Below are 138231 nucleotides of genomic sequence, written 5' to 3'. Positions count from 1 at the left end.
TATTTTCCTCCTGAATCCCATTCGGGATGCCAAGAAAATTGGCAGCAGTTAAGCTTTGCCCAAAAATCAACATTTTTTCCCCCATGTAGGGTTGGGAAAAGAGGAAATATGTTGCTTCCTTAAACATGAAAGCTCATTATTGGGTTAGTTCTTCCCGTTGGAGCAGTGGAGAGACCACGTTCAGCACCACAGGGCAGGGTCAGACCTTGATCCAAGGTGTCCCTGTCCCTGTCCATGTGCTCCCTGAAGAGCAGGGATCAAACAGCAGCCTTTGCTGTGACACTTCAGGTTTGCCCTGAGGACTGGCTCTTTGGGAAGCCGAGCCATTTATTTTGATAATTCTATAGAAAGGAGCGGACCTGGGAGACCTGAGCCGTGCAACACCTCCTGAAGATGCCAGGGCTTACAAAAGCCTTGCAAATCCGCACGCATTTTGAAATGGGAGGGTAATTAACCACTGAAGCAGCTTATATTACAACATGGTGGAGCCTCCGTTATGTGCAACTAAGTCAAGGCTGGGTGTCTTTCGAGGACAGACGATGCGGCTTGAAGCAGAACATGGGAGGCAAACCCCAGAGAGCTGCTCTCACCTCCTGGATGGCTCCACCGCCGTGTCCACGTTGAGGAAGGCTGGGATGAATCTGCTTCTTATTCACTTACAACGCCGGAACGGACCGTGCGAGCAGGAGACTGAGTTCGCATGCTGAAAGAAGGTACCCAGTTCCCCAGGGGATCCCAGTGAGAAGCAAGTGGTGACTTGCCCATCCCACTGCCAAGGGAGGCAGGTGAGGCACGGTGTCAGCCAGGGAAGGTGGCAGAGGTGGATTTGAAAATAAGACAGATCGTTGCCCAAACACATGATGCCTGGCCCGTATGAACTTCTTTGAAAAGGATGAGTTTTCCCACCCCAAAAACTCCAGCATCCTTGGTGTGAGCAAAGCACCCCAAGCATCACTGATGCTGTGCCACGCAATGAGTAAATAACCGAGGAGGATGTTACGAACCTGCATCTTCCCTGATTCATCAATAAGTAGCATTTGGGTCATAAAGAGAGGCTGGTTTCCTGGTGAGTCCTCCTTCCCAGCTCCTCCTAATGGTCACATTCTCCTGCCCATGGTCAGAAGGGCCTGGGAAGCTGAGGATGCTGACATGGAGTGGGCTGGGCAGATGAGGGTGCCCTGGGAGCAGAGGGGTGATGCTTTCTGGGCCTCACGTGAGAGTTACACAGAGAGACTCCCCTAATCCTCCCTGTATTGGAGACTTCTTTCTCACAAAACTACACCCAGAGTCCTCACGTCCTGACTAAGACCTGCTGCCTCCTCTCCACCTTTCTTCTAACATCTGACATCTCGGCTCGCTCAGACGTGTCTCTTCTGCACCAGGACCTGCAAGGAAACCTCATGGACGAGGTTTGTCCCTCATCCTCTCCCCTTAGCTGTTCCCCCCCCTGCTCCCTGGGACTGATGCCGTCTCACAAGACCCCACATCCCAGGCAACGACCCAGACTTTGTGATATGGGACATGTTTGAATCTGGAGATCCTCATCCTGGCTCCTCCATCATCCCTTGGGATGCAGTGGGGTCCCAGGGTGTTGCACAGAGGCAGCTCAGAACCTGCAGTGGAAGCAGGAGCTTTCATAGGAGCCAAACTGCAGCCTCAGGGCTCAACTGCGAACGTTTTATGACCGTGTACTCCCAAACCATGGTGTGGGAGCAGTTCTGCTGCCGGAGCCACCAAAACAGGGAAGTGAGGACTCTCCTGGTGGGCAAATGTGGGAGAATCCAGGTTGCTTAACTTGAGGCTGGTCCTACCTGCCTCGTCCTGTGGCACCTCGGATGGAGGCTCCTACCAGAACTGCTATTGATGGGGGATTTGTTTTAAAAAAGCCCATCTGGACAAGCTGTGCCTGAGAGACAAGCGTGTTTTATTTATTGCCTGGGCTGGTGTGGGGCCGTGAGTGTGGACAGAGGGGCAGTAACAAACAGCCGGGGCAGGGAGGGTGAGGTGGGAGCGCTGGAATCCCTCATCCCCGCTGCCGTTTGCTCAGCAAGGATGAGTCAGAGCCCCGGGGTGGAAGGAGACGACATGACTTAGCTCCACTCTCACAGCCAGGCGAGTCGGGAAGGCAACCTGGGCATTTTGGCTCAGCTGTGCCCTGCTGCATCTCTCTGCCTGCGTCCAGGAAGGCCCTGAAACAGCCAGGACAGGCTCTGTCCTGCTGCCAGCTCTTTTACTGTTGGTACCGTGACTTTAATTCCAGGGCTGCAATTTTGTGCTTCCAGCTATAAAAACCCAGGCGGGTGACCCGGGAGCCTTGCAAACGCTGAACAGTTGGATAATCCCTGTCATTCATGGCTCCACAGGGCAGGAATCGTGTCCTCTGCTTGATTTGGAAGCTGTTTAGCAAATCGCGGTCTGGAAGAAATAATAACAGCAGCAGGAGACGTGCTAAAGCTGGATGTGCTTTACGCAGCCAGATGAAAGCATCCGTCTCCATCGCTGCTGTAGAGCCCACCGGGAGCAATGTACCCGCTCTTATGCACATCTGCAGAGCTGTAAATATCCATGTTTCCTCACCAGGTAGGACAGGGGCTCCAGGCAACCAAAAAGCATCAGTAGCAACAGCAAAGGCAGATCGCACCCCACGCGAGGTGTGGCCTTAAAGTCCCAAAAGTCTGAAACACCTGCTCTTTACAACATCAGGGCCCCAGTCCTTGTGCAAGTTCAGCCTCCGGAGGAGCACAAGCCTTGTCAGGCCCCAGAGGGTTGGTCTCGGGGTCCAAGAGAAATTCCCCACCAATCCATCATCATTGAGCAATCACCCAGGCACTCTATTATCTTCACTCCAGGCAGGATGCCATACCATAGTCTTTGCCAATCTGACCACCTCGTGCTTGTTTTGAAATATGGACAGGTTTAAAACAAATGCCTTAATTGCTAATAGTAACAACAATAACAGTAATAATTAAAGGAAGTTCTCCCGGTGCTGTCATCTGTCACATGCGCTTCTCGGTGCAGTTGTGTGTTCGCTGCGGAGACTTGGGCTTATGCAACTCAGCGGGAGCCGCTGGATGTGCAGGGGATAAGCAGGGACTTCTCTCATTCCCCCCTTCTTGTAGATGAAAATATAAACTGTGTAAATCAGGGGAGAGAAAAATCACCTTATTCTTGGCTGTAACAGCTCAACCAGGGCTCTCCCACTGAGGTGTGGGTCACAGACTTGAGCCTTGAGTCCCCAAAGGCTTCAAATTTAGCAGACACAGAACAGGGGGGCACCTCTCACCAAACCAAACCCCCTGCATCTGGCAACTTCTCACCCTTTCTTACTTGCAGGAATCTTGACTCTGAAGAGATGTGGAAATGGAAGGAGACAAAGAGAAAGTTCCTGTTCTGTTTTTGGGCTGAGCCCACAGCTTTACATCACAGCTGGCAGAAGCTTGGCAGCGCTTCGCACCCAGGTAGATGTGTTTATCTAACGTTGCAATCCTTTCTCGGAGTGGCGCAAAGCTTTGGCAGGAGGAGACGGTGCTGGTTTGTGCAAGGTCTGCGAGAGACTAAATAGCAGAGTCTGCAACAGGCCCTGGGAACCAGAGGCTTCTTCATCCAGGGCTGACTCTGAGTAACTCAAGGGGGAGACCTCCCCCCCAGTCCCTCTTTACTCTCTGCTCCCCTCCGGGCAGAAAGCAGGAGCTGCTTTCTCTGTTTCAGGAAGGGAGAAGCTGCGTCTCAGTTCATGGTGAAGGATGGGGTAAAGCATGGGCAATTAGTGCCTTCATTAAAACTCTGTAAGCAGCCAAGAAGGCAGATCACAGGTTTGCCTCTGACCCTGTCAGCGGCAGTATTGATGGGTTGGAAGGAACATAAGAAGGAAGGCAAGCAGGAAATAATCCTGCCCCATCTTCTGGTGGTCAGTGACTTAATGCTTCCTTAGCTGGAGGTCCTGGACCATCATGTTTAACCAGTCAGAACAGACCAGTCCTGCACACACTTATCTCAAGCTTTTAAAGGTTATTTTTGAGGTCATATCCTATGGCAATGAGGTCCTGTTTAATTAGGTACTGGGCGAAAAAGTACCTGCTTTGGCCCATTTGCTGCCTGGTGGCTGCATTGAGTGCCCTCCAGCTGGGTCACTTCTGGAGTGAGAAATCACGTGTAGATGTTCCCTGCTCCCATCCTCCGGGCCCTTTCGCTGCATCTCCTCGCAGCCTCCCCATCCCACCCCCGTCGTTCCTGGTCCACACCCCTGTGCCGTGTCCGATTTCCCATCTCTGTTCAAAGCAGCATGTCCCATCCCAGATGCTTTGAATCCTCTGCCCACAAGAATAAAGGGAGATTAATATTGACGGGCACAAGCTGGAACATGGGAAGTTCCATTTAAATACGAGGCGAAACTTCTTTCCGGTGAGGGTGCCAGAGCCCTGGAACAGGCTGCCCAGGGAGGTCGTGAGTCCCCTTCTCTGGAGATTTTCAAGACCTTCCTGGATGCAGTCCTGAGTGATGTGCTATAGGAAATCCTGCTTTAGCAGGGGAGTTGGACTAGATGATCTCTAGCGGTCCCTTCCAACTCTGAAAATTCTGTGATTCTGTGTATTTAACACAGTCTTTGTGCCTTATTTTGAAAGCAGAAATTTGGTGTGAGTGCCTCATGGGCAGACAAGAGGGGTTGTTATAACAAGGACACGGTGACACTTAGAAGAACCACTAGAAAAATCTCTTGGAAGAGTTTCTCACTTCAGAGCCTGAGAAGGGCAGAGAAATGCCCCCAGCAGCCACAGCGCAGATCCCACAGGAGTGTGTGCCACTCTCTTCATTCTTGGTTTGGTGCCTGGGCTCTGAGACCAGGACGAAAACCCTCTCCATCCTCCTGCAGCCGCTGCCTGGCACAAACCTCCCTCTTATTTCTGAAAGCAGATGAGAACCCCTCGTGGCAGAGAGCATCCCTTGTGATTCGCACTCAATAGATAACAGATAACAACCGATGCTTGTGTCCTCCTGCAAGCTATTTAATGTCCTTGGTCTGTGTGCCCGTGCCCAGGCAGAGGTCTGAGCACAGCTCCCTGCACAATAAACCACGTTCACGTCAAGACCACGCCGCTCTCCTGCAGATCCCGCAGAGCTGGATGCATCCCTGAAGTCGGCTGTCCCTCTGTGCACACTCCATAGGAAGCTCCTGATGCCACTTGCTGCGTTGTGCCAGCGCTGATCTGGTGGCATGTGTGTGACCTTCTCCCAATGCCTGCCCCAGGGACACTGCTGGTGGCCACCAAACATGGGCAAACGATGGGCCAGACTCTGGGGAGAAGCTTGTTGGGAATGCGCCTTCCATTGAACATCCTTCTCTTCCCACACCAGCCCTGACCAGCATAGACATTCCCTTTATTCGTTTAATAATTCCCCATTTCTTGACTATGTTGTTCACTTTGGTTAATTTCCAGCTTTCCCTGGGAACACAGAGGGACTAAAACCCATCTTCAAGTAATAAAACCAACAAGTTTGGAGAGTTTAAGAGTCTGCCGGCCACACAGAGGTAAATCTGAAGGGCCCAAAATAACCCCAGGTTGGTGCAATTCCCTTCACTTCCCGCTTCCTTCAGGGCTGCGTTTGGCTCCAAAATAGCTCAGCGGTGTAAAATCGGTGCTCCCTGACTCCAGCCTGCTCTGGCCATCCCGTCCCTTCTCCGGAGGCACGTGTGGCACGTGAGGGACCAGCACCCTGGCCGAGGTGTGTGGGGCTGGAGCGTGTGGCACCCGGCGCGGGGCAAAGGAGGGAGCCCGCGGGGCTCTCCCGTGCCTGGGTGCCGGCGCAGGGCTGTTTCCCAAGCCGGGCTGCACCCCGAGCAGCACCCACCTGCGAGGGTTTCTGCCCACACCCTTCGCAGGGAGGGCGAGAGGGTTGCACAAGGGCCGGTGTCGCAGGAGGAGGCTGCTCTGGGAACCCAGCCTCCAGGCGAGGTCCTTGCCTATCTCCCCAGCGCGGCCCCGTTGTTGAGACTGGGAAACTGGGATGGGAACTGGGAGACGGAGCCATCCCACCCGCAGCGTGCCTCTCCCCATGGCACCTGTGGGACTATTTTCCAAAGAGCAGAGTTTCCCAAATCCTATTTTCATATCCTGAGATCTCTCCGCAGCCTGTGAACGGAGCGCAGTGGCCCCACTCACGCTCTGGGCATGGTGGAGGAGATGAGGATAAACTCCAGTTCATCCGGGGATGCTCTTGTTGTGATGTCACTCCTGCGAATAACCAGAATACTAGTGCAAACTTTGCAAATCGGGGGCAATTGCAGCTCTGACTGAGCAGCGGTGTGAGAACAAACTGAGAAATCCTGATTTTTCCTACCCGTTCACAGAAATTCTCCAAACAAGACGAATAGGTGGAGGGGTTTTTAAGCCTGGAAGCAGGAATTTTTGCAGCCGGGAGGTAGCGAGGTGTGTAAGCCCGGACCAGAGAAGGGGAAGGTCTCAGGGTTCACGCATCGATGCCCACGCTGCACAGAGGTGTCATGAGCTGGCTGAGACCTGATGCAGCTGAAGCTTAGTCCAGGTGGCAGGAAAATGGTGCAGGGACAGGACGTGGTCTTGGTGACATTCCAAAGGAGGAGGTGGGTATTGTTTCAACCGCGTATTTTTGAGATATAAACCAAAAAGTGGTGGCATTTGAGACTCCTACACACAGAGTTCATGCCTGTTTGCTTGTATGTGTCGGAAGCTCTTCTGGACTGAAGTGTCCGCCGCAGCTTTTGCGGGGGATGAGGTGTGTTCCGTGGGGTTTCCCACAGGTGTCCATCCCAGCAGACGCAGCATTGCTTAACCCTCACACCAAGGATGCATCTTGGGGCCTGAGGCACCTGAAGTCCATTTCCCGGCCGTGTCACATGCCTTCTGTAAGCTCTTTGGGACGGGTTTTTTCTGTGGTCTCCCTGGGTGTTGGCTCCTTTACAGGGGATGCAGGATCCTGCGGTAGCACAAAGCAGTAACAGCCGTGACGACAGTTCCTGGTGCTGTTGTTGCTCGGTCCAGCTGAGCTGGGAGACATTGCAGAGTTGGTAAAAACAGTAATTATCCACTACCCTCCTTCTTTTTTAACCAGATATTGCAAGCAGCCTGGGAAGTGATAACAGCTTGGAGGTGATAACTCCTTGTGCGGGGAGGGGTGGGGACAGTGCCTGCCTGGACAAAGGCAGCCCCATCTCCCCAGATCCCACCCAGGTACATCTAGAGAGGTGGGGATTGGTCTCTACTCCCAAGGAACGGGCAATGAGACAAGAGGAAACGGTCTCAAGTTGCACCAGGGGAGGTTTAGGATGGATATTAGGAAAAATGTTTACACTGAAAGGGTTATCAAGCATTGGAATGGACTGCCCAGGGAAGCGGTGGAGTCACCATCCCTGGAGGTATTTAATAGATTGGTAGACACAGCGTTTGGAGATATGGTTTAGTGATGGGTTTTGTCAGTGTTGCGTTGATGGTTGGCCTTGATGATCTGAAAGGTCCCCTCTAACCCAGGCAATTCTGTGATTCTATGATCTCTCTGTTCTCCCTGGGGCTGTAGCCGGACCCATTCCCCAGCCTGCGTTTCCAAGGCACTGATTGCATTGGAAATGATGCTGAGAATATTTGCTGGGAGAAGCTGGTCGGAAGGGCACTGGCTCTCTGCAGGGTGATGGTGGATAAAAACCTTCCCCGCTACATGGCTCAGCTTCCCTATCGGAAAATTCGAATAGCGATCTGCGAGATGGCTCCAGATGTGCTTTGAGATAGGAGCTGGGTGTTGTTCTATGGTTACGCTGCATAAAGATGCCAGTATCCACAACTAATTACTGCGGGGCAAAGCTAATTACCGCAGAGCAGAGAGAACAAACCATCCCGGGCTGAGGAGCCCCTGGACTGGGATAATAAATGTCATATTCAGAGAGTCTGAAGGACCCTGCCTGCCGCCTGGGTGTTTCAAACCAGGTACAGACAGGGACAGGACGGTCCTGGGGACAGGACACGAGAGGTAAGTTCCAGGGGAATGGTTGGATTTTCTTTTTCAACCGTTGTCTGGCTGCTAAAATATTAAGGCGCAAAGTACACAGCTCGCAAGGCCCTTGCTGTGCAGAAAGCTCATATCCCGCCGATGTCCCCACCGCACCGTTAAAAGAATCACCAATAAAAGGAGAAGCACCACAAATATGAGAGAATCGTGAATTTATCCTACGCTGGGGAAATGCTGTGTGTAAACTGGAGTGCCAGCCCCAGGCCTCCCTCCCTCCTGCACGCTCTGGGAAAGGCAGTGTTCAGGTCAGGGGCAAACCCAGGCACTTCTCTTTCTGGAAGTGCCTCCTGCTCCCTGCTGCCTTTCGGGAGCCCCCGGACAACAACTCCCCTGTTTCAGGCACTTCTGCTCAGTGCCTGGAGGGAGGCTGGTGGCATCCAAACTTTGCGTGCCTCCGTCTTACCCCAAAATACGGGAAATCTGCCTGGCCATCACATGTCCCGTGTAGAGCCCAGACGGGAGGCAGCAGCACTGGCTTTACCCCAAACCAGGACCACTTTCCCCGCTGCCCCTCGGGGACTCCAGCCACGCTGCGGCTCTCCTTCTGCAGGGGTGTTTCCTCCTGCTCCCAATCCTTCCCCCCGGGTCCTCCCCAGGACCCCCCAGGGCCGGGCTCCAGCCCCAGAGGGGCTCCGGCCGGGCTGCGGGGGCACGGCGCCCCCATGGCCGGGGGGATGCTTCCCTCTGCCGGCACCGGGGCGGCTCTGCAGCGGGGACGGGAACCGGAGGGAGAGGAGGAGACCCGGGAGCACAGCACATCAGGCCCTGCAGGTTTTACGTCCCCGATTTTCACCAGCCAATCAATCAATCAATCAATCAATCAAACATCAGGGGAATTTCTTCTAACGGCTACCGAGGACTGTGTTAACCTTATTTGCCTCCTCCCTGGGGGGTTCTTGGGGTGCACGTGGCCACTGGTTTTTTGGTCTCCCAGTAAATGCTTTATTGGCTTGTAAATCTTCGGTGAAATCGCCCCATCACACCCTCCAGCTACAGGAGATCACTGAATACCCCCCGAACTGCTCCAAAATCTCTCTGGGGTGAGTCACCCTGGTAAAACAGGCCACCCATGGGGGGTCCAGCTCTCGTTGGGGGTTTGTGCAGCTCCTGGCTCCTGCAGGAGAAGCTGTGGGAGCTGATTTGGTGTACCCATCGCTCTCCTGCGGCTGGGTCCCAGTATGTCCCAGCAGGATGGACTTCTGGAGACCCACAGCCGCCAGGAGACCCGGGGGAATAACGTTCCTGTTTTGAAGACAGGAGAGGACAGCGCGGGGAGAAGGTCCTGGTGGCGCAGACAGCAGTAACGGCCCCTTTACACAGGATTCACTCTCAGAAGGCACCGGGCTGGGAACGAAGAGGTTAAAAGCAGCACAAAACGCAGGCAGATAATATTGTGTTGTATAACAGACCGATAATACGTTATTCCGAGCATCTGTGCTCCAGCTTGCGTGAAAAGCTCCAGCCCTGAATTTCAACCCATGTCAGCGTTTACGGTCCAGCCTTCCAGCCGCTGTCACTTGGGCAGTAAATTACCAGCTTCAACGTTAATCTGCCCAAACAGAGAAAATCTAGATCAGTTTAAATGCATCTACCAGACATCAAATACCAGACGCAGCTTTAAAATCAATTCGGTTCAATCAGAGCAGGGTTTTGTATTTTTTAAGACGAACGTCAAGCTCCGCTCCCGAGGGAGCGCGGCCCAGGGGAGGGGAGATAAAGCCACCCTGGGACGGGCGGAGAGGGGGGGGGGAGCATTGTTTTCTACAAAGAACAGGAAACGAGCCTCAAAGAGTACATGAAAGAGACCTTAAAACAAATGCAGATCAGCAAGGGGGGGACCTCTCGGCTCATCTCCCAGCTGCTCTGCCCAGGGGCAGCCTGCAGAAGCTGCTGCTGCAGCCGGCTGGGGAGGGGGGGCTCAGAGGGGGGGAGATGCGGGGACTTCTCGGGGGCTGGGACCTGCTCTTCCTTCCCGGGTGGGTCCCGGTGAAGCCCAGACCAACCTGGGTTCACCCCGGCAGGGAGGTACCCGGTTGAGGTTGGACTCGATGATTTTAGGGTTGGACTCAATGTTCTTAAAGGTCTGGAGCACAAGTCTTGTGAGGAGCGGCTGAGGGAGCTGGGGGTGTTCAGCCTGGAGAAAAGGAGGCTGAGGGGAGACCTTCTCGCTCTCTCCAACTCCCTGAAAGGAGGGGGTAGCCAGGGGGGGTCGGTCTCTTCTCCCAAGGAACAGGCGACGGGACAAGAGGAAACGGCCTCAAGTTGCGCCAGGGGAGGTTTAGGATGGATATTAGGAAAAAATTCTTCACGGAAAGGGTTATCAACTGCCCAGGGCAGTGGTGGAGTCGCCATCCCTGGAGGGATTTAAAAGCCGGGCAGACGTGGTGCTGAGGGACATGGGTCAGTGGTAACTTGGCAGTGTTGGCTTCATGGTTCTACTTCATGATCTTTAAGGTCTCTTCCGACCCAAATGATTCTACGATTAAAGTTCTTTTCCAACCTGGATGATTCTATGATTCTCTGACCCACTTGCTGCTCCACCCGTGGGGATGTGACTGTCCCGGCCGGGGCAGTAGGAGGATGCTCTGGGCCTCGCAGCCAGGTATGTCCTGGGCTCTCCCTGCTCCTCTAGTGCCACCACCACACTCTCATCCTCCCCCTCTGCCCACCTCCACGCAGCCTCAGTCCTGGGCGTTTCGGGGGGAGCTCCTTCAGGGTGCACGGAGGAGAGGGGTGACCGGCGCTGTGCCCCATGGATGGCTCGCTGCACGGCAGGGCACCGGGAGCTCTCGGGCACGCAGTGGGGCTGGAGAAACTGAGCCACGGCCAGCGAGGGAGCCGAGGTGGAGGGATCAGAGATGCAAAAAATGCACCGATGTTAAAGATAGGGTTTTTGGGTTTTTTTTTTTTTTGTTTTGGTTTGGTTTGGTTTGGTTTGGTTTTTTTATGGAGGTGTCCCTTCTCTGCGCTTAAGAACCTCCTGGGTTTGGCCCCTTTGGAGCTTAAACCCCTCTGCTGAATGTCGCCGCTTCGTTTTGCTGCTCCTAATAAAATAACGCTGGCGTTAGAGCCAACTGGCAAGAAATCAGCTGCAACGTACCAGAAAGCCATTTCCTCCCATAGAAGGCGAGCCGGTGGCCCGCTGCCAAAGGGGACAATGAGGGACGATGAGGCTGGTCCTGCGAGCCCTCGTGTTCCTGTTTACTGGGAGCCTTGGTCGTCGATCAGAGAGATTTCTCTGCATTTATTTTTTTTTTTTTTTTTTTTCCAGATAATTTTTAACGAAGCCGTTGGCAGCGGTGCCCACATCCTGCAGGAATCTTCCTCCACCGTTCTCCTGGGAACGATGGCACCCTGTCGGGCTGGGGGACCTTTGCGAGCCCCCTGCAGCAGGTCCCACCAGCTCCGTTGTACCCTTTAAGCGCAGCTGGGCACGGCCGTGGCCATGAACCTCCCGGGCTGTGGCCACCTCACTAACCCTCCTCGCCCATAGCATGACGGCAGGATTCACAGAATCATGGAATCGTGGAATTGTGGACTGGTTTGGGTCAGAAGGGACCTTAAAGATCATTGAGTTCCAAGCCCCCTGCCCTGGGCAGGGACACCTCCCACCAGACCAGCTTGCTCCAAGCCCCCTCCAACCTGGCCTTGAACCCCTCCAGGGATGGGGCAGCCACAGCTTCTCTGGGCAACCTGGGCCAGGCTCTCACCACCCTCACAGCAAAGAAGTTCTTCCCCACATCTCATCTCCATCTCCCCTCTTCCAGTGTCAAACCCTTCCCCCTCCTCCTGTGGCTCCCCTCCCTGATCCAGAGTCCCTCCCCAGCTTTCCTGGAGCCCCTTGAGGGACTGGAAGGGGCTCGAAGGTCTCCCTGGATCCTTCTCTTCTCCAGGCCGAACCCCCCCAACTCTCCCAGTCTGTTCCACCCCCGCTCTCGGAGCACAGCCTCAGCCAGGGGGGAGGCACCGGCCCCTGCGGGTGCCATTGGGTGGGAGAAGGGAAAAACACCACCGTAACCCCCGGAACGGGGAGCTCCCGCCGTTATCTCGTCCTTCCTTTAGCAAGAGCCCGACCAACACCCGGCTTTATCAGCAACCCCGGCTGTGCGGCGCTGCCGGGCGGAGCCTCCGCGGGGCCAGGAGAGGAGGCCTGCCATGGGGATGGGAATGGGAATGTGGGGATGGGGATGGGAATGTGGGGATGGGAATGTGGGGATGGGAATGGGAACGTGGGGATAGGAACACGGTGCCAGGGACGGGAATGTGGGCATGGGGATGGGAATGTGGGGATGGGAATGTGGGGATGGGAATGGGAGGACAGGGATGGGAATGGGAATGGGAATGTGGGGATGGGGATGGGAATGGGGAGGTAGGAACATGGTGCCGGGAATGGGAACGTGGGGATGGGGATGGGAACGTGGGGATGGGAATGGGAACGTGGGGATAGGAACATGGTGCCAGGGATGGGAACGTGGGCATGAGGATGGGAATGGGAGGACAGGGATGGGAATGGGAATGGGAATGTGGGGATGGGGATGGGAATGGGGAGGTAGGAACATGGTGCCGGGAATGGGAACGTGCGGATGGGGATGGGAATGGGAACATGGGGATAGGAACATGGTGCCAGGGACGGGAACGTGGGTATGGGGATGGGAATGTGGGGATGGGAACATGGTGCCTGGGGATAGAAAATGTGGTGCTGAGAATGGGAACACGCTGCCAGGGATGGGAACATGGTGCCAGGGATGGAAAGACGTTGCTGGGAATGTGGTGCTTTGGGATGGGAATGTGGGGATGGAGATGGGAATGTGGGGATGGGAACATGGTGCCGGGGATGGGAAGGTGGTGCCAGGGATGGGAATGTGGGAACGGGGATGGGAACATTAGGATGGGGATAGGAATGTGGGGATGGGAACACAGTGCTGGGGATGAAAAGACATTGCTGGGAATGTGGTGCTGGGGATGGGAATGTGGGGATGGAGATGGGAATGTGGGGATGGGAACATAGTGCTGGGGATGGGAATGTGGTGCCTGGGGATGGGAATGTGGGGATGGGAACATGGTGCTGGGGATGGGAACATGGTGCCGGGAATGGAAAGACGTTGCTGGGAATGTGGTGCTGAGGATAAGAATGTGGGGATAGAGATGGGAATGTGGGGATGGGGACATGGTGCCGGGGATGGGAATGTGGTGCCGGGGATGGGGACATGGTGCTGGGGATGGGAATGTGGTGCCGGGGATGGGAATGTGGTGCCGGGGATGGGAATGTGGGGATAGAGATGGGAATGTGGGGATGGGAACATGGTGCTGGGGATGAGAATGTGGGGATAAAGATGGGAATGTGGGGATGGGAACATGGTGCTGGGGATGAGAATGTGGGGATAAAGATGGGAATGTGGGGATGGGAACATGGTGCTGGGGATGGGGACGTGGTGCTTTGGGATGGGAATGTGGGGATGAAAACATGGTGCCAGGGATGGGAACACGGTGCCGGGAATGGAAAGACGTTGCTGGGAATGTGGTGCCGGGGATGGGGACATGGTGCTGGGGATGAGAATGTGGGGATAGAGATGGGAATGTGGGGATGGGAACATGGTGCTGGGGATGGGAACGTGGTGCCGGGGATGGGAATGCGGTGCTGAGAACGGGAAGGCGGTGCCGGGGATGGGACCGTGGCCCCGGTGCACCCCCCCCGGGTGCTCACGCGGGTGCTCCCCCCCCCTCCCCGGAGCGGTGCGCGGCGCGGCCGACAGGGGGCGCTGCCGGGCGGGGGTTGGCGCGGCTCCGGGCGCGGCCGGCAGGGGTCGCGGCGCGCGCCGCCTTTGTTGCCGTTGGCGCCTTCCTCTGCCGGGGCGGCGGCGGCGGCGGCGGCGCGCGCGGGCTCGTGCGGGCGGCGGGAGCGGAGCGGGGCGGGGCGGCGCGAGCGGCGGCGGCGGCGCGGGGAGCTCGGGGCGGCTCGGCTCGGCGGGGAGGATGGAGATGAAGAAGCGGTTGACGTTGGAGCTGCGCAACAAGAAACCGGGCGAGGTACCGGGTGCCGCCGAGCGCGTGGCCGGGCCGGGGGGTGTGGGGGGGAACCGGGAGGGCACGTGCGGCGGGGAAGCGGGGGACGGGACGGGACGGGACGGCCCGCGGGGGTCCCGCACGGTGAGGGGGGTGGTGAGGGGAATGCGGAGCGAGGTGGCGGGGAACTCCCCTCCCACCACCCCCCCCCCGCGCCTCCACCGGCATGGCGGCGCGCACGTGCGCGGCGGGGCCCGGACCGACCCCGGGCGGCGGCGGCCGGTCCCGTCCCGTCCCGTCCCGTCCCGCCGCGGGGGAAGTTGGGCAGAGGGGGGGGCGCCCGTGCTGGACCGGGCCGCGCTGCGTTCCCCCCTCCGCCCCGCGCCGGAGCCGCCGAGCAAGGCCCGGGGCGGCCCCGCGCAGCCATGGCGGCTCGGCCATGTTAGCGGCCGCCCGGGCCTGCCCCGGCCCGCCCCGCCGGGGCCAGGGACTCATCGCGGGGTGCGCCCGGGCCGGGCCCGGGGTTCCCTCCCGCCTGTCAGGGCTCGGCGCCGGGTGTCCGGGGGGCAGCGGCGGGGCCGGGCCTGGCGGGGGGAGCTGGGTGCTGGGCCGCGGTTCCCCTTCGCCCGGGGAAGGGGCCGAGGCGGAGGCCCCGCGGCCCTCGCCGCCCCGCTCCCCCGCCGCCTCGCCTCAGGTGGCCGCCGTGGGGCCGGGCCCGGGGCTCCGCTTCGTCCTTCAGGTTCCCGGAGGCGGCGGGGCTGGGGAAGGGCGGCCGCCCCTTCTCCGGGCCGGGCCGCGGCCCCGCTGGCCGCCTCGCCGTGAGGTGGCCGGTGGCTGTCACCCGGCCCGCGGCCGGGCCGCTGTGTCGTGGCAGCGTGCGGCCCTGGGCAGCTTAAAACCCAGGACGGGGAAAATGGGTTGTAAATGGAGCTTTGGGTAGAGATTAAAGGTGCTTTACGGATAGAATCGGAGAGTGGTTCGGGTTGGAAGGGACCTTAAAGCCCCGCCAGTGCCACCCCCTGCCCTGGGCAGGGACACCTCCCACCAGACCAGCTTGCTCCAAGCCCCCTCCAACGTGGCCTTGAACCCCTCCAGGGGTGGGGTGGCAAAGGGACCTGCAGGGCGAGGGCAGTTTGAGACATGGCGGTGTCCCGTCCGAGGCCACACGCTGTGGGTCACCCCTGGTCTGACACCGTGGGCAATGACACGCTGCAGGGACAGAGCTTGAGTCCCCTGGGAGCAAACGCTGGCCAAGCCAGCCTGGCTGCTGGGGGACGCCATCCTGGCCGCTTCGTCCTGCCTTTGCCCTGCCACCCAGGGCTGGGCTCTGCTCCAGGCTAAAGCTGCTCTGGGCCAGGTTAGTTCATAACCTGATACCGTTCTGTGCCCGCACCCGGCTTTGGCCACCTTTACACCACCTTGGGGACAGTCTGGGTTCAGTCGGAGGCTTCTCTGGGGCGTTGGGAGCAAAACGAGCTCAGCTACAACGCTCCTGGCAGAGCCTGTTTGCTGAGCCTTGGCCAGTGATGCCACTTTTGGAGTTGTAAGCGTTAAATTCATGCGGAGTTTGTGCTGCAGAGATGGCACGGCAGCCCCGAAACCGCTCTGCCAGTAAGGCAAAGGGATTTTAAAATGACTCCCTAGGAGCTGGCTGATCCGAGTAAGGGAGGTAAAATGGGAGCGCTGTGAATGAGGAATTTGGAGAGCATCACCAGCCTCCTGGCCAAGGCTGATTTTTTTTGCATCTTGCTGTGAAGAATGTGTTGGGGTAAAAGCAAGTTTGGGAAGTGGCCTGTGAGAGCTGGGGCTCGAGCCCTCCCCTGCGTTTTTGGGGGAGAGGGGGATGCAGGTGTGTTTACCCTCCAGGCGTTTTGGGGGGGAAAACAGTTCTGTGCTGGTGTTTCATGGTCCTAATGCCATGGGGGGGTGATTTTTGTGCCGAGTTCCCCGTTAGCGATGGCCTCCGTGTGTGTAGTCTGCTGGGTAAAATAGGAGATGCCATCAGCTCTCCTGCACTACGAGCCTGGGGTTGAGCTCCTCTGCTTAGCGAGGTGCCAAGACTTGTGTGTCACCTCTGCCTGGGGACTGTCACAGGGAAACGGATCCTCCGGAGGCAAGTTTTCCAGCACCCCAGTGGTGTGGGGGAGAGAGTTGAAGGGGACAAAACCAGGCGACCTTGTTTGGCCTCTTGCTAGTGAAGCCTGAAGCGTGACTCTGAAAAGCTTCTTGATGCCTTCTGCGTGAAACGTTTTGCTGCAACCTCATGGTTCAACCCCTTCGTGCTTCCTAGTGGAGAAGGTGGACCTTGGTTGGAGCCACGGGGTGTGGGTGGCGCTGCCATCCTGTGGTGTGTGGCTCGTGCTTAAAGTTGTGACCACCATGAGGGATTCTCACCTTGTGCCCTCGCAGAAGTGATTTGGGTTTTAACACCTTGCGTGTCCCTCGGTGTGACCGAGGAGGACTTTTGGCCACAGCTGCTGCTTTGAAGTGTTGGTCACTGCGCCTGATGTCACCTTGACAGGCTTGGGGTGAGACGTAGCTGGGCGTGATGACAACTGCTGGGTGTCTCTGTTGGCAGGTGAAGGAGCTGGTCCTTGATAACTGCCGCTCGGACGATGGGAAGATCGTTGGTCTCTCTTCAGATTTCGAGAACCTGGAGTTCCTCAGCATGATCAACATCAACTTGCTGTCCGTCTCCAATCTCCCTAAACTCAACAAACTCCGGAAGGTGAGTCAGACCCGTGGTCCCATCTCTAGCAGTCCTTGCTCTGAGACTTCTGCTGCCCTGACCCTGGTGACAGTTGGTTTTCCTGCGTTTGCCAAAAAAGAAGGACATTTAATTTTGCTTTTTCCCCTGCAGCCTACAACCTAAGCAAGCGAGAGAGGTGGTTTTTTAGTACACAGTAAAATGCTTTTGAACTTAATATATAATAAGTTAGCCTCCTTTTTCTCTTGCTTTTGCTGTTATGCTGCTGTCAGATGCTTCAGTAACATCCTAATATTTTGGATTTTAGAGCCTCCGTGTCCTGCAGTACAGGGGGGGCTGGGGGCGCTGCGTGACAGTGGGAAAGGGGTTTGAAGTGAAAACTTGGAACTGCTGCTCTGTGGCCTGGTCTAACAAACAGGGTCTGGAACTTGGGGGCCCCGTTCTCATGACAATCTTATCCCCCATGTCGCAAGCGGAGACCCTTTGTGACCGTGTGATATTCCCTCCTGGCAGCTGGAGCTGAGTGATAACAGGATTTCTGGTGGCCTTGAAGTTCTAGCAGAGAGAACTCCTAACCTGACACACTTGAATCTAAGCGGCAACAAGATCAAAGACATCAATACCCTGGAGCCCTTGGTGAGTGAAAGGCTGTGCTGGAATCTGAGGGATGACGTTGTTTCCGTCTGTGCAGCAGAAGTCCAATGTCTTGGTAACTGTTCCAACAGCACTTCGTGGTTCTGATGGGAACAGATGAGTGGGTCCAGTTTGAGGCTGGGCTAATAGTTAATGGCTCCTCTGTCTGGAAAACCAGCAGCCAGTTGCTAAAAGAAGCGTGAAATTGGGCTGGATGAGTAAAACTGTGGATGCAGTGCTCAGTGTCCATCTGAGAAAGGACCGTTAATGGGTCGGATGCAGTTTGAGGTAGGTGGCACCTGGGGTGTCATGGAGATGAGTTGCTTGGACCCCCCCCCGTGAGGGTGTCCCATCGCATCAGTCCGAAGGCGCTGTTGTGCTGGGCTGGGATCCTCTCACCCTGGGTGCTGTCACAGCGTCGCCAGGGCTTCCCGTTCCATCTGAACTGCCCCGGAGAAGGCTCTTTGCCTTGTGATCCTGACTCCGTAGCTGAAAGGTCTGATGTAGGGCATTTGCCTCATTAGCCGTTGCCTTTGGTCCCTCTAAAAAGGGCTTGAAACTGGTTTTCTCCTCCTTTGCTTGACCTGGTGCATGGTGCCATGGTCCGAGCGGCAGAGCTGCTGTGGCACAGCCTGCAGGTCTCCCGTGTTCCGCTCTCGGGTGTTTTGCCTGATGTTTTGGGCAGGATGAGTCCGGCTCAGTGATTCCTCCTGCCTTGGGGGAGCTGGGCTTCCTGTGCTTCTTGCCCACCCCCCTCAGAAGGGAGTAAGATTGGCAAATGGGTTTCGCAGGGAGCTGGTTTCAAGGAGGGGAAACTAGGACAGAGGAGCTGAAAAGAAATCTTTCCTTACACTTAGGAAGAGCAATGACTTCTTTCCATCTGAGGAGCACGTGGTGCAAATAGTGCATGCAGAGGCTCTTCTGTACTAGATCTGCAGCAAACGAGCTGCCCTCTAATGGCTACCTGATCTTCAAACACCGTCAGCTTGTAAATAATCAGATGAATTGATCTTTGCAGAAAAAGTTGCCAAACCTCCATAGTCTGGACCTCTTCAACTGTGAGGTGACAATGCTCATCAACTACCGGGAGAGCGTGTTCACCCTCCTGCCCCAGCTCACCTACCTGGACGGGTTTGACGCCGACGACCAGGAAGCCCCTGACTCAGACCCTGAAGCAGATGGGGATGGACTGGAAGATGAGTATGAGAATGGAGAAGGTGAGGATTTTCTCCTCTTGGTTTTCTTGCAGGGGAATGACCTTCTTTTCCCTTTCCGCATGGTCAGGTTGCTAAATAAATGGTGATTATGGCTTGTCGCTAAAGTAGGGGCTGTCTGTGCTCCAAGTTGATGGGGCTTGTTGCTGTCCCTCCTTGTGCACGTGTCCTCTAGGGTTTCCTGCCCCTCGCTCCACCGTGGGGTTGGAGCTGTGAGCGCATCGCTTTGGGAACAGTAACGCTTACCTCCTCCTTTTGTTAGAAGGTGAGGAAGAGGATGATGATGACGACGAAGATGATTTGGATGAAGAAGTCATTGATGATGAAGAAGATGAAGATGATGATCTGGAAGGTGAAGAGGAGGAGGATGGAGTAGATGATGAGGTGAGGCTTTCTGGCACCAGAATAAATCTGCAGTGCCACGTTGGTATGTTTGGTGGTGCTTTTGTCCCTTAATCTGTGGCCCATCTGACCAGATGCCACGGATGTGGGCAGATCTGAGCAGTGCCACCGTGTGCCCTGGCTTTTCCCACACACCTTTTGACTTGTGGGCCACAGAGTTTGCCCGTTCACGCTTGTTTATTGCTTGGCCCGGTATTTCCTGTGGCTTCAAATGAGAGAAAGCCCCCCTACAGCCCCCTTCCTAGGGATGCAGGAAGCTGTTCAGGACCCGGCAGCTTCTCCCTGCTGGGCCTGGACCTGCATCCTGAGGAGAAGGCAGATGGTGGGTGCTGTGGAGTCACACCTTGCTCATGGGATTGCGGTTCGTGCAACAAAGCGTCTTTTTTTGACTCTAGGAGGAAGATGAGGAGGAAGACGGTGAGGATGACGAAGAAGATGAAGCCGATGATGGTGAGTCGAATCCTTACAGACTTAAGTGCTTGCCAAGGTGCCTCAACACTCTCATGTTTGCTGGTTTTGTGGAGTTTCCCAAGCTTCAGGGCGGTGCCCTTGTCACCCGCAGCTTTCCCCCGATAGAAAGTGCGACCTTTCTGCTTAAGCGACAGCTTCAGCGGTGCCCGTACCCCTGAGCTGACTATTGAATAGTGGTTACAAACAAGGGGTGACACAGCGGCGACAGGGAAACGGGCTTCAGTGCCTGCTGATACAACCAGGCTGGGTTAAATCTACCAAATATTAAAGAGATAAATTGCCTGGAAACCCAGTTCTGAGTAGCTTGAACTGAGGAGCAGGGCTTCTCTGGCAGAAGCTGGTGTTCGCCGCGTACGTGAGGAAATGCTTTTGGAGAGATCCGTTTCTCCTCCCGGCTGTAGAGCGGAGGGTTAGACCTGAGCTTCTTGACTTGATTCCATACTCCTCTGGTTATAACAAACTATAAAACCCCCCTGAGGGAATGTTGACAGAATATCGTGGCTGGCGCGACTTCAGATGATCTCGTGTGAGCTTGGTCAGAAGTGACTGAATTCTCCAGACACTACGTTTTTGGGGGTGCTCAACAACAACAACAACAACAAAAAAAAAAAAAAGCCCGTTTTCAAGCGGCCGTTGAAACGTGGGATGCTTGGAGGGCAGAGAGAAAATAGCTTGGTGTCTCCTGCTAGTCCAGGCTCTTCTGGGTGCCACGTGTGAAGCGTGGCAGGGTGGATCCCCGCTCCGTAATGGTGCCAGTCTAGTCTGTGCTTGCTCACCAGCAGGCTGTGGCTGCCGCGGCTGGAAGCCACAGCTCACGGGCTGTTCCGCAAGACTGAGCAGAGCTTCACGCTTCGCCTCTTTTTGCAGACCTTCCGCGAGGGGAAAAGAGAAAACGAAATCTAGAGGATGAAGGAGAGGAAGATGCAGAAGAGGAAGAGGACGATGAGGATGACTGATCCCAGCGAGCCAATCAGTTTTACAGACTATGACTGTGCTTGTCTTAACCTCCCCGTTGTGTCTATGTGAGACTGTAAATCCCCGTCTCCCGCTCCTCCCCCCTTTGTATGGCTGCAGCGTCCACAATATATTTTTTTAAGATGTAGAATACTGTAGGCATTCAGGGGAATCTTCCATACAAGGCTCACTTTCTCACAAGTATCTCATGACCAAAGGCTTTCTCCGTTTTGTGGTTTTGTGCAGCAGTTTGCAAAAAAAAAAAAAAAAAAAAAAAACCAACAAAAAACCCCAAAAAAACTAGAAAAAAAAATAGAAAAAAAAAAAAAATTCCTCCTCCTAGGGTATCTTTCGTGTCTGAAATCAGCCTTGCCACACTGGACCCAGAGCTCCAGCTCGCCACCGCAGCCAAGACGGCGTGTTTCCCGTCTGCGGGCCCTCAGACCAGCTTCCCGAAGACGCTTGGGCCGTCTCGAGCCGTGGGTACCGATCCGGTTCGTCTGGATGGACTCGGAGCGAACGGTCGCTGAGGTCTCTCTGATCATCAGAGAAATAATGGTGATGTGATCTCTGGAGATGCTTGAAGATACTTTAGTGCTGGGGACGTGGGGTGCTTGGGGGTCTTGGGGAGGAGGGAGGGAGGGGGTGGCTGCTTGCAAGACCTGGTACCTCTGACGATGCACCTTGCAGTAGCCCTGCACTTGCTTTCCTATTTTATTATTTTTTTTTTTTTTATAAACTGGAATATTTTTCCCGGTGGCCACCTACTAACTTTCCCTTGGATGTCCGCATCGGTCTGATTTTTTTTTTTTTGCGGCTGTGAGCGTCTTGGCTGCCGTGGGGCTTCTCCTCACCCCGCAGCAGCCTCTGCCTTTGGGAAGAGATAGGAAATAGCAGGTAAAGGGATACTGCGCTTCCGTCAAAACTCCGTTTCGCACTGTACAGAACACGTTCAACCAGTATCACTGTGATGCACCTAACTCGGCGTTCCCCGGGAGACCGTGTTAGCCTAAATATTCTCAGGGTCCTTCTAGCCAGTACCAGCTCTGGACAGTTGCCTCGGCGGTAGCCTGGTGTTCGCATCCTCCTCCTCTTCCTCCTCCTCCTCCTCCTCCTCCTCCTCTTTCCTTTTCAGCGTGAAGAGAAGTGCATCAATCAGAAATCCAGCTCTCCCACCCATGTCGGTCCCCTGTGGTGCCGCAGAGCTTGTGTCCCCCCCACCCTGCGGTGGCTGGAAGGGGGGAAACGGGGAGGGGGGGGGCGGATCCAGCCAGGTGTAGCCCCCACCGGAGGGTTTCCGACCCCTTTGCCCGCCCTTCCTCTGCCTGGAGGTGCTGGGCTGGCACATCCCGTAGCTTCTGGGGAGAACTGGCCCCGTGGCATCCGAGGGGGTGGGAACTGCTGGGTGCCGGGGTGGGGGTAACTCCTCTTCCTCCTGCTGTTGGGGTTCTCCACGGGTGCGGACGCACTGGCACTTTGTGGCGTTCCCGGTGGTTGCTCTGGGCGATCTGTGGGGTCCCCTGGCGCTGCGGGGGGGAAAGGGGGGGACGGGGGACGGGGACCCGCAGCGGTTCCCTCCCAGGAGCGGGGTGTGTGTTGCAGCACATCCCGGTTTTCTGTTGCTTTGTTCTGTTCTCGCTGTTGTCTCTTGCATTGTACAGTCGCTGTAACCATTCGGAGAAGAACTAGTCCTGTAAAATGCAAACTGAGTAACTTATAAATGTTAAAGGAATTTAAAAAAAAAAAAAAAAGAAAAAAAAAAAAAGAAATTTCAGAGCAGCAGTTACTTCTAATTTTTTTCCCTGCATTTTTAGCAGATTGTATGGATTTTATATTAGCCTAGTAACTGTCGGGTTTTGATTGGTCAGACTAGTCCCAGAAATAAGGATCTCCAGCCCTTTTGTATCTTTTGTTACAAAATTTGGATAAAACTTTTAATAAAGACTTCAGTTTTTAAAAATCCACTGCGATGACTCTTGCCTTGGCTGCCTCCGCTCCGGGAACACCCGAGCTGCAGGAGCGCTCGGCTGGAAGCTTTTGGGGTGGTTTTTTTTCTGGAGTCTCTTCTGGGAGCGGTGACTGTCCCGTGTCCCCAGCGTGGCCTGGCTTTGCCCTCAGCCCCAGCTGGGCTGGCGGGGGGGGGGGGGGGCTGATTTGGGAATGCCGGGGCTGCTCCTGGGGATGGGGACGGAGCTGGGGCTCTGGAGTGTGATGAAAAAGCACAAACCATCCTAAATCCTGGCACGAATGCGGCTGCAGGACCTGCACGGGCTGCAGGTGGCCACGGCCAAGCTTGGGTGGTCCCGGAGAGGGTGGGGAAGGGTCCTGTGGTGGGTTTAGGGTGGGCACCTGCGTTCTGCCCTCAAGGGAACCGGGTGTTCGGGGTACAGATGCCAGGCAGGGAGGAGGAACCCCACTGCCGGCTGGGCTGGGGGGGTCAGGGCAGCTGCCCGTGCCTGCTGGGGGGTGGAGGGGGTCCAAGCTGTGCCCGATGTCACCATGGTCCCCCCCTCTCCATGGGGCTGGAGGGGTCCTGCTCTGGCTCTGTAAGGAGTTGCTGCTCCATCAGGTCTCAGCAGCTGGGGGCTTCTGCTCAGGCTTCAGTGCATCTGTGCCCCTGCTCAGGGCCTGGGGTGGGGGGGGGTGTCCGTGCTGGGTTGGGGGGCAGCCCCAGGCCCTGTGTGGACCAGAGCCAGGAGGTGCTCCCAGCCACCGGCTCGAGGGGTTGCTGTGCTCTGCTGCTGCCCATGCAGCCCCCCCTGACCCCCCTAAGCCCTGCCCACCCTGGCTGAGGGCCCCCTGCCCTTTTCAAATACAGCTTCACCACCCCCTCCTCACCCAGACGGGTGACTGTGGGGCTGCCCCACTGCAGCGGGGAGCCCTCCCACTCAGTCCCCTCCATGGGGGCTGCAGCAGCTCGCTCTGTCTGGCCCAGTCCGTCTGTCCAGCTGGCTCTCCGCTCCCCCCAGTTTCTCTCCGTCCTCACCATCTGGGTCTGGGACCGGGGCTGCCTGTGGCCGGTGACTCCCCGGGGCTCAGCCCCACCGGTGGGCTGGGGAAGGGGGGGGGGGTGGGCCACGATGCTGGGATTGCAGCGGGAGGAAAGCACAGGCTGCTTTCAGCCCCTCCTGAGCCCCCATCATGGGGCAGAGCTGTGGGGGGGGGGTGTCCTGCTCTGTGCCCCCCCCCGCTTGGTGTACCCACAGCCAGGCTGCGATTGCTGCCAGCAACAGGCAGGACTGGGGAGGTGGGAGGGTGAAAGGGTGAAGCACCCCCCCCACCCACCCCCCCCCCCGCCCCAATCCTGGGAGCTGTGTTCTGGGATCAATGTGTCGGGGAAAGGGCTGAGCTGGGGGTGGAAGTTCCCTTAGGGTTTGTGTCCCCCTCCGGGGGTTGGCGGCAGCTCCGGACCCCGGAGTGCAGAGTGGGGGGCCCCCGTATCAATAGCGTACCCCCCTGTACCAACGCTCCCATCCCCTGCTGTGGCAGTGGCTGGAGCGAGGCCACATGGGCACCTGGGGCAGGGTGGGCACCTGAGGTGGTTTGGGCACCCCAGGTGGCACGGGCACCCCAGGTGGCACAGGCACCCTGAAGCAGTTTGGGCACCCCAGGATGACACGGGCACGCTAGGTGGCGTGGGCACCCCAGGGCTGTGTGGGCACCTGAGGCAGCGTGGGCACCAGCATCCATGGGCACCAGCATGCGTGGGCACCCCAGGGTGGCACGGGTACACCAGATGATGTGGGCACCCCAAGCAGCATGGGCACCCTCATGCCAGGGCATGCCTTCGCCCAAACCAGTTTGGAGCAAACTTTTCACCTCGCCTGGATGGGGCCGGCACCTGCGCAGGCAAAGCGGGACCCAGGGAGCCCCGGGGTGGGAACACGCGGCTGCTCAGCTCCCACGGTGGGGGGGTGGGGGTGCAGCCCCCCCTCCTCAGGACTGGGGTATGGGGGAGCCGCTGGGGTGGAGCAGGGGCCTTGTCCTCCACTTGCTGCCTGGTGCTGCATGCCCCCTGGCACCCCTGCTCCTGGTGGGGTAGCGGGGGGGCCGGGTACTGAGGCTCTCTGGGTGCTGGGGGGGGGGGGCTGAGGTCTTGCCCTGGTTTGGGGGTCCAGTCTGGGTGCTGGGGTGCAGCTGGCAGAGGCTCCAACTGCTTCTCAGGAGCCCTTCATGGTTTGGGATGTGTTGACACCCCTCCCCGTACCCTCCATTTGCCCACTCCTTTGGGTGGGGGGCACCCCATCGCCCCCAGGGACCCACAGAGGCTCTCCCGGCCTGTACAATTCCCATTTATTATTTCGAGACCTCATTCCAGAGAAGTCCACTAACTCCTGAGCAAACTACTGGGCTCCCCCCAGAGCCCGTGGATCTGAAGCAATGAAACCGTTCGGGGAGGGGTCCTGGGGGGGGGGTGGGGGGGTGGTTTAGAGTTGCCGAAAATAAAAGGGAGGGTAGAAATTCAAGAGAAAAAAAAATCAACACTCCCCCCCCTGTGCCACCCTGTGCTGGAGGATGCTCCCGGTACCCAGGAAGGGGGTCCCTGTCCCAGCGCGGTGGCATAGGGCTGTGCAGTGCCCCCCTGCCTGGCTTGGGCAGAAGGGGGCGGGGGGGGGGGGGAAGGAGGGGGGAAGGAGGGATGGGGAGGCGCAGGAGCAGTCCCACAGGAGCCGGGGGCATCAGAGCTGGGAGTACAGGGAGTTCTCCATCTCCGGCGTCAGCTTAGTGTGGAAGGAGGTGATGCCCACCCCGAAATCTGGAGGGAGAGGGAAAAGAGCCATCAGTGCTGTGCCCAAGCCCCTTGCACCCCAACTCCTGCGGGAAGGGAACATGGACCCCCATCCGTCCTCCCCCTCCCCAGGGCATTGCTGCAGGTTGGGGGGGGGGGCCAGGAGCCGGAGCCCGGTGCCCACCCCCACCCAGGGCAGAGGGAGTGGGGTACGTGTTGTCCATGGCCGAGCCTGCTCCCCGTGAATATCCCAGCAGTTGGGGGGTCCCTCCTGCTGCCGCCCCCCCTTCTTCCCCCCCCCCCCGGGGCCTTACCCATGTCTGTGTCCAGGCGCCCGGGCGGCGGGGGGTTCTTGCGGTGGTCCTCGATGTGCAGGGTCATCTCCTCCCGCGAGGCAGTGGAGAAGGGGCACTGCATGCAGGTGTAGCGGCCCCGCGTGTGCTCCCACACGATGCGGCTGTTGGAGGAGTGCCCTGCAAGGACGGGCGAGGAGGGTAGCACAGTGCCCACCCCCCCCCGGACTCCCCCCCCCGCCACGGCCGTGGGGGGGGGCTGGCTGTGCCCGGCAGCCCCCCCCTCCAACCCCTCCAGTGGGAGCCACCATGCCAAGCGGCAGCACAGGGTGCAGGGCAAGTGGCCCTGGGTGCCGTGGGGCTCGCATCGGTGCTACAGGGGCAGGAGCCCCCCCCCGCTCCGAGCCTCACATGCACAGAGGTCCCCTCCCCACAGGGAGGACCCCCAAATCTGGGAGCAAGGAGTGAGGCTGTGCCCCCCCCCGGCCCCAAGCTCCCTTTGCCCGTCGCCTCTCTGCCCATGGAGCAAAGGGCAGTGGTTTTGGGGCTGGGGTGATGGCGGGGAGGGATTGAGCCCAGGCAGCTGCTGCGGCTCCTTCTCCTGCTTCTTTTGCCCACAGGTGCCGGAGAAACCAGGCTCGGTGGTTCTTGGGGGGGGGGCACGGCAGGCGACACCCCCCCCCCCCGCCTCATTTCCAAGCCTACCTGGGCAGCATCCCCTCTCTGTGTGGCTCCCAAAAATGAGGGAGCCCGCCCTCCCCCTCTGCTCACCAGGGAGCATCGTGGCAACCCACAGGGCCTCTCCCAGCCCCTGTGGACCCCCCCACCGCCACCCACCGCCCCCCCCAGTGACAGAAAGCAGCCCCCAACCAGTAGGTGCCAAACTAACCTGGAGTCACTCCTGAGCCAAAGCATGGGAGGAGTGGGCTGACACTCACACCTGCGGAGGGAATCGAGGGGCAAGACAAGCATTAGGTCTTCCCCTCCCTGGGCTGGGGGGGGGATGTGGGGGGGCAGGCCTGGCCCGGCCCCCCGCCTCGCACCCCCAGCACACCGGGGAGCAGCAGGGCCGGGAAAATTTGGAGGCTTGATTATTTTTTTTGGTGGTTGCCGATGCTTTCTCCAATCGAGAATCCCTGCGGGTGGGATGGAGGCGGGGGCAGAGGTGGGATGGGGCTGGGGGGGAACTGGGGCAGCCCCTCATGGGACCGGGAGGAGGGGGATCCTCGGCTGGCCGACGGCGGGTCCTCCTCCGGGAGCTGCTGGTCAAGGCAGGAGCAGAAGAAGGTTTGCCCGAATGGCCCCTTGCGCTCACCTTGGCTTTTCTTCCAGACGGCGTTGGAGACGGGGGGGCCGTGGCCCGGCACGTAGGGCCGGAGGCGATGCTGCGCCGGGGGCTGGGGCAAGCTGTAGGGCGAAGGGTGCACGTAGGACAGGAACGGCCCCGGCACCGAGGAGTGGGGTGGCCCCGAAAACCGAGTCAAGGATGACGGCCCGAAAACGTTGGGCTCCAGCAGCGGGAAGGGGTGGGGGGACGGTGAGACCAGCGGCAGCGCCTCCAGGGAGCCGGGCAGCTCGGAGGGGCTGGTGGGGAGCACGGCGGGGGCCGCCGGGGCAGTGTCCGCGCCGGGGAGGATGGCTTCTTTCTCCGGGGGCCGGATAACGCTGGGGAGCTTGGGCAGCCCCTCGAGTGGCTTGGCCGGGGGCTCCTTCTCCGGGGCAGAGGTAGCAGGCGGGAGGGGTTTGTCGGTTCTGGGGGGCGGCGCGGGGCTGCTGGCGCTGTCGGAGCAGACGTGGAGGTGCTTGAAGAGGGAGCGGTGCGTTCGGAAGCGCAGCATGCAGTTCTCACACCTGCGGATGGGGAGGAGGCCGGGGAGGCAGAGTCAGCGGCGGTGCTCCCCTCTGCATCACCCCCTTGCCCCCCTAGCCCTGCCCCAGGGTCTGCTGTTGAGACTGGGGGGGGTCTTCAAAGGTGGGAGCCCGCATGCTTGGGGCTGTTTGGAAGCCCCCCAGGTAGGATGTCTCATGGGAGGTCACAGAATCACAGACTGGTTTGGGTTGGAAGGGACCTTAAAGCCCATCCAGTGCCACCCCCTGCCCTGGGCAGGGACACCTCCCACCAGACCAGGTTGCTCCAAGCCCCCTCCAACCTGGCCTTGAACCCCTCCAGGGATGGGGCAGCCACAGCTTCTCTGGGCAACCTGGGCCAGGCTCTCACCACCCTCACAGCAAAGAGGTGTCAGCAGGGAGATGGCCGGGTGGCACAGGGACTCACTTGAAGTAGCGGTTTGGCTTGTAGTGCACCTTCATGTGGGCCATGAGGTCCTGCATGCTGGGGAAGGTCTCCGTGCAGCCCAGCGTGGGACACTGGAAGGTTTTGCCTGAGCAAAGAAATAGGGCAGAAATTCAGCAAGATCCAGGCTGCCCTGCACCCCCCCGGTCTCCCCACCAGTGGGTCTCCAGCACCTCCCACGCTCTCCCCACAGCATCTCCTGGAGCTACAGGCACCACCACCAGCGCTGCCTCAGCTTCCAGCCCCGCTTTGTCACCTCCCAGCCGAAAACCAGGGCACCCTGGAGCGATACGGGGTGTCCCGACCTTACCCTCGAGGGACTGCGTGGGTCTGTAGTGGACCTTCAGGTGGTCCATCAGCTCCTGCATGCTGGGGAAGGCCAGTTTGCAGCCGTAGCTCGAGCACTGGTAGTGCTTCCCTGGAAGGAGACAGATGCGTTGGCCTCATCCCTGCCCCAGCCGTTGCTGTCACCTCCCCGGGGCAGGGCTGGGCTCACCTGGGACAGGTCTGCGCTTCAGCGGCCGCAGCTCTGGGGTTGGGGTCCCTCCGCTCCCCGTCACCGGCATCGGGCCACCGGGAAGAGCTGCTTCGCTGCAGCCTGCCGGGGAGAGGCCGTTAGGCTGCGGGTACCAGTGGCCACGGGCAGAGAGAGCAGTGCCAACCCCCAGCCCCTGCCACGTCCCTCTTTGCCCCCCCTTCCAACCCCTTACAAAGAGGGGTGCATGCTCTTGGGGGAGGGTGTCTGGCTTGGAAGGAGAGGCAGGAGCCTTCCAGGGTGGTTCTTTGCTCCAGAAAAAGCTTCTGGAATGAAGGCAAAGCCTGATGGTGTCCTGAACATGCTGGGTGATGCCAGATTGGGTGATGCCACCACCTCAGGGTGCCCCCAGCCACCCCTGTGGGGTGGGATTTGGTCAAAGGCACCCAACAGCAAGAGGAGCAAAGACTTCTCCCCCTCGTCCTGCCCTGACTCCTCTCACCCACCCCCCCGCCGTGGCACACAGGACTCACCTGCCCCCTCTCCGGTGTATTTACCCCCCAGGGAGAAGGTGGGCACAGCCTCGTCCTTCTCCGTCTTCATGGCCTGGCCAGTGGTGGGCACGGGGTGAGACACACGCCACTGATGGTGTCTTCTCCCGACGATGCTACACCAGGCAGAAGGGCAAGAGGTTAAAGCCCAGCATGGAGAAAAGTCAACTGCCTCCTCCTCCTCCTCCTCCTCCTTGGTGTCCCATGGGACTGACCCTCCCACCCAAGGACCTCCTGGGCCAAGCTGGCAGGAGGTCCCAGCTTCACAGGGGCTTTGCAGCATCTCTGCGGGGGTGATGAGCTGCAAAGGCATCACTTCGCCCCCAGGGGCTTCGAAGCCAGAGCCACTGCCAACCCTTCCCGCTTCTCCCACCCCAAGGGTGATCCACAACTTCCCCCAAAAGGTCCCTCTCAGCCGCCGTCCAGCCCAGGCTGCCCCACGCATCGCCAGACCCCAGCCCACGGCATCTATAGTCAAAAATGCCCCCCCATACCACAGGACGCCCCCCTCCCCACAGGGTGACGCAGCCCTGGCCCTGCCAAAGCAGGGATTGCAGGAGCCACTCCAGCCTCTCTTGCTCCCGACCGCACTGGGGGGGTGGGGGTGTCTTGCTGGATGTTCCCCCCACCTTTTTCCAGCCAGGAGCAGCAGCAGGTCCCATTTGCATGGTCAGGAGCATCGGCAACGGGGCCCGATGCCTGGCTGATGGGTGAGTTGGGACGGTTCCCTCACACAAGCTACATCAGAACGTCCCCAAAATTAAACTGTCTCGGCCTCATGGAGCCTCCGCGCGAGGCTTCGACGTGCCAAAGGCAACCACTGCCTCCCAGCAGAAAGCATCCGAAGAGTCCCTCCCTCACGTGGGGAGATTTCTCAATGGGGTCTTAGTGTCAACGTTGAAAAGAAAATTAATTAATAATAACGGCAATAATAATAAGAATATTCTCATCATCATCGTCGTCGCTGGGGCTGCCGAGTGGCTCCACCAAGCCCATCTGCAGTGGGTTCGAGGGTTGATGTTTCCCCAAGAGCTCAGTGACTCCCCACACAAAGGTCCCTGGGGACCGGCCGCCTCCGTCATCCCTCACGGGACCTGCTCCTCGGCATCTGCTCAAAAGGCATTCTCCCATTTTCCCAGCTTTTCCGCTCCAGCCCGGCTCCCAGCTGGCCACGCACAGCGGGGCTTTAGCCCGGCGAAGGGGGGGGCTCAGCGGCTGTTACTGCAGCAACCGGCGGCGCTGGGATTGCAACCCAGCGGGCAATAAATCAGAGCAGAGCGGGGGTTGGGGGGGGACCAAAATCCATGTGGGATTATTTCTCCGGCCGCCCCCAGGCTTACGGCTTTGTTTGGGGGTTGCATTGCTTTTTTTTTGTTTGGTTTGTTTTGTTTTGTTGTTGTTTTCTCAGCTTCTGCTGGCGCTGCGGGATGTGGCCAGGACTGGAGGGGGGGGCGTCAGCCACAGAGTGGGGGGGGGGTGGGTCTGGGGCAGCACCAGGGGCTGATCGCGTCCCGGGAGGGGAAATTCAGCCCTGGCTGGAGGGGTTGGTTTGCCAGGTCTGCAGAAAGCGGCACGGCCGGGGCGGGGGGTAAACACCACATGGAAAGTTCACAGCAGCTTTGGTGGGGCTTTTTGTTTTGGTTTTTTTTTTTTTTTATCAGGAGGGGGAAATGGAGCTTTGCCGGGAGAAAAACGTCCCAGGAATCTTCTCTTGAGGAAGAAAGCATTAAAAGGGTCGAGGGCTGTGGCTGCCTGCTCAGCCCCTTGTGCAGCGTCCACGTGCCACCACCACGTTTTGGTGGCCATCCCTGAAGCCGCACAGCTTTGGTGCTGCCGGAGCATTGCCTGGAAGCGTGAGTCCTCAAGGCTGGAGCAAACCACCCCAAGGCCCCCGATTCCCTGCTGGAAACACTGACTCCAGATCAATCCTCGATGCCACCAACTGCCACCAGGACCTGCTGGTGGTCCTCCAGGGACCAATGGTCTCTGATGGCCTCCAGATGAGGCCAAAAGGGAACAGGACACCCGCATCCACGGCGCCAAGAGCTCAGTAGGAGCACAGATGATTTTTTCAAGTCAATTTTTCAAGTAACCAGGAAATTCTCCCTTGGCAGCATCACAGCAGCCTGTCGGCTTCCGGACAGAGCTCCCGGTGCTCCAGGGTCAAACCCCTTCAGATACTACAGCTCCTGCTGAAACCTCCCTCGTCTCCCTCTCGGATGCACTCTCCATTTCCCGGCTGCAGGTGGTACCCCAGAGATGCGTTTTAAGCTGATTTTTCTCTGGAAAAGCTGGGAAAATGCCCCTTGAGCGGATACCAACGGGCAGGTCTGGTGAGGGCGGGCAGATGCGGGCACACCTCGTTGGAGCCATCACGCCTGCGCCCATCCCGACGCCCCACCAACGCTGCTCGACGCAGGTGCATTTTCGGCAGCGGGCACGGTGGCAGCACCGTAGCATCTCCCTACGCTCGGCCCAGGCCCTGGTTTTTGGGGAGCTGGTGGCACCTGTACCATTTTGCCATCACTTGTCACCTCCCGCGGGATGGTGTCCAACAGCTTTCATTCTCCAGGACCCTCCGTTCTGCAGCCCTGAACACCATGCTCCCGCCCAGGTGACGCTGACCTGCCACCGTCCCCAACCCCAGTGACCCCACGTCACTCCCCCAGCGCCGGGTCAAACCCTGCCCTGGAAACCCAAATCCTGGAGCCACCACAAATTCAGTGTCATTTTTTGGAAGGGTTTTCCTGCTGCAGGTTCAATCTCCCTGAAAACCTGCTGGCACCAAATTCCTTCGCTCCAGCCCCTCCGTTGGATGGGGACCCCGGAAAAATCCTCTTGGGGGGCTGATGGCGATGGGGTGAACGGGAGGGTTTGCAGCTACTGATCACCCAGAGCAGCCGCCGGTGCTGATTCAGTTAATAATTAATACAGCTCATCTCCCTCAAACGAACCAGGGGGTTTATGAGTATTGCCAAGCACAGAAGGCTGTTACAAACCCACCCTGGGAGGATAAATGGGACAAATAATCCCATTTGAGCATCTCCGCGTGGTCTGCGGCCAGAGGTTGCGGAGGCTTCCCGAAACGCAGCTCCTCGGCGCAGGAGATGAGAGACAAAGGCTCCGAACAAGGGGCTCATGTGATCGCGCAGCCGGCGAGCGCCGAGCGGCGCGGAGGGAGGAAACACAGGCTGTGACAGTGGGTCAGCTCCTGCCAGCCCGGCGAGACCCCCACCTGCCCCCCCCCCCGCCCCCCCCCAACCACTCACCCCGGCCACCGGGTTAAAACACACCAAGTAAATCAAAATGCTCATCGTAAATTCTCCTTGTGCCTTCAGACACCACAGGGAGCCCTGCAGGAGCTGGGGAAGGGGGGAAGATGCTCTGGGCATCTCTGCTGCCTGGCAGCCCCGGGTTTCGCGATGCCCACCGCGACTTGGGTGCCCTAATCCCAACTTGGGCTGGAGCAGAGCCGCTGTCTCAATGTTCTTCCCCCCTGTCTCACTCCGAGGGCAGGCTCCCTGCTTTCCAACTCAGAAAAATCCGCCCGGAGAGCTCTATGGAGCCCACCCCAGACCTATCCGCAGCAGCTGCCAGTGGCAGTGTGGGCATCCAAAGGGGCGAGCACTGAGCCACCGTGCCATGTCCCCAGGGTGGACACAGGGGCAGCTGGGCCGGGGCCCTTCAGCGGTTCCTTGGGAAACATCTTTCAGCCTTCCCCGCAGAGCCACCCTAGGCAGTCTGGTGGTCCCCGCTATCCCTCTGGCTTGCGCCGAGCCACTGGCGACCCAGGTGGCATGTGAATGGGGAAGAGCCGTGTTGCCATTTCCCCACGTCCCCGCGCCATCCTGGTGCCCACCTTTACCTGTCAGCCCGTGGTCAGCCCATCCACCGGGCTACACCAGCTCTTCCCCTGGAAAAAAGCCCTCTTTCCCTTCGGGAGCCATCTGGGATGGACCTTCCCCCTGAGCCCTGTCCAAGCAGCCCTGGCCCCTGTCAAATTCACACCGTGGCTGAGGCGTGGGAACCCCTCGCTCCAGCAGCCGCATCCTCCAGGCCCTGACAGCGACAAAGCGCCCCCCACGTGTGTGGGAAGATAGAGGGACCGTGGGGAGACCCCGGTGGGCGCAGCCCCGGGATGCTCGGGTTGGCAAAGTGGGTCACGGTGCTCCCACGGACCACACGCACCTGCAGACTCGGGGCTAACAGCTCCTGTGGCTAGCTGTCCCCGTGCTACTAGCCCCACAGATAGCAGACCCCACGGCTAGCAGCCCCCCCCCATGGCTAGTGGTTTCTGTGGCTAGTAGCCCCCCATGGGTAATAAACCCATGGCTACTCGCCACTGTGGGTAGTAACACAGCCATGTCTAGCACCTGCCAGGGCTAGTCGCCCCAGGAGTAATAGCCCCCATAACCCAGAGAACCCAGAGCCCCCCCCCCCCCGCCGTGGGCGGCAGCCCCACGGCTGATGCTCCCCCGGTTTTGCCCGGAGCTTCCCCCCCCACCAGCAGCGCCCGGTGCACGTCCCAGCTCCCTGCAGAGCCCCGGCACAACCCCCCCCCCCCCCCCCCCCCGGTACCGCGGTACCGCCGCTGCCTCGTCGCCCCCGGTGCCGGTACAGCCCTCCCGGTGCCGGTACAGCCCTCCCGGTGCCGGTACACCCCCGGTGCCGGTACATACCCCCCTCCCGGTGCCGATCCCCCCCCCCCCCCCTCCAGGTGACCCGCCGGCCCCGGTCCCCCCCGGTGCCCGGTGCTCCGGTGCTGCCCCCCCGGCCCGTCCCCGCACGTACCGGGGCTGCGGCGGGGCCGGCGCCGCCCGGAGCGCGCATCAGCGGCGGCGCGGCCGCGGGGCCATTTTCTGTGCGGAGCTGTCGCGAGAGCTGGGGGGGGGGGGGGAGGGGGGGGGGGGAGGAGGAGAAGTGGGGGGGGGGGGGGAAGGAAGGAGCGGTGCGGAAGGGGGGGCGGGGGCCGCGGGGGGGCGGCCTGGCCCGGCCCCGCCCCGCCCCGGTGCCCCCCGGCTGTTTTTTTCCCGGGTGGTTTCGTCCCCCCCCCCCCCACGCCCCCCCCCTTCACCCCCACCTCGCCCCGGCTGCCGGCTGCACCCCAGCGCCTGCGGGAGGCTGGAGCATCCCGGGCCCTCGGAGCATCCCGAGCCCCGGAGCATCCCAGGGTCCTTGGAGCATCCTGGATCCTTGGAGCATCCTGGGGCCTTGGAGCATCCCAGTGTCCTTGGACAATTCTGGGCCCTTGGAGCACCCCAGGGTCTTTGGAACAGCCTGGGTTCTTGGAGCATCCCAGGCCCTCGGAGCACCCCGGGGCCCTTGGAGCATCCCGGGCCCTCGGAACATCCTGAGCCCTGGAGCATCCCAGGGTCCTTGGACCATCCTGGCTCCTTGGAGCATCCCAGGGCCCTTGGAGCATCCCAGGCCCTCAGAGCTTCCCAGGTTCTCAAAGCATCCCAGGGCCATTGGAGCATCTCAGGCCCTCGGAGCATCCCGAGTCCTGGAGCATCCCAGGGTCCTTGGAGCATCCTGGATCCTTGGAGCATCCTGGGCCCTTGGAGCACCCCAGGGTCTTTGGAACAGCCTGGGTTCTTGGAGCATCCCAGGGCCCTTGGAGCATCCCGGGCCCTCGGAGCATCCCGAGCCCTGGAGAACCCCAGGGTCCTTGGACCATCCTGGATCCTTGGAGCATCCCAGGGCCCTTGGAGCATCCCGGGCCCTCGGAGCATCCCGAGCCCTGGAGAACCCCAGGGTCCTTGGACCATCCTGGATCCTTGGACCATCCAGGGACCTTGGAGCACCCCAGGGTCCTTGGACCATCCTGGGCCTTTGGAGCATCCCAGGCCCTTAGAGCATCCCAGGTTCTCAGATCATCCCAGGGTCCTCAGAGCATCTCAGGGTCCTTGGAGCATCCTGGGGTTCCCTGAGAATCTCAGGGCCCTCAGATCATCCCAGGGGCCCTCAGAGCATCCTGGGGTCCTAAGAACCCCTTGGGAAGCCCTGGACCCCTTAGACAATCCCCTGGCACTCCAAGCCTTTTGGAGCTCCCCAAACCCCTCAGAGAACCCTGCACCCCTTAGAGCATCCCAGCACCCTCTGAGCACCCCAAGTTCCTTGGAGCACCTGGAGTCCTCGGAGCACCCTGAGCCCATCGGATCACGCATGGCCCTGAAAAGCAGCCTAAGCCCCTTGGAGCCTTCTAGGACCCTCAGAGCAACTAGAGCCCCTCAGAGACCCCCCAAGTCCCTCAGAGACCCCGGAGCCCCTCAGAGCACCCAAAGCCCGTTGCAGCATCCCACCTGGATCCCCTTGGAGCACCCCAGTGAGTGCCTGAGCGGGCCCAGCTCCAGTGGGATCATCCCACTTGCACAGCACCCACTGCCGGGGTGCTGCCCCTTTCCCCCTTCCCCTGTGGCCCCAAGGAAGGGCTGGAAGGTGCAGGAAGGAGATTCCTAAATGCCTAGAGTTTTCAAATCCATTTTTTTTCCATTAAAATAATAGCAGAAGCTCTGCCTGTTCTCCCTGCAACACCCCTCCCCCACCCCCCCCCTCACCCCCCCACCCCACCCCAAGCTCTGGAGTGCAAGAACTCCAAAAAACCTGTGATTTACAGGAAAAATCACCCCAAGGATCCACAGGGGTTGTAAAAACCGGTGACGGGGAGACCCAACCACCGTTTGCGACTTCACATCCCAGCAGCCTCCTGCCCCATGCCACCCCCATCCTGGGGGAAACAGGGTCCCCTGAACCGCTCTATAGACCCCAGTGTCAGAGGCAGGGGGTCTGCCTGCTGGGGAAAGGCAGCCCCGGTGGGAGCTGCGGGAGGGAGGAAGAGGAGGGCTGGGACGCGAGGCTGAGGCAGGCCCGCGCTGTCGTCACTTCCTCCGGCTGCCCGGTGCAGGGCTCGGCGGGGGGAGCGGGGGGCAGGCAGGGACGAGCCTCGATATGTCGGCACCGTTCGTCCCTCTCCCTGCTGCAAACCTCCCAGAACAACCCCGGGATGGACTCAATGTCCCCCACCAGGACCCCCCCAGCCCGGGCTGTCCCTCTGTCCCATGACTTGGGGGGGGGACGGGGACCCCTGAACTCCAGAGCTGGTGGCAGTTTCCACCCCATGCATTGTTCCTGGCCCTCCACGGACGAGACACACTCCCCCCAAGACCACCATCAGAAAAAGTTGCTGCAGCTCGGTGGGCTCTGCCCAAGGGCCCCTCGCAATTTTTCCTGCGGGAAATCAGGGAAAGGTGGTGGCACTCTGGTCCTGCTGTGCCCCGTTGTCCTGCTGTGCCTCGCCACCGCCCTGGCAGCTCCTGGCCCTGCCGAGCCATCCAGAGTCACCCCAGGCAGCGCAGATGCCGGGAAAGGGTCCCTGGGGGCGCTGGGTCTCTGGATTCAACATCTTCTGGAGGGTTCAACGCAGAGGGAATGGGGCCACCTCCAACATGTGTCCCCCTATGTCCCTCCATGCAGGTGCAGGTCTCTTGCCACAGGGCCAGCGGGAGCCACGGGCCAGCACCAGGGTGAAATAAAAACTCCAGGCTCAGTTTGTCAGACTGAGATTTGATGAGTCTGATTATTTACCATAACTATTAACAATAATCCTATTTATACCCCAGAATCAGCAGTTCCGCTCCCAGGGTCCGAACAAGCAGCAAAGAGCCGGTCCTTGCTGCAGGGAGGTCACCATCTAACGTGGCTGCGGGATACGGTGGTTGGCACCGGCACAGCCCGGTAGCCAGCGCAGGCCAGGGGGGCTCGTGAGGAAGCGCTTGCTCAACGCCAGCGTCGGTGGAGAACCATCGCGGAGCCTCCGCCGGCCCCTTCGGCACGGCCCCGGTGGAGGTGGGATGGGAGGACGGATGGCGACTCCTTCCTTGCCTCCGGCCACGCGGCCGCTGCGCCCGACTCAGATCTTCTGCACGTAATTCCCAGGGAAAAGCCCTTCCTTGCCGTGCAGCCGGCCTTTCCACCAGCCCGAGATATCTGGGAAAAAGGTGCCGGGTGAAGCATGGTGCTGCCACAGGGCACCTCAGGGCAGGGCAGGGATCGGGCGGTACCTTCCAGCAGGATGTCGATGATGTCCCCCACGTTGAAGCTGAGCTCATCCACGTCCTGCCCGATGTACTGGTAGAGCGCCTGGCACCGTGGCACGGCCACCTTGGGTTGTGGCTTGGGGCGACTGGCCGGAGGTGGCCGCTGGCTCACGCTTCGCCGGCGCTGCATGCTGCGGAGCCGGAGGGACACGACGGTCACACCAGGGAGGATGCAGGATGTGCTGCACCCTCCCTCCCACCCTGCCCACCCCCACCAAGGGGATGCTGTGTGCCTGCGGCTCAGGTGGGTCCTCCCAGTGCAGGGACTGGGAGAACTGGGGTGTGCAAAAGCCTGGGAGGTGCCATCCTGCCAGCAAAGCCGGGTTGCCCGGACCTCCGTGGGCTGTTGCTCCCTTGGGCAGCGAGGCTGGTCAGAGGGAACAGAGCATCTCTGGAGGTGGCAGCAGTGGGAGGGGAGGATGGGGTGGGGAGGGGGACACGGGTGCTTCAGGACCTACCCGGCCACCCCCTGGTCGGGCACGTTGAGGAAATCCATGTTCTGCTCGGAGGGGGGCCGTGCCTTCAACTGGCGGCCGGTGTTTCGGGGGGGCAGCGCCGCAGCCGGTGGCCCCCTCCCCTGCTTCTGGGGTGCCGTGTAGGTTTCCCGCTGAGCCCGGCTGTCACCGCGCGGGAACTGGGGTGCCCCGTTCCTGCAGGCACCTGGAAGACCACCCCCCCCCCCCGGGATGGTGAATTACAGGGGGCCCCCGCTCAGCCCACACCCCCCAGGAGTGCAGTGCTAGCTGGATCCAGGCTGGGCCCCCCCTCCCCGTCACCCCCCCTTTGGCACTACCCTCCTCACCTTGCGGTGCTGGTGGGGTGCTTCGGGAGGACGCTGGACACCTTCTGCCACCTCTGCTCTGCGTCGCCCCCTTCCTCGTGGGCTCTGGGGGGGACACGAGCCCCCCGTTAGGTGATGGTCCTCAGGGCCAGCTGGGGCGGGGGGGGGGGGCTGCCCCCAGAGTTTGCACCCAGCTGCCCTTATCCCCAAAACACCCCATGCTCCCCCATCACCCGAGCAGAAGCGGGTCCCTCCTGGGGGAAATGCAAACCCCCCAGAGACGGGGCACACACTGGCTCACCCTGATGTCCCCAAGCCTCCAGCCATGCCCTGCGGCCCCAGTCCTCCTGTCCCCCCCCAGCTCCCCAGGTGCCCTGGCACTCACTGGCATTCCTGGGGAGCCCGTCCCCGATGCTGACCGTCAGCGTTTTGCCTCCGGCTTTGAGGGTGGCCACGTCCCCCTGTCCTCTGACGAAGGTGACGTTGCGGGTGCCACCACCGCCCCAGCCCTCCTTCTTCACCCGAAACTGTAGTCTGGGGGAGAGAGAGGCCGTGAGGCCACGGGGAGGGGACCCTGTCCTGTTTTGTCACCTCTCCCGGCCTCCATCCTTACGTGTCCTTGAAGGAGAGGCAGAGTTTGGTGCGGGTGAGCTCCTCGTAGCGTTTGCACAGCAGGCTGATCAGCTCCGTCTTGAAGATGGACTCCAAGAAATTGTCGGCATTGTTCTCATGGAGGATGAAGAAATCATCCTGCCTGGTGCTGGGGGAGGAACCCCGGCATGGGGGTGTCAGCGGGGGCAAGGCTGGTGCCAGCCGGGGTCCACCCCGAGCAAATTTGGAGGGTGATTTAGCTGGAAACCTCCCCAGCCCCATCTGCAAAGCACTCTGTGGGGAGCCTCCTCCCCACGGCCTGATGTCTTGCTGCCCCACAGGCAGGGGGCTGGGGCCTGGCTGGGGGCACCAGAGGATGGAGAAGCTGGTGGAGCTGATGGGTGAAGCCCAACTGTGCGGACCCCCCCGTGCGGAGCCCATGCCAGGGGACGCACCTCAGCGAGACACCGCTCACCGCCTGGATCTCCACCTTCTTCTTGAGCACCTCCTTGATCTGCCCCTTCTCGGGACCTTTCTTCACCTTCTCCCGCCCGATCAGGTAGAAGTACTTGGGGGTGAGGATGAAGTCCCGCTTGATGGGCTGGGAAAGGGCAGAAGCAGGGGGTGAGGAGATGTTTTCAGGGGGCCACAAGACCTGCACACACATCTCACCCAAGGGCGGCCACCACAAGGCATGGCTTGGCCTGTCCCAAGCCCAGAGCAGGTCCATGTACCTTGAATCTCCGGTCGTACTTGGTGATGGAGTCGGCGAAGTCTACCCGCTCCCGCTTGGCCAGGAACTGGCGCAGCTCCGGCCGCTCTTCCATGCCCAGGTAATCGCCCACGAAATTCCTGTTGATGCTGTTCCTCCTCCGCTCTTTGAAGTTGTAGAGGATGTTGGAGGCTGCGCGGGACCCCGAAACAATGTCGGTCAGACAGGGCTCTGTGCCAGTGGCTCAGCCCTCAGCCCTTGCCCACCCACCCTCCCAAACCAGCTGTGACAGCCATCGCACGGACTGTGGCAGCAAGAAGTGGGGCTTGTTTTATGCCATGGAAGGAATCCGAGCTGCTTGAGCTCAGTTGGCTTTGAAACCCATTAATTGCCCCTTGGGCCATGGGCAGGGACACCTCCCACCAGACCAGCTTGCTCCAAGCCCCCTCCAACCTGGCCTTGAACCCCTCCAGGGATGGGGCAGCCACAGCTTCTCTGGGCAACCTGGGCCAGGCTCTCACCACCCTCACAGCAAAGAACTTCTTCCCCACATCTCATCTCAATCTCCCCTCTTTCAATTTGAAGCCATTACCCCTTGTCCTATCACCACATGCTCTTGTAAAAGGTCCCTCTCCAGCTCTCTTGTAGGTCCCTTTTAGGTACTGGAAGGGTTTATAAGGTCTCCCTGGAGCCAGAAATTCATGCCCTCCTTTAAGATGTAGGAAAAGACCCATGGCATCTCATGGTCTGGTCGCTCCTCACCCCCCTCCTCGTTAGTGCCACAATTAGGAGCTGAGCTGTTGCTCTCCTGCTGCTTTGGGTGAAGAGCACCCTAAAGGAGTGCTGGGATGCTGGTGTCTCTGTCCTCGCCTGGCCTTACCCTCCTCTCGCATCTGCTCGTACTTCCGAATGGCGATGTGTCGACGCCAGGCCTTCTGGATCACCCGGGCGAAGCCGTCGAATTTCCGCTCCCTCATCTCCTCAAGGAGGAAGAGCTGGGAGGGACACGGGGTGCTGAGCCTGGCCGGCCAGGGGCCACCCAACACCCTGCTGCATCCCTTCTCCCGCACGTCGGCACCCCAAACCCTCCCTGGGGTTGCCCAAAGTGATGCTTGGCCACGTGCAGCATCCCCTGGGGTTGAGGGACAAGGGGCAGAGCCAGGCCACCTACCGATTCAGGGTTCTTGACAAACACCTTGCTCCGACCCATCTGGTACTGGTCTGGGTCCATGTTGACGGAGCGCAGCAAGTGCTGCACCCCTTGTCGCTCGTCCCCGCGCCAGGATGGCCACGTCTCGGGGGTGAGGATGGCGTAGCTGTGGGGAGAGGGGACATTGAGTGGCGGCCAGGCTGTGGGGACCCGCCACCACCCCGTCCTGGTGGTCACTCACCGCTGCAGGAATTTGTGGAAGAGGCGGCGGTAGGCAAAACCCGCCCGGCGCACACGGATGTTCTCCTTCAGCCCCAGGTACTCGACTTGGTGCTTCACCCTGAGGAGCGGGAGGGACACGTTCAGCGTGGGATGGTGGCAGGTTGGTGGGGGACCTGCCCAGGCCCTTTGGACACTGCTTGGCACGGGGATGCCCTCAGCTGTGCATGCGTGAGAGCTTCTGGGGCTCAGATGGAACCTCTGGGAAATGCATGTAGGGGGACATGTGTGTCCCCACATGCTCTTCAGTGCACACCTCGTGCTCCCCTGGGTCCGTGGGCAGCACAGAGGGACCAGCCTAGGGTGCAGTTTTTGGAGGAAAGCCAGTCCTGGCCACATCCCCATCACTGGGTGCCCTTCCCCAGGCTCTGCGGGCTCCCTGATCTATCACGAGAGGTCTCTGTTACCTGCTCTCCTCCCAGTCCCGCGGCTTTTTGGTCTCATTGGGTTTGATGCAGCGGATGTAGTGTGGTGTGCACTTCATTAATGTGTTCACCAAGTCGTTAGCCTGTTTCTGTTGCAAGGATCGACCTCTGTAGCGTTAAAGGCATTGGTGGGAGCCCATCACCCTGCTGCTGCCCCAGAGGCAGCTACTGTCCCCCAGCCTCCAGGACTTACCTTGATTTTGGAGCCCGCAGTGGTTGGTCGCCCCTTTTTGTCAGAATCAAGCTTTTCTGGGAAAAGCATCCGGATGAAGCCACTGAAAGGCAGGTGAGAGTCCTCAGGTGAGAGCCGCCAGGCTCCCCAAGCTCAGCAGGTGCCGAGTTGGAACCAGCTCCAGCTCTGCTTTCTGCTGCTGGGAAATCCTGCACTGGGGCTGAGCCTGTCCCCCCTAAAACTGCCCCCCCAGGGATGAGCAGGATGGGTGCTGGTGGGTGAGCACCCCTCTCCCAGACCTGCAGCCCCTGAGTGCTGCCGTGCTCAACAGGGGGATGCTGCTGGTACCCGCGGAGTGATGCAGGATGCTGAGCACACCGAGATGTGACTCCAGCAGAGGCAGGACTGGATGTTGGGGCAACCCTCTGCCCCAGCCCTTTTGGGGTGTCCCCAGGACCGCAGCACTGCCAGGACTCACTATTCACTGCTCTGCATGAGCTCAATCAAGTCGGTGAAGAGCACATCCCGGTTGCGCTCGCAGAAGCCGTTCACGTCGTAGGAGACCTGGGGGCAGGAGGGGAGCTCAGCCCCATGGCCGCTGTGGCCGGGACTGTGGGGTGCAGGTTGTGGGGTGCAGGATGCCGTACCTTGCCCGCGTAGTGGTGGATGACGAAGCCTGAGCTCCAGCTGTTGAAGTGCTCGTGGTTGCCCACGGCTGCCTGCAGCTTCTGCAGCAGGGTCTGGTCTGCCCCCTCGCCGGTGGCATGCATGGTGGCACAGACGTCATCCAGGACGCTCATGATCCCAGGGGGGTTCTGGGGGAGGGAGAGCAAAACCGTGGGTGCCCAAAAGTCCAATCCTGCTCGAGTGCCCCGCACTGGTCAAAGCTGCTTCATGCTGAGCCGCAGCATGAAGGTTAAGGATGCAGAGCTGTGCTCTCCAAGGGATGCTCCCCAGCAGGACCAGCTTCTGCCACCCAGATCTGAGAGCGCCAAGCCCATCCAACACCCCCCTCTCCAGGTGCCTTGGCTCCCTGGGAGACCCCCCCCACCCGGAGGAGGGGACCCCACTCACCAGCTTGTTCTCTATCAGGTCGCACACCACCTTGTTGTTGAAGTACTGGATCTGGGTCCACTTGATCCCCTCCTGCACGTATTCCTCCTGGGGGAGCACAGGGAGAGCCGCGTGGGCCCCCAACCCACAAGTTATGCCACAGCCCCCCTGCTCTGGACGTGGCACCGGGACCCACCGGCAGTGGGGGTACAGGGTGCAGGAATCGGGGCGCTGGTGCAGCCCCCAAAGCTCAGCCTGCCCCATACCTGCTCTGCCTTCAGGGTCAGCTCTATGAAGATCTGCTGCAGCTTCTCGTTCACAAAGTTAATGCAGAATTGCTCAAAGCCATTTTTCTACCAAAAGCAAAAAGATGAAAGAGAAGATGGGGCTGAGTTGGCTTCTGCTCCTCTCACCGCATTGGTGAGACCCCAAAAAAGCAGAGCCTTTGGGTGCTGCTCCAGGGACCCTTCTTGGAGCCATGGGCTGCTAACCCTGCTCTGGCCACCCTTCTTGCTGCAGAAGCAGGGAAGGACATTCCCCAGCTGGGCTCCTACACCAGAGCAGCACGTACCTGGAATATTTCAAAGCCGTAGATGTCCAGCACCCCGATGCTGTACTCCTCGTATGGCTTCTGCATAGCCCGGTTGATAGACTGCAGGGAGAGATGGGATGAATTCCTTCAGCAGGGGCGTACGGGGCCAGCTGCATGTGGGAACAGATGGCGAGCAGCCCCTCGGCACCCATCGGCTCAGCCTGGCCCAATGGGAACACACACCTCCACGAGGAAGTCGAAGACGCGTGCGTAGAGCCCCTTGGCCAGGGCGTCCCTGGTGTAAGCCGCCTGCTCCACGTTGAGGGTGACAGTGATGGACTCGGAGCGGCCACCCCACTTGCTGTCCATTTTCCTGCTGGTGACCTTCTCGTTGAGGCGGTCCTGGTCGATCCCCAGCAGATAGGCAGGGAAGGCCAGGGCTGGGCAGAGCAGGGTGGGGGGGCGGTCAGGGCTGCCTGCTCCCCGTACACCCCCGGCACGCTGCCTGCAGCCGCTGCTAGACACCCCCAGCCCCATCCAACTGCAAAGGACAGAGGTGGTGCAGTAAACGGGGACCTGGGACATGGTCCTCCTCCTGCTAAATCACAGCAAGTGACTCCTGGCGCCCATCCCCTTGCTAATTAAGCTCTGGTTGTGCCATTTGCTTGCTGCCTCAGTTTCCCCATGTCTAATGTGGGGAAGATGCTGACGCTGCCTCTCTCCTCTGCCAGGGGATTTGTGCTATGGAGAGTTTGCAATTCATTGCCAAGGGTCCCTGCAAGTGTCCCCAGTCCCCGCCCTGGAGCGGGGGCAGTGTTCCACTCACAGTCAGCATTTTCCACCCGAGCGTAGTTGCCTTCCTCCCGAAAGCTGATGTTCCCCAGGTGGAGGATCCCTGCCACGATCTGCAGCACCAGCTGCTGGTCCTCTCCCCGGATGCCGATGACCTGCATGGCGTTCTGGGGGCACGGGCAGCCCATCAGCCCCTGCCCGGCCAGAGCCAGCTTTGGGGGCTCCCCCTCCCGGGCACCCACCATGGTCTCATGGAAGTCACTGCGGTCGTCCGTGCCCTCCACCTGGTACGTGTCCGACTGGTTCAGGTAGTAGTAATAATCCGGGCTCATGATGCCCAGGTTCTGCCGCTGTTCCTGGGATGCCCCTTCAATGAGCTGGGAGAGAAACGGGGGCTGTGGTTACCTGGCCCCTGGTCCCCACCATAGCCCGGCCGGCTCTGAGCCTCCCGTACCTGGTAGTAGATGTGGAAGTTCCTCTCGCACTCGTTCTGGCTCACCACCCGCGACTTCTCCAGCAGAAAGTTGGAGATCTTCCCCCCGTCGGGTTCGCCGCCCCGGCTGAACTGGATCTCGAAGTACTTCCCCTGCCCCAGCACAGCTCCTGCTCAGAGCCCTGGCCCCCCGGAACCCCTGGCTTCCCCAGCCCTGGCTTCACTCCCCCTTCTCCCACCATGCCAGGAGCATCACTGGGACAGATCCTGGCCTCTGCGCCTGCCCCGGCGACTTACAAAGCGACTGGAGTTGTTGTTCCGGACGGTTTTGGCATTCCCGAAGGCTTCCAGCAGTGGGTTGGACTGCAGGATGATGTCCTTCACGTGCTGGGGACAGAGGAGGGGGCTGAGCGGGGGGGCCACACATCTGCACCTCGCTGCAGCAGCCCTGCATTGGGGCTGGGGACAGTCCCAGGGCTTTGCCTGTCCCCAGGGTTTTGCCTGTCCCCAGCCCTGGAACCGGGGCTGCTCCAGGTACCACCATCAGACGGGGGGAGCAGGGGATCGGGGCGGCGGGGAGCGGGTTGGTTGGGAGGTGAAGCCATGTGTGGTGGTGGATGGTGGGGGGGGAAGCCGTACCTGCACTTTCTCTCCACCCCCAGACACTTTGGAGATGTAGCCCATGATGTATTTTGCTGCCACTGTTTTCCCGGCTCCGCTTTCTCCGCTGTGAAAACGTCAAAGCAGCGGAGATGTGAACCAGCCGCGTTGGAGTCTCCTGTCTCAGGGTGCTTCGGGCTGGGATGCCGGAGTGGGGCTGGGGGGTGACGGTGGGTGACGGGCTGTGGCCTCCCTCTTGCCATGTACTCTGAGCATGTGGCAAGGCTAACACCGGGAACAGGGCTCCCGTGCCCTGGGGGGGCTCTGGGATACAAGTGGGGCCCGAGCAAGGCTGGGCGAGGAGCTGCTCTGGGAGGAGCCACTGGATTTCTCGTTGCTGGATTTTGGAGGGAAGGAAGGAGACTTGGGAGCCTCAAGGGGAAGTCTCTGGCCTTGCCCCACATCCTGACCATTTCCCTTGCAACACTCAGCCGGAAAAGCGCATTGCACAAGGCTCAGTCCCTGCCTGAGACAAGCCGGTCACAGCCCCGGCTGGAGCTCCTGGCCCAGGACACCAGGGTCCCTCCAGGGACCTCCATATGCCGGGTCCCCCAGGACCCACCACTGGGCTTCAGTTGCCTCTGGCCACTGCCCGGCTTCCAGGATGTCCCCAGGGGATGGGGAGAAGGGGTGATGGGGACAGCCAGCCCCGGACCGGTGGGATGGAGTCCCTGATGTGCCCCTACCTGATGATGACGCACTGGTTCTCCCCGTCGATCAGCATGTTGCGGTACATGTTGTCGGTCAGGGCGTAGATGTGGGGGGGATTTTCATACTGAGCCTAAATGGGGGACAAGGGACAGCAGCACTGAGCACAGAGCAGCTGCCAGCCCCCCACCTTGATCCCCCTCCCCAAGCCCCCTTAACTCTGCCCATGCATTGCATGGGGCAGCAGCACATGGGGGATACGGGGAATTAGTCTCTTGCCACAAAGATGAGCTAATCACAGCCTGCCAGATGTTTTTTTGACTCTCCCCTCCTCCTTGGGAAGCTCAATGTGGCAGAAGTTGCTCGGGCTGGATTTTACCATTTTTGGGTTGCTTTGGTGTGTATTTATGAGCTGAATTTCCCAGGAATGTGGATTTTTCTCCTGGAGCCTCGCTACTGACTCTCCATCAATGTGCTTGGGAGCACTGACCCCTGCAGCGCCCAAAGGGCTGGGGAAGACGGGGACACTCGTGGGACACCCCTCCCAGGTGTTTTGCACCAAATTAAACCCAATGAACCCCTGGCCGACACCCCCAGCCGGCGCGCAGCAGCCTCACCGCCCCCTGGTACAGCTCGATCTCCCGGTCGGTGAAGTAAGGCATCTGCTTGAAGGGGTTGACGGAGATGAGCACCGGCCCGATGTAGGTCTGAGCAGCAGGTTAAGGTCCATGCATCCTTTCCCATATCCCCAAGAGGCAGCATCAGTGTGAGGAAGGTCATTAGGGGGGGTCCCTGCCTCTTCCCAGGAACACCACGAGGGGTTCCAGCTCGGGTTCAGGCAGAGCTGCTGCCATGACTTGGTGCCAAGGGGCTCCCTCGGCCCTGGTGTGTCCCCCCGGTGTGACCAGTGCAGGGCACAGCAGGAGCATCCCCTCAGCTCTCCGGCTTTGTTCATGCCGCCTTACTCTGCCTGAGGATCGGCTCCAAAAGCAGCAATTCCAGCATCCCACAGCCTCCCGGCATCCGCCCTCCTCTCAGCTGCTCATGTTCCATCCATGGCTTTTGCAGCAGGCGGTTGTCTCCATTTTACAGCCAGGGAAACTGAGGCACGGAGAGGGGAGAAACCACCGGCTCCTGCCTTTCCCTGGCCACCCAGCCTCCCTCGGCCCCCGCCTGCAGCATTCCTGAGTCACCCAGGAGTGGGCAGGGGATGGAAAAGTTGGGAATCACACCTGGAAATGACGCAGCAGCAGGATGGGGATGAGCACCCGGTGCCCCGGGGCAGGTGGGGAGATGGAGGTTGGAGACAGAGCAGTGCCAAGGGGGTGACCCTGAACCCTCCATGTCCTATTTTCAGCCCACCTGACAGCCGGGAGGGGGAAGAGCAGGAAGAGAGGGGCTTTTCTGGGAAATGCAGAAGCGCAGGGTGTTGAGTCATGGCTGGACGGGGGCCCTGCGCCCAGCAGCACGCAAAAAAAGGAAGAAAGAGGCTATGTGGGGTATTCTTTTTCCTCTGAAAAAAGAAAAGCCAACCCCAAACCCAACCCCTAAACACATTTAAAGCCCCAGGGCTGCCGAAAGAGCGGGGAGGACGGCTGCGTCACCGCTAGCCCCGGGGCAGAGCATCGCCTTGTAAGGACAGAGCCGCATCTTCAGGGAAACCACAGCCACAAGCAGCTCAGCCCCGGGCTCAGCCCCGCTGCCCCCCAAGCCCCCGCCGTGCCCTGCTCTGCGCCGCAGGGACTTTGTCCCCTGCCCCACCGGAGCTGGGGTTTGTCCCCAAGCAGGTGTGGGGTGAGCAAGGAGAGGGCTCAGCGCCTGCAGTCATGGGCGTGGGGACACGTCCCCATCTGCACCGTGCAGCCCGAGAGCCATCGAGCCTCGTGCGTGGTGCTCAGTGGTGTCAGCTCTGCCGTGAGAGCCAGAGACCACAAAAGCATTGGGGCTGGGGGATGGCACGGGGGGGGGCAACACTGGGCAGGGTGGGAGATTTGCACCCCAGACTGGCTTCTCGGTGTCCCGTGTGGGCTAAGCCTGGTGGAGAGTGAGGGGTGGCACCTTGTCCCTGTGTCTGCAGGGATGCTCTCGCTCCATCCAGGGGTTGCTTGGCTTTGCTGCGGGTGCAGAGCAGCCAGGGCACACTGGGCACCAGAGGGGCTGGGTGACAGCAACAGGGAACGATGGCCACTACTGCCACCGGGGTCTGGCCCTCCTGGGGCAGGCAGGTGGGTCTCCAGCACGCAGGAGCAGTGGGGGGCAGCAGACGAGGGGTTCACTCAGTGCTCTTTGCTTAGAGCTTTGAGGCCACAAAGGAAGGACCAAAGTGGGTCCTGGGGAATGGCAGGATGGACATCATGGTTGCAGCATCTCTGCTGAGTTCAACTCAGCTTGGAAGTGGTGGCATTCCTCCCACTGATCCCAATCTTGTCCCACCAAAGGTGTGGGGACGGGACACTCTGCAAGCACTGGGGCAGCCCCAGTTTGGCCCATGCCTTGGAAAAGCCTTGGAGCCCAGCCCTGCTGCTCCCTGTCCACGTCCCACTGCTCTGGGAAGGATACAAAGATGTAATCATCCATAAAACGCTTCTTGAGGTTCTCCACAATGGCCTCTTCGGAGATCTTGGAGAGCAGGACCATGTCGTCCACGCCACTCTGCTTGACATTGTGGCTCTGCCAGTGGAAGCGCTCCTTGCTGCCCTGTGGGGAGAGGGCCACAGCGGCTGCCCCGGGGCCACCACCCATGGGAGTGGGGCTCCAGGCCTGCATCCCCCACCCCCCAGATCCCCCCGAGCTGCTGGTAGCTATAACTGGCCCCCGCCCCAGTTGTGTCACCAAACCGGCACCCCCAGGCGGTGCAAAGAGGGGTGTTTTGGCCCTGCTGGGAACTTGCCCAAGTTCAAAATCCCAGCACTGCTGCTCCTGGGCTTGTCTCATCCCTCTGTCCAGATCCTGCCTCACGACGGGTCAGGCACCCCGGGGCACCGACAGCCTGCGTGCACCTTTGTAACACCACCGCTGCTCGTTACAGAGGAAACGAAGGACCTCGTGCCTGCTGCACAGGCTCTGCTTATGAGTCAAAGGGGCGGCAAAAATAACCCAGGGGAAAGGCAAAAGCTGCAGCTGGTGGGAGCATCCCCAGCACCGTGCAGCCCCTGCACCCCCGCGTCCCCTTTGCATCAGGGCAGGTCTGTGACTGTGCCCCCCGAACACTTTCTCCCTGCCCAGGGAGATGCCAGCACCCGTTTTCCAGCCGCCCCCCAACTCGCTCAGCTCTGTCCTCCGGGAGCTGTGGGGCAGCAGGAAAACTGGGCTGTGATTTATGCTGTTGGGGGGCTAAACACAGCCCCGGGCTGGGAGGGGAGGGTGGGATTTCACTGTGCCAAAAGAAAGCTGTTCAAAAGCCCCCGGTCCTCGATGCTGCGGAGGAGACTTGCTGAACACAGACCCCGGCGCGGTGCCCGGGAGGAGACACCTCATCTGGGGCTGCCCACGGCTCATCTGCCCCCGTCCCACAGCCCCCGGGGTTCCGCTTTCACCCCAGCCCTCCCGGCATTGATTTCACTTCTCCTCCTCCCCTCTCGCCCCCGGCCTCTTACTCTTTCCATTTCCCTTTTCTTCTCTTCCCCTTTTGCTTCATTTTCCTGCTGGCTCTCAAGATTTCAGGCCTCCGGACCCTGACGCCTTTGCATCCTCCCGACTGCCCCCGATTTTCTCAGGCTGCCCGCAGCCCCCTGCACCACCACCCCTGGGATGCTCGGCACAACCCGGCACCGTCACGATGGGGGATGGTGGGACCATCATGGAGCCTGGAGGAGCTCGGCAGCACCGTGCTGCTCCCCCCGGCCACCTCCCTCCCAGCTGGGCTTTGTAACCCAAACCACCATCCATGTCCCCCCCCAGCCCCAAGTGCAGTTCAAGCCCTCGTCACCAGCAGAGGAGCTTTTGGCTTCGTTGTCCCACCACCTTGTCATGGGACACATGGACATGGGGCAGCTCGGGGGGTCCGGGGGGCTTGGGTCTGCTCACACAGCCTGAAACCATGCAGGGAGCTTCTCCTCTTCCTCCTGATTGTTGTTTATGGGCCTTTTTCTTGCCTTCCCCTCCTCTTCCTCCCCTCCATCCTAATTAGCCCTTAGAAAAGCCACCTGGAAAAACACAGGTGGGCTCTGTCATCTGCTCCAGGGCACCGTGCTGTCACCCAGGGAGCTGTCGGTGACCCCAGGAGCTGCCCAGCTTCAACCCAACCTGGCCACAACCTTCTGCTTCAGGTGGAGAGGAGCAGGTCGGGAGGACCCAAACACCTCAGTTCCCTATCCCCTGCCTCCATCACCCTGAACCCTCCAGCGCGGGCACCCTGGGCTCACACGGCTGGTTTTGGCACCAAATTAAGGCAAAAACGAGCATTTCCTGTATTGCAAGCTCAGCGCTTTTGAGCTGACACCCGGAGTTTCTCCTGCAGCCAAACGACTGCTCAGAGCTGTCAGGGGCGAGCGCGGGCCTTCGTGGCACCTCCTCTTCCTCCGGGCACAGGGTAGGTGCTTTCCTGGCTCGGTTGGGGCACCTGAGGCCACGCAGCTGTGGGGAAAACACCCGCTCGCTTGAAATGAAGGTTTTGTCCCATAGATCTGCGAGGCCGCGGGTGTTTCCACCCCGTTTCTGGGAGCACAAAGTCAGCCTGGCTTTTCCTCAGCACGTCCCGAGGGGTGGCACGGGGAGGGGGGGGGGGTTCACGGGGCCAAGGCTCACTAAGCTGGGTAAACATCTTCCAAGGAGGACGAGGAGGAATGATGCTCCGTCGACACTGTGGTGTTGCCCAAGCTCAGCACCCGGCAAGCCCTGAGGGATCGGGGGCTGCAGGCAGCATCCCTGCAGGGACCTGGGGCACAAAGGGAATTTGCTTCCAGAGTTTTGGGGCAACGGTTCCTCTGACCCCTCCTCTGTCCCAGGCCAAAGCAAGGGACCAGCCAGAGAGCAGCGGCACAACAGCCACCAGCGTGGGGGTCCCCAGGGAAGGGGGTCCCTGAACCAAATGCTTCCGTGAGGCCATTTTATCCTCAAGCTGAGCGGGGAGAAGCTTTCAGCAGCCCTTGGCCTGGGCTTTAAGGAGCAGTTTGGATCCGTTTTGCACAAGGGACTTTGCTCCAAATGACGGGTGCCTGCGTGGGGACCCCCACCAGCACCCCCAGGAGTGCCCCAGCGAGGGCTGTGGGACGGGGACCGTCACCACCCCAGCCACCGCCTGTGCTCAGGGCCCGCGATAGGATCACTGAGGGAGGGGAGAGGCCCTGCAGATTGCAAAACGTCATCTGTTTTTCTTCAAAGTTCAGGTCTGAGCCACCAAAAAACCCTGCAAACCCCAAGCGGAAAGCGGATGCAGCCCCAGGTGACACCTTTTGTGTCAAGACAGGATAAGCCCAGATGCAGCCAACACCTTAAAACCACCGGAAACCTTGAGAAGAGCAGCGCGGGATGCTGCATCCCTGTCACCTCCTGGGCAGCATTTGGGGATGGGGTTTTTCTCCAGGGCTTTGGGGACCGGGGCTGACCCCGGAGCTGGGACCCCTTGGGCAGGGGTTGGGGTCGTGTCTGCGCAGCCCCACAGCCCTTCATGAAGCCACAAAACATCTTCAGGTCTGGGGTGGTGGTAGGGAGAGGACAGTGTTTGCATCTTGTGGGGGACAGCATCTGAGCAACCTCTCAGAGGTGACAACCGCGACCGTGGGTGGGAGAAGGATCCATTTCAGCCCGGCCACCGTCCCCCTTCCTGGCCGGGCGGAAATGTCTGGGGACAGCATCCCCCCGAGAGGTGGAGGGAGCAGAGCCGCGGGCTGAAGGACGTGCACCTTGCAGACCCGTACTCCATGTTTGAGCATCTCCCTAATTTTAAGAGCTTTCATCTTCCTTTTCTGCCCCCAGATCAACTTCCAGCTCTGGCCGCTGCCCCCTGTCCTGCCCACAGCCCTTGTTCCCTGCATGTGCCAGGGTGCAAGGTCCAACCCTGGGTCCTGGTTTGAGCTGGCCTGGGGGGGGTACGGCTGCCCCTGGCAGCCCCCGCCACCCTGCTCTGCTCTGCCCGCACCACGAGCGCTGAAACCAGAAGCACTGATGGGAAGTTGGGCCAAGAGGAACACAAGGGTTCAACTGCGGGTACCGCACCGGCGACGGCAAAATCAAAACCCACTTTGTGTCAAACCCGATCTCACGCCTGGTGCCCTCCATCCCCTGGGGTCAGTGCTCCTGGGGACACCAACACGGCCCCCGGCCCCCAGTCCTGGCTTCTCCCCACCTGTACCAGCTCCTCACCCAGCCCCAGCTCTGCTCCCTGTCCCCATGCCCGGCCAGCACCGTCCCCTCTCCAGCAGGGACACTGGGTGGGCTCCTGGAACCTCCCGGAAAGCAGCGAGGCACCAGGATGGGAGCAGGAGGGGACAGGACTGAGATAACCCCCAGGTGGCAGGAAGAGGGTGACATCCCCAGGGTGCCCGAGGGTGACAGGGTGGGGGGAGCCCAGCCAGGGCCCCACTTGCACTCACCATGGTGTCCCTGAGTCTCGCCCCCGGGGATGGGGCGCTCGGGGCTGCTGTCACCGAGGGCCCAGGTCCATCTCGAAACGCTTTGCTTTTGTGTTTCTGCTGCAACTACAAATTGCAACTAATTTCTTTTTTTTTTTTTCCTCCTCCCACTTCCTCATTCGGTGCCGGTTTTGCCATGGGTGGAGAGGACGAGGGCGGCTCTTTGCTGCCGGGGGGGGGGACCTTGGGGTGGCCCTGCCTAGGGTGACCCCACCTCTGCTGCAGATGGGTGTTGTTGGTGCCGGGTGTTACAACTTGGGGAAGGGGGTGGACACTGGGTGGATGCAGGGATGCTCAGAGCCTCGAAACACCCACCCCCCTCCTCGAGGTGACAGTTTGATGTGTCCCCCCCCCAGGGGTGGCCACTCCGTGCTGGGGGATGCTCTGCCTTAAGGTGGCTTTTAGGAACAAGATGCATTTGGTTGCTGGTTTGTTTTTTTTCACATCTTTTGAATGAAAAAGGCCACATTTGAGGAAATTTTTCAGCTACAAATGAGGTGAAGCCATTTCAGGAAGACCATCGCTGGAGCTGGGAGGGGATGCGAGCGGGGTCCCTGCAGGGGATGGCCGTGGCAGCGTCCCCACCACGATTGCAGAGACCCCTGCTCCTGCAGACCCTGCACACACACAGCCCCATCTTCGTGCAACAGCCCTGATGTGCACACGCACTTGTGCAAGCCCCAGCTCACTGCGATGGTACCACAACGCTGACCCCAAGCTGTGCTGGAAGAGGAGATCCTACCACTGGATGGTCTTGGTCCCGTACAAGACTGTTGGGTGGGCCCAGCTCCTCGGCAGAGGTCAGTCCCCAACAGAAAGCAGCCGAGACGGCAAAGAAAACAGGAATTCTCCTGCAGGAAGCCAAGGGCTGAGCACAATTCTCCACTGCCATGTCCCCACTGTCCCCTGCCTGGCTCCACACGCACCCAGAGCAAGGGCTGGCTCTGTCCGGGGGTGCTCAGCCCACCCTGGGTCTGTGCTCCCTCCATCCATCCAGCTGGCACCTGGTAGGGTCCCACCGGGCTCCTCCTCCCCATCCTGCACTGCCCTGCTCCCCTCAGGGTGTCTCCCCCACCTTTTCCCGTGTGGAGACAGCGCAGCAGCACTGGGAAGAGGTCACACTCGGAGACCACCCATGGCAAACACGCACACCCCGTGACGGGCATGTCCCTCACCAGCAGAGTTTGCAGAAGATCAAAGCGTTCCTGACATCTCTCCTCCTCCAATAAATCTGTCCTAACCTTGGCCTTGTAGGCCTTTCTGGGCAGCGCTGGGGGGGACAGGTGGGACAAGAGGGGGCAACACTTTGTCAAGGCCAGCACACCAGACCAGGTCAGGGCCCTCAGCTTTTGAAACTGCCTCTCTCGTCTTCCGAATACCGTCTCAGTCACTCACAGTCAGGTTAGAATCATAGACTCATGGAATGGTTGGGTGGGAAGGGACCTTTAAAGGCCATCCAGTCCCACCACCTGCCATGAGCAGGGACATCTTCAACTAGACCTGGTTACTCAAAGCCTTGTCCAACTTGGCTTTGAATGTTTCCAGGGATGGGGCATCCACCACCTCTCTGGGCAACCTGGGCCAGGGTTCCACCACACTCATTGTAAGAAATTTCTCCCTTATATCTAGTCTGAATCTCCCCTCTTTTCGTTTAAAATCATTACCCCTCGTCCTGTCACTACAGGCTCTACTAAAGGGTCTGTCCTCTGGTTCTCCACAGCCACGACACGTGGTGCAAACCTTTGTGTCAATCCCCACAGGAACCAGCCCAAGAGACTCGGGGAAGCATCAGCAGCATTTCAATTCATGAACACATAGATCTTCAACCAACCTCTCCCCAAAAATCCCAAACCAGCATTACCAGCTCAGAGTCTGTGCATCCATGGGGTGCACGGCCAACCTGTGGGAGGTCTCCAAGGGGAAGCCTGTTCCTACGCGCCCCACAGCAGCTCTGGGAGAATCCCCACCTCTCTGACCTGCTCCGGTCACTGGGGCTGCAGGGAAACCCTCCCCTGCTGCCCAAAACCCTCCTTCAGCATGAGCATCGTGGTGTGGGGCTGCCCAGAGCCCACACTGGCCCCTCGAGAGACAAGACTGGGACCAGAAGCTGTGCCCGGGATCGTAGCTACTCCTTTATTATAAATCATGCCGTTACGTCGCTCCTCCTCAGAGTTAGTATGTTAAACATTTTTTTCATTATATATATATCTATATAAAAAGGTGAAAACACCCCCTCCCCTCACCAAAATGTCAGAACGGAGCATGGCACCAGGAAGGAAGACAAATGAAGGCCCCGCTCAACAGCCAAACGGGATTTGCTGAGCACCAGAGAAGCTGCGATCGGCTGATGAGCGGGTGAAAATACAGATGGAAGAGTAACACACGGGGGCTGGCAGGACGGAGAGGTCTGCTCTGGGGCAAGGGGGCTGCCCGCCTCCCTGCACCCTACAGCTGACCCCCAAGGGGACCGGAACACGGCTTTGGACAAGATCTCTCATCTTTGTGATGCAGAAAGGCCTGAAAATAATAATAATAACAATAATAATAATGACAACAGGAAGAACACGCTTTGTAGATTGGAAATTCAAGTCCCCTCTGCAGGCGGCGGTGGCCCGTGGAGAAGACGTGTGTTGGCCCAGATTTGGCCAGGAGGTGACCTGGAGGAGTTTCAAGCCTGCTCTTTTCCCATCACTGGAGGTCTCCTGAGGGCAGAGGAGCGGGTGGCACTGGGACCGGCACCCCGAGGCCACAGCGGCATGCAGCGAGGCCGCCTTTGGAGGCAAAGCACCTTTCGGAGGCAAAGCACCTTTGGAAGTAAAGCACCTTTGGAGGCAAAGCACCTTTGGAGGCAAAGCAGCTGCCGAAGCCGTGGCGTTCGCTGGGGAGGGCCCTGCCAGGACCGGGCAGACTGGTCCCCAGTCACGGCTCGGCTATGGGGACACTGTGACCAAGACGGTTCTTGTCCTGCGTCCCCCTTTGCTTTGCTTCCTGCAGCCTGCTAAGTGGCTGCAACCCCGAGCACGCCTCGGCCCTGGCCTCAGCTCGTGCTTCCAGCTGTCTCTGGAATAAAAAATGGTCATGAGAGTCACAAGGGCTTTAAGGGAAAATAAGGGGACACCCCAATCAAAGTAGGTTGTTAAGAGGGTTTGAATAACCCCCTCTCTCCCAGTTAAACTGGTGTCACCGCTCTGCTCACGGAGCGACCCGCTCTCTGTCCCCGGCTGCACGTCCCAAGGTGACAGGACGCAAACCAAGAAAACAAAACCCCTGCTCCAGCCCCGCTCCCCACAGCAGCTCATCTTCATCCAGCGCCCAGAAGCCACGCTCGCCATCCGTGGCACCTGAAAAACCTCCTCCCTGCCTCCCCTGGGACCCCCGAGGGAAGGGCAGCAGCCCCCGGAGCGCTCAGCCTCCCCGGGGATGTCCCACTGAGGACCACGATGTCCTCGGGGCATGGGACAGGAGGAGGCAGGAGCGGGGCAAGTGGTGCCGCTTCGGTGGCTGTCACGGCGCCTGCAGGACCTGGGTCCTCTACTAATAAATAACAACGTCAGAATTTCAAGTAATGTCCCTGCTGCCGCGCTCTGCCCAGCTTCTCCCTCTCCCACCACCCACGGACCGGCTCCTGTCTCACGGCGGTGTCTGCAGCGGCTGGCAGTGGTTTAACTGGGAACCTGCCATTGTGAAGCTCGGGGGCGAAGGGTGCGTGTCTTTGGGGGACGGGTTTGGGTGACGCCGGCTCCCACTGGAAGCACGACCGGTGTCTGTGTTGGACCCAGGGGAGGTTCCCGGGGCGGAGAGGAAGGGCCCGGCTCGGCGCCTCCCCCCCGGCGTAGCTTTTGCCTTCCAGTTTTCCCACGGGGGTCAGGCTGTGTCCCTAGTGCCCCTGGCACGTTTTACAGCACATCTGTCGGAAGTAGGTCCGGCTGCAGAACTTGAACTTCAGGACGAGCGGGCAGTAGGCCACCTTGTTCACATCCTTGCACTCTGGAGGGGTGAAAGAAGGGGAGCAGGGTTACAGCTGCCTCGGAGTGAGGAGCCCCAGGGGGGACTTCCAACCAGCACTATGCAAGCTCCTTTTGCACCCCGATGCTCCATGACTGCCAGGAAGCAGCAAGATGCAGCTGAAGAAGCCACTGGGAACCTCCCTACTGAAAGCCTCTCTTTGCCAAGGTGCAGTTACTTCATTTATCAGGGTCACGGCACGGCAGTTTGGCCGGGGACCAGAGGGGACAGCAGCAGGTCTCCCCACGAGAGCCTCACCCCCCAGCACAGCACCTACAGCCCAACTCCAGTGTCATGGAATCATGGAATCGTTTAGGTTGGAAGGGACCTTTCAGATCATTGCGTCCAACCACCAACCCAACACTGACAAAAACTCCCACTAACCCATGTCCCTCAGCACCACGTCTGCCCGGCTTTTAAATACCTCCAGGGATGGTGACTCCACCACTGCCCTGGGCAGCCTCTTCCAAGGCCTGACAATGCTTTCAGGGAATAAATTGTTCCCAATATCCATCCTAAACCTCCCCTGGCACAATTTGAGGCCATTTCCTCTTGTCCCATGGCCTGTTCCTTGGGAGAAGAGACCGACCCCCCTTGGCTACACTCTCCTTTCAGGGAGTTGTACAGAGCGAGGAGGTCTCCTCCACGGTGCTCTGCGTTTCCCACCATCTCCCTCACCTTCAGGGTTGTCCGTAGGTCCCGATTCGCACTTGGTCTCGCACTGCTGCATGGCGGGCGGCTGCAGGGTCTCCACGCAGTCGCTGGACGGCTGCCCGGTGTGAGCCAGGCACTGGACGGATCTTCTTTGCTGGCCAAGGCCACACTGCGCAGAGCACTGCCGGGGAACAGCAGAGCACGGAGCTGCGGCGGCCACCACAGCTTTAATAACGTGGGGGGAGAGGGCATGGCCGGATCTTGGGAGGTGTGAAGGGTGACGGATGCAGTTGTCCCTTCCTTCGCTGAGCGCTGTGGCCCCGCTTCCCAAAAAGCTTGGTTTGAACCTCCAGGACTCAGCGAGGGACTCTCCCTCCAGCCCAAAGTCACCCACCTTTCCCAGGCCTCCTGCACCCCGATGTCACCCTGCAGCTTGAGGGGTGGTAGAGGGAAGTGAGGACTGTCCGTGTCCCCCCCCCCCCGCTGCAGGTGCCGGGCTGGGCTGTGGCAGGTGGACCAGCAGTGGCCCCGCTTGCAGCTGGCCCAGCCCACCTCTGCAGCTCATGGCTCCCACTGCACTGCTCCCCATCCTCACTGCCCTGCTGCCCCCCAGACACCCGTGGGGGCCCTCCAACGACTTCTATGGGGCCCTGCTAGGCCCAGGAGACTCCCTGGGTCAGCTGTGCGCTTGGACCACCATCCCAATGGCCTCCTGAGCCAAGGGGAAGGCAAAGAACACCCCTATGGAGTCCTGTTGCTCCCCAGACAGTTGTGGTGGCCACATGGGTTTCTGCTGGCAGGTAAAAGCCTCATGTGCACTAGGATTTGAGGGGTTGGGGAGGCAAAGTCTTCTCCTTCAATAACCCCATGGGAAGGGCTGTCCCTACCTCTCCCCACTCGCCAGTCACCCAGCGGGGTGGTGGGCAGCGCCGCAGGTTGCACCTCATGCTGGTCGGGGGCTTGGAGCCTTCGGAGCACTGGGAGGTGGGCAGCGTCGCGCTGTGGTCACCGCTCTTGCAGAGGACAATGCGGTGGCGGAACCCCGGCCCGCAGCTTGGGGTGCACTGCAAAGAGCGGGGACACGCGCTCAGGATGGACGGCGAAGAGCAGAGAGGGGCAGCACTGGGTATCCCCACCAGTGCTCCCATCTTGCCTGTCTCCTTTTCCCACATTACGCTCTCCATGGCCATCAGCAATGCTCTGGCCTAGTGTCACTGTCCCCCGAAGGACCAGTGCCATCGGAGAAGTGAGGGACAATGTTCAGCACTGACCTCAGACCAGTCCAGGGCGACCCACTCCGGAGGACACGTCTGGTTATTGCAAGGCTCAAGCATCTTTGGCCGTGGGTGGGAGCAAGAAGCATCATCCAAGGTCTTCTCCTCGGTGGCAGAGATCTTGCGCTTGCAGAAGACGCTGCGCGTGCGGACGCCTTCGTTGCAGCTTCGGCTGCATTCAGACCAGTTCCCAATCACCCAGCTGGAGACAGGTAAAACAGCAAAGCTTGTGAGGGGCACGGTGGGCAAAGCTTGTCCCCAGTTCATGCTCTGGCCACAGCCTCCCAGGAAGCTCTGGTTGAACCACAGAGCTCCTCCACATCTCCTGTTCCCCTTCCTCCACTGGCTCCAAGCCCTGGTACTCACGCCGGGGGGCACGGTTCCATATTGCATGGCCTCTGCCGCTCTGGCATTTTGGTTTCAGGGCTACAGAAATGGTTGAAGACAGTTGAGCCATCGGAAAGTTTCTTGCATACCACAGATTGGACCTGGTTCCCTGCCAAGAAAAAGAGGGAAGGGGGAAGGAGAGGAGGTCCCCGAGGCCCTGAGCCAGGCTGCAGGTAGGAGCCCCACAACTCCCCTCCCGCCTGGGCAATGTGACAGGGCGGCCACTTGTCACTGCACCTCGTCAAGCCTGAACCTACTTCTCTGTTCATAACCAAGGCCTCCTTTGCCTTCAACACCTCCAGAAAAAAATGGATGGGGTGAAGGTTCACCAGCCAGGGCAGGACCTGGCAGAGTTTGCTGAGGATCAAAGCGTTCCAAGGATCTCGTGCTCAAATAAACCTGTTCTAACCTTGATCTTGTGACACGTTCTGGGCAGCACTGGGGGGAACAGGTGGAACAAGAGCTGGCAACGCTTTGTGGAGGCCTAGCACACCAGACCAGGTCAGGGCCACTAGCTTTAAAGAGGGAAAGGGACTAAGCCTTCCTTTTCAAACTGCTTCTCTCTTCTTCTGAATACCAGCCCAGTCGCTGGCAGCCAGGTTCTCCAGAGCCACGAGACGTGGCACAAACCTTTGCATCAATCCCCATGGGAAGCAGCCCAAGGGATCCAGGGAAGCACCAGCGGTGTTTCAGAACACGGACATGTGGATCTGAAGGCCAGAGGGGCTGTTGCAATCAGCCAACCTGATTTACACACAAGTAAATGAATTTCAAGCCTATCGTGCCACCTTCCATCACCTCTGTCACCTACACCTGCGCTCCAGCCGAAGAACGGCATCTGGGTTGTTTGGCCCTGACACTGCATGGGATCACGGTGACTGACACCAGCTTTCACGTGGCTGAGCACAGGGTGGGAATATGTAGGAACCTGAGAGCTCCTTTAGAGCAAAGCAGATGCCCACATCTGCGCGCTGTCTCCTGTGGCCCAGACACAGAGCGTGGCAGTCACAGGAGTGCAGACACGTGTCCCTCCCGCAGCCGACACGGGCTCAAACCTCACCCCCTGCGCACAGCACCGAGCATTTGGTCCATGGGGTGTAGTGCCAGGAATACTGGTTGGAGGCGTCCCTGCCGACGGGCGCGTTGAACTTGTACCGGATTCCCTGCAGCTCCGTCCGCACAAGGACCTGCGGAGAAAGGCACCGCCGAGGCATCAGAGCCACCGAGGTCCAGCATGGTCACGACCGTCTGGAGGGCGTCCCACGACCTCAGCATGCTCTCTAAAGTCCAGGGCAGCTGAAATCTCCCCCCCTGCCCCTTCCCTTTCCAGTCCCTCCCACCATTGACAGGGCAGCCACCAGTGATGACAGCGGTGCAGCCATGGAGGTGACACGATCAGAGAACAAGCTCCTGTGCACTTAAAGATTGAATCATTCCAAAACCTGGCAGATTAGGGAGGAAGACCTGAGAATTCAGCCCAATTTACCTCTGATCTCTGTGCCCATTTACAGCCAGGACAGGGGCTAATTAGCTCCCATTCCCATTTTGTCACAGCAAGGTCTCTTTAGCACAGCCCAGGCCCACACCAGGTGGGGGTATGAAGGAACCATGTTACCAACCATGACAAAGAGGGTGATGTTGGTGGGTCCCAAGGCCTCCAGAGACTCAGGCTCCTCTGGGGATCTCCTGTAGTGGAAGGTTGTGCCTGCGATGTCAAAGCGCCGTGGGGGGTCTATGGAGAGCTTCCCGTTGATGTAATACTCGCCGCTCTCCCCTCTCAGCGCTGCGAGGACAGGGGGGCGAGGGTCAGCAGAAAGGTTGAACATATCTGCACCCAGCTTTGGCCGGGCGCTTCTCATCCACCAGCCTCAGAACATCGCTATAACCCAGGGTAAATATCATCAGCCCCATTCCACGGGGAGGGAATAGGTGCGGGAAATAAAATGGGTCAGGGTCCCACAGCAAGTCACCAGCAGAGGTGGGACTAATGCACCCATGGTTGTGTCTTGGCCTGCCCACCACTTCACCGTGGGAGGGTGCTGCTGCCGGGAGCTCAGCCGGCTGCCCGGGGTGGTGACGGGGACACTCGGCAGCGTGACACGCTGTGGCCATGAAGCCAGGCTCAAATCCAGCTGTGCAAAACTGGGTCTTGGCTGATAGGGCTACTGGTGCCCAGGAGCCTGGCTGTGGTTGCCCAAGCGAGTCGCTAGAGGGGGATCGGCTCGCTTGCTCCTTCCCGCTCGCATTCCCACGCTCTCCCCGCTCCCTCTCTGCCACCAACACCGTGCTGGCACCCAGCTCTGTGCCACTCCTGCCCTCGCTGCTGGCCACCACCCCATTGCCACGATGCTCTGGGGCAGGGAGGATGCTTCCTGCTGATGAGGATGGAGGATGCTCCCTCTGGAGTGCAGGGACAATTGCTGGAATGGGACGGACTGGTGGCAGCAGTTGATAGGGACACGAACTTGGGCTGTGCCTCCAGTGCACACCAGTCTGGATGGACAGGAGGAGTCCCCAGTAAATATGGGCTGGGCAGGGAGGGATGTCAGCATCTCTGAAGCTGGCAAAGGGAGCTGGCCTGGAGGGATGCTGCCAGGGGAGCCCCGCTGTGACCTCCCACCGGTGCCGGCATCCAGGCAGGCTCCTGCTCCTGGAGAACCTCTGCGGAGGCACCCGACAGCAGTGAGCACCCCTGCCCACCCCTCTGTCATCACTGTCCGTCGCTCGGAGGACAGAAAGAGAAGACAAGGGGAAAGAAAAAAGCCCGTTGTATGAACCAGCCAGAGTCTGGCTGGAAAATTAAGCCCAAGGAAAATGTGAGCAGGTCTATTTTTAATCCCCAGCCCAACATGCTGGCGGGGGGGGGGGGGGGGATGCCAAGGAGCCACAGGCGGCGCCAGGAATGGCGGGGTGTGGGGTTTGCTCAGGGTTACGTGAGCGCAGGACAGAGGCAGCACCGCAGTGAGAGCGGGGCTGCGTGGGTCACACTGACACAGCCCACGCTGGCCTGGGACACGCTGCAGGTCCTGCTGCCTTCCTCTGCTCCCAGCCCCAAGCTGGGACCCCCAGTCCCATCCTCTGCTGCGGTGGGAGGTTTTCCTTGCTCCGCCTTTCCCACGCCCTAGTAGCCACAGGGAAATAGCAGACACAGGGGTGTCCAGCTGGGATTCCAGTATCCCCCAGCCCCATCTCACCTAGGTAGTTGATGGAGAGGTTCAGCTCTCGGATGTCGATGTGGACGGAGCCCTTGGGAATCTGGATCACCTCCTCGTAACCTATGAGACAACCCGGGGCCAGTGAGCAGCGACGCTCAGCCTCCGAGCCCGGAGTCAACCCTGCCCTGGGCCGGATGGGAGCGTGTACCACCTTCTTACCAATGAGCTAAACACTAATCAAGATGCCACCCACTGCAATTAAATGGAAAAAGCACTATGGCCCACCAGGACAGCGGCTTGCTTGCTTTGCAGTGCTCAGGGACCGGCCGTGATGGGACTGGCTGTGATGGGGAGGTGCTGTAGAGCTGGGATCTCCAAGGGCATCTCCACAGCTGTAGCACCACTTGGTGCCCGGTGACGAGACAAGAGGTAACAGACACAAACTTGAACATAGTAAGTTCCATCTAAACATGAGGAGGAAGTTCTTTCCTGGGAGGGTGGCAGAGCCCTGAAACAGGCTTCCCAGAGAGGTGGTGGAGTCTCCGTCTCTGGAGACATTCAAAACCTGCCTGGATGCATTCCTGTGTGACCTGCTCTGGGTGGACCTGCTGTGGCAGGTGGTTAGAGGAGATGACCTCCAGAGGTCCCTTCCAACCCCGTATCATTCTGTGATTGATTCTGTGGCTGGAGGGCAGGGTGAGCTGGGGAGGAGGGAAGGAGCTTGGCGTTCTGTGTCAGGGACTTGGGTGCCAGTGGCGGCTGTGGCACAACTCGGTGGGTGAACAGGAGCAATTTGCTTCCTCCTCGCAGCCTGGTCCTACCCTTTGGGGTGTTTCTCTGGGATATGTCCCTGCCTGTCCTGTGCATCCCCGGGAGCAGGTGAAGTCGAGGAGGGAATTGAGGATGGGTGACACCAGCTGCACTGGCCAGGCCACTTGCTCCCTACCTCCCTCCGGCAGGGACTGGTTGAAGACGCCCTCAATGGTCTCACAGGAGCTGCCATCTCCCCCACACACACGGCACTTGTCCTCCTTCGAGTCAGAGCCCAGGACACGGTCGCAGCCCACGTGCTGCAGGAAGGAGCAGCAGGGAATTAGCCATCCTGGTGGGGACACGTCCCCCCCACACCTGACTCGCAGCATCCTGGGGAGCCCATCCCTGGGCTCCACCTCACTCCCCTCCATCGCACCGTACACCAGGAAGTGCTCAGCCACATCCCCTCTGCCCAGCCCCATCTTCCTGCCATCCCTCTCCAGGGACAGCTCTGGGGGGGTCCCTCCAAGGCTGGGGGCGGGGGCACAGGCAGAAATCCCGTGACTGTGGGATGAGGCAGAGGTTGAGGGGGCCTGCATTGAACTGCTGGAGTTGCAGCACCCCAAGAAGAGACGTGTCCCCCCCCTACAGCTCTGTCCTAGTGAGCCCATGCGAAGCCTTCCGCTCTGCCCCACTGGGTCACCAGCACGGCTGTGGCTATCTCTGGTGCAATCCCCCTTTTGTTCCACAGTATATTCAGCCCCATAGAGACAAAAAGATCCCGGAGACACAGGAAGGGAGAGAGACAGAAAAGGAGCCTGTCTGTCTGCCTGCTGGGAGACATTTGCCACTCCCACAGCGCTTTCTTATAATTAAACTTTTATAGCCCTCCAGATGCCATTTCAAGGGAAATATCAAGAGCCTGGGGCTACCTGGGCTGGAAATGCAGAGGCCCATGGCTAACACAGGCCAATGTGGCACCCGGTGCATGGAGAGGGGATGAGGACAAGCCTGGAGATGGATGTGCTCCTGCTCCCACAGGTGAACGGGTGCCCAGGTGGAGGGATGCCCGTCGCCGTGCAGGCAGATGGAGGGAGACCCCTCTACCCGGGGGTATGCCCCTGCCTCCCCCCCACCCCGAGCCCGCCCCAGACCCTGGCAGCACCTTGCACTCCCCATTGACGCAGATGTCGTTGGAGTCCTGCCGGCACGGTGTCCCGTCCACCACGGCTGCAGCTCGTTCTGTGTAGAAGTTGAAACCCTCGGCCAGGCAGTTGAGGGAACAGGCTTTGACACCCCCTGGGAAAGAGGAAGAGGTTGGAATGACGCCACCAAGGAGAGAGAGGAAGGATGTAGAGAGCCAGACCTGCATAACGACTGCCTTGCCCTCGGCTTCCTCACACCTCCATCCTGTGTCTGGTCCCACCACACAGCTCCAGGTGTCCAGGAGGGTGTCCCTGCTGAGTAGAGGGACCCACAGAGAGACCCAAGGCACCCTCCTCATTGGTCAGCACCAAGTCAAGATGCTTGAAGTGGACACCGACACATGATGAGACACTGTCCCTTCTGCACAGCCTGGGAAACACAGGCTGTATGTGATGGGGAATGAATCAAACTGACTTGTTCTTATCTGGTACTGGTCACTCCTGGGTCTCCTGGCACTTTACAAGGGCTGTCAACACCCTTGTGCCCATTTTACAGACAGGGAAACTGAGATAGCAGTTCTTAAGCAACTTGCTCAAGGTTTTTCAGCTACGAGACCAAAGCAAGCAAGTTTTTCAGCTCCTAAACCAGCTACTAGGCCAGAGCAACCATTTTTTTTCTATTCAAGGCTGGTGGACACTGAGTCCTTCACAGAAAAGATGATGACAGCAGTGTGAGGACAAAGGGGAAGGATTCTCAAGTTATAGCTAAAACACCTGCTTCCCAACACCCCTTGCCAAAGCACCATCTAAGGAACAGAGGCTGGATATCTGGATAATGATTTATGGTGCCTGGGAGCAGGACGTGGGACTGGTTATGGAAGGAGCCATCTGAGCAGAGCAATTTTCTGCCTCCTGCCATTGGATTTTATCAAACGCTGGTGCAGATCGTGGCATTTGCTGCCTTTATGGAACATCCCGAGGAAACCCAACAGCCTGCAGACCCTGGCAGGGAGACAGACACATGCCTGAGCCGTGGCAGTTCCCTCCTGCAGGCACCGGCAACAGTCGAGAGCCATGTGCCAGAGCTGGGAAGCACCTAGGTCAGGAGCAACCAAAATCTGCAAAACTTGCAACCTGATACAACACATAAAAGGAGGTGGGGGTTGGAAGGGAGGGGTGGCCCCGCTGTGCCCAGGAGCACCCTAACGCAGCTGGGGGGAAGAGAGAGTAAAAGGAGGAGCAGAAGGAGACAGGAGAGGGGAATTCAGCAGCTGGGAGGCACGCTGTCAAGCAGGATGCCTCGGCAAGCCCCTAGAGAAGGTGCTCCATCAATCCTCCTTCTGGAGAGCCACCCCCCTCCCCAGCACCCTGGGCTGTTGCCCCACCTGGTGAGGGAGCTACAGGGCCACCAAGGGGCACAACGCAGGCATGACCCTGAAAACACACAGCCATCTAACCACAGCATGCCTGGAGCAGACATGGTCCTGGACCAGGTCAGACCCCACATCTGCCCAGCCAGACCTCAGGTGCAGAACATCACCAGGAAGGTAAGAAAACCGGAGTCATGAGGGACCTACGCTGGCTGTCCCAGCTTGGAGAGACAGTGCCACCAAGCCCAACCAGCAACTGCACACACAACTGTCCCACCAGCCTGGGAGAGGGGCTTGTGCTGGCCCTTCCTGAGAAGTATCTGGGATTTAGCCAGTCCCTGCTGGCTCGGGAGCATCTCTCCTGCTGGTGTGTGCTCCGTTGGCTGCGCAGGGCCCTTCGTCCCTGCCCATGTGCAGGTCTCTGGCCACGCTCTCCTGCCATTGCTGGAGCTATTCCCATGCACTACCTCTTCCCTTCCTCGTCTCCAGCTCCAAGGAAAGGAGAGACCTGCTGCAGACACCTTGCTGCAGTTCTCCGGTGTCAGTGAACCCCTGCCACAGCCTGTTTCCACCTCTGCAAATGGAGCCCAACTCTGGCTCCATTTTAGTAGCTCCCAATCGGCTTCAGAATCCTCCTTTTCTATCATAACTCCTCACCGCTACTGCCCTGTGCCCAGGCAGGCGCCCAGCCTGAGGGACTGGGACTCCCCCAGCCTTCCCACCGCCTGGTGAATGATCCTAATTGCCTGAGAAACAAGCAGCAGATAAGATCATACAGCTCCCAAGAGCACAGGGAGCACTGGTGAACCCCCCAGATGAGATCAACCCCCTCTGGCCACCCCAAAGCTGTCTTTCCTTTCCTTTGGGCTGAGTAATCATAGAATCACAGACTGGTTTGGGTGGGAAGGGACCTTAAAGACCATCCATTGCCACCCCCTGCCCTGGGCAGGGACATCTCCCACCAGACCAGGTTGCTCCAAGCCCCCTCCAACCTGGCCTTGAACCCCTCCAGGGATGGGGCAACTACAGCTTCTCTGGGCAACTTCTAGTCCAAGGCCAGCAACAGCCAGGCCTGCTGCGGGTTCTCCTTTTAATGTTTAATACAGCTATTTAAATAGAATAGAATATTTTCAGTTGGTCGCGCCGTGCCTCAGAGGATGTTTTGTTCCTCCTGCCCGCCGTGTCCCCATTGAGGAATTAAAGCGCATTACAATTTCTGATGAACAATCTCCTGTTTTCTGCAAGCCCCTGCTCCTCCCCATCCCTCTCCCAGCCCCGTGAGCTGCTCCACTCTCCCTCGGCTCTTGCATCTGCCAAGAGCAAAACGAATAACTAAGCGGAAAAAAAAAAAAAAAAAAAAAAAAGGCAAAATAAACAAACAATTAAAGCCGCATTCCACAAGGTATCTGCTGACTGTTGAGCTCCGAAAGGCTGAGCTCAGCGATTCTCGCTGGGGCTGTGTCTTTCCATCCCGGGGTCTGGGCTCCAGGACGGTTATAAATCACCACCAGGAAAACACGTTGTACCGGCCCCGCGCAGAAAACTGACCTCAATTTGCCAGTGACCCGGTGGCTGGAGTCAGGCTGTCAGTGGGTGACTCCCTCCCTTCATGAACTCCCTGTGGGATCAGTGTCCTCCCCCATCCAAGCCACTGGGGGACTCATTGTCTTCAGGGTTGGGGTGCTTCCTGCATGGGATATTTCCCCAAATTGCCATGTGGCAAAGGATGCGGGCACCCCAGCGCCTCTCGGCAAGGGGATGGCTCAAGGGTGCAGGGGAAGAGATGAGTAGGGGAAGGGGCTCAGCAGAAGCAAGCCCAGGGTGGCCAATGGCTCCCAGAGTGAGGACATGTGCCCAAAAGCAACCTGCAGAGCAGGCGGCTGGAGGGCAGACTGCCCAGGGACGAGGCCACCAACACGGATGGATCCTGGGGGGCTGCTTGTGCCAGCGGGGAGGGAGGGAGGGACTGACACTCACCACCCCAGAGCTCTCTGGGCACCACTGGAAGAGCTCAGGAGGGAGCAAGGGAGATGATGGCCAGCCCTTGTTGCCTCCCCAATGCTGGGGTGGAGGGGGTCTGCTGGCACAGGGGCTGCAGAGGAGAGACATGGCTCCTAAGAGCACAACACCCATGGCAAGGGGAAGGCAAGAAGGGGGCCATTTCCTGGTGGATGATCTACAACATGGAGAAGAGGGTGGAGGTGCAAGGGATGCTCCCCACCACCCCCACAGATGTACCTCTGACACCCAAATGACACCAAGCACTACAACATCCCGCAGGCAAGTGACGAGGTGAGTACCTGTGCTGCTGAAGTCATAGAATCTCAGAAGGGTTTGGGTTGGAAGGGACCTTAAAGTCCATCCAGTCCCACCAGACCAGATTGCTAAAAGCCCCATCCAACCTGGCCTTGAACCCCTCCAGCGATGGGGCAGCCACAGCTTCTCTGGGCAATTCTCACCAATGTCTCTGGACATTGAATAAACAAAACACAACTGCTAAACAACACGACTCCTCATGACCGTTACCCATGGGCAACCTGGAGAGCTGAGACAAGGAGCTCCCAGATCCCTTCAAGACACAATCATGCCAACTGTCACAGCCTCCTGGGAAGGGGACAGGTTTCATCCCCTTATTTTATGGAAGAGGAAGCTCAAGCAGAGAGAGAGGAAGAGGTGGTTTTTTTGAAAGTCAAAGCAAATATCAGTGTCAGGGCCAGATTACATTCGAGGACCGATGTTCAGCTGGTCAACCATCCCCTGGACTCACACCACTGGGCCATACCTCGGGAAGAGAGAGGTCCGAGCGAGGGCAGATCCAGCCTGAGGGGCCGTCTTCCCCCTTGGCATCCATTGGGGTCTTTGTGTGACTTACTGCTTTGCAATTTTATTACATTTTTATTGATCCATCCCCTGCAGCCTCAGCACATCTGCTCCAGCTGCAGGAGCCCCGCTGGGAGGTGTGCTTATTTACACAGCTGCAAAGGATTTCCCCAGTCAAGTTCATTAACTACATGAAGGAGACGCGCTGTTCTTTCTCATTATTAAGAGACTTCTGCCACAGAGGCCTCCTCCCGCCCCTCTCCTCGCCAGACACTTCTGCGGGACACAGGAGGACTGACCTCGGGAAGAGGGGAACGCAGCTCTTTGGAGGATCCACCACTTTGCATCCCTTCCACCCGTGTGGGAGCTGGAAGCTTTGACCTGCCTGCGTGGGAGGGCTGCCCTGTTTTCTCCCCATCGGGTACCAGACACCAACAGCTCCCTTCTCTTGTCTGTCTTCCCCTTTGCTCCCTCAGCCAAGGGACAGAGGACCTTTGTCCTTAAGGACAAAGACTTGAGGGAAGCAGCTAAAGAGCTCCACGGCTGCTGGAGTTGTTTCTGGCAGAGCAATGGAGTCAAAGGGCAGTTGCACGGGGGTAAGTGACCCAGGACATGGCAGGACGGTTGGTCACAGAGCAGCGCCAGGGGCAGCCGCCTGGAGGGATGCACATCGATCCACAGTCGTGCAAGGAGGAGGCAGCATATCCCAGGAACACAGAGCGGGCAGCCTGCGGGACCTGGGCTAGCGGACACGGTGACTAATTGCCCACCAGACCGCTTGGACCACGAGACCTGTCCCTGCAGAGAGTTGGGGGGAGCAGAGCCCCGCACGGTCCTGCTCCAGCTCTGCCTGAGCCAAGGGATGCTCGGCCCGGCCCCAGCACTCACCTCCTCGGTATGTCTTCCAGGTGTAGTACTTCCCTCGGAAGGGGACGTTGTCGAACTCGGCACACTGCAGCTCTCGGAAATCCTGGGAGCCCGGCGGGCAGTCCTGCAGCCACACAGCCAGCGGTCAGCGCGTCGGAGGGAGCAGCCTGCCCTGTCTGCTAGGAGGGCAGGAGCTGCTCCGGGGCTCCCGGCTGCCACTAACACCAGCCCTCGGAGGAGACGGATACCAGCCTGACACCTGGATACCGCTACGGTACGGCAGGAGCATCCTTCCTGCAAAGCTGGACGCTATTTGAAGACTTGGGCCCCAGCTGGTCTGTCTGCAGACGCAACGCTTGCTCCTGCGAGCAATCCTTTAAAAGCGAGGTGCAAAGCCCAGGGGAAGCCACGGGAAGCCAGCTATTTTCCTCACTGCCAGCCCGTGGTTGTTAGAGCTACCATTTCCCAGGTCCAGAGCATCACCGAGCTTCCCTCCAGCAGTTACTTCTCTGCTCCCCGTGGGGTTTAACCCCCAGGCCCTGGGAAGCAGGGTGCTACACGGCATTTCGTGAGCCGCTCTCGCTCGGCCAGCCCTGCGCTCGCGGCGTGCGAGGGGCAATCGCCGTCACGTCAGCGCTGGGAGCCTCTGATCTCTCCTCCTTTGCCTTGTTATCTTTTCGGGTCCCTTCTTGCTGCCGAAGCCCCGCGGGTACATACATCCCACCTGCCCCCCCCCAGCGGGTTCAGGCCTGCATCGTCCTGCTCGGCGGTCCCCATTGCGGGATCGCTGCCGGCACAGGGATTGCTGACCCCCACCCCGTCGCCCGCCTCTTCCCGTGGGTCCCACGGCTCCGCATCCACGGGGAGAGGTCCCATCCCCACCTCCTCGCTGCCGCACAGCACTGCCTGCCCCACGGGAAAGCCCTGCCAGCCCACGGCGGCTCCTCTCCCCGAGCCCGGCCGTACTCACGTCGGTGTTGCAGGACCGGTACCGCTTCCGCTCTCCCAGGCAGTACTTCCCTCCGATGGTGGGGCTGCCAAACCAGGAAGGAGATGGGAGAACCAGCTTAGGGCAGTGAGATGTGTTTGTGGCAGGCGGCTCCCCCAAATTTCCCAACCCTGCCCCGCTGTAAGGATGGATCCTGCCCGGAGGGGCAACTTCTGAAGTGCACCGCCCCCCCCCCCCCCCCCCCCGCCCCAGACCTCGCACGGCCGGCTCCAAGCGCACAGTAGCGTTGTACACGTGGCTTTGGGTCTGCGGCTGCAGACCCACCACCAAAGCAAGAGCACGGAGCTGCTGTGAAAGCAGGACACGGGATCTGCGTGCGGGAGCCAAGACCCTCCCAGGATTTGAGCACGGAGCTCTGCAGGCACCTGGCTGCTGCCTCCCCCATCGACCCGAACGGCGACGCCGTACAGCCAGGATGCGGCAGGACCATGCCGACATGGCCACACACACATCAGGACACGGCAGGATCACATCGACATGGCCACGTACATGTCAGGACAAGGCAGGACCATGCTCACATGGCCACACGTGTCAGGACATGGCAGGATCATGCCGATATGGCCACACACACGTCAGGACATGGCAGGGTCACATCAACATGGCCACGCACATGTTAGGACAAGGCAGGGCCATGCTGACATGGCCACACACACGTCAGGACAAGGCAGGATCACATCGACATGGCCACAGACGTGTTAGGACAAGGCAGGACCATGCTCACATGGCCACACACACGTCAGGACACGGCAGGGCCACGCTGACATTGCCACAGACATCCAGGATGTGTCAGGACAAGGCAGGTCCACACCGACATGGCCACGCACATGTAAGGACAAGGCAGGGCTACACTGACACGGCCACGCACACGTGTGATTCTGTACACCTACCGTGGGCTGTCGCAATGGCGAATGGATGACGACACGCCTCCGCCACAGGTCCTGCTGCACTCTCCCCAGGACGACCAGGCTCCCCAGGCACCATCCACACCCTCCGGCCGGGTGCCGAAAGGGACACACTCCCTCTTATAGCACCACTGCGGGAAGACAGAGCTTTAAACACCCCCAGCACACGGTTCATCCTCCCTGAGCGCTCCCCAGCCTCCATCGGACACGGCAGCCAGTTCAGGGCTGGGATCTGGTTTGATCCCGTGAAATGTGAACGCGGAGCTGCGCTGGCCTTGGAGCCAATTTCCCCATCGCAGAAGGCATTCATTCATCTCTCCTCCAAGTCACACTGCCACCGTTTGCACTCGCTGCCTACTCAGGGTTTGCAGGGATGCTGGGACCGGTGCTCCCACTTCCAACCCCTGGTGCACCATCCTGTGGGGCAAGCAACCATGGGCAAGTGGGTGACATCCTCAGTTCTCCTCCAAAGGGCTCTTGGGACCTCGGTCAATCAGGGTGAGACATAGGAGCATGCCCCTCAGTGTCTATAAAAGTGGGTGGCAGTGAGCCCCAGGTGGGACTTGGAGCTGAGCTGCTGCTGCTGGGCTGCAGGGCCAGGATCCCTGGAGGGCACGGACACCTCCACCACCATCTGCTCCCTCCCAGGATGGAGCGAGTTTTGTATGTGTACTGGGAGCTCAGGTTGTGGTTAATGTGTTAAAATGACCCGATCTGCAAAAGGTCCAGGTTAAAATAAAGTTTTGATTATAATAACAACATTGCTCTGTCGTCATTCTGCCGAGGACCCTGAAAGGATCCGCCTGTCCCCATCCTCTTGGGTGACAGATGCTCATGGAAACTTGCCTATGAAATACTTCCCTTGGACCTGGAAAGCATCCTCACCCCCTGGAGTCAACAGTGATGCAAGGAGCGGGCCAGTGCCAGACCCGCTGCCGTTCTCTGGGCACGGTGCCGGACACCATGCCTCGGGGGCTGAGATAATCCCAGGAAGGAAGAAACCGCTGTGCGCTCCTTCCAGGGGCTGATAACCCACCCTGGAGCTGTTGGCACGGCCTCTCCCACTTCCTTCCAAGCCAGGCTTCTCCACAGGCAGCACAGCCAGTGGGAAAAAACGAGCCATGGCCTCCCAGGACACTCGGCAAGTGACCTCCTTGTACAACAGTGCCTTTCCAAAGGTGCGACCCCATGGAGAGGAGATGCTCTGAGGGCACAGCCTTTCTGGTGTCCCTGTCGATGGTCCAGACCGGAGGTTCTGGGGCCACTGCTCCTGCAGGCAGGGTCCAGGAGCCTGACCATCCCCTGCAGCCCCCACCACCCATGCACTCAGGGCTCCTAAAAGCATCAGTGATGGGCTCTGTCCTTGTGTCGTGGCTGCCGGGAGAAGACCCTGGCTCACTCTCCTGCAGAGAGCATGGACATGCACCGGCTCTGAGACCTGATATCAGCTGGGGGCACGTGGGGAGGCAGGATGAAGGGCATCCTCACTGACCATAACCTCCACAAGAAGTGCTTGATTGCTGGAAATTAAAAATAAAAAGAGAAAAGAAACCCAAAACAGGCAGGGAAGGAGCCAGCAAGACTCCTTGCTCCAGTGAACCTGCTCTCTGAGCAGCCGGGCTGCTGGGGACACCCCTAAGGCAGCAGAAATTGCCACCAGATCCAGGCCTGAAGTCACCCACTGTGGGTTCCAGGGGTAAGACGGGTGAAGCCATAATAGCCAAAGGGGAATAGTTTTAAAAAAACAGGAGAATTTGGGAGGAGGAAACCACCAGAGGTCTGGGATGTGGGCACAGCCACCATCCAACAGAGCTTGGCTCAGTCTTCCACCACCACTGCTGCCCCAGTTGGGTGGCAGAGCACAGAAACTATCTCCCTTTAATCTTGCATAACTTAAACAGCTTCTACGCCCTGGTCCTTCCCTCTGCTCTCCCAGCTGGAAAGGGAGAAGCCAGGGCAGACCTCAGAGACCTGCTCCAGCCAAGGGTTGAGGCCTGAGGGCTCACCCGGCCACTGAGTGCTGGGGCCACCAGCCAGGAGCTCCAGCTGGTGAAGGTGCATCATCTTTCACCCAAGGATATCAAATCCCTTCTGAAGCACGGATTATATATAACAGGACAAACAGAAGCACAGGAAGGCAACTGGGGGTTGAAACTGAGTCAGTATCTTCACTGGGAATAGCCCCCATGAGTCCTGGGGGCTGCGACTGTCGCTTCTCTTAGGGCTTTTGAAGACCCCTGGTTAAAAAACCACTAGTAAGTGGGGGAAAAAGACAGTTAAAAGTGGGAAAAGCTGGTAAAAAAAGATGATTAGTTGAAAAAAATTGCCATTGTACATGGTGAACGCCCAGCAGCAGGGATGTCCAGCCCCAGGAGCTGTCTCCTCCTTCTCGATCTAATTTCCAGCAGAACTAAGACAACTGTTTGCAAAGAATAATGTATTTGTCAAAGCATCAAAATCCTCTTTCCTGCACAGCAGCTTCTCCAGCTTCTTAAGGATTTGAAATTATTCTTGAATTTCTTGGGAATTATTTTCCCTCTAGCGGAAAAACACATGGCCATTTAATGGAGAATGTCCCAGCCCTGATTCTCCATTGTCCCGATTATTGTCCAGTTTGCAAAGGCACTTTGTTTTAACAGTGCTACACACTTGCTTTATATTGGAGCAAACGGGTGGAGGAGATGCGGGGAACGAAGTGATATGAACAAGCAAGTCAAAAGTCACTTTCAAAATATATGGTCATGAAAAATCCTCTCTCAGCTGAGTCTAAAAAATGAAGGTTTCACCATATCTAGCCTTGTGAGGCAGTTTTTCACAAGTTCCTCTGAAAGCATGTTACAAACCCATTGTCCTCCTGGGGAAACTGGGGCAAAAATCCCTTTTCTCAGGACAGCCAGGAGACCTCAGCAGACCTGACAACGAGATGTTCATCTAAAGCATACGGCAGTGCTCGAGGTCACCTTACTGTGTCCCCAAGGGGAGACCATGAAGCTCGCTGGAGCAGGGACTTCATATTCTGCATTTCCAGCAATATGCTGGGGGATTTCGGACCCCTGGGATCCTTGGCACAACCCAGCCCCTTTCCGTGTTGCCGGGAGGGTGGGGGTGGCTCCGGGCTCTGGTAGGGGAGGACAGGCTGGTGGGTGCTCTTAAATCAACCCCGCGCTCACCAACGCAAACAATGATCCCGGTTATCGCTGGAAGAGGGATTCAACCACTCCCTGTCAACTCGCCGCGGTGCCCCAGGCATCCTTACCCCCTTTTCAATGGTGTTGGTTTGGCATATGGTCCCCTCAGCAGCAGGGATGCTGTTGGTTATGCAGCGGTTGCTTTTACTCAGACACCATAACTCACTGCAGACTTCCTGGAAAGAGAGGGATTTTGGGGGAGAAAAGGGGGAGGAGGAAGAAAGAGACAAAGAAACAAAGCGGAGATTAGGATTTACTTGTGCGAGGGGCTGCGAGGCCGGGGCAGCAGCACACCGGTGCGCTTGAGGAGCACCAGCTGGGCTGGGACACAGGGACAGGAGTGTTTTCGGCATGGTGGGGGAAAAATGAGACCAAATCTTGCAAGGTGTTGCCAGCTGTGGTCACTCCAAGGCCACTGGCAGCTCACCCCCTTCTCTGGACTAAGCCTAAGGACTTCTCCAGGGGCTGGGGTTCTCTGGATCTGGAGGTTCCCCTGGGTTCAGGTGCCAGAGCTGGCTCCCAGCCAGCCCCAACAGCCAAACCTGGGCTTGGTGCCACAGAGGACACATCTGTGTGGACATCCCAGTGAGTCCCGAATTAATCCCATTGTGCTCCACCTGACCCCTGTCCCCAGGGCTGAGGGATGTTCTCTTTTTTGGGTCTGTGCAGTGGAGGCCGAGTACAAAGGTCCATTCCTAGAACCTGCCATGAGCAAATCCCAATGCCACTTGGGTCCAGATCTGCCAAATGGATCCGGATCTGCCTCTGCGGGAAGCTGGGACTCCCCAGGAGCATTAACACAGCACATCTGTCATCTCCTGCTACCGGAACGCACTGCACGTCACAGTGTGACCACCTTGTGTACTGGCAACCCCCAGCCAGCCTAACAGTCCTAAAGGGAAAAAAACCTCTCTGGAAGTCATTTTCAGAATAATCAAAATAATGCCAGATACTGAGCTAGCCCTCGAGCAGCTCCAGAAATGGGCACTTCTGCTCTCTGTCTCTGCTGGGTGCAGTTGGGTCCACTGGGTGATGCTGGGCTGAGGACTCAGACCTCTTTCCAGAAGGTTCCCTGAGGCGCAGGTCCTGAGCTTCAGCCCAGCCTGACCTCTCAGAGCACCAGCAAAAACCTTCCCTTGGCCGTTCCAGAACCCACCCAAAAGTTAGGTCCACAACAGAGGCTCTGCAAAGCTGCCATAACTGCTAAATCAGAAAGTCCAGGTCCTTTCAACCTGCTCTGCCACTAAATCAGCCAGGCTGGACTTCCACACCTCCAAACCGCAAAGCAACACTAAAAATCCAGAGCTGAGTTTCCTGCCAGGTCACCATCCTGCTCCTATTCCTACTGAAATAAGCCTTTGGAAAGATTAAAGCTTCCCACAGAGCAGCGTGCCATGACTTAGGTTATACTTCAAAGTATTAAACAGGTTCATGTTGTCAGTGAAGGAGTCTGTCTGGAGATGTGAGAGCAGAGCCCAAGCAGCTGTGGCTGCTGCTAGTGGGCTCCCAGCACACACCAGTGCCGCTGTCAGCGCACATCAATGTCCCAGCATGGGATGAGGGACCTGGCGTGCTCGGTGTCGGCACAGCGACCACCTGGCCTGTCCCTACAGATGAAGGACCCAGTGTGCTTGGTGCTGGCACAGCGACCCCCTGGCATGTCCCTATGGATGAAGGACCCAGAATCACAGAATGATATGAGGTTGGAAGGGACCTCTGGGGATCATCTCCTCCAACCCCCTGCCAGAGAAGGTCCACCCAGAGCAGGTCCCACAGGAACGTGTCCAGGCGGGTTTGGAATGTCTCCAGAGACGGAGACTCCACCACCTCTCTGGGCAGCCTCTTCCAGGGCTCTGCCACCCTCACAGGAAAGAACTTCCTCCTCATGTTCAGATGGAATTTCCCATGTTCCAGTTTGTGCCCGTTCCCTCTTGTCCTGTCCCTGGGCACCACTGAAAAAAGACTGGCCCCATCCTCCTGACACCCACCCTTTAAGTATTTATAGGTGTTGATCAGATCCCCCCTCAGTCTTCTCTTCTCCAGACTAAACAGACCCAAGTCCCTCAGCCTTTCCTCATCAGAGTGATGCTCCAGGCCCCTCATCATCTTTCTAGCCCTTTGTAGACCCGCTGTGCTTGGTTCCGGCACAGAGACCACCTGGCCTGTCCCTACAGATGAAGGACCTGGTGTGCTTGGTGTCAGCACAGCGACCCCCTGGCCTGTCCCTACGGCAGCGTGACCCACGAGATGGCCTCATGGGCCGCCTGCCTCCAGTCAGCTATCAGCCTGTTCATCACCAAGCCTGGGATGACCTTCCAGCGAGGCATTCCTCCACCCCGCCAAGGGCTGTGCTCGGAACAGTAACCGATACCCCCCCCGCAGGACCAACTGACTCAAGGACTGGGAATCCCCTGTGCTGGTACCAAGAGGGGTGAAAGGATGAGCTCGGGATTTCTCTGCTTCCCTCCTGCTCCCGGGGCTGTGAGAGCAGAGTGCCCCACGGTGAGCCGGCAAAGGAAACTACTGCGGAGTCTGCGCCGAGAAACACAGCTCCGAGACACAATGGGATTTTTGGCTCCCAGTTCCTTCACCAAAGCCCAGCTGGAGCTGGCTTTTACCAGTGAAAGGAAAAAGGCTCTCCCATCCTCAGAAGGCATCTCCCCTCCATCCTGCTCTCGCAGAGCCAGCATGGCTGTTGGGAAGCAGGAGCTCATCTATCTCCTCTCTCTGTGTCACCAAGGGAGAGGACTTCCCACCTTCAACCAGTGTCATTTGCTCCCTCTGTCCTCATTATACCTATTAACCACCCACTCTGTACTGGGACGGGGGGAGGGATCCTGCCGTATTTGCGCCATCACCCCGGAGTCTGTTTATTCGGGGCACAGGATGGGTGGGCTTACAGATGGGGGGTCTACCCAGATGTATCTGCACACACTCGAGCCCTGACGCCCTTTGGGTTCCTCCCAAGTAACAGGCAGTTCAGGCTGGGCGAGAAGGGTCATCACAAGGACATCTTGTGCTTTTGTGATCCTTGTGTATATACAGGAAGTGTCTGCCCCAGTTAAAAATTAGCTGGGAAACAGGCATGTAAACGTGGAAAGTTTCCATTCCGCTGCCTCCGGCTCAGCTGAAGAGGGGCACAGACCACGGACCTGATGTCAGATACCACGACCACGTTGTTTGCACCCAGATTTCTCCTGCTGCTGGCTTTGGGCATCTCATGAGGCTGCATCTGCCCCATGTCCAGCAGGCTATGGGTCCTGGGGCCACGTTTAAAGACAGCACTGGACCAGGGAGAGCCAAACTTTGCTCTTTGTTCACCAAGACGAGCTGGTGAGACCACCAGGAGGTGGTCTGGTGTTCAACCATCCTAAATAGATGAACACTCAGAGTGACAAACTGGTTCACATTGGGTCACTTCAATGGCAGCCTTGGGCTTGTATTTACATGGTTGCAAGAGAAATTAAACCCTGATCTGACATGTTTCCTCCTTCCCAGCTTTCCAGGGCTTGGGCTGGGGTGGGTACATCCATGTATGTGTCCATCAGACAACACAGCTCCCCGTGTATCTCACTGCTGGCTCCTCTGCTTTCTCTAGAGGAAAGTGGACGCCTTAAGGAGTTCAATCAGCCCCTCAGTGCAGACGTTTCTCTCTGGCCACTCTGCTCAGATCATCGGCAACATCCAGTACGTTAAGAACAGCAAAATGCCAGGCTGAGATCCAGGAAGACTTTTTGCTCCTGAAACAGCCTTTCCTTTCAGAGGTTTCCTGGATTCAAAGACCAGGGGATGGCAGGGGTGACTTAGGTGGGCAGCTGCTCCTCAGACGTACTTACAGCACATCAACCCACCTCACCCGGAAGGGAGACGTTTCTCCTCCTAAATTTTGTGCGAGCAGCATAATGGTTTCTAGTAAGGATTACGAAAAATATGCCTGTGTACAAAGCCCCGCTGAGAGGGAAGTCTGGATGAGGGACTATAGCTTGGCTTTCAGCTGCAACCCTTGGGGACCAGCGGCAGCCAAAGTATCAGGCAGAGGCAAGAGATCTCTTCCCATGGGACTAAACTGACCGAAACGGAGCTGGGGTCAACCTCTGTGGATGGGAAACAACCTCCTCTGTTTTCTCTCACAGGGAAGCAAGGCAAAAAGCTCACAGGGAACATGCCAGTGCCCTTCATTTGAAGCAGGACAGCAAAGCGATGTGGGCAGCAGAGGAACGGCCCCACGGCCCTTTGCCGTTGTAGCCCCCCGTCCTCCACCCCCTGGGAACCGATAGTAAAGCAGGAAGGCTCTCTACCCCGTATTTACACTGGCGAGATTTAACTCCGTACTGGAAACGGCACTGCTCGTCTGCATCGTAGGCCTGTCCCGGAGCCACCGTTGGGTAGATAAAGTCTTGCTTGGGAGGAGCGTTGTTCAGGCATAATCCCATCCCGGAGCTGGAAACGAGAGAGGAGAATCAGAGCTCAGAAAGGTTTGCAGGAGAGCATCACGATGGAGGACCAGCACGGGGCTGACTCCCGCACGCCTGCCTGCCTGGGAGGGGGAATGACTCCATCGGCCTCCTCTGGGCAGAACCACCCTGAGAAAGTGCTCTGAAACCTTTCTATCTGTGTCCTCAGGGCTGGGAAGCACATCCCTAGGTAACTCTAGAAGTTTTAATCTGAGGAATTTGCAGGCTATCGCCAGCCCCTGGCTGTCCCCATGGGGTCTGGGGCCAGCAGCGCAGGCAGGCGTGTGCCCAGGACCCTTGTGTGGGCGGTGGGTCGGTGGAGGGGCTGCTCTCCCACCCCACGGCCTCAGAGCCCCAGCCGAGGTGCCGAGTGAGCGCCGAGAGCCCCTGCTCTCCAAACCCGTCCCTCTGCATGCCAGAGCTTTGTAAGAGCATCCAAATTTTGCAAGAAACATGCCTTTCCCTCCCCCTTCCTTGCTGCTCTCAGCTCTCCCTAAATCAAAGCTCCTGTCACCACTCCCCCGGCCTCGATTCCCAGGGTCCTGCCATCCCGGCGGAGGCTCCCAGGGCTGTGCTCGGATGGGGGCGGCCAGCACGAACTGTGGAAAGGACCGACATGAACCCCCCCGTCCCCTGCCAGCCCTGCCGAGACCTCGGGGTCACCTGAGGACAAGGCAGCCTCTACCGCTGCGCTGCCTGTGCGACATCCAGGGGTCAAGAGCAAGGGGCACAGGTTTTGCTGCAGCCAAACCTGAGTCACCAGATGGGAGATTTGGTGACTTCCCTCCGCAGTGACCCCACACTTGCTTTTTCCAGTCGTGACTCAAGTCCTACCCAGTCCTTCCATTGGGTAGTGCCCGTATCCTACCAAAAACTTCACCAAAATTGATCCTGACTGCTCGCTTTGTGATAGGAACCCTGGAGACTGCCTGAACCCTGGAGGAGAAGCTCTTTCACGCTGCAGAGGCGTGACTCAGGCAAGGTGACAATATCAAAACCCCGAGACTTCAGAGCCTAAATCCCTTCTCCTGAATCCTAAAGGTGCTTTGGAAAAAAAACCCCAAAACCCTTTCTCCTACATTGCTTGTTCACACCTGAAAACTCTCCTCCTCAGTGTCTGGAGATGCTTCCTACACCATGGAAACCCAGTCCTGTCTCCAGATCCTCCTTCTGCACCCACCAACCCTCCTCTGCAATTCCTGGCTGAACTTCAGAAACATCCAAATGCCTCCAGAAGCTATTGATTTATTTGTGAAGTTTCTGGAAGCGGGGAACCTAAATAAAGGTCTCCCAGCTGCAAGGTAAATGGGGTTAGTATCTTCAGCAGGGAAGCAAACCACGGGAAAGTCCAAAGGAAGGGAGGAAAGCACGTGCCTCTTGGGACAGGATGAGGTGCTGGGAGACAAGACAGAAGGTGCATGGGGTGTGTGCTTTGGGGGCTTTTCTTTGGCTTTCCCCACTCCTCACAAGGGACTGTGAGAGGTGGGTACTGCTTGTGAGGTAGAAGGAAGGGCAAGGTGAGATGGATTCCTTACTCCAGGAAGCTGGTGATGTAATCCCTGCTGCAGGTGGACCACACAAACGGGTTGGTCTTCATGGTGATGTGAGCAGCCATGAGCTTGGCTGTCTCTTGCCCACGGGAGCCACAGCTGTTGCCGACCCCATCATGATTCATGCCAAACCTAGAAAGCATCACCAAGGCAATAGATGATCAGCTGCTGCATTTTCGACACATCTGGATCATCCACGGGAAGGATTTTCCAGCTCCTGTTGGTAGGAACAAACCAACAGGGGCCCATCCCTGTGATGGCCACTGTCAGGGATTCTCTTGGCACAGGACTCACGTGTGGCCGATCTCGTGGGCGATGGTGAAGGCTGTGGCCAGGCCGATGTCCTCGTTGATGCTGCAGCTTCGTTCTCGTTCACACATCCCGCCGACGGGCGCCAGGCCTGGGGAAGCCAGAGAGAGCTGTCACACAGGGAGAGCACAAAGCGTCTGCAGGGGACAGGGGTGACATCTGGGGACAACCTGACGTGCTTCGCAATCACTAGCACTCAGCACAGCCTGCTGCCCATAACAAATTTCTTCCCACCGGTGGCACTGGGCTTTGGGATGGACCCGTGGCTTTTACGGGCTGTGGACACACGGTCACTCAGCACCGTCAACTAAATTAACAATGACAGGCTGGGAAATGCTAAGAATGGGTCAAAATCCTCTGAAATATGTACCCAAACCCCAGACTGCGCACAGAGGGGGAGCAGTCCTTGTCACAACACTGGTGTGGGACCTGCGATCAGCTGCACCAGCACTTGGGCATCTGGGCACAGCCCGGACAACTGAGAAAGCCAGGATCCAACCTGACCATCCCCACCTGGTTCTGGCTGACACCCACCATGACCAGGAATCCAACCTGACTCCATCTGGAGCGATGGATCATACAAAAATCCCCCCAGAACCGTGGCAGCAGATTCCCCCGACCCTCTGTCCATACACTGTCCCACCACCACAGGCTGTGCCCGCTGCACCGGGCGAGGGAAGGAACAGTCACGGCACCTCCAACCTCAACCTTCCTCTCAGGCACCTCGTCTGCAGCAGCATCAGGTCAGAGATCCATCACCTTTTCCTCTTTAACTGCAGTGATTCAGAACAGTAATCCCTCCCTGACTGCTTCGTCTAGACCAGGGCAAGACAAATTAGGAGCTAGAGCCAGGGAGAGCTGCAGGGTCTGTCTGCGTCTAGCAGTTTAAATAAAGAACTCCCTTTATAGTCATCACAAAAAAAAAAAGTTTTATTTCTCTCTGCTAAGCCAGGAATACTCCACTAGGCTATGGACCAGCCCTAGATGCGAGTGGTTCTTAATCATCAGGCTGGACCTGGCCCAGGGATATAACGGAGAAACGTTCCAGAGCCCATCCGTCCTCCCGGTTGCTGCTTTTAGTGTTTACAGAAGTAAGGAGGCTGGAAACCACTGGCCCGTTCCTGGCTCTGCTGCCCACGGTAGCATTGGGCGAGCGCTTCCCCTTGCCCTGCTCAGCAGGAAAAGGGGATGGCACAGCCCTCGCCACGCTCCCCAAGATGTGTGTGATGGTGAGAAATGATGCCAAAGGGGCAGCAAAATCCTACCTACCCAGGGTGCCGCACGGCTTGTTCTTGTAGATGCAAATGTCGTATCTGCAAAGAAGAGAAGGCGGCGTTAAGGACACTTATGGTGGCTCCAAAATAGCACAACTCCATTTTACTGATGCGTTCACGTCCAAACCACTGCGAAACAGCCCCCGGCTTGTGTGACACTTCCGGAATGGAAAGTCCCAAGCGTCACAGGTAAAACACCTCTGATCCGTATTATCTGACCCTCGCTTTCCCCAGGCTGAGACTCACTGTGGATTTTTAACGATTTCTCCTGTCCTTCTGTCCCTCAACCGTGGGGCAGCGCTCAGCGGGGTCAGAGCTTTGGTTTTGATGAAATGTGCTAAATCAGCAGGGACAACACTAATCCATCCTTGAGGCTCTCTGGGTTTGGGTGGGAGGTCCAACCCTGCCCATTAGCACCCAGTGCACTCCCAGGAACCGGCCGCTTCTCTCCGGAGAGGCTCCGGGCTCTGCCCCAGCAGCGCAGGGTGGCAGAGGACAGGGCCAGCCTCCTGTCTGCAAACTCAGGTCCCTTGCAGCAAATCCTATCAATCAAACACGTAATTCTGAAATATTTCTGTTTAAATAAGAAAAAAAATCGCAGTTTGAAAACATGTTCCATTTCTAAACCCACTGTGGTTTCATTAAAATGCTGAAGTGATTTCTTATATTTTTTTTTTTTCAGCTTAGTTCTTTACTGAGAATTTTCCAAACAAATTCAATATGGGTTGATTCAAGATGACTCTTCCCTCTGTTCCTGGCCTCGACTTCCAGCCATTGCATCAAGGAATTGACTGTTTGCACATCGTTAGCTGCGTACAAGGAAAAGCTAAACGAGGACAGCAAAGTAAAATCTTCTCCAAATTGAAATGCACCCTCGCAATGGGACGGGGCAGCAGCTCCAAAAGAGACCAGTTTGGGCCAGAGAATGAATATTATAATTTAATTGCGGGGATGAGCCTCATGCCCTCCCTGCCTCTGTTCCAACACCTTCTAGAGAAGGAGAGACTCCCCAGATATTTGGGTCTTTGTGAAATACAAGCTGGAAAGGGCAATGCTAATGCTGAAATCCATGTAGGGAGGGCAGTTGGGGAGACCTGGGGTCAGAGAGGATGCTGACCACGGTACGGGTTTGGGGGACACCCGCATGGTGAGCAGGACCCTCTGCTCTGCTCTGGTGAGACCCCACCTGGGGCACTGCCTCCAGCTCTGGAGTCCTCAGCACAGGAAGGACACGGAGCTGTTGGAGCGGGGCCAGAGGAGGCCACGGAGATGCTGGGAGGGCTGGAGCCCCTCTGCTGTGAGGACAGGCTGAGAGAGTTGGGGGGGGTTCAGCCTGGAGAAGAGAAGGCTCTGGGGAGACCTTCGAGCCCCTTCCAGTCCCTCAAGGGGCTCCAGGAAAGCTGGGGAGGGACTCTGGATGAGGGAGGGGAGCCAAAGGAGGAGGGGGAAGGGTTTGACACTGAAAGAGGGGAGATTGAGATGAGATCTGGGGAAGAACTTCTTTGCTGTGAGGGTGGTGAGAGCCTGGCCCAGGTTGTTCAGAGAAGCTGTGGCTGCCCCATCCCTGGAGGGGTTCAAGGCCAGGTTGGAGGGGGCTTGGAGCGACCTGGTCTGGTGGGAGGTGTCCCTGCCCAGAGCAGGGGGTGGGAACTGGATGATCTTTAAGGTGCCTTTCAACCTGAACCATTCTATGATTCTATGACCATCTGACACCTCTTTGCCTGGTGGCCCCACAGGGATGAGAGCGGGGAGGGAACAAGCTGACAGCACACGATGGGTTAAGTGTAACGTGTTCCTGGTGATCGATCCTGTCCCTTTGGCCCCTGGTGCTCTCTGGAAGTGTCCAAACCTCTCACTCCTGGCAGGAAACCAAGCGAGTGAAAAACATTTGTTGCTTTGTTTTGAGCGAATACCGTTAAAGCCTTCGGAGGCTCTGGCTTGACACGTCCCTGCAAGAGCAAAAAGCCCGCAGCTCAGCAAGATGTTATCGGGAGACGGGGAATTTATTAGAGCCGGGGCCGGATGCGCTGGGACTGTCCAAGCCTGGCGCTGCCGGCATGGCGAGTCGCTTCGGGTTAGCTCAAACATCTGGTGGGAGGCCGAAGAATCCGGAGCCGGCGTTTGCATCCCACTCCATGTAGTGGGAAGGAAAGAAAAGCAGAGGCTGCAACCCCGGGAGGGTGAAAAGCTGGGGTTGAGGGGCCTTTTGCTCGCTCCTCCCCTCGTGCTTGCGGGCTCTCATCGATCTCACAGGCTCCCCAGGAGGGATGCACCCAGCAGCTCCAAGGAGCTCCCCGGGAGGGATGCTCCAGGCTCCTGCCGCCGCCGGGAACTGGAGCAGGAGAGCGGCTCTGGGCGCCAACGAAAGCGGCTCCCGCTTGGAGGCTCCCCTCTCCAGCGCTTTCATTTTATGACTTTCTTCCACTCCGCAAGGGGGAGGGGGGAAAAGGCACAAACAAACCTTGGGTTTGCCTTTGGCTTCTCCCCAGGCTGCAGCCCCACTGCCCAAGCGGGGTTTATGCACTGGAGGACCAGTTTCCCGAGATGCCTCTCAGCACCCCTCATCCCCACCATCCCTCCAGCCCTCCCTTTGGCATCCTCTGTCCTCCCACCAGCCATCCCTCTGTTCCTTCCACTGTCCCTGTCATCCTCTCTGCATCTTCTTTTCCTTCTGACCATCCATCTGTCCTTCCAGCCGTCCCTCCCGTACCTTCTGCTGCTCCAGGCTCAAGCACCATCTATCCTGACGGGGGTTATTTGTCCTGCATGTGAAGGTTCAGACCCTTTCAGCCAGCTCTGGGGGGTCTAATTCAGCACCCAGGTTACACTGCGGACTTGAGGGCTGTTACAGGAGCACAGAGACAGGCAGGGAACTACTGCTCTTGTCCCAAGGGAGGTGGCATAAAGTCACCACTTCAAGAATGCCCATCAGCAACCAGGGGGAGGGTTCAGCTCTACATGTAGGCACCTAAACGGAGGTGAGCCAAACCCCATCCTGCCTGGAGGCACGCTGTCACTGCCGTGATGCTCAGGTCCCACTTGTATCCTCTTCTCCACCTTTCACAGCCAGGGCAGATGGAGATCTCCGTTTCAGTAGGACACTTGATGCTCGACGACTCTGGGGTGGGTTCCCACACATGCCCAACATCGCTGTACACACTGCACCACTGGCTTATCATAGAATCATAGAATCATTCAGGTTGGAAAAGACCCTTGGGATCATCAAACCCAACCATCTTCCCTACTCTACAAAGTTTTTCCTTACACCATATCCCCCAACACCACATCTAAACGACTCTTAAACACGTTCAGGGATGGTGACTCCACCACCTCCCTGGGCAGCCTCTTCCAGTGTCTGACCACTCTTACTGTGAAGAACTTCTTCCTAATGTCTAGCCTAACCCTTTTGCTGGACTGGATCCATGGTGCACAAATACCTGTGGCTGCGAACTAAGCTCCTTGAGAGCACCACAAAGACTGAGGGAAGACACTGGAGGACAATAACTGCCTGAACTGCAATAATCTGCATCACTGCAAGGGAACGGGCAAGAGGCCAGCCTGAGGGACAGCCGCTTGCGGGGAGCACATGGGAAGGAAGCCTCAGATGAACCTCTTGGCCAGAGAGAGAGGACATCTGCACAGAGGACATCCCCCGTGGGGACAGCGCTGCCAGGGCCGGGCCCGGCCTTACCTGGTGATGAGCACTGCGGTGTCGTGGTTGGCTATGCCATTCTCAGGGATAGCGTTCCCGTTGCCGTTCCTGTTCACAATGGATTTCTGCCACTTGCAGAAGCTGTCCAGGGATTTCCCAGCGTGGTGGTTGATCTCCAGCGTGGGCTGGAATGGAAGCAACATGACAGTGTGTTCCCAGGAAAGCTCTGATATGAAGACACTGCCTATTCCCACGCCAGCAGAGCACTGACACCAGTCCAGATGCCCCCACCTTTTCATGGAGGCCACGGGAAAGCAAGACTTTAGGATGATTAAAGCTGCTTAAACCTCCCTAAAGCCACCTTATCATAGAAACAGTCCTCAGAGTCCCAGAGATCTCCTCAGCCCATACCCTGAACCCAGTCCCCAGCCGGATGTGGTGCACCAACCAGCAGCTGCCCTGGGGGGAAATCTGGGGGGGTCACATCCAGAGGGACCGTACAGACCCGCAAAGGAAGTGCAGACACACAATGGAAGTGGCTCAACAAAGTCCACCTTACCTGATCCTCAGTGAGGAGAATCAGCCGCGTCACCAGGATGTTGACAATATTGCCCAGACTCGAGTCCTGGAAAAGTTTGGCAACCTGACCTCCAAGAAACAAGAAAAGACGAGTCTTAAAAATGAGCTCGCTGGGTGGGTGACAGCACAGTCGGTGTGTGAACTGGTCTGTGCTGGGCAGCTGGGGAAGGTGCTGGAGCCCCTCTGCTGTGAGGACAGGCTGAGAGAGTTGGGGGGGTTCGGCCTGGAGAAGAGAAGGTTCCGGGGAGACCTTCGAGCCCCTTCCAGTCCCTCAAGGGGCTCCAGGAAAGCTGGGGAGGGACTCTGGATCAGGGAGGGGAGCCACAGGAGGAGGGGGAAGGGTTTGACACTGAAAGAGGGGAGATGGAGATGAGATGTGGGGAAGAACTTCTTTGCTGTGAGGGTGGTGAGAGCCTGGCCCAGGTTGCCCAGAGAAGCTGTGGCTGCCCCATCCCTGGAGGGGTTCAAGGCCAGGTTGGAGGGGGCTTGGAGCAACCTGGTCTGGTGGGAGGTGTCCCTGCCCAGGGCAGGGGGTGGGAACTGGATGATCTTTAAGGTCCCTTCCAACCTGAACCATTCTATGATTCTATGACTCTAAGGGAAACAGGGCTGCTTTGTCAGCATGGGCTGCCGGGTCTAAACACAATCTTTTTCAAAAGCAGAAATGGGGATGGGACTCCATGAATGTCAGAGCCTCCTAAACCATGTTCAGACCTCGGTGTCTCCTTCTGGGGAGATTCAAGTGCTGAAGCCTACATCCCCCAGCACCGGCTCCCTGCTCGGAGCCCAGGTGGGGAAGCCCCACGGTCCTGGCATTACCCGGCCCCGTGGATGAAGCTTTGCCGACTGCCCATCCACAGGGAACGACAGAGCATCTCTCAGAAACCCGCTGCCACACGATGGGTGTTTTACAGCAGATGAAACAGTGAGAAACGGTATTGTCTTAAAATCTGGCATCTGCTTTAGAAATGCAAACAGAGCAAGGCATGAAAAGGGATCCTGCAGAGGGCAGGACAAAGAACCATCACAGAGGGGCTTTCAGCGGTTTGATGGATAACTTCCAAGCCGAGCTCACCTCACAGGAGGATTCAGCGTGGCCCATTCAGGCTGTTGATGCATCTACCCCGGTACCCTGCCGCCAGCAATGACCCAAATCTGATGCTGCGGAGGAAGCTCCTCGGCAGTAGCCCGGAGACGCGGGCAGCGCGCTAGGGAAGAACGGGGGTATTCCTCCCCACCCCTCACGCTCATCAGCCCCCAAGCGTGAGAGCTCACTGTCCTTATGCTTTCCCATGTGTTTCTCAGCTTGGCTGGCCCTATTTGCAATGCTAATTTGAGATGAGAGATGCTGTTCAAAGAAAGGGCTTTGTTCTCCCAGTCCAGATCTGGCCTGTGGCATGGTCAGATGGGCCAGAGTTTACCTCTCCTGCAGAGCCTCCCCGATACAACAGAGAGTCCCTGCAGGCTCCAGAGCATCACTGCTCATGAGCAGCAGCGGGGTGTCCAGATTTTTGACCCAAAACGTCTTGCTCTGGGGATGAGGAGAAGCCACTGCCATCCTGGAACAGATCTGATTTCCCCACTGTGCTGCCATCCTGCTTTTTGCAGGAGAATCACACGGCACCATCCACAAAAACCCAGACCTTGGGGGTGACGAACAGCATTTACTCCCTCTTGCTCTCTGCTGCTGGGTGTCTGAGCCCCTGGGGTCCCCCAAGGGTTCGTGGTGTGGTTATAACACTTACAATATTCATGATGGCCAGGATGTACTGCTCGATGTCCCGCCGCCCGTGGTAGCCCACCATCATTTTGTCAGCCACCACCAGGGTCTCCACGTAGCGCTCCGTGCTGACGGATCTCTTCAGGGGCAGCTGGCCTCGCTGGCTGTGGTTGCCCGATGGCTTCAGAGGGGAGGGCTTCAGCGTCCGCAGCCACCAGTGTCTCCCCTTCCAGGGCTTCTCATCTGAGGAGGAAAAGAGATTTTTCCGTTGCCCTCCAGCAGCATCTCAGCAGCACAGAGAGGTGCGGGGGGCACAGTGTGAGCTGGGTTCAGGGAAGGAAAGGGCCAGCAAATGTCCCCAGTGCCATCGGCTGGATCTGCTGAGCCCAGGGCTGTCCCCGTGCTCCTTGCCAGCCCCGCTGCCACCCTGCCTGCCCTCCTGCCCTCCTCCTGCCCATGCTGCGGGCAGAGCTGGGCAGCCCCACGCACTTCACCGCCTCCATCCTGCCCTCGCCTCCGTCGCAGGCAAGAGTGGGGTGGATTTAGAAACTACCCAGACATAATCTGAAAATAAAGCCCTTGCAGATCATTTCCTCTTTCCCTTTCCTGCCAGGTCCTGAATTTAGGACTTGGCTTTTCCTCCACAGAAATGGCTGCAGCCTCCAAAGCAGCAGCAGCAGCTTGTTTGTAGGACCTCGCTCTAGGCTTCAGGCGCTACTGACCCAACCCTAGAGATGTCCCCAGCAGGGCCATCAGCTCCAAACCCACAGCCTGGAGACCAGCACAGGGCAGAAGAGCTGACTGGGGGATTACAACCATTCTCCTGCCCTGTCAGGAGAGCCGGCTGAATGTCCCTCCTCTGCCCTCATGCTGGATCATCAAAAATCCAGCAAGACTGGGAAGATGGGCAGGTCCCACAGCCTCCCAGTTCTGGCTCCTCTGCTTGACTGGAGGGAGGTTGTGGGAGTGCTGGGGGCCCAGCTGTGCCGGGCAGGTCAGGACAGGTCCATCCTGTGGGGCGAGGGGATGGGGTGGCTTCACTGGGGCCAGTTGCACTGTGGTTGTTCTGAACTGAATTTGGCCTGTGGCTCCCACGGCACGGTCTTTGCTTTCCAAGAAGCAATTAGGAACAGGCTAACTTTCGTCTGGAAGCCAAGGAATGTGGCAAAGAGTCAGCAGAAGGGGAGTCTGCTGGCGCTTCGTCCAACATGACTTTGGGAGCTGGGATGGGAGGAGCTGGGCCAGGGAAGCACAGGTTGTCTCCAGAGATGCCGGCAGGTCTGGGGACACTCAGAGCCTGCTCAGAGTAGGCTGGTGGTGCCCCGGCATCTCCAGAGGCTCCATCCCTTCCAGCAGTAACTCCTCAAGTGTCACCACTGGGACACTGGAGGAACATCCTGAAGTGACACACAAACCTGCCAGGAGGAAGTAGGAACAGCTCTGCTTCTGCACCCACAAACTCTAATCCTTAAAACTCGTGCGGGCCCCTCTGCAGGGACGGTATCTCCTCTCATCCTTACGGAGCCGGGGAAGCCTCCCTAAACTGAGGGAGCAGCATCCTGTGTGCACGCAATGCTTTGGGTAGATGGAGAAACTTTGCACATTCACAAGGGGTGGGGATTTTAGCCAGGCTCTGGGACACAGCAAGGATGAGAAGGGCACAGGCACGTGGGCAGACCTGTGTGAGCTCTTTAGGAAGCTAAAGGTCTGCAAGGGTAGAAATGGGGTAGATGACAATCGCACAAATACAGGTTGGACAAAGAATGGCTGGAGAGCAGCCCTGCGGAGAAGAACTTAGGGGTGTTGGTGGATGAGAAGCTCAATGCGCCCCAGCAACATGCGCTGGCAGCCCAAAAACCCCCTGCACCCCGGGCTGCATCCCCAGCAGCGTGGCCAGCAGGGCAAGGGGGGGATTCTGCCCCTCTGCTCCGCTCTGGGGAGACACCCCCCAGTGCTGCCTCCAGCTCTGGGGCCACCAACAGCAGAAGGACATGGAGCTGTTGGAGCGGGGCCAGAGGAGGCCCCGGAGATGCTGGGAGGGCTGGAGCCCCTCTGCTGTGAGGACACGATGAGAGAGTTGGGGGGCTTCAGCCTGGAGAAGAGAAGGCTCCGGGGAGACCTTAGAGCCCCTTCCAGTCCCTAAAGGGGCTCCAGGAAAGCTGGGGAGGGACTCTGGATCAGGGAGGGGAGCCACAGGAGGAGGGGGAAGGGTTTGACCCTGACAGAGGGGAGATGGAGACGAGATGTGGGGAAGAACTTCTTTGCTGTGAGGGTGGTGAGAGCCTGGCCCAGGTTGCCCAGAGAAGCTGTGGCTGCCCCATCCCTGGAGGGCTTCAAGGCCAGGTTGGAGGGGGCTTGGAGCAACCTGGTCTGGTGGGAGGTGTCCCTGCCCAGGGCAGGCGGTGGCACTGGGTGGGCTTTAAGGTCCCTTCCGACCCAAACCACTCTATGATTCTATGTGCAATTGCCATTCTCTATAAATGTCTCCCAGAGCCCACTGTGATTAACCAGATCCCACATCCCACCCTACAAGGCATCTTTCCACCTCGTCTCTAACAGAAGCAGATCTATCTCAACGTGGACACAATCTTCAGTGATGAAAACCCAAAGACAAGTCTCTGCTGAGCATGCGTAAGCTACGATTTCTCAATACCTTGTAAATTGGCCAGAACTGGGAGGATTTTTCTTAAGAACAATAAGAGGCAGTTTTTTTCTCTTCTATTCCACGCTCTATTTACAAATTTAAAAGCTCTGCTGCAAGGAACAGAGAACAAGAGCTTTCCCAAGACCAGGCCACCACTAATACTTAACATGAGTAAAAGTAAATACAGGAAACTTTCTTGAATGCGGGAGATAAATTTGGTTCTTGGCCATATAGAGCAGTGTGGGCCTTCAAAGCATGGTCTACCGGGACTTTCCCACCTGGCACCGGGATGGATTGGGGATGTGCTGGTGGGTACAGATACCTAGCACGCCGCAGGCTGCGTCCATGTGTGGGTACTGGAGAGACGATCGCTTGTACACGACGTGGGGGCTGCCCTTGCCCTCGCTGCCTGCGCTGACGTTGGCTCCTGGGCTCAGCGGCTCGATGAAATACTCCTCCTCATCCGCGACGATCACCCCATGCTGCGGAAGGAAAGAGACGGCAGGCAATAACAGAGGTAGGGAGAGAACTGGGTGACACACTGGTGGCTTCTGGTAATGAGCTTTCTGATGATTAACCACTGAATTTCTGGGGACTGACAAATACTTTTGAGAACGTGAAGGAATCCTTCATGTATGCAGAAATGCTGAACTATATGAACATACAGAGCAGAGAAACCTAAGCCAGATGGTCATGGATGCCTTGGGACATCTGTGTTCACTAAAGTCCTCTGGAAATCAGTCTTTCCTTGCAAAATTATGAATAAGTTGTTTCGTATTCCACCCACTCAGTCTAACTGAGTGCTGTCTATGGGATCCTAAATACCATACCTTCAAACAACAGCACAACCCAGCAGTGAGATCTACCTCCTCTACTTTTTGAGCCTCACCAAACCTTGGAAAGCAGCTCAGGACCATTACCATCACCTGGGGAACTCCGGTGCGGAGCTGCAGAGAAGTGCAGATGTTCAGAGGCTTTTGAGAAACACACTGAATCTTTACAATCTGAAGCCTGATTTGCAGTGAGGCAGCCACTGGGAGCCACAACCCTTCTCTGCAGCCTGAAGCCTGGGTTGTGGCCCCGCAGGCATCACTGCCTCTTCTACACCTCTGACCGGCCACCTCAGTCAGATGATCTTGTTTCTGCCCCATGACTTGTTGATTTAGCCAGTCAGGTTTCTTTGTTGTTCTCTTTTATTTTATTCTTTGGCTGAATGAAATCTCAGCTGTGAGCCCAGACTTTGCTCTCGGCAAGAGGATCGTGTGTGACACAGTGATGACCAGCTGGAGCAGACCCCAGCAGGATGAGCAGCCAAACCCACCAGGTGCTTGCAAGATCTCTCCTCTGCAGCTGGTCCTATCCTCTACCTGAAAGGTTTGAGCAACCTAAAAAGTTTCTGACAGCCCAACGTCCTTTAGGAAGGACACGGACCTGTTGGAACAAGTCCAGCGGAGGGCCACGAACGTGATCAGAGGGCTGGAGCCCCTCTGCTGTGAGGACAGGCTGAGAGAGTTGGGGGGGGGGGTTCAGCCTGGAGAAGAGAAGGCTCCGGGGAGACCTCAGAGCCCCTTCCAGTCCCTCAAGGGGCTCCAGGAAAGCTGGGGAGGGACTCTGGATGAGGGAGGGGAGCCACAGGAGGAGGGGGAAGGGTTTGACACTGAAAGAGGGGAGATTGAGATGAGATGTGGGGAAGAACTTCTTTGCTGTGAGGGTGGTGAGAGCCTGGCCCAGGTTGCCCAGAGAAGCTGTGGCTGCCCCATCCCTGGAGGGGTTCAAGGCCAGGTTGGAGGGGGCTTGGAGCAAGCTGGTCTGGTGGGAGGTGTCCCTGCCCAGGGCAGGGGGTTGGAACTTGATGACCTCTAAGATCTCTTCCAACCTGAACCATTTTATGATTCTACGAACATGACACAAGTAGAAGGCTCCATCACTGTAATGGCTCCTGGCACTGAATCTCACCTAACTCCAAGGAACGTGGATGTGCCATCAGCTGAATTTTAGCAGCAAGCAACTGAGGCACAGAAATGTGCCTGACATTGCTCAAGCAGGACAAGAAGTATCCCAAAAATCTAAGACCCACTTTACCTGGCTGTCCTCCCACTCCCTGCACACAGGTATAGCTTGGGGTGCAGGACACCCCTGTCCTGCCATCAGCTCGGTACCGGTGTCCTTTGGGTGTCACAGCACTCTGTGCAAGGGGGACAGGAGCCCTGAACTGCCAGGATGGGGAGCAGGGATGCAGATCTCCATAAAACATCTCGAGGTCCTTGCGTGGAAGGCACCACCAGGATTATTGCCGGGCGTTCGTGGAGGAAGAGCCTCTCTGGGGGTGGACGCTGCCTCCGTAATAGGTCTCTCCCCCTCTCCCTCCCCGCCATGAAAGCTGAATCGGGGCAGTGTGTGCACAGCGAAGTCCCCATCTCCAGAGTGCCGGGGGATTTCCTCCTGCACCAGGCTCTGTTGCTCTTGGCTCGGCTCCACCTTTTCAAACACAAGCGAGGTACTGTGAGGTTAGCCTGGCCAGGGCTCCGGCGGAAAGCCGAGTGTTGGCCTGCGAAGCCAGCTGGCTGCCGGTTTTGTGGGATGGGGAGAAGGAGGTCACCGCCGGCTTGGGGCAGAGCAGTAGGAGGGGAGAGCACATCCTGCCCAAAACCCTTGTACTACTAGAAAAGGGCCGTTCTTGCTTAAACCTGAAGCCTCCACAGAGCGCAGAAGGCAGGAGGCTCCACCGCCTGCCTGGCATCTTTCGGCAACGTAGCTCGGCCGTCACAGGACTCTGAAAACTGCCCCATCGCTGACCCCAAAGGGTGAGCTCCGAGGTCTGGGCGCTGGACGTGACACAAGCCTGTTGAAAGGGGGCGGCGAGAAGTCCTTAGAGAGATCCCTGTGGTTTGTGGGGGAGCTGAACTGGATATCCTGTCTATGATTCACGCAGGTCATCTGCAGAGCAAGGACGGTTTATGGTATTAGCTTATAACCACGCTTCAGAAAAGCACAGCCACATACTGCAATCCAGCTCTTCCTCCTCCTCGTACATGCGAACATCAACGTTCGCCTCTGCCTCGCTCCAAGTGTTTAATGTTCACGCTGACTTCAGGAGGGCTTGTCAGACGAAAGCACAATTTCCACACAGACACACAGGGCTGAAATCCTGCCCTTTAAACTGTCCTTCGGTGAGCTCTGACACAAGAGAGCGTGGCATTTCTTGCCTAAAGTTGTTTTCTCCTCCTTGTGATTTTTTTGATGGTAGGACATGTGTCCTTGGGATCTCATGGTGGGATGAAACACGGCTTCGCTTAAGACAGAGATTTCAGCTCCTGGCCAGGCTGAGGCGAAGCTCTCCAGGCTGCTCCCTGCAGGCTCCAGCTGCTTTATCCTGGCCCTCCTGAGAGTTCACAGCTCTGTGGGTTTTGGAAAATGGACCGCTTTTCCCTTTGCATCCGACAACTTAAGCCCGGATGACTTTTCCCCATGGCTCAGCCTGAGGCTCAGCAAGGTGTGTCCTCCACAGGAGACATTGGGATGAGCCTCACTGCCCACCCATCCTCAGGCCGGGGTGATGGTGATGGAGTGTGTGGCCGGGAAGATGAGTCCATGGGAGCACGTGCAGATATTGGCAATCCAAAGCCAGGGTGCCATGAGGTGTGAGTTATGCCGTGGATGTTTGAAAACAAAGCGGTTTGGAGCAGTATGTCCTGCAGACACAGAAATTGCTCAGGGATGTGGGAGTTTGAGGACGGGAGAATGGCTCAGGGCTTATTACCCATCTTCAGAGCGTTGTGTTGGATGTTTCTGTGGGTGCAGCCATCCCTCTCCCTCCTCCTCACGCACAGCTCACCCCGTAATCAGCGCCTGGTCCTTGCTCGTGCCCATTCTACGACACAACAGACAACCCTCTTTGCGTCTTCAGGGAGTCACGTCTGTGCAAACGTGGGTCACTGTGGGCAGTGCCCCTGTGGCACGTGTCACCTTGAGACCTCAGCAGCTGGGGACCCTCTTCTGTCCCTGCCTGTGCCCTCTAAGGGGGACTGATGCCTGCCCGGAGGGGAGTGTGCTGGGGCTGAGGGATGGCACCAGTGGATTGCCTGCTGCTGATCAACCAGAGCTCTGCAGCAGATCTTCTCCAGCGGCAAGTACAGCCCCCATTCTGGCAGCTAAAAAGACTCCAGTCTCCTCTCATCCAAATTCCTGACCCTGTGGTCCTCACTAACCCAGAAGACCTCCTCTCCCCTCCTTGCCGATGTCCGTAGCTCTCCAGGGCAGAAGGACAGAGTTCAGGAAAAGGAGAGGTTGTTGGATGACCCTCCGTCCCTCTTCGTGCCTGGCTGCATTTTCCTCCAGACAGCCCCTGGTATCTCTCCAGAACTAAACACACCCTGAGGACTAAACTACGCCAGCACAAGTGCTGCCGGGCCACTGCTTGCCCTGGACTTGTTGCCTTCTGAAGCGGGAAGGTAAGCTACTGCCGGATCCCTTCTGAGCCAGCAGCATCCAGTTCACGCTCCAGTGCCTTCCCGAACACCACTAAATTGTCCAGGACTTCAGCAGAGTTCCCCATCTCCAAACAAAGGGCTAACTGGGGAACCAAGAGTTTATGCAGCTCTGACTTCTGGCTGTGAGGTAGAAACATTAGACTCTATGATATAATGAGTCAGATTCTCATTTCTGTTAATAACCCACAGCACTGTTCTGGCAGTGTCATTTAGCAATAAATCAAATGTGAATTCTTTCCCATTTGGAAGCTCTTCTACACTGCCAGAATATTGCGAAGAGGTGGGGCCGTAGCATAAATATGAATCTGGCCTACAGAGTCTTCTTCTACATGTTACCCCTCCAAGGGAGCCATCATCCTTGGGATTTGCTAGCAGGGTATGTTTGCTCCATCCCTCCATCTGGCAGGTCATGAAATGTGCTTTGTGAGCCAGAAATATCAGAAAAATCACAGAAAAATACGGATGGAAGTCCTTAATCTATTGCCAATGCTGGAAGAGCTAATGAATCATACCTGGAGTGTGTTTGAGAGGCATCTGTTTGACCTACTCTTAAAGATCTCCAACGATGTAGGGGCCACACACTCTCCAAGCAATCTAGTCCAGAGCTCAGCTGTCCTTACGGCCAATGTCTACCATTAAGCTTTCTTGCTGATATTTAAGACCATCAAGTCCAGTCTGAGCTCTTAGGACACGCAAAATCAATCATTCCCACCCTCTTTGCAGCAGCCTTGCTCTTGCTGTTTTTGAGGAATGTCACCTTGTCTCCTCTTGGTGTTCTCTTTTTCCTACTGAAAACCACTGATTATTTCAGTTTTTCCCCCAGAAGTCATATTTTTAGCTCCTGAAATCTGGACAGAAGTGGCTGGGAGCCCCAGGAATGTAATTGTAAGGATCTGAATGCACTTTTGACACTCCCAGTTGTGCTGTGAAATTCCTGCCCTCCTGCATTTATTCCTCACTAGCACATGTAAAACATACCTTTTGCTGTTGCTGTTGGAAATGGAGCGGAATGTTCCGAGAGAGCCAGAATAACGGTCTAGAACCTTGATTATCCTATTCCAATTAAAATCAACGGAAACATGCCCACTGACTTTGGTAGAAACTGGACTACAAGCCAAATACGGATCAGGAACCCTTACAATATAACGAAGAGACGTGGCCTTCTTCACCCTCAACTGACTTTCAATGCCAGCGTGCAATATTCTAGCTTGACACCAAGCCCATGCCTTTCTCACCACCATGGACCCACCTGCTGGGACCAAATCAGGTTGTACTTCTACAGCGAAGACCAGAGAAGCTGCAATCTGCTCTAGTTGTTAGTATTCCCCTTGGCTGGGCAAAACGCAAAGACTCACCAGTCCGTTGCAGTTGCTGATGGCGACCTTTGAGCTCAGGTACTGATCCTGCAGGTGGCCCGCGTAGTGGCAGTCTTCGTGGAAATCGTGTTGCCAGTCCACGCCATCTCGCTTCCAGTATTCGACGGTGAAGTGCTCGGCCAGCAGGTTGGAGTGCAGCGTCAGGTTGAGGAGGAACTGGGTTCGGTGGGCAGAGACTTTGTAGAAAACCTGCTGCTCCGATGGCTCGTAGGGCAAGGAGCCCAGGCTGCGCCGAGGGCGCTGCTTCAGCTGGCTTCTCACGTCAAAGGTGAGGAAGTCCCCGTTTTGGTCCACTTGGATGGGGAACGCAATTTCATAGTGATCGAGGCTGGACAGGAACTCCTCTGGGGAGGGAAAGCAAAGACAGGAGGAATGACATTCTGCAACAAGAGTCAGAGCAAAACACCCAGCGGCTTCGGCGTGGAGCCGGCTGTGTCGCAGCACAACCGAGCCGCAGACAGGGTAAGGTGGAAGGACAAGGTCCTGACGGAGAGGGACTGCTCTGCCCAGACTGCAGGACCCTCGGGGTATTCCCAAAGGCCTTCAACCTACAGAGCCTTGGGGTATCAATAGGCCTTGAGCCTATGGAGCGTCATCTTCTTCCTCTGCAAGAGACGGAACTAAAGAGACTGGTCCAAGGGGCCATTCAGGACACCCAAATTCTGGCTCTGGACCTGGACTATCCCCATCTCCATCTCCATGGGGATGATCTCTCCATCTCCACTGGACAGAGGGACTCCAGATTGCACAGAGTCACACTCTGTGGTTTGGAGGGTTATTTTAACCTGGATCCTTCCAGTAACAAAGCAATAAGGTCTCTTCAAAACGAGCCATAACAAGGCCTTGGGGGGCAATGGCTCAGGAGAAGATAGTCTCACTAAGGAACCGTGGGGTTCTTCAGAACATCTACAGCTGCCACGTGGACCTACAAACTCTGCTTTGATAACTGGAATAATAACTGTACCCCACCCGCCTCCCCAGTCGCAGCTGGATTAGTGCATTAGGTGCTGGGCATCCTCTTAAGAGGCAGAAAGACATCATCCTTGCAATGCCTATCTCGCAACCAGAATAAGAACGTGGGTAACCACAACTCCCCAGCTGCGCTAAAAAGGCAGCAAGAAAGCAAACCAGACGTCCCAATCCCCCAGCCAGGTCTCTATCTCTGCCACCATCCTGCCTTCCCAACTCTCCAGCGTGGTGCTCCCCTATCCTAACAGCCTGGCTTAGCACCTTCTCTCGGGGCACTCAAGTTTTCGAGCCCGTCTCGTACCACTTAGGAAATGTGCTCTGACAGGGTCAGTGTCCAAACCCTCTGCCTGCGCCCACACAGTAACGCAACGCTTTTTGGCTGTCAAAGCAACTGGCACTCGGCAACCTCTGCAGCAATTTCTCATTTTCCAAGCAAAATGTCACGGGGACTGCCAGACTGGATGTGACCGGAGGCTCAGCCGTCTCCGACAGCGCTCAGCACCAGAGCCTTCACTGGATGACGTGAAAAATCCTGCACTGAACAGGAGAGCTCCCCCATCACGGTATCTTCTTCTGAACCCTTCATGGCTGGAGGTTTGCTCATGGAGCGGGAGAGGATTTGCCCTCTTTTCCCTCTGGAATATCCTTACTGTGCTTTCTGCACCCTGTTTGTAGCTGTTTCCTACGCAAAAGGGAGAGGCCAGGCTGCTCCAGGGTGGCTGCGTTTCGCCTGCTGCCACAGCACCCATCTTCAAAGCCTTCCCAGCCATCATAAATTTGGACTCCAAATTACGCTCTTACCACATGGCAGCACTGGAAAGTTTCCTTTTCCTCTAGTGTGTTTTCCAGTGTGGGAGCCTGACAGAGTGGTTTCCTTGGCCACCGGTAATGGGACAGTCCTTCCCACCAGCTGGGTTTAGGGGTTAGCTCCCATCCTTCCAAACCATAAGCACTTCTGGCACCTCTCCCTCGCCTCGACAAGCCAGAAATAATTATTAGTTTTTTAACTTCCTGTGCTCCAGCTTCTCCTACATCACACCGCCTCGCCTGTGATACAGCCAGGCAAACAAGAGTGACTATTTGCACTTAACCAGTGATCTCAGGCTTGGAAAAATTTGCTATCGGAAGTGTCTTGTTTTTCTTTTTCCCTCTCTGCAGTCCGCATGGGCTTGCAAAAGAGTGACAAAAGAGGGGGTACAGCAGAGGACTACAAAGACAATGAGGGGCCTGGAGCATCTCTCTGATGAGGAAAGGCTGAGGGACTTGGGTCTGTTTAGTCTGGAGAAGAGAAGACTGAGGGGGGATCTGATCAACACCTATAAATACTTAAAGGGGGGGTGTCAGGAGGATGGGGCCAGTCTTTTCTCAGTGGTGCCCAGGGACAGGACATGAGGAAATGGGCACAAACTTGACCATAAGAAGTTCCATCTAAACATGAGGAGGAACTTCTTTCCTGTGAGGGTGGCAGAGCCCTGGAAGAGGCTGCCCAGGGTGGTGGTGGAGTCTCCGTCTCTGGAGACATTCAAACTCGCCTGGACACGTTCCTGTGGGACCTGCTCTGGGTGGACCTTCTCTGGCAGGGGGTTGGAGGAGATGATCTCCAGAGGTCCCTTCCAACCCCATATCATTCTGTGATTCTGTGACTTGGAAGGAGGTTTGCGCACGCAGTGGCTAGAAAGGGCCTGGGACCCCAGGCTACGGTCTCTAATCCTGACCTGCAAGGTACATCCAGGAGGAAAAAACATGTCCAGAGCCTGGTCCTGTGTGAAAACCTGCTTTTTATGTAGTGTCGGTCACCAGGCATCCTCCCAGGGATGTTACTCTGGAAACTGAGGCACAGGAAGAGATCTAAGAGCAGTGCCCTGCATCACATGAATGTTTCTGGAAGCGATGCTTTAGAGTAGGGATGCCACAAATGGGGAAAAAATAACCAAGACTTTCAACACAAGGAAGAAGCCGGTGTCCTCATCCAGTGTTACAGCTGGCTCCTTCCTCTCCTCTAAAAATGTGAAAGATTAGATTAGGCTCTAATCGACTAGGACCTCTTTTACTCCCTAACCCTGTGTATTCCACGCAACATCACGGATGTTCCCTTATTTGCTCATCTCTGCCTTGGTCCTGATCCCCACACTACAGACCATACTAGGAGCTCCCAACACCACGAGCAGCACTGTTTGGCCCTTCCTTCCTTCCTTCCTTCCTTCCTTCCTTCCTTCCTTCTTTTCCTTCCTTCCTTCCTTCCTTCCTTCCTTCCTTCCTTCCTTCCTTCCTTCCTTCCTTCCTTCCTTCCTTCCTTCCTTCTTTTCCTTCCTTCCTTCCTTCCTTCCTTCCTTCCTTCCTTCCTTCCTTCCTTCCTTCCTTCCTTCCTTCCTTCCTTCCTTCTTTTCCTTCCTTCCTTCCTTCCTTCCTTCCTTCCTTCCTTCCTTCCTTCCTTCCTTCCTTCCTTCCTTCCTTCCTTCCTTCCTTCCTTCCGGAAAAGCCATCACGTTCCCTCTGCCCTCTCAGCCACTTCACGCTGTATAAATAGACCTTGGCCTGAAATGTGCAGTTCTGCACCCACCGTATCAGAAGGGTTTGTGCTGGTGATAAGCACCCTGGTGTTTCCAGAGAGCTGTCACACCGCTTTGGAAGAGATGCTATAAAAAGCCTTTCTCCAGGAAAACCTGCCCACGGCTGTGGGGGACACTGGGCACCCCTGAAGGACCACAGACTTCCCAGGAAAGGGCAAGGGAGAAAGCTGGGGAACAGGAAGGATGGGGTGTGGGGAGAGGTACCTCACTGCCCCGTTTTTGGTGGAAAGGGAGCAAAAATCTGCAGGGACAGGGATGGCAGAGGAAGGGAAAGGGCACTGGGGAGGCAGAGGGCTAAGCTGAGCAAAAAGAGGAGAAGGAAGGTGAAAGTGGAGGAAGGAGGATTTTATTCCCTCCTCGTACGCTCACCGCTGCCTCTCTCATTACGGAGCTGCTTAAAGGATGAAAAGGAAGCAGATGTTTGCTCTGGTCTTGTCACCAGAGCAAAGAGGAGCCCCAGCTGCAGCCCAGACACCATTCCTAAGGGATGGCTGCAGAAAATGCTGTGGGATCCCGTGGCTTCAGGCTGCCCTGGCATTGTGGCAGTCTCAGTACATCCCCCAAGGCTCCTCTGGCTTACATGTGAGCCGGGAGCAGTGAGATTAGTAAAACAGGGGATGCCTAATCTATCACTACAGTTAAACTAAGGCAAAAAATTTCCTTTGGATTAGAAGCCATTCCTCAATAATGAGCATGTGCTGAATCCTCGGTCAATTATTTCAGCTGCTGTTCCCTGCGCTGTTAAAAGCTGCAGCCCGAGTGTACACGTTACAGCTGAACCTTGTTACGTCTCTGCTGGCTTGGAGATGCCTTCAGCGCCGGGCTGCTACTTCCCACAAAGATAATTACAGCTTATGACTGTGATACCTTAATCTTTTTCCTGCATAAAACAAATACACCAATCTGGAGCCGTGCACAAGGGGCACGTGAATCCTGCTCCACCGCCAACTGTGGCAAGTCACTTGGTCGGAATCAGCGGCTTGTTGAAAACACCAACCTTTATTCTCCGTGCCTCCAACTGCTACGAGGAGATAACAGCGTTTCACCCTCTTGAGAGGGTGTTGTGAGGATTATGTACTTACTATCTCAGCAGCGTGGTGAAGAGAAGTGTTGAGTAACACCGATAGCCTGACGCCAACCGTTCCGGATACAAGGTGCCTAAAAAAGTGTCCTGACAGCCAGAGGGGCCCATGGGGCAGCCCGACTCTTGGGACTGGATGGGGACTGGGGAGGGGACAGGTTGGATATGGCTTTGAGCAACCTGGTCTGGTGGGAGGTGTCCCTCCCCAGGGCAGGGGGTTTGCAACTCAATGATCTTTAAGGTCGCTTCCAACCCAACCCATTCTATGATTCTATGACAGGCTTCGGTCCCGGCTTGGTGCTCCCAGGGCACCCAGTTGGTGCTCCCACCAACATCAGGGGCTGAGACTCATCCCCCAGACCTGCCCAGAGGAAGCCAGTATCTAAGAGAGCACCAAGGCATTAACTGTCATTTTGGTGAGCCTTCGGGTTTAGACCGAGGTGTATTAATTACCAAATGGTGAGGGGACTCAGGAGGGAGGGAGGGTCTGAGCTGCCGTGGTCAGGATGGGGGTGATCCGGCAGCAAGGTCCCAGTCTGAGTGCAGTGCTGCAGATAGAATCATAGAATCATAGAATGGTTAGAGCTGGAAGGGACCCTAAAGATCATCGAGTTCCAACCCCCCTGCCCTGGGCAGGGACACCTCCACTAGAGCAGGTTGCTCAAAGCCCCATCCAGCCTGGCCTTAAACACTTCCAGGGATGGGGCATCCACAGCTTCCCTGGGCAACCTGTTCCAGTGCCTCACCACCCTCACAGTAAAGAATTTCTTCCTAATATCTCATCTAAATCTCCCCTCCTCCAATTTAAAACCATTAGCCCTTGTCCTGTCACTACATTTCCTGACAAAGAGTCCCCCTCCGGCTCTCCTGGAGGCTCCCTTCAGATATTGGAAGGCTGCTCTGAGGTCTCCCCAGAGCCTTCTCTTCTCCAGGCTGAACAACCCCAGCTCTCTCAGCCTGTCTTCACAGGGGAGGTGCTCCATCCCTCTGATCATCTTCATGGCCCTCCGCTGGACCCGTTCCAACAGATCCATGTCCTTCCTGTGTTGAGGACTCCAGATCTGGACACAGTACTCCAGGTGGGGTCTCACGAGCGCAGAGTAGAGGGGTAGAATCACCTCCCGCGACCTACTGGCCACACTTCTCTTGATGCAGCCCAGGATGGGGTTGGCTTTCTGGGCTGCCAGTGCACATTGCCAGCTCATGTTGAGCTTCTCATCCACCAACACTCCCAAGTCCTTCTCCGCAGGGCTGCTCTCTAGCAATTCTCTGCCCAACCTGTATTTGTGCCTGGGATTGCCACGTCCCAGGTGCAGGACCCTGCACTTGGCCTGGTTGAACTTCATGCGGTTTGCATGGGCCCACCTCTCAAGCCTGTCCAGGTCCCTCTGGATGGCATCCCTTCCCTCCAGCGTGTCGACCGCTCCACTGAGCTTGGTGTCATTGGCAAACTTGCCGATGGAGGGAGGTGTGATGGAGGCTGACGGAGGTGGGTGACCCAGAACAGCCCCCCCCAGGCACCGCCAGAGGCTTTGGCGAAGAGGACCAGAAACTGCGTTCATTGGAGAAAATCCGCCTTTGTAGCCTTGCGCGTTGCAGAGGGCCGGCAGAGCAGGCGGCTCCGTGTCTCACCGCCTCCCACCCGGCGCACGCTCACGGCTCTGCCCCGCGTTGAGCACCGAGACGCTGCTCAGACCCGGGCTTTCGGTTGCTTTTGTTCCTCTTTTCAGTTCTGCTTCACAAGACGAGTCACGGTCGTCACAACCGCGGTGTCACACCACCCAACAGCCTGGGTCCGCCGCCGACTTTGGCCCCGCTGCAGCTCACCCGGGCACAGGCGGAATTTCAGGATTATGGCTGCGTAATGACGCTGCCGGGGTTTTAACACCTCGCACGGATAAATGTCCAACTTCAGGCCCCTGCCTTCTTACCTCTGGCACCTGATGGGAGTGTTCATATTGCCTCTTAAGAAATGGTCACATAAGCAAAGTAGTTTTAAGCGACTGAGCTACCCTGTGCTACCTGCCCCTGCTGTATTTGTGCTCCAGGCTGGGCACGAGGCTGCCCACCTCACTTCCCAGTCCCTTCACCCCTAACCTGGAATAAAATCATGCACAAAGGCACAAATCGTTCTTCCCGACCGCCCAACCTATTCCAGGCTCAGTTCATACCTGTTCGCCTAATAGGGCATACGCACACCTACTCTACGAAATCATTATCCTAAACACGCCTTTGATTAGTTGATTACGCTACAGGTTATTTCACAGTCTTTGCTACCAGAACGAGTTCTGTCTTTGACAGAACGAGAGGGAATGGCTTCAAGCTCCAACAGGGTAGGTTTAGACTGAACATTAGGAAAGAATTTTTCACAGAAAGAGTGGTCGGGCATTGGAACAGGCTGCCCAGGGAGGTGGTGGAGTCACCATCCCTGGATGTGTTTAAGAGCCATTTAGATGCGGTGTTGGGGGATATGGTATAGGGGAGAACTTTGTAGAGTAGGGTAGATGGTTGGACTCGATGATCCCAAGGGTCTCTTCCAACCTAGACGATTCGACGATTCTATGATTCTAAATCTACGTAGGAGGGACCCACATCCTGCTTTCCTTGCGATCGGTTGCATGTGTGGCTCTGTATCTAAACACAAGACAGGGGTACGAAGTGCTCACGCCTGAACAGGTCTGAGCATTTACTCTCGGTGGCGCTGACAGAAACGTGTGGACAAACACAAAGTGCTCCTCCAGCCCACACATCTGCCCAGACACAGCTGTATGCGGAGCCTCCAGCAGAGATCTCCGTCCCCGCTGGCGAGCGCAGGGGCTGGGGCTGCAGACACACCACCCTCCTCCTAACAAAGCCTCCATTCATCCCGGGATGCGCCGCTCCACCCCAGGGGAAGGGGAGCTTCCTCTGCTGCTACCACATCCCCTGCGCTTTCTGAGCCCATGCGCGGCCCTCGTCTCACACAGACCCTGCCGCTCTGAATTCGGCAGAAAGTCAAAGAGCGTAACATCCGAGAGCAGAACGCATCCTTTCCTCGGCGGTCAAGTGGAAAACACCTGCAAGTTGAGCAGGAGGAGCCCCGCTGCAGGGCAGGGCAGAGATCGGGGTGTCTCCACCTACTCCCCAGCACAACATTGTCCCCTGACACCTCCCCCGGGGCCAGCACTGGGGTTCCTGCCAGCCGAGGTGGCCGGATCCAGCTCCCCTCCCCGTGGCCAATCCCTACCTTGTGACTGGAAGGTGTAACCGGGGAAGTTGCACACAGCCGCGGTGAAGATGACAGTCCACGTGAGAAGCCTCCAAGCTATTGCCATGGCGAGCGACGCTTGTCTCGGTGCAGGGAGTGTTGTGCCAGCTGGAAGGGCACCGTCCCAACATGTCTCTCCCTCAGCCACCGCTTATGTAGACACAGGAGTCCTCGGTCCCTCCGCAGGCATCCTCGGCCGCTCCGTGCTCTCCCCAAAGCAGCGAGGCCAACAGTGGCTTTGCAGGGTGCAGAGCCCGGGCCAGCGCAGCGGGGCCAGCATGGGCTACTTGGAACCACAGGCTCTGGGTGGCATCGCCCCTGCGAGGGAGAGGATGAGGGTGAGCGAACGGGAGAGACGGGCAGAGGGGAAACACAGGACGGAGGAGAAGGACACGGGGGAGAAAACGGCGTGCGGGGTGAACGAGGAAAGCCCCGTCTTAGAGAAGGGAAGGGCGAGCTGGAAAGACAGAAAAAGGGGAGAAAAGGATGGGAAGGGGATGCAAACACAATTAAGCACATCAGTTCACAGCGTTGGAAAGCCACCTTGTCCTGCTATGGGGACACTGCACACCCGGGGGCTCTCCCGGGGACGACCTCTGCCCCCAGCGCAGCCCCAGCATGGCTCTGACAGAGCCCCAAAGGGCTGGTTTATACCTTATACCTGAGGAAAGGATCAGAATAAACAGGACCCCTTTGTCCTGGGTCAACACCCACGAGGAAGAAGCGCAGACCGACGAGCCTCAGTTACCTGATCTCTCAAAGGAGAGCTCAAAATAAAACCACGAGCAGGTAGTAGTGAGCATTAGTAGCGAGCAGCAACCTAGAAATCCTCTCGACTCCAGTTTCCCTGGCTTTAAAATACACTTTAATGCCTGTCGCTGCACTGAGAGATGAGCACTGGTATTGGCTAAACCTAAAAAAGTGACTGGAAACAAAGGACCCATTGAGTGAACTCACCCTTACCCTCAGCTCCATCCACAAACGGATCGCGAGATTCCAATTGTATTTGTTACTTAAAATGATTTGCTAATTGCTTCAGTGAAAGATTTTTGGCCTGCAGATAATTTCCACTCAGTCTGAGGCAATTATACAAAACTCACAGAGCGCTGGAGTGTTGCATGAAAGCCTGTGGTTTTCGTTTCTATCCAGCGATGGGATGACGTAGGCGATGAGTACGGCACATACCTAACGACCGCCTGGAGAATCCCAAGTATCCGAAGGGCGATGCTCTGCTCCAGAGCAGCCCCACAGCAGAACGCAAAGGCTCCTGCGACCGATAAAATACCTTCTGAAGTCTGATTTCAGACCCGCCTCGCGCAGCAGTCGGTGGTGGAGCACGGCGGGGAAAAGCAGGAGAGATGCTCCCGAGCTGCGGGGAAGGTGAAGCTCGGAGGATGCCCCTCTTCCCAAAGGTGTCAATAGCCACAGCACGTGTGTGGTCCTCACCCCGACAAGGAAACACTCGGAATAACGCCACCTTAACCCCCTCTGCTCTTATGTGTTTTAATTAGCAAAGGGTAACTACTGGTCAGAGCGCAGGGTGGGAGAGCCTGGTTCCTCCCGGGCTCCACCACGTTCCCCTGGTGTCCTCAGGGGGCTGCCATTTATTTCCACTTCTCTTTTCCCATCTTTACTATGCAGTTATTGTTATTTGTGCTGCGGGGGCTTGGAATAACACCCGTCACAGGCCAGAGACTACAGAGGTGAAGCACAAGAAGAAATCAGAGTGATGATTCCTGCCCCAATAATTAATCTAAATAAATTAATGATATTTCCCTACTAGACAGAAATGCTGGGAGGATCAGCCAGGCCTCTTTAATTCACAATTTGGAGTTCCATATTTTAAACGTTAAGATTTTTAACCGTTTATTTATGAGTTAAAATTTTTAATAAGATTTTTAACTGTTTATTTACAGTTAAAAATGGCCATAGACCATCAGTGAGGCCTCGGGCTGGTCTCCCCAGTCACGTCTGGTGCCACCTGCCAGGTTGTTTTCTGCAAAGCCCGGACACAACACCCACGACGGTGGCCTCGAAGTCTGCGCACGCAACCAGTCTCACCAACTGTGAGAAAAAAACTGCCTGATGGGGGGAAAAACTGCCTAAATCTCATCTCGGGCTGCTCCACTAACCCCTGACAGATAAAGGGAAGCAGGCAGTGGAGGTGAGAAGGTTGGGCAGGAATTCTTTTGCCCTCTTTCACCACGACACAAGAGATGTGAGATGAGATGTGAGATGAAGAGATGCCGAGAACAGCACCGTGGGTCCATGAGGCCATGTCTACCTGGTGACAGCATCTTCCGTACTGTCACCTCCCCGGCACAGAGAGGACAGAGCCAGGGCCACAGCAAGGCAGGGCCGTGTCCCGCGGATGCTGCCCCTGCTCCGCGCCTGCTCCCCGCGGGGCTGCGGGAAGTCAACTGGAAACGGGAGAAGGCGAAAGGAAAGCCGGGCGTGCTGCGGCCCCTCTCCTAAGTCAGCATTTTTCAGCATCTATAAAAGCTCGAGATTCCAGCTTTTAAGTCCTGTCACAGCTCCAAGGTCCGCGGACAGAAAGCTGCTCAGCTGAAGCATATTTTCTCCCGGGCTTCACACTACTAATTTTTCTTGTTTTCCAGCTGTTGAACCCACTTCCTCGAGGCTGTCGTGATTTCCCCTCCTTCCTCCGCCTCTCCGCAACCCTGAGCTGCGACGGCCATGCCCGGTGCCCCCCTCTCCCTTCTCCCCTTCAATCCCGGCTCCTCGGCATCCACCGGAGCTGGAGCTGGGACTGGGAGGGAGCTGCAGGAGCCCTGACCCTGGGGGAAGGAGGCAGGTTTGGAGCAGCACAAGGCAGGAATTACAGCTGCAAAATTCCCCTAAGACGGGCTGGGGGAAGGGCCCGGCTCCGATTCCTCCCCGCAAACGGCAAGGAAAACATGGCCCCTTCCAGCGCCGCTTCACTTCCGAGACCCCGACGAGCCCGTCTCCTGCAGGAGAAGGACCCGTAACGAGGAGAAAAGAGCCGGAGGAGCCCGGGCTCCGCGGCCGCTTCCATACATACAAATTTTTCCATAACCTCACTTTTCACATTTCGCCTTCCGCGCGGCAGCGATGGGACAAGCCCGAGGAGCCCGGACCCGTGTTGGGGGGGGAGGCAGTGGGACGCCGGCCTCTCCCCGGTGGGGATGGAGGCACGGGGTGACCTCTCCGGTCTCGTGCCTCCCTCGCTTGGGCCGGTTCCGATTTGCTCCTTCCCGAGGAATTCGTTGTCCTTGGCCGGCGCCCCGCGGGCGGCTGACGCTCCCCGTTCCCCGCGCCAAGGTGGCTTTCGCCGCGTGAACCCGTGGGCCGGGACCGGGGGGACGATGCCGCCGGAGCCGGCGGTGGCTTCCAGGTCACCTCTTCCCACACCAAAACCACGCGAGACGGGGCGGGGGGAGGCTGGGGAGGGGGTTTTTAAATTCGAGCTGGAGTAAAGCAAAAAAAAAAAAAAAAGAAAGAGAAGAGAAAAAAAGAAAAACAGATGACAACTGTTACTAATTTCAACATCGGGGCTGCAGACAGAATTCCCTGAAAGCCCGGCTTTTTGGCCGGGGAGGCAGCTTTATGGGAAGGTAATAGGAAGCAGATGGGCTCTGCTCGGGGCCAAGAGGAAGGTTCAAGGTGCCTCCTAGTGCAGAGAAGAGGAATTTAACTGCTTTTAAAGATGCAGGGCCCGGCGGCTTCCAGGTTTCTCATCCAACTTTTGCAAATTATGAGCTCAGGTGTCCTTTTCCCTTTTTTGAGAGAGAAATAAATACAAACACAGATTGCTGCTTCCAGCTTTCCCCGGTGGGAGGAAATACTTGTGGCGCCCCCCCCCCCCCCCCCTCCAACCCCCAGCCCTTCCACCAACACCTTCCCGAGGTGCAGCGTGGGGAGCACCCCACGGCTTCACCCCCACAGCGGGGCTGGGCTGTGCCATCAGCACCGGGGTTAGTGAATGAATGAAAGTCACCGGCCCTCACGGTTACTTCTCCTTTCTTCTAACGGGTACTGGCACTTCCTTCCACGCCGGGCTTATCGCGGTGCCATGTCCCACAGCTTGGCCAGCTTCAGCCCCAGCTCTGTCCTGACCCTGCAAACGGGCTGAGCAGCACTTCATAGAATCATGGAATGGTTTGGGTTGGAAGGGACCTTAAAGCCCACCCAGTGCCACCCCCTGCCCTGGGCAGGGACACCTCCCACCAGACCAGGTTGCTCCAAGCCCCCTCCAACCTGGCCTTGAACCCCTCCAGGGATGGGGCAGCCACAGCTTCTCTGGGCAACCTGGGCCAGGCTCTCACCACCCTCACACCAAAGAAGTTCTGCCCCACATCTCATCTCAATCTCCCCTCTTTCAGTGTCAAACCCTTCCCCCTCCTCCTAGGGCTCCCCTCCCTGATCCAGAGTCCCTCCCCAGCTTTCCTGGAGCCCCTTGAGGGACTGGAAGGGGCTCTGAGGTCTCCCCGGAGCCTTCTCTTCTCCAGGCTGAACCCCCCCAACTCTCTCATCGTGTCCTCGCAGCAGAGGGGCTCCAGCCCTCCCAGCATCTCCAGGGACCTCCTCTGGACCCGTTCAGACCCCACAGGAGGGCAGCTCCGTGGCTGTTGTGCGGAGCCCCTGCAAACACAGCACCATAGAGATTTCTGCTCCTCCATCCATTCCACGTTGAAATTGTGCTACCAGTTCAACAGTTATCATTGGGAGGAAGAGCTGCAAACACACAACTTACTCCACGGGTCTTATTTTCTTTGGAAACCAAGCTAAAAACAGTGGGGACTGCGGGGCACTGGGATGTGTGGCTCATGGCCATGCCAGTGCCATGGAGAGGCCCTTGGCAGCAGCATCGCCAGATTTCTCAGGCTTTGCCCACCACCCACGTGGACTCCCTTGTCCGTGCAGAGGGCTCTTACCACCTGTCTGCTACCACAGCCACCCACCACGGCCACACGGCAAACCTCTGATCCCAAAGTCACCGTGTTTTGTGAGAAAACACCCCCCTTCTCACCTGCTGTTGCTGCTTCATGGAGGCTCACAAGTTTTGGCTGTAAACCCTCGGCTGAAATCTACTTCCCAACTACTGCTGCCAGGCAGAAGGACAACTCCCCCGCACGGTCTCCAGGATTGTCCCCATTTCATGCTCAGGGGACTCTCAGAAAACCACCAAGTGCCTGTCGCTGCCTGACCCACAGAGCTGAGCACCACCGGGGTCACAGCAAGGGGACAGTGGGACCACCAGCTCCATCTCCACCTCCCTGTGAGAGCGAGCACATGGGAGGGCTCACAAAAAGTGCGAAGGGTGAGGAAAATGTTTAACTGGGGACTGGAATGTCTTAAAAGTAAAGGCCCTGGTGAGCTCTGCCAGGCGGTGGCCGAAGGTAGCCCTTCCTGGGGCTCCAGAGGCAGCTCGATGGCACCTTTGGGTCAGAGCCTCACAGAGAGCTGTGTGTGCCCATGGCCACCATCGCCACCAAGGTCTCCAGCACATATCTGAGGGCAGGCAGCAGAAAGCCACCCCCGGTGACCCAGGCCAGCCTTTTCGGTGTAAGGAAACACACAGTCAAATGGCTCCAGACAGATATAAAAAAACCACATACCAAAACCCAGAGTCTTCAAGAAAAATTAGTTGTTTTTCCCACAACTTTCAACCAAGCCCATCAAACATCAACTTCCACGCAGCCGGTCTGCGTGCCTGATTTAACAGGCTTCTTGTCCGGATCGGAGGAGCGGGCAACGTTGGCCAGTCACTACTGCAACAAGAAATCAGAGCTCAGCCCTTACACCTGGGCATGGACAGGGCCTGTTTGCAGCTCATGGCCGAAGGGGACATCTTGATCTCCCCACACCGCTCTCGGCAAATCCATCTCTCCCATCTCCACCAGCACCTCTCCATTTCCAGTATAGGGAAGGGAAGGGAAGGGAAGGGAAGGGAAGGGAAGGGAAGGGAAGGGAAGGGAAGGGAAGGGAAGGGAAGGGAAGGGAAGGGAAGGGAAGGGAAGGGAAGGGAAGGGAAGGGAAGGGAAGGGAAGGGAAGGGAAGGGAAGGGAAGGGAAGGGAAGGGAAGGGAAGGGAAGGGAAGGGAAGGGAAGGGAAGGGAAGGGAAGGGAAGGGAAGGGAAGGGAAGGGAAGGGAAGGGAAGGGAAGGGTGGGACAAGGAAAGCCACCGACGACACTCCTGCCTCCTTTCCTTGAAACAGCTCCCAAATCACGTCTCACCATTTCTACCTCCCTCCTCCTCCCCCTCCTCACCTCGGCTCCGCACACCCCGGGCCATGGCAACAGGCAGGTCCCTCCTTGTGGGCGCTGGGTTGCCAAAGCAGCCGTGTGCTTGCTGCTGGCCGGGGGCTACTGGCCCGCTCCGCTCCCCCCCAGGGCAGTGGGCGTTTCTTGCGTGCCCAGTCACCACCCCAGCTCCCAGCAGGTTCCTGCATGTCCCTGAGGATGGAGCAAACAGCACTACTCCCCCTGGCCACAGTGTACCTCCTGTGGAGAGGCCAGGGGGATGGTGAGCACGAGGGTGGATGCAAAGCGCCCCGAGATCTCCCCGGCTTTCAGCGAGAGACCGTCCTGATATTCCCGACAAAACATTGGGCTGGCCTGCCGAGCTGAAAACATGCTGAGCTGCAGATGGGAGAAGCCTTTCCCCAGCCACCCTGCCAGCATGACAGGACTTCCACTGGGAAGCCGTTTCTCAGCTCTAGAGTAGCATCACGGGTTAAAAGCAGAAAAATCAGCAGCTCCCTGCTCGGAGCATCGGCTGCAGAATGCCAAAAACGGGTTAAAGTCACAGGTCTGCAGAACTGAAAACAAGAGCTTGAACCTTAATCTGCTCTGCTGCTCCAAGCCTGGCCTCTCTCGGGGCACGGCAAGCAAAGAATTAGAAACACGTAGTTATCACTGCTCACCAGAAAACAGCAGCCTCCAGCCATGGGATGGTCACTGCCTACGCTGCTCTGCAGACACCCTTTAGGATCCCCTCGCCATCCCTCTGGTTGCTCCCGGAGCCCACGCTGGAGTAAGGACGAGGGCTTTTGCCCTTCCCTTTCTCGCTGGGAAGGGAGCGACGGCACCCGCTGCCGCCCACCTCACTTGCGAGGGCTCCATCGTCTCACCCCACGAGCGTTTCTTTGCAGACGCCCACCCCAGCGACTGCGGGGTCAAATTCAGAGTTTGCCTGGAGAAGAAACGCTGCTTTCTCGCCGTTAAAATAAGACCCAACCCCCTCCAAAGGCGCTCACCGGCAACGTGGGAAATCCAGACTGATGCTGCCAGTCTGAACCCCAAGGGCGAGGGGTCTGAGCCCGGGTCTCCGTCCCGCTGCCAGCACCCCGGTACCGGCCCGGGTGAGCGGGGGAACACCCTCGCTGCCTGTGGACCACCAGTTCCCCCCCCCGCTGGCTCGCTGCAGGGCTCCCCGCCGGGCCCTGCTGTGCTCCAGCCGGGCACACCCTCCATCCCTTTGTACAAGCTTCACAGGGGCTTGGGCTCACTCCAGGACTGTGTGGGAGTAATTTTTTTTTCTCTAAAACACGAGAATTGTTTTACAGTTCAAGTTTATTCAGTGCGAGCTTAGTGAGAAAAGGACTGATTTACCCCCTCGCTCCTCTCCAAAATCCAACTGGATCTCTAATTTCACCGGCGAAGGGGCAAAAGAACCCCACGGCAAAGCGAGGGCATAGGAGGGGAGAGCTGGGAGCGCCGACCTCTCTCCGGCACCGATGGCTCTGCTTTGCTTTCTGGAAATCCTATCTCTCTGTTACATAAGGATCTGGCCCTATCTGGAAAGCCGGGGTCACTGCATCTCTCCAAGCATGGTGAAACGCTTGGAGGTCCTCAACAGGAGAGCACGAGAGAAGCGCCAGCTCATACCAGCATCAGGGAGGGGTGTTCGGCACGGGCCAGTGCGAGCCCCGGGGCTGAGCCCGAACCTGACTGCTGGGCCAGCCAACTGCAGCCAGAGGTAAGGTGGCTCCCGAGCAACCCAGTCGCAGAGGACTGGGTTCTTCTCGGCCCTTGGACTTCTTTTGCTTTAAGGAGATGGCTCCACCAAGCAGGTCCACTTTCAGACGAGACTTATGCAATAGTTTGGAGCCGCTCCATGTGACCCAGACTTGCTGGCCCCCTGCCACCACTCTCCTTGCTGCCTTCAGCCAGGCACAAAACAGCAGAATTAAGAAGACGACCGAGCAGTCATTAAAAGAAAGCGTCCCGCCTACCATACAGCGCCCCGGCCAACTACGCGTGTGCCCCACGCACGTAAGCACGCACATGTCACCCACACGCAAACGAAGGTGTTTGTGTGTGGCTGAGGACACACGCTGTCCGTATGAGGACACACGTCACGTCTGTGTTCGGTACCCACACGCCCCTCTGCCTGCCATAACGCATTGCCGATACCTCTGGACATGCCATGCGGGAACGCTGGTTTTATTCCTGGCGTCTCCACGTCTGCGTGACTGCCTTCATGAAACTACCCCTTCTCTCTGCGGGGTTCAGCGCAGCCAGGAGAGAATCCATATCCCCAAGCAGCTCTCTCTGCACCAGCACGGAGCAAGCAACATGCCGGGGATGCCAGGAGCCATCCCCAGGCTCTCAGAAAGGACGGGAGCGCTCACGCCCCTGAGCAGGCAGGGAAGCAGCCGCAGGTGCTGCAGCAGCCCGGCACAGCCATCTGCATCCCAGCAGAGCCGGCTCCAGCATCAGCCCTCCAGCAGCTTACACAACAGGAACGCAAGGCACCGAGCCCTGGGGTTGCATAAAGACAAACACCCTCCCGTGCCAACGCCGAGCTCCACTCACCTGCATGAACTGCCACCGCCTCCCTCCAGGAGGGATCTGCTCTGAGAAAGGGACGTGCTGTTCGTCCCAGTTCAGGCTGTAGTACCTTTTATACAGTTATACCTTACAAAGAGCTGTCACAGGTCACACACCACGTGTGGCACCCTAAATCACAGAATCACAGACTGGTTTGGATGGGAAGGGACCTTAAAGCCCACCCAGTGCCACCCCCTGCCCTGGGCAGGGACACCTCCCACCACACCAGCTTGCTCCAAGCCCCCTCCAACCTGGCCTTGAACCCCTCCAGGGATGGGGCAGCCACAGCTTCTCTGGGCAACCTGGGCCAGGCTCTCACCACCCTCACAGCAAAGAAGTTCTGCCCCAGATCTCATTTCAATCTCCCGAGAGACTCCTTTGTTAGCCCGGCCTTGGGCAGGGTCATACCCCCCACATCTGCAGAGCTGTACCTGTGCTGGGACACTCCAACAGAGACATGTCTGGGCACCAGACTGGGTGCCAGAGGGCAGAGCCCCACAACAGCCCCTCTCATTGCCTGCCACACCACGTGCACCCATGGCACAGCGTATCCTCGTATGCTTAAGCCAGAGAGCCAAGCAAGCCCTACCAAGCTTCCCAAGGAGAGCACCTGAGGTGACTCTGGTTACCCACAAGGGCTGTGAGAAGCGCCATGGGACCTGCAGTGAGCACAGAGGTCAGCAGCTCCTTCTGCCACCACCACAGTACAGCATCCCCACGGCACAGCATCCCCACGGCACAGCATCCCCTGGCGCAGCATCCCCATGGCACAGCATCCTGACGGCACAGCATCCCCGTGGCACAGTTTCCCCTCACAGGATCCCCACGGCACAGCATTCCCACAGCACACCATCCTGATGGCACAGGATCCCCTGGCACAGCATCCCCACGGCACACCATCCTGATGGCACAGCATCCCCTGGCACAGCATCCCCATGGCACAGGATCCCCTGGCACAGCATCCCCACGGCACACCATCCTGATGGCACAGCATCCCATGGCACAGCATCCCCTGGCACAGCAGTCTCCAGCACCCATTGCTCATTTGGTCCTGCCAGACTGAACCAAAGATTAACCGAGGTTGTAAGGGACTCAAGGGGATCTCTGGTCCTACCCCACGCTCAGAACAGGGTTAACTTTGACGTTGGATCAGGTTCGGATCACGAAACCCAGGTTGTCCCAGGGGGTCACTTACAGAAGTGGCTTGGAGGACACGCAGTTTGCTGAGGAGCGGGATCCTAAAGCAGCCGGGTCAGTTTGGACCACGCTGCCCGGCTTCCAGTAAATCAGAAACGTGTCCTTTCAGAGAAGTGGCAAAGGGAGAGGAGCCCTGGCTGGCCAGAAAGGTGGCTCATCCTGATCTACTCTACCTGCCCTGCCGCCCGCTCGGCTGTGTGCTCCCAGCGCTGTGGGACGGAGCTGACCCCTCTGCAGACATGCAGGGCACCCAGAGGACGATAACACAAACGTGCAGCTTCTCTGCCACCTCCACGGCTGCTGCCACTGTCCCCGTGGCCTCCCTGCGGGCAGAGGAATGCCACCAGCTTCATTTCACAGCGGGTCAAACCAAAGCAAACGGAGAAGTGGTTTGGCGCCAGGCGAGCAGGCAGTCTGTGCAAGAGCATGGGGACCCCCACGCTGTCACCCCGGGGCCACCGTCGTGCAAGGCAGCGTGACCATCACAGCGAGCACCCACAGACCCCAGGACACTTTACCACGGAGGACGGTGCCAGGAGAGCTGTGCAGCAGGATGAAGCCCTGGAGACCGCATCGGGCTATGGACGCCCTCCAGCCCCTGCAGGTCTGGAAGGATCTGCAGATGGTTTCCAGGCTCCGGCTCCCTTAAGCGAGCTCCGTGAGATGTGCTCTGCAGAGTTTATGGGCCCTTTTCCCCTCCCTGCAGGTTCTCTGCTCAGGGAAACACATGGCCCAGATGGTTTGGATTTGGTGGGGTATGGCAGGGTGCAACAAAAAACACGCCGACTCACAAGCACGTGTGGCTTCCTAACAAGGAAGCTCCAGCCCAAAGGCCACCGAGTGCCTCTCTCTGTGCCCACCGTGGAAGAGCTGCTTTTGTTCTTGGCCAGGAAATGAAGAGCCACTAACCCCGATAGGGCTGAACTCATCATTCACGCTGTGGTTTTGACCGAAGCCACTTCAGGGTGAAGCCTTGGTCCTGTTGAGGTCAGTGGCACAACTCCCACAGCACGGGGGGGTCAGGATTTCACCCGCGAGTTCTGCTCAGCTGGAACCAACGCTTAGGAATGTTGGAGTTCAGGCGGATTTGCAGAGGAATACATTCATTTTAACTCATTTTCCCTTTAAAAATTAAGCTACGATGGAAGAGTAGGAAACAGAAGAGCAGTAACAGTGGGCTGGGAGGACAACCAGAAGGAAGACAACCAGAAGTGTAAAGGGGGTGAACAGTCAGACACGGCACAGCCCAAGCACTCCTTTCCCAGCCTGGGAGAAGGCAGAAGGTAAGAGAGCAGCAGGACCGGAGCTGCCGATGGAGACCCTGCAGTTAACACGTGCCACTGACATTGCTCCGCTGGAGCCAGATGGAGCCAAAATATTTTGGCAGAGTTTCCCGGTGGAGAATCTCCCAATTCTTGAATTGGTTGCAGACTTCAATGAAGGCACTCGCAGCAACCAAGATGGGAAAATTTCCTTTGATGGCGTCCCTTTAAAACCTCCTTCAGTGTTGAAAAACGGGTCTGTATCCAGGCTGGTGGTTTTCCATGTTTCTCAGTCCCCAGATGCTGCGTGAGCTCCAACCCTCTCACAGATTCCCGGGAAACGTTTGCGACCGCTCGCCCCGCAAACATCTCCTAGGGTGGTGGGGTCAAGCAAAGATCTTTCTGACTTGCGTATCTTCAGCGCATCTGAGCTGACATCACCCCCATCACTTGCGAGTCGTTTCTGAAAACTCGACAAATTTGGTCCAAATTCTGTTTGTTTTAAGTTCGTTTGTGTTAACTTGAGATCTAGGCAGGACAGGACGTGACAAACACATCCTGCGGTGGTTCTGGCTTGGAATGAACTAATTGCTGGAAACTTGGCAAGAAAAGTGGTTTTTGGAGTCGGGGGTTTCAGATAAGAGTTAGAGAAGCGCTCGAACAGAACCATCCCTGGGGTGGGCCTGATGGAACCTGCAGTGAGGAGCCCTCCACGGAGCTGCTCCTCTGGGCAGCTGGGCCCACGCTGTCCCTGGAGCGGGGGGACGAAAAACACATTTACTCCTCCCCGTCACACTCTCTTGGGTGGCCTCGAGCCACGGGCGATACCAGGGCCTCTCCTGTTAGAGGTTTGCACGTTGGTGTTTAAAAGGCCTTTCGCAGGAGGAGCGGACGCTGTTGACGCTGCGCAGGCGACACCGCTCCTCGGGGCTACGCTTCTCCCCATCGGCCGCTCGCTCAGTCCCAGCTTATCGGGGTCTCCCCCTGCCAAGTGAAACAGCTCAGCCCCCGGAGCCTTATCTGGGAGAAGCATGATTTACAGGAGATGACAGGACCTTTCCCATTCCACCCAACAGGCAGCTGCTCGGGGAACGCGGCTGGAGACGCACCGACCGGCACCGGGGGGCTGCAGGGATGCGAGGAGGAGAAGGGAAGGAGAAGGTGCTGCCCCAGGGGCCAAGCAGGAACAACGGGAAACCGAGGATGGAGCAACCGGAGCATTCGGCACGTTCCATATATGGAGAAACTTCTTGACACTGGAACAACCTCCCAAGAACCGGAGGAAGCCTCAGGACGGAGGCGTCTCAGACGAGTCCGGGCAAGGCTACGGCGAGCAGAGCCCCGGGAACACCCCTGCGCCGGCCGGGAAACTACCTGGGCGCCCGGCAAAGCATCTCCCTTTCTACCATCCACGGCATGGGGGGGGGACACCAGAAATGAACAAAGACTTCAAAAATCTCCCTGCTCTCGCCCGGCATGCGCTGGATCGCACGCTGTCACCACGTGAGCTCTGCCAAGGGGGATATTAATGAGCAGCAGAAGAAACAGCTCTCTGGTGCGGCCGAGCCAATACGGGTGTTGGCATGGACCAGAACGGGAACACAAACGCCCCCCGAGGTTTACATCCCTGCATCTGCTTGACCGGAAAAGTTCCCCCCCCCCCAAAAAGGAGCCTGCGTGTGAAATTTTGAATTTTGCCGCGGCTGGGGCTGAAGCAGGGTACCTGCCCCGCAGCTCCCACCAGCTCCACGCTCCCCTCCCGCTTCATCCCGCAAGACATTTGGCAAGGTTATTTTATAAACTCCCCTCTATTTATAGCACAGCTCCTTCAGCTCTAATGAGATAATCTTCTGGCATTTCACCATCACTAATATTTACTTTGATGTTTAAAATAACATGTTCCGAGGGATTGATTTTTTTTTTTTTTTTAAACAAACAAACAAACAAACAAACCAACCCCTTTTAAAACACAATCAAAGCAAAGAAATACACCACTGGTGCAAGGGGGCCAAACGCCCGGTGATGCACATGAAGTTAATGACATTGCAACTTTTTCAGGGCAGACGGTTTATAATCCTCCGAGCAGAGCGTACAGGAGGGAAGGAGGCACTGGCAGCTCCTGAAGATGGAGAGAGACAGGGAGAGAGGGAGCGCGGGATGTGTTTATTCTCAGGAACGAAGACAGCGAGGCACGGATAATTCCGCGACAGGAATTATAGCCGCTGCTTTCTGTAACCGAGATCTTCTCCCGCGGCAGCTCGGCGTTAGAGAACTGGATTTTAGAGCAGCAAACATGCGATCGGATGGCTTAATGCAATAAAAAAAAAAAAAAAAAAAAAAGTAAAGCGCGGAGTGGTGCGGGGATAGGGGGAGGCGAGGGAGACAGCGCGAGGGCAGATGCCTGACTCCTGCTGTCTGCAGACACTCTGAAACACAACCCTGCATTTTTATGGAAACTCTGAATGTTGGAGAAGGGTGAACATGGTTTTCATTCTCATAAATGTTTTTCCAGCGTGCAATGCTCCTCGGGCTCATTCCTTCTCCAGAGAGACAGTTCTGATTTCAAAGAACATTCGCGTTCCCTCCACCCCAGACCACCCCACTCCAACCTCAAAGAGCCTTCTCTGGAAAAATTATTTTAAAGAGTGTTTTACCTTTTCGAGTGTTTTCCCTTCTTTCTTCTTTTTCCCCTTTTAATTCCTTGAGCTTCTCTTTTTTTTTTTTTTCTTTTTTCTTTTTTTCTTCTTCCCAGCAGCAGCCAAAAGCTTCTCTCTCCCCCTCAGTCCTGCGCGTGTCAGAAAGTTTCCAGGCTGAGGGTTTATGTCGCCTTCCTCAATAACCTTCTTCTGTCAGACCCAGGCAGCGCTGGAGCAAGAGGCTTTGCTAAAAAGTCTCCTTTCAGGAAGTGAGCAGTAATAAGAGAGCGGCTCGGAGGCAGCATGTATAGGGGCTGCTCAAAAAAAAAAAAAAAAAAAAAAAGAAAGAAAAAAAAAAAAAATCTTTGCTCAGGAATTTTGCCAGGATTATCCAAAAAAAAAAAAAAAAAAAAAAAAAAAGAAAAATCCCCAAACCCACAAGGCTGTAGAAGTCCCGCCCTGACTGCTGACATCAGTGCAGAAAGGCAGGTCTTGCCTGAAAGAGTATAAAACTAATCAGCTAAAGGCTTTCTGCGAGGGAACGGGCAGAGATCTCCCCCAGGCAGCCCCCGGGCCGGTAAAACATCCCAATACAAGCGATAAAGCAAAAAGCTCGTGCTGATGGTGGCAGAGAGCAGACAAAACAGATAAAGCCAGGGGTTTTGTTGGGTTTTTGGGGGCTTTGTGGGGTTTTTTTTTTGTTTTGTTTTGTGTTTTTTTTACCCAACAAAGCACAACACTCCCATCCTTCATTTTAACCCTAGCTTTCAAAATGCTTTTAAAAAGCCAGTGCAAATCTGATGAAACGGCCCTAACAAAAGCTGCCATGCTCTATGGTAACGTTAGGTATTGGCTTTAAAATTAAAAAAAGCCCGCAAGAATTTGCTAATGTTTTAAGAAGTCCCTTCCCTCCCGAGTTACATCATTTTCGCCCTGCTGGCTCTTGCGATGCCGTAATTTCTCTCGTTCTGCTGCCACCGTGGAGTGTCCCACAGAGGACAATACATTTCTAAAGCGAAGAATAAACATTGCAAATAGTAAAATACTGCTTGTTTAAAAACAAAGCCCTCTCAGGACACATAAAACAATAAGCAACGATAAAGGGCAGGAGCTCATTTCCTTCTTCCTTCTGACGTCGTCTTTTCTTTGAGATTAGAAAGCTGAATATATGGGCCATGGTAAAGAGGGAATTACCTGGCAATTCTGCAAATATTATAAAAATGGACCCTTCCAAATTTCATGTGCTGCCCTGCTTTTCTCTGAGTGCAGAGAGGGACCCTGGGGAAGGACACAGGGAAAGGACAGGAGCATCAGGCATCAGACCAGCCTGAGCCCATCAATGGGGACAGAGGGACCCCAAACCCACCCCCCCCAAGGAGCCTTTTAGTATAAAAGGATTTAAATGAAGAATAAGGGGGTGAAAAATTGCCAGGGGAAGATATAAGCTAAGTTTTAGACCAAGCTCCCTGACCATGAGACCCCTCTGCCGAGGCGGGGATTGCAAGGGGGGGGCTTTGGGAGAGGGCTAGAGGGTTTGTGGGCCTGGGACAGGTGCTGTGGCTGCCAAGTCCTCAGGAGAGCCAGCCCCCCCCTCCCTCCCCCCCATATTGCGTGTCCTGCCGTGGCCCTTCCAGCTACCGACCTTGCCAAATCCACAGGATCCGGCCCCAGGGGCAGGGCTGAGCAGCCAGGGCTGGTGGCGATGGTCCTGGGTGCCATCCAGGCTGACCCAGCACAATTCCGTAACCATCTGACCATTAGACGGGACTGGAGAAAGGCAAAGCCACAACTGCCTGGCTACTGTGTCCTAACCGCACGCTGGCCACGGGGTGCCGAAGAAAAGGGATTAGGAAAAAAGCAAGAAGCTGTGCTTTTTGCAGTATATCCTCCTACTCCCTCTGCTATCAGTAAAGGAAGCGCAGGGCTGAACCTGGGTCAGAAGTTGTATCTTTGCATTTAACAGCAATAATTCTTTTTCTTCCATAAATTCATGTTGACCCTTATTGAAGCCGACTCCTCGGATGGAGCAGCAGTGACACCTCAGCAGGACAGCAGGACATGGAGTACTGTGCGCAGGTCTGGAGCCCTCAATATAGAAAGGACATGGACCTGATGGAGCGGGTCCAGAGGAGGGCCACCAAAATGATCAGGGGGTTGGAGCACCTCTCCTATGAGGACAGACTGAGGGAGCTGGGGTTGTTCAGCCTGGAGAAAAGGAGGCTCCGGGAGACCTCATAGCGGCCTTCCAGTACCTGAGGGGGGCTACAGGAAGGCTGGGGAGGGTCTGTTTCCAAAGGCCGGCAGTGACGGGACGAGGGGCAATGGCTTTAAGTTGGAGAAGGGGAGATTTAGATTGGATATTAGGAAAAAGTTCTTTACCATGAGGGTGGTGGAGCACTGGAACAGGTTGCCCAGGGAGGTGGTTGAGGCCCCTTCCCTTGAGATATTCAAGGTGAAGCTCGACGAGGCCCTGGGCAACCTGGTCTAGTTGGGGGTGTCCCTGCTGACTGCGGGGAGGTCGGACTAGATGACCTTTGGAGGTCCCTTCCGGCCTGGACCAATCTATGAATCTATGAATCTATGCCCAGGAGGGACCTCCAGAGCCTCCACTGCTCTGGAAGTATTTGGTATTGCCTGGTAGGTGTGCTCCTCCTAACAGCCCTGAGGAAACAAGGGAAAACATCCTTGGCTCCCAGGAGGAGATGCCTGAAGGTGGGAGTTCACAGCCCCCAGCCCCACTCCTCCTGCTGCCTCAGCCCCTGGAGCATCCCAGTCCTGGAGAATCCCAGTGCAAGAGCAAGGCGTTCAGACTGGAAAGGCCTGACTCCCCATTTAAAAACCGAGTTCAAAGGGACTGCAATTGCTGGGCTGGATTTTTTTGGCTGGGTCCCTGGCTGGGTGGAAAGAGCGGTTTCCTTCCTCCCCAGGCTGCGCTCGCCATTGTCTGAGCCCCCAAAGCACATGCATAAAAGAGCCACTAAACAAAGTATTGGGGCTTTAATTGAATCGTGCCGCTTCTGGGCAGGGAAAAACTAATTGCTGAAAGCGTGGCCCGGTGCCATAGCAGGGGCTTTCTGGCTGCTGAAGCCTGTCTCCAAACACACCCGGGGCGTAGGGAAGGGGACGGAGGCTGCAGACACCCCATCTTCCCCGCTCAGCGGCGAGCAGCTCTGCACTGCTTGTCCCTCTGCCTTCCCAGGGAAATTTGCTTTTCCCTGATGTGCAGGTTCTCCAGTCCCTCCTGGATGGTAAATATGGTGTTAGAGATTCCTGACATACGAGGACCCAGCCCCGCACCCAGAACCAGCGGAGCTCTGAGGTCCCTCTCGTACTCGTACCAGACCGCGCCAACTCCTCAGCTCAAAAAACAGGTCTTACTCCAGTCTCACCCTGTCTCTGAGGGGGTGTCAGAGCCACCTTAGAGCTGCACACACCTTTCCAAAGCCTCCATCACCTGCACAAGAGCCCAGAAAATGAGGAAAGGTAATGGGATCAGGAACAGAAAAGAGGCAGAGGGGATTGGACTCCGCCTGAAAAAAAGGGTTTCACAGGCAACCGACAGCCACTGCAATTCATCTCCAACATCAAACAGTGCCAAGCGGTTGCTCCCTCTCTTTCTAGGGTGAGGAGATGAGGATGCATTTCCAGGAGGCACGAGAAATCCTCTCCCTCCTCTCCCGGCATCCTCCTCACCCCCGGGATGAAGGGCAGCCTGCGCTGAGCGCAGCAGCAGGACCCGGTCCCCTCGCTCCGCAGCCCGGTGACACTGCACCCTCCTGTGGCTACAGGTGGCACAGGCTGCGTGCCGGGGTCCTGTGGGGTCCCGGGTCCCGGCTCAGCACCAGGCTGGTAGAAACCCCGCGGGGATGATGGACCCAACCCTGGGGAAGCAAGAAGAGCAAGGCTCCCAGGCAAACCTGGCACGGTGGCTTCTCGGTGGCGCTGGCTGATGCCCAGACGGGTCCAGCGTGCCCAGCTGGGCACCCGCTCGCACGACACTCAGGCCGGTGCTCATTTTTAAGTCTGCAAACTCTGTCCTGGTGGCCATTAAAACACTTAAGGAACGATAGCCCTGATGGGGTAATCCTGTACAACCATTTTGTACGTAAAATACAAATAAAAGAAACTCTCTCGTGCTACGTCTAAACTCCAGGGCCTGGGCAAAGTTCCCAGCTCTGGCTCTACATCACAGCCCGGCCCCGAGTCCACGTCGGGACTGGCTATTTAGCCACAGACTAGCCCTTTTTATGGTTGTACAGGACCTAACAACGCTCCCTTCAGTCTTTTAGCTGCTGCTGTAACAAACAAACTACTCCGCTTTGTTCGTAACCCAAATACTGCAGGTTGAGAACCTGCAAGTGAAACCCGGCTGTAAACAAATGGGGTTTTTCGGGTTTTCCACCAGCGTAGAGACATGCAAACCAATTGCCCAAGAGTAAAACTCAGCCTAATTAATCCCAGGTGTTAGATAACATTGGGTTGGCGTCTCCAAAAACTTGTAACTCCAGCTTGAAGAGAGCCACCGCCAGCTTTGAAAGCGCAGCTGCCAGAGAGCGATTATCAAGATCGTTGTACGTCGCCCAAACTTTGTGGGGATTTTGGGCAAAGGACAGATGTGCAGGTGAGAGCCGAGAGCTCCTCCCTCGCCCCGCGAGGCAGGGATGCTGCATTTTCAATTCACCCTTGTAAACTAAGTGACTCATCCCTTCTATCTCAGGATCTCACCTTGTCCTTGGAAAAACCTTTAATTGGGATTTCGGAGTAAACATCGTGTACGGCTCCACGTCAAAATGTAAACAAAGGGCTCCTCAAGGGGGATTTGGCAATGAAATGCCACACAGTGAGTAATGCTCACGGAGAGCTTGCATTTTGCATATCTAACCTTATTACTGCATGTTTTTATCCCAATCGGTCTTAACATCAGCAAGCTCAGCCTGCCATGATCAGGGCCCTGGTCCCAACTTCTTCACAGGATTGTAGGGGTTGGAAGGGACCTCTGGAGATCATCTCCTCCAACCCGCTGCCACAGCAGGATCACCCAGAACAGGTCCCACAGGAACGTGTCCAGGTGGGTTTGGAATGTCTCCAGAGCAGGAGACCTCACACCCTCTCTGGGCAGCCTCTTCCAGGGCTCTGCCACCCTCACAGGAAAGAGGTTCCTCCCATGTTCAGGTGGAATTTCCTGTGTTCCAGTTTGTGCCCGTTGCCCCTTGTCCTGTCACCAGGCACCACTGAGAGGAGTCTGGCCCCATCCTCTTGCCACCCGTCCTTTAGCTATTGCTCAGCACTGATGAGATCCCCTCTCAGTCTGCTCTTCTCCAGCTGAACAGCCCCAGGGCTCAGCCTTTCCTCAGCAGAGAGATGCTCCAGTCCTTTGATAATCTTTGCAGCCTCCGCTGGACTCTTTCCAGTAGTTCCCTGTTCTTGAACTGGGGGGCCCAGAACTTCAGTACAGAGCCTTCTGCAACAGCAAGACACTTCGGGATTCCCCATCCATCTCGTTGGGGCACGTCTTTGCATTCAGCAGGAAGAAGTCACGGCGCTGCGGCCTTTCTCCCGTCACCAAGAGCTGGCACTGACCATTGACCCTTTCCCCATCTCTCCCAGGCTGACGAGCTGCCAGGTGGCACTGAGCTGGTGATGAAACCAGCTGGTTTCATCTTCTGGATGGGGGAGACTTGCCCTTTTCTGGAAAGGGAAATTGCCCTTGAGAAGCAGCTGAAAACCCTGCCAAAAAATAAGCACTGTTTGGTGGGACTGGTGTTGGATGGTTCCCAGCCCAGCTGGTTGTGTTATGACCACTTTGGCACTACAAAGAGCTAATCAGAAAGCAGAGCAGGAAAAACAGGCTTCTTGGAGAAGCTTCCTGGGTTACTGAGCCCAGGTCTTGACCATCACAACTGCCACTCCAGAGCATCCTTACACAGAGGGCCTTTCTCAGTAGCCTCCTGCCTATATGGGGAAAATCCAAAGAAACTAAGCTCTCCTCATCCACTTGTGACTTCCAAGGGACACACCACGGCATGGTGGCAGAGACACTTGCGCAAAAAGGCTCACTTCCCCATGAACATCTGCTCAATGAGGGAGAGCTTTGCTCTCCAAACAACACCCCAACACATCTGTTTAAACAACGACAGCTCTTCACCACCATCCTCTGATTTGTCCTCTTCCATAAAAGACCCCTGAGAAGGTCTCAGAGCTCTTTCACTCTTCAGAGCTGCACAGCTTTTATTTTTTCTTCTTTCCTTTCCTGTGCAACAAGGAAATAGGTCACATTTCAAAGAAACCAGCAGACGGAGGTTAGCGAATGTCAGACAGCTCACTGGATGGTGTTGCCCGTTGCCCTCTTGGCTTCCCAAATCGGCACGTTTCCTCGCTCGCCAAAGAACATTTTCCCCTTTCTTTCCTTTCTTTCTTCAAGATTGCTGTAACGAAGCCCCGACGAGACACCCTGCCCGTCTGCAAACCAGGTAAGAGGCACTTTTTTTAGCCGTTGGTATCTTCGGTAGCTGCTACGCGACATGGCTGCTTTGTTCCTTGTCTCGTACCTTTCTGCACGCCCCGGTGGCATCGGGGCTTTAGTGGCAGGAGGGGAGATCCTGTGAAACGCTGGTGTTCATAGGCCCAGATTAATTCATTGTGCGACCCCTCTTGTTTTTATACTGATTACTCCATTGGTTAAGGAAAATAACTGGTGTAAGTTAGCGGGCATCATATGCTTTTTGAAGTTGGGAGGCATTTAGGTAGGTCAGAAGACGCTGAAATGATGGCTTTTAGTCCAAAATTCAGGGCCAGCCATTCTTTTCCCTTTGCCTCTGGACATGACATCAAAACTTGCCTCCTCTGGAAGTTTCTCTTTAAACTGCCTGCGAGCCTCAGTGGCAACGTGGGAAGACCTGGGATACCTGGTACCTGCTGAATAATGCTCCAAATACTTGAGAAGGACTTCAGAGATTTCCTACTGCCATATATCTGTATAAATATATCGATATATACACACATACACTCAAAAACAGAGGCCTCTGGCAAACTCACATTTACTTCCTTTAATTTCTTTGTCACCTCGTCTGTTATTGCTCTGCACTTTTCTGTGAAAACAGGCACAGCTCCAAGTCCCATCAGTTCCACCACGGTTCGTGGTGTTACGGAATAAACTAGAACAAAGGAAAGTTGAGATTAAACCTCAGCAAACATTTCCTAATGGGCAGATCTATTAGGCTGTGGAATAAACGCTGCAGGGACGCAAGGGAAACCCATCACATGGGCAGAACTGGAGAGGGGACTGGAGAAGGGATCAGGCAGAAGGCTCCTTCGCTGGCAGGGGAATGAACAAACTGATCTACGAGGTTATGCTTTCTGATATATTTACGATTTTTGTATTTTCACCATTTTATCATCCTTTTTCCTCTTGAGAAGAGAAGGGACTCAAGTCTCTGAGGTTGTCCCAGGAATAGGATTTCCTAAAGACACAGTGGAAGATGCCACAGCAGCATTTAGAATCCACACATACATGCATGTGGGTCCTCAATGACCTTCAAAAAAGTTAATTCCCTTTAAGACCTTAACCAGAAAGAGGGTTTCCTGAGAACTCTCGGATAGTGAGGGTTCTGCTGCAGTCTCTGTACTGCCCTGCAAGGGAACCAGTTTCACAGGGAGCAGAAAACCTCTGAAGCACCAGGCTCTGGACATGACCTGAGCCCACTCAACCAGTGACACCAAACTTGGCTTGAGCAGCAAAGCCTGGGAGGGCCAATGGGGTCAGAAAGGACAAGTGATGTCTCAGTTAAGCCACGGTTTGACCCACACAAACCCCAAGCAGGTGGGACCACCAGCACAAAAGCAGAGACGCCAACGGCAAAGGATGCCACTGAGATTGTATTTTCTTTTTTCACCTTTAAGAATTGTGTGGGTCTGAGCCGAGTAACACAGCTGGGAACGGGAAGATGCAGGAAGCAGCTGTTTGTAGGGCAGGCACTAGCAAGGGGCAGTGCAGAAAATTAATCTGGAGGGTTGGAAATGCACAAAAATACAGATAACTTATCAAGTAATTGAAAGCCTCACACACTTTGTTTATCACTTGCTTTGCCAGGAATCTCTGCTGACTCATACTGTAGCATTAGATGGGCGATATCAAACAGATAGGAATTAAAGTATACTATTTGTGTAATCCTTTCCTCACCAGCACAAGGATATGTGTTTTTAAACACAGTTTTGCCCCCTTAGTCTTCTAATATACCCAAAGATGCCAGGAAAGGCCCTGCTGGGTCTGGAATCGAGTGGGCACAGCAGAGATGGGGAAGTCAGGCTGGAGAGAGCCCAGAACGTCAGACAGATACCAAGGGCCATGGAGAACACAGGCAGCTTCCTACAATCTCCATACAGAGCTAGCAAACAAATCACAGCCACTGTGAGGTAGGGAATGAGGAAAAAGCATGAACGAAGCTCTTAGATAACTCTACTTCCTTAAATCCTATTCAAATAACTGGAACAGAAAGACTTTACCATTGTTATTTAAAATAAAAAAGCCCTGTGCGGATCTAGCCCGTTATTTCTCTACGCCTCAGTTTTATACCTGGAAAAAAGAGACAGCAACCTGCCCGTTCGTGGTGCATTTCAACCCTCAGAACAGCCCTTTTCACGTAGGAAATGACTGATGGTGAACGCAAACTTCCATCACCCCTCGCAAGTCACACGCTCTGCCCAGATGCACGCTGGCCACATGCGATCACACACTTACCCGCCGGAGCTAATGAGCTTTTGCAAGAAGAGCAGAACCTTTCCCTTCCCCTGCCTCCAGCAGCGTTAATTTTCCTCTCCAGGATTTCCAGAGTCTGAAGTTTAGGTTTACTCCTCGTAACACGCCCCAGTAAAGGAATAGTCTCACTCGGCTTTGAAACACTGTTCAAAGAAATCCCGAACGGCAGCGATGAGGCAAAGTTTGTGCTGCCACTCCGGTGAAGACCTACCAAGGCCTGGATTGTCACTGACCATCAGGAAAATATTTTACACCTGCAGTTTCGGGAGCTCAGCTGGATCTTGCAGAATTCCTCTCCTTGCTGCAGATTAGACTTCAAGCTCCGATTCGTCTTTCAAAGCTCCAAACAGAACAACTGATGCTCAACGAACTTGGCTGTTGAGTTGCAGATGACTGTTAGGCTCTCAACTGTCTGTCTACTTTATTTGCTTGGTTTCTCACCTTAAAGCCAGGTCTGTCGGTGCAGTGCCCTTGGCTCCCTTACCACTGCTCTAGCCCTCTTCTAGAGTGGAGAAGATACTTCTGGGATGTTAAACGTGCCCACGGCAATGCAAGAACCATCTCCCGCTTCCCTGTGGCTGCTTTAGTGAGTGGCAAGTGCCAAAGAGCAAGTGCGGGGACCTTAAATTCATCACCCAACAGAGCATTTTTCAAAAGGGTCTGGTGAAGCCTGACCTCAAACTGCTTCTGACTGTGGAAAGGAACCGAGTGGCTGACTGCCACCCTCTCCCAGTTCATACCAGGGCAGCTTAGCCAAAGATCCAACTTCGTAAGTCTCACGGAACTGGAGCCTCGTAAGCCCGGCTGCAGAACGGCCTTTGGCTTCTCACAGGATCAGGGTCACCTGATTTTCTCCGATTTTGCTGATCAAGATCCGTCTCTGTGCCACGTTCACTGTGCAGAGACACCTGACCTGGTTTAGGGACTGGAAACCTCTGGCCTCTGAGGTCACCCAGAGTGCAAGAATAATGCAGTAAATGCCGTTTCTAGTGATCAAACTTCTCTAAAGACGCTGCCCCGTGCCATACAAACATGTAGGACAGAAGCCAGCAGCACGCAGAGCTCTCACCATCTTTGTGAGCAAGAGGTATTTAAAGGCGGCCACGGCTACGAAACACTTCTCCGTGCCGGTAGCCAGACCCTGCATGAGCAGCCAATTCACCCAGGACCTTCTGCAGGTTCATCAGAACACGGGGATCCTTTGCAGCAACTTGGACACTACTCCTGAGCGTGCAAAAATAGCACCCCCTCAGGACTGAAGCTGTTAGAAACTCCGTAGTTAATCTGGACCTGAAGGGATGGCAGGAGGGTTTATAAACTCTCAGCTGATGACAGAGTTACTCCAGCAGGGACAGCACATGAGCCACACTGTATGAATGCTATAGAAGTTGAAACTTCAGGCAAGATTCATCACCCGTACCTTGAGACACACATAGCTCTTTTTATTCTGAATGATCCTAAAGCACTCACTTTAAAGTACTCACTAAAGCAATTGCTTCATCTCCTGGGTGCCCCTGAGGGGACGAGACAACACACAATTGTTGCAGTGAGTTAATAACTCAAACAGATTTAGGGGTCTGGCACAATCAGTGGGGTGAGAGGCTTCAAATAATGCTGTATTTTTCCACAAATCCCATGGGATTTTAAAACTGCACAAGAAACTTCAGTTCTGAGCCTCATTAGCCATAATAAAGGATGCATAAAGATGACAAACTATTTTTCCAAGACCCATCGCAGATCATCTAGAGATGCAATGGGCTTAGCGCGGTAGGCAAAAGCACGCGTGGTACCGGGGAGGACTCCAGCACACACCATTACCACGGCATGAGCTCTTCTGCCTCCCTCAGCTTCCTCATCTGCAGGAGAGGGACCATCAGCCTCACCCTCAGCTGCCTAGAAATACAGAAGGATTGAAGGGTGGCACATGGGTGCAGAGCTTCGGCACATTTCCAAGGTTCGGCACATTTCCAAGGTCTGAAATTCTCCTCACCCCGGGCAAAACCTGGGGTAAAGTCTGGGAAGGGACAGGGAAAGGTCCTGGTTTTTAGGGGAATCACTCACTACCTGCCAGGTTTCCCAGCTGAGAGCACCGAAGCACAGCGAGGTTACAAAGCAGAGGAACAATTTTAAAGCTTTCCTACCCACATAGAGAGAAAATCCTCCGTCGCCAGAGTTAAAAGCCCAGAGCAGAACATTGAGCCTTCCAGTTCATCCGCCGTGAGCCTTGGGAAGGTTGCTCAGAGCTCCATCGGCGCTGCAGCGGGATGGAGATAATGGGGGACACTGGTTCCGCTCGGGGCTGCGCTGGGATGAGCTGCACAACTGCAAAGCAGAAACGACTGAGCAGCAAAACAACTCCACTAACTGGGAGAACTCAAGCACTCGGATAATATTAGCAAACATAGTCTCAAACCTTATTTTATGAGGATTTGACCCAAAAAAGTGACTCTCCCCTAGCACCTAGAGTTGTTGCTGTGTGTCAACAATTAACCGGACGGAAAAGCAGATGATGGAGACGACACTGGAAGTGATACCAGATCCACCATCTTTCGGCCACTGCCTCAAATCCCAAGCTCAGATCTCAGAGAAAGTCCTTCGGCATCCGAGGTGCCTAAAACAACTTCATTTTGCCCAGGTTCTCTCTCATTTTGGCCGAAAAGAACAGAAGACTGAAGCCGAGTATTTTAAACCCTTAAAATCTTTAAAAAAAACCAGCTTATTTATGCTTCTGAAAAGCTTCTAAATAATCCCTCTGCAGAAGTCTGTTAAGTAACAAAGCTGTGATAGGTCGGGCCTAGTGAAGAACCGATTATTCAGTTCTTCCTCGCCCATCTGCTGTCCTGCTCCCACACGCCTCTTCCCCATCTCATTAGAAAACTCCCGGTGTGTGGCTCCGGAGCAGATCACGCAGGAATCTCTAAAGCTGTTGAGATCTGCGGGGCAGCTGGAAAGTTAGTAAGATTGATATTTTTTTTTTTTTTTTTTTTTTTTTTTTGAGTGAAAATCATGACCCTTTTCTCATCAGATGTTTGTGCAGATCCTGGAGATTACTTGTGAAGATTTACACCGATGGTTTGCCCCTCATTTCTTATCAGAGGAGATTATAATCTTTCATGCACAGAGCTAAGGCGGCAGAGGTAGGAGTTCCCAGCATAACTATTATATGACAACTAGAATCTTATTTTATTAAGTTAATACAGCCCCAGAGAGGCGACTATGCACATTTCTACAAACTAGTGGAAGAAGCATCCTCCCAAAATCCTAAACGAAATGTTCAAGGTCCTGAAGCCATTATCACACCGAGTGATAGAAAAAAAGATAGGGGGTATGGGCGAGGGTCCTGCCAGAGTCAGCCTGTGCAGGTGGGTTCTACGGCCCAGACTCCAGGGCTGTGGCTGGGCTGGAAAAGGAGCCAGCAAACGCCGCCGGAGGAACATGGTTTTGATGCAGGAACAGACAGACAATAGTCCAGAGAAAAGCCCTCCAGCCGCAGCAAAATGTGACGACAGGAGCCAGAGGCACAGGCAGAATGTTCAGCGGGGCTCAGTGCCGGCTGCGTCTCCCTGAAACCCCGTTTCAAGGGCAGGGTTAAACAGCACCGGGCACTTTTGGGAACTCAGCTGGGCAGGACGTGCCCTGCACAGCCGCCAGCGCCCCGGCTTCCCCGGGACCTGGAAGGATTTCCACTCAGTCTCTGCCGAGAGAGCCAAAGAAAAGCTTATTTGCAATTTAATTGTTGCTGCCGAGACACACCCGGGACGAAGCGGGCTGCGGGAACAACAACAATTCTGCTTGCGGTGCCCGAGAACATCCAGCCGGTCCCACCACGGCTGGACACGCTCCAGCAGCCCAGAGGGCTCCGCAGCACAAAGCCCCCTCCCTTGGGCCACAATGTTCTCCTTGGAGAATTTGTTCTGATGGGTTATTGGCATCCCCCACACCCGGCTGAGGAGGGGAGGTTGCGGGAGGGTGAAGCAGAAGCTAAACGACCCCTCTGCTGCTCCTTTTAGCGTCTTGCCTCCGAGAGGGAAAAGAGGGTGGGTGCTTGCAACAGGGTGTTCAGCTGCAAGGTTAGTTCAAAGTTAGTTTTGCTTGATGGAAATGAGTCCAGAGGAGGCCACGGAGATGCTGGGAGGGCTGGAGCCCCTCTGCTGTGAGGACACGATGAGAGAGTTGGGGGGGTTCAGCCTGGAGAAGAGAAGGCTCCGGGGAGACCTCAGAGCCCCTTCCAGTCCCTCAAGGGGCTCCAGGAAAGCTGGGGAGGGACTCTGGATGAGGGAGGGGAGCCCTAGGAGGAGGGGGAAGGGTTTGACACTGAAAGAGGGGAGACAGATGAGATGTGGGGAAGAGCTTCTTTGCTGTGAGGGTGGTGAGAGCCTGGCCCAGGTTGCCCAGAGAAGCTGTGGCTGCCCCATCCCTGGAGGGGTTCAAGGCCAGGTTGGAGGGGGCTTGGAGCAACCTGGTCTGGTGGGAGGTGTCCCTGCCCAGGGCAGGGGGCTTGGAACTCAATGATCTTTAAGGTCTCTTCCAACCCGAACCATTCTATGATTCTATGAAAAGTTAAGGAAGAACGTGCATTTTGCCCATGTAAGAAGAACACACTGAGCACGGGTAGACCTTGATTAATGCAACCTCCTGTTGACAAGACAGAAAGGACAAAAGCTCAGAACTTAGCAGACCATGGAGAATGAGCTATTTTTTTTCCACCTTAGTCATCACGTAGCTGATCACTGAACCACATTATAAAAATGCGTGGAGAATATTTACTGCTGTACGTGGAACCCTAGTCTGCAGCAAGTAGAGGACTCCATTCTCATTTCAGACACTGATGTTCAGCAAAAGACCACCAAAAACATCAACAGCAGAAGCAAAACGCTTCTGCATTCACTCTTTTTCAGTTTTCCATGGGACATTGGCTGAACTGGAAATTACATTGGCCAGTGAAAGAATCTGAAAGTATTATTTTCCCTAATGGAACTCAGAATTGCAGAAATTAGATATGGGAAAGTCCTATTAGCTCATCCCAGTTTCTTTCTGCCTGTAGAGGATTGTTCCCTACGGTACATTTTCTGTCCCAGCGTTAAGTGACTACCAATGGGACTTCCACTATTCCCCCCTGTTCCACATCCTGATGAATCCTCTCATTAGGAAACGTTTCGTGATAACCAGACTTACTTTCCACCGATTAATATCTTCTCCTTTACCCCCAGATCATCTTAGCGGCACATCCAAACCAGCTTTTCCTCTCTGAAAGATGATCATGCTCTTTAGATACTTCTACTTCGCTCTCAAATTTTCCCCCGTCACCCTCGATCAGAACTAATGTGCGTGTTCCATCCCTGAGAGCTGCACTCATTAATCAGCCCAGTCCGGCCCTTCATCTCTTTCGCTGCTCTCTCCCGAGCTTGCGAAGTTTCCAGCACTTTTAGTATCAAATCACCTACTGAAATAAGTACCCTCAATAGCACCACGGTGCTGGGATCACGTTCACCACTGGTACTGAACCATATGGGTGGTATTTTTAATTTATTTTTTTTTTTAATTATTTTTTTAGACCGCAGGAACTGTTTTGGGTAAATAAACCTCATCTTTGTATGTCTGAGAAGCAGTGAGCGCACCCAGCGCTCTGCCAGCCTCTTCCCCACCTGCCAGCAGCTTTCACCCCCTCTGCTTACAGTAATATTCTGCTCACAGAAGCCAGCGCTACGGCCGCAGCGCCGATGGCAAACACCAGATGCCCAACACATTCATTTTGTCATGTTTGGATCTGCTGCCCCTTCGCCCGGGCTTTCAAAGTGCGATTGAGAAACCCTGTGACTCACGACCATTAGAGCCCGTGGCACTTACTGCAAGCACAGAGAAGTTGCTTTGGTGTCTCAGCCAACTTCTGAGTTGGGTATTTATCCTCTGCCGGCCGAAATCCCCTCCAGCACAAGGTTGTCTCCCTGTGTCAGACACTCCTGTGCCAGCACTGGGGCCATACTGGGGGTGGCTGCACGGGAAGATGAAGATGACCCAACTCTAACATCTGCCCCAGAGATGCTCAGAGCCGCTGCTGCGATGCTGGCTCCGTACAGGCGAGGTGTAACATACACCCCACGTGCTCTCAAGCAGAACCCCGGTCCAGTGGCTGGGTACGCTTTTGGGGCAGCTCTGGGCACATGGAAGCCTTTGTCCAGGCTGAAGCTCAGGTGACCAACACGTGGCACTGACGCAGCACCAGTACGATGTAGCTCGGTACTGGTTTGAGTGGCAACTGCCTGCTTCCATTTCCCCATCCTCCTCCTCTCCAAGAGGAGCTTGTAGAGCTCTGGGGATGGCTTCAGAGGAAGACTATAAACCAGAAAAAAAAAAAAAAACCTTATGAAGTGCCACATCTGCACAGAGATACTGTCCAGAGTGAGAATACCTTAAAAACACGTCTTGTAAAGTAGACAGAGAAGCCAGGTAGTTTTGGACAGACCAACCAGTGTCTGACCATATGAAACAGCCCAATAACCAAAGCAAAGGAGAGCTTATGCTCAGCAGGGAGACGGTACTGGTGGAGACACACTTAACTGCTTCCTCTCAGGGCTACATTAAGGCAAAATGATTAAAGGACTGAAACCCAGCCAGCAGCTCGGCACTGGCCTACGCCTCAGGTGAAATGCATTTTCACTGTATCAGGTTTTAACTCATATGAAACATTTTAAGAGGATTTCTTAACTGAAGGTTGGCCAGCAGGTGGGTGAGCCCCCTAGTGTGTCATTTCAAGACAGGCAGTCTCCCCCCCCAGTAGACCTGATAACCCAGTACCCGACCAAGCACAGCACGAAAAGTCAGCGCCCCATCAGGAAGGCATCACAGCCCAGCGGCTGCGGAGCCCTGTACAGCAGGAGCCAAGGAATCACAGACTGGTTTGGGTTGGAAGGGACCTTAAAGCCCACCCAGTGCCACCCCCTGCCCTGGGCAGGGACACCTCCCACCACACCAGGTTGCTCCAAGCCCTCTCCAACCTGGCCTTGAACCCCTCCAGGGATGGGGCAGCCACAGCTTCTCTGGGCAACCTGGGCCAGGCTCTCACCACCCTCACACCAAAGAAGTTCTTCCCCACATCTCAGCTCAATCTCCCCTCTTTCAGTGTCAAACCCTTCCCCCTCCTCCTAGGGCTCCCCTCCCTCATCAAGAGTCCCTCCCCAGCTTTCCTGGAGCCCCTTGAGGGACTGGAAGGGGCTCCAAGGTCTCCCCGGAGCCTTCTCTTCTCCAGGCTGAACCCCCCCAACTCTCTCAGCCTGTCCTCACAGCAGAGGGGCTCCAGCCCTCTGAGCACATTCATGGCCCTGGAATGGGAACAAGATTTTGGAGCTCTACACCTGACCTGATTGTGTGCACAGCTGCAACAGTCCTCCTGTCCTCAATCTGCCTCTCTCTCTTCCTCCCCATCTTTTCTTCTTCCTGGGCTTTACAGGACAAAGACTGCGCACTCCGATGAGTGCAGAGGGCGGCTCTCATCTTCCAGGGAGTCTCTGGGCATTGCCAAAAATAAATGCTGCTAAACTTTAAGCTCAACTGTTACATTTATTTTTCAATGGCGAAGGCAAAGCCTAAATGCAGATGTTTGTGTAACAAAAACACTGTCATTTTGTGGTTGGAAATAGGGTTTTCAGCCACTTCACCACCCAGAGCAGGGAGGGGGGCAGAGGTGAGGAAGACACATCGTTCAGAGCAGCATCGAACCTGCTCAGCAGGTTCCAGTCCTTCCGGAGGTGGTCCTTTCTGCTCAAGATCATCAGAAGGACTCAAGCCAGTGCAGGACACAAACTTATTTCCCATAAGACGCATCACAGCCAGTGCTCTCGCAAGGACATGGCTCAAAGCCCACGGTGTCACCCTTCCTGCCCCCTGCCGAGGGCCGCATGCCTCCCGGTGGTGCCAAGGAAGGGACTCGAGCCACCGGGTCACCGTCAGTCCCTCACTTAAATCTCTCATTTCATCTTTCTCCAGTTTGCCTCTCCCCAAATGCTCCGTACCGGCAGGAGTCAATCTCTAGGCCCAGGATGTCATGTACTAAATTGTTATTTTGGCAAAAGTCCTTCACAAGGTGATGCAGGGAAGCCAGGGAGTAGCAAACAAAGAACCAGAGCCCTTCTCCTCCAACTTACACAGAAATCACTGCAGTTTTCTGTCACAGACTCCATGAAAACCTCCACTAGACCCAAACCCTGCTGAATCCTGCTGGAGTACAGACTGAGTCCAGCGGAGGGCCCTGGAGATGCTGGGAGGGCTGGACCCCTCTGCTGTGAGGACACGATGAGAGAGTTGGGGGGGTTCAGCCTGGAGAAGAGAAGGCTCCGGGGAGACCTCAGAGCCCCTTCCAGTCCCTCAAGGGGCTCCAGGAAAGCTGGGGAGGGACTCTGGATCAGGGACTGGAGCCACAGGAGGAGGGGGAAGGGTTTGACACTGAAAGAGGGGAGATTGAGATGAGATGTGGGGAAGAACTTCTTTGCTGTGAGGGTGGTGAGAGCCTGGCCCAGGTTGCCCAGAGAAGCTGTGGCTGCCCCATCCCTGGAGGGGTTCAAGGCCAGGTTGGAGGGGGCTTGGAGCAACCTGGTCTGGTGGGAGGTGTCCCTGCCCAGGGCAGGGGGTGGCACTGGGTGGGCTTTAAGGTCCCTTCCAACCCAAACCATTCTATGATTCTCTCCGGTGAGTTAACACCAGCTCCACCTTGGCAGCAGGGACAAGCTCTGTGGCCACATGCCCAGGGCAAAGATCTCGCCATCACTAGTTTAGACATGATGACCTGTAGCTGTTATCAGTTATCAGTCACAGTTATCAGACCACAGGAGCCCTTGAGGATACCAGGCAGGAAACTGCCCCTTCTGTGTTTAACTACCTACATTAGACCCTAATTAAAAGCCATTCAGGATCAATGGGTCTGGAGCCAGGAGTGTTTTCAGTGGCTCTACAAAGGATCAGCAGGGTGTTTTCACAGCCTTCCAAACAATCCACATGCAACAGATGAGCACAAGCTGCCTGAGGACAACCCCCTGACTTTGCTTTACCCCATCACACAGCGTCACCCAGCTCCTGGACCCCAGCACCCCACCTATTCCTGAGCTGCCCCGAGAAGAAAGCTGCTCACCAGGGATATTTGGCTTGTGAGAAGACACTGCTACAACCCAGTAGCCAGGGCAGCTCCAGGGGTGGCACCAAAACTCAGGTTTCTGTTCCAGCCAATGAAGCCCATGGCAAAGCTCTCCTCTCCTCTGTGCAGGACACAGGGGTCAGGGTACTCGGGCCTGTCTACATCTCTAGATGTTCCTGAAATACTAATGTCAGCTTGAGTTTAAACAAGGAACCACGTTCAATTAAATATTCTGTGCACCTCATTGCAGCATTTTAAGAAAAATACGGTTCTTTCCATTCTGATTTACCAGGGTCTGCCAGGCTCCTACCTCGGATAAACACTTGCTCAGCGATCTTTTCATGGAAGAGAAGCGCTAGATAAAGAACCAATATCTCCTTTCCTTAGGGAAAGGGCAAAGTATTTAGCCCAAACTCCTCTAGTTAGAGGCAGAACTAGCCAGCTCTGTGGCCAGTGATCGCCCAGTGCAAAGCAGCCTAAGGGGCAGGCACTTGTGTTGCTCTGTGCTGCACCCCATGGGTGTTGGGGAGCACAGCGAGATCTGCGTGGCTGGTTGTGGCTTTCCATCCCTGCTCCTCAAGCGGTGCACAACCAGATAACGAGGTTTTCCATCCCTGCTCCTCAAGCGGTGCACAACCAGATAACGAGGTTTTCCATCCCCGCTCCTCAAGCAATTCCCAACCGGACGAGGAGGTTTTAGTAAGAGGCAGGTGCACTCTGCAAGAAAAAGCGTGTGATAGACCACCGGCATGACCACGTGTGATAGGAAACATGCTGTATGCACGAACGGTTCATCTGTGCTGATCCAGAAGTAGTAACGCACCATCTGCGTGTTTCAGAGACCCAGTGGTACTTCCTACTGCGATATTCTCGCTGCGCTTTGGCTCGGGGGACTGCGCTCTGCCCGTTTGACTCCATGGCTATGGCACAGCAGAAATATCTCCTGCGGGGAGGCACCGAGCCCTGCCTCATGCTACCCCCAAGGCAGCTGCATCTGCTTACAAGCAACAGTGGAAAAACTCAAGAGGAAGCAGCGTTAACACCAGAAAACTTCTTTCTGGGAACAAGGCAATCCCAGCCGTTAAAACGGCAGCTTGAACAGAAAAGGAAGAGAGTTATACCCACCAGGCCCCCATGCAGGTGGCCTTCTCCCTCCCCAGCCCCCTCCGTATCTCCGGCTCTCAAAGCTAGAGGAGTAAATTGCTTCCGCTCATTAGCATTTGACAAATAACCACAGAAGGAAAACAAGTCCCCAGCAGGATATGAATGAGCTCAGGCCTTTATTGCCATCCTACTACACCAAACGAGCATGTCATCAATTTTCCATGCTCTATCGCACCGTTTCTCCTTTTCGGAGAAGGATGAGCACCCTCGCCCGCTCGGGCAGGTTCAGAGCGGCCAAGTTGAAACAGAGCAGCAGCAGCAAGAAGGAACGATCCGAGAGCTGCAAGATGGGGGCAGAGGTGACACATGGCGACTTGCCTCTGGGCACAGATACAAGAGTCGGGCTGGCTCTGCAGGACGGGCTGTGAGCGGCGTGCTCCTGCACTGACCCCTCAAACACTGACTGCAAGCAAGAGCGCTGGCTTGTTAGGAATAAATGCTTTACGAGAGCTTCGGGGACCCAAGGCAGCCTGTCCAGCTCAGGTCCTGGGTGGAAGGAGGCACAGAAAGCCAGTCACCCATTAGCCTGGCCACTGGGTCAGCACTGGCTGCTTCTGGCATACAGGTACCATAAGACCAAGGCCACAAGGATTTGAGCAGAACCATCCCCTCTATTTATTTTTCATCTCCAGTAATACCGTGATGGGGTGGCAGTAGGTCTCTGGCCAGGGATTTAGGAGGGGGAAAGAGGGGCAGTAAGCTCCACGGTACCAGCTTTTCTCAAAGCCTCTGCCTGGCACCGTCCTGTCACTGAAGGAGCCTTCACACCGAGCACATCACAGGAGCACCGGGTCCCACCGTGGGGTTGCAAGCCTTGCTGTGGCATTTAACATTTTTCCTCCCAAAAAAGACTGTGGATTGTCCTTGGGGGCCAAACGGCTCCCACGGTTCCACTTCAGAGGGAATACGAAGCATTTCTGCACCCAGCCTGGGTTCCTCGGGCCCTGGAGGGGCAGTTTGGACTTACCTGCTTGCTTCAAGGACAGCAAGAGCAGACAAGGTTCTTAGTGGAAGGCAGGCAGGCACGTTTTCCTGTAGAGTTTCTGTAAACACAACCATTTCAGGCAGGACTGAGTCAGTAATACTCACTGAGAAGTAAAAGAGATGATTATCTTCACATGCAAGCAGAAGGCACCCGGTTTATGAGTACAAACATAAAGGGGCTCACGCTTTCATAAACTCCCACTCGCACATAATTCAAGTGTTAATAAATGGTTGGGTAGCTGAGGTTTTAATGAGTAGTCAGCAGGGAGGTTAGGAAAGCAGTTACAGCCAGGAATGTAAGTGCTCATGAGGAAATCTTGGGAAGAGCTGCCATGGAGCGCATAAATAAGAATTAAACATTAATCAAGAACAATTCAGGCCAGCGCAAAGTTAAGTTTTTCAGGTTTTTCTTTAAACTAAGAAGCACTTCAAGTTGAATCAAAGTAATTTCGAGTCTTTTGTTATTTAAATTTAAAAAAAACCCATGTGCCTGAGCTCCAGGAATCAGCTCCTCAGTTCACCCTCTCGCATTGTGCCAGCTACTCCCGGGAAGAATGACTTGGAAAGGGAACTAGTACGCTCTAGACATTTTTTTCAGCCATTCACATCTTCAGCCAGACTCTCTGCTCTAAATCTAGTTCTCAGATCAAATTGGGAACAACAGAGGGGGATCAGGGGAACGGACCGGGGATAGTGGCTCCTCCGCAGCCCTAGGGAAGCCAGAAGGTCCCTCTGAGTGCTCATCACCTTTGGAGGTAGAGAGAGGGAAGCAGCCACTGTCTGAGACTCCCTCTGCTTTCTGCCACCCCTCTCTGCACCTCCCACCTCTAAATCCTGCCTACACCTTGGCTCTACCACAGCCTCTGCTCAGCCCCGCTCCTCCAGGAAGCCACCCCTCCTTGGGGACAAGCAGAGCTCCCAGAGAGCTCTATGAACAAGATGCTTGAGATGATCCTGGGTGCAAAGCTCTCCTCAGTGCTCTCCTAAGGCACTGCAAACAAGGGGCTGTAAACAGCACCATAAGAAAGCACGTTTATTCTTGCATTAACTGCAGGTGGCTCTAGGAAATGCACCATGAGAAGCATCTTTCCTTCCCATGAGGGGACCAGAGAGGCCAGTTCACACCAGGAGGAGACACGAAGGTAGCACAGGCCCGTTGGGAGCTCAGGACAGAACTGATGCCCTGCACCCAC

The 138231-nt window shown here is 56.7% G+C and overlaps 4 protein-coding genes across 12 annotated transcripts; 1 reads left to right on the top strand and 3 right to left on the bottom strand.

Annotated features, from left to right (window-relative positions):
• Positions 1-13937: 13937 nt before the first annotated feature.
• On the top strand, positions 13938-20672 carry LOC141475300 (acidic leucine-rich nuclear phosphoprotein 32 family member B). 9 transcript variants are annotated; one of them, XM_074163577.1, is made up of 8 exons: positions 13947-14061; positions 16616-16765; positions 17258-17380; positions 18396-18594; positions 18857-18975; positions 19303-19329; positions 19389-19443; positions 20332-20672. In XM_074163577.1, exons 1-8 carry the CDS (start codon positions 14008-14010, stop codon positions 20418-20420), a joined length of 816 nt encoding a protein of 271 aa, XP_074019678.1. In that variant the 5' UTR covers positions 13947-14007; the 3' UTR covers positions 20421-20672. The 9 variants fall into 9 exon arrangements, with proteins under 9 accessions (XP_074019680.1, XP_074019678.1, XP_074019679.1 ...); XM_074163579.1 differs by lacking the exon at positions 19303-19329 and having other exon boundaries at positions 13938-14061; XM_074163578.1 differs by lacking the exon at positions 19303-19329 and having other exon boundaries at positions 18854-18975.
• Positions 20673-24694: 4022 nt separating this feature from the next.
• On the bottom strand, positions 24695-33635 carry ZNF414 (zinc finger protein 414). Its single transcript, XM_074163887.1, has 9 exons — positions 33551-33635; positions 28742-28875; positions 28230-28331; positions 28044-28151; positions 27716-27821; positions 26756-27291; positions 26330-26380; positions 25462-25620; positions 24695-25174 (listed from the first exon to the last, which is right to left on the bottom strand). The coding sequence occupies exons 2-9, from the start codon at positions 28809-28811 to the stop codon at positions 25098-25100; spliced, it is 1209 nt and encodes a 402-aa protein (XP_074019988.1). The 5' UTR covers positions 28812-28875; positions 33551-33635; the 3' UTR covers positions 24695-25097.
• Positions 33636-36305: 2670 nt separating this feature from the next.
• Positions 36306-51763, bottom strand: MYO1F (myosin IF). Its single transcript, XM_074163642.1, has 28 exons — positions 51617-51763; positions 47643-47780; positions 45701-45790; positions 45122-45216; positions 44415-44502; positions 44073-44162; positions 43797-43928; positions 43585-43719; positions 43377-43509; positions 42794-42990; positions 42590-42670; positions 42285-42371; positions 42040-42126; positions 41613-41780; positions 41444-41529; positions 40987-41068; positions 40776-40882; positions 40331-40429; positions 40111-40255; positions 39820-39934; positions 38962-39131; positions 38683-38828; positions 38250-38396; positions 38022-38170; positions 37658-37741; positions 37314-37515; positions 36820-36986; positions 36306-36745 (listed from the first exon to the last, which is right to left on the bottom strand). The coding sequence occupies exons 1-28, from the start codon at positions 51617-51619 to the stop codon at positions 36669-36671; spliced, it is 3300 nt and encodes a 1099-aa protein (XP_074019743.1). The 5' UTR covers positions 51620-51763; the 3' UTR covers positions 36306-36668.
• Positions 51764-55532: 3769 nt separating this feature from the next.
• Positions 55533-103417, bottom strand: ADAMTS10 (ADAM metallopeptidase with thrombospondin type 1 motif 10). Its single transcript, XM_074163629.1, has 24 exons — positions 103079-103417; positions 95212-95576; positions 89689-89848; positions 86748-86965; positions 84983-85066; positions 84463-84608; positions 80767-80810; positions 79483-79588; positions 79174-79320; positions 77483-77624; positions 73253-73360; positions 69982-70127; positions 69056-69119; positions 68107-68209; positions 63049-63182; positions 62077-62200; positions 61170-61250; positions 59595-59758; positions 59036-59162; positions 57955-58084; positions 57586-57790; positions 57202-57378; positions 56339-56495; positions 55533-55642 (listed from the first exon to the last, which is right to left on the bottom strand). The coding sequence occupies exons 1-24, from the start codon at positions 103164-103166 to the stop codon at positions 55533-55535; spliced, it is 3330 nt and encodes a 1109-aa protein (XP_074019730.1). The 5' UTR covers positions 103167-103417.
• Between the last annotated feature and the right edge of the window lie 34814 nt (positions 103418-138231).

Source organism: Numenius arquata, chromosome 25 (genome assembly GCF_964106895.1).
Source record: "Numenius arquata chromosome 25, bNumArq3.hap1.1, whole genome shotgun sequence".
Classification (NCBI taxonomy): domain Eukaryota; kingdom Metazoa; phylum Chordata; class Aves; order Charadriiformes; family Scolopacidae; genus Numenius; species Numenius arquata.
This window is presented reverse-complemented; position numbering and strand designations above follow the sequence as displayed.

Excerpts from the sequence above, each read along its gene's own strand:
- MYO1F (XM_074163642.1), bottom strand. Across the intron at positions 45,217-45,700 it reads TCGAGCTGTACCAGGGGGCG|GCTCAGTATGAAAATCCCCC; the intron begins GTGAGGCTGCTG and ends TCCCCCATTTAG. Across the intron at positions 40,430-40,775 it reads CGGGACTGGGAGGAGAGCAG|GGTGAAGCACCAAGTCGAGT; the intron begins GTAACAGAGACC and ends CCCGCTCCTCAG.
- ADAMTS10 (XM_074163629.1), bottom strand. The coding sequence starts at position 103,166 with ATGGCAATAGCTTGGAGGCTTCTCACGTGGACTGTCATCTTCACCGCG. Across the intron at positions 57,379-57,585 it reads TCGCCCTGGACTGGTCTGAG|TGCACCCCAAGCTGCGGGCC; the intron begins GTCAGTGCTGAA and ends CGCTCTTTGCAG. Across the intron at positions 55,643-56,338 it reads ACCTACGGACAACCCTGAAG|AGTGCAAGGATGTGAACAAG; the intron begins GTGAGGGAGATG and ends TCACCCCTCCAG.
- LOC141475300 (XM_074163575.1), top strand. The coding sequence starts at position 14,008 with ATGGAGATGAAGAAGCGGTTGACGTTGGAGCTGCGCAACAAGAAACCG. Across the intron at positions 18,595-18,808 it reads TGAGTATGAGAATGGAGAAG|CGCATCGCTTTGGGAACAGT; the intron begins GTGAGGATTTTC and ends TGGAGCTGTGAG. Across the intron at positions 19,444-20,331 it reads AGAAGATGAAGCCGATGATG|ACCTTCCGCGAGGGGAAAAG; the intron begins GTGAGTCGAATC and ends CTCTTTTTGCAG.
- ZNF414 (XM_074163887.1), bottom strand. The coding sequence starts at position 28,811 with ATGAAGACGGAGAAGGACGAGGCTGTGCCCACCTTCTCCCTGGGGGGT. Across the intron at positions 28,332-28,741 it reads ATACACCGGAGAGGGGGCAG|GCTGCAGCGAAGCAGCTCTT; the intron begins GTGAGTCCTGTG and ends TCTCCCCGGCAG. Across the intron at positions 25,175-25,461 it reads GCGCCTGGACACAGACATGG|ATTTCGGGGTGGGCATCACC; the intron begins GTAAGGCCCCGG and ends CTCTCCCTCCAG.